The sequence below is a fragment of the Lactuca sativa genome, chromosome 6 (genome assembly GCF_002870075.4).
Source record: "Lactuca sativa cultivar Salinas chromosome 6, Lsat_Salinas_v11, whole genome shotgun sequence".
Lineage (NCBI taxonomy): Eukaryota > Viridiplantae > Streptophyta > Magnoliopsida > Asterales > Asteraceae > Lactuca > Lactuca sativa.
The window spans coordinates 75,981,434-76,125,612 of NC_056628.2; the positions used below are offsets into that span (position 1 = coordinate 75,981,434).

General features: G+C 35.6%; 2 protein-coding genes and 1 pseudogene across 2 annotated transcripts; 2 read left to right on the forward strand and 1 right to left on the reverse strand.

Moving 5' to 3' along the window:
- Positions 1-24,369: 24,369 nt before the first annotated feature.
- On the forward strand, positions 24,370-24,798 carry LOC128126812 (leucine-rich repeat extensin-like protein 3). The gene has a single exon (XM_052764944.1). The coding sequence runs from the start codon at positions 24,370-24,372 to the stop codon at positions 24,796-24,798; it is 429 nt and encodes a 142-aa protein (XP_052620904.1).
- A 185-nt stretch (positions 24,799-24,983) lies between these two features.
- Positions 24,984-107,411, reverse strand: LOC111890126 (uncharacterized; annotated as a pseudogene).
- Positions 107,412-108,385: 974 nt separating this feature from the next.
- LOC111890230 (uncharacterized) lies at positions 108,386-109,493 on the forward strand. The gene has a single exon (XM_023886386.3). It carries the CDS (start codon positions 108,387-108,389, stop codon positions 109,314-109,316), a length of 930 nt encoding a protein of 309 aa, XP_023742154.1. The 5' UTR covers position 108,386; the 3' UTR covers positions 109,317-109,493.
- The last annotated feature ends 34,686 nt before the right edge of the window (positions 109,494-144,179 follow it).

Below are 144,179 nucleotides of genomic sequence, written 5' to 3' on the forward strand. Positions count from 1 at the left end.
CTAATTCAATTAAGTTTATAATTCTTGATTCTTAATACATGATGTGACTAGGTTACATTTTGATGTATGGTAGGATCAAGAAAAGGGAAGGAAACTTAAAGGAAGAGTATGATGATTCTGATTGCAAAGATGGATTTCAATCGCATGATTTGAAGATCGGATTTTTGAGCTGCTGCTTAGGAATTATGATAGATTGCTAGGAAATATTGAATAACATAGCTTTCATTTAAAGTTGCATTGTAAGGAAAAAGTTTTTTTCCGCATTTTATAAATAAATAAAAAAGATTATTTTATTATATCTCCTTGCAATGGCATTTATGAAAAACTGATGTTTGTATGTTCTTGCAATATTTGAAATATGAATTTGATTCTTTCTTTTGTGGTAGTGTCTAAATTTACCAAATAAGGAAAGATTCTCATCACCCAAGTTTCATTTGGATAGAAACATGGAATCATGCAAGTTGTGTTGTATGATGAATGAGAACTTTCAGCTTTGGAAAATTAAGACTAATTCCTTGTTCACATGTATATGTGAGTCAAGTGAAGGAATAAGGGATCGAGTACACATTTGCGCACTTGTCAAGTCCATCACAAAAGATTGATAAGACTATTCATCATGATTTACTAAAGTTTAGTTAATATGGTTATACTTACAAGTTTAAGTATAATTCTGAAACACTGAAAAAGTTTCGATGTATGGCAGAACGAATGGGAAGAATCAAATTAGGCAAAAAGATACATGTTTCTCAAATCTAAAAAGATGGGAGAGTACTTTAATATCAGGTTTTGTGATCATCTTATTGATTAAGAAAAATATCACAATTGGTCCTCTAAGGACATCTTAGTGCATTCCTATGGCTAAGAAGATGAATCATGAATTGTTGAAATGGTTAAATCAAGAATATGAGTCATACTTCGTTCCAAAACAATTCTTAGAGTCATACTCCAAGATTGTAACTTGAGTGACACATCTTAAAGAAGGTTTATAACACTTGTCAAATGTAAGAGTAAAATGTTTTCTACTCTTGTACATTTGAAATTAGTAAGTTTTGATGTTTTGGATAAAACAAAGACCAACTAAGGCCAATTGTGTGAAGTGTTTGTCTTGATAAAGAATCCGCAGTATCTCTTGAGTATTTGGCAAGAGAGTCTTAAATGTCAAGAAGATAGTGGGAGTCTTAATGGTATTGAAAAAGTTTCAAGAACTAATCAAGAATAAAACCTGTAGTTTTTCACTAGCACACAACTTGAGGTTTATAACCTATCGTGCTGACATATTCTTATTTTTGTGCCCGTTCCAGTTAAAGTTTACTATGCATCTGAGTTCTACAAGTTCTCAATTGTTTGCATAACAACCTGGAAGACATGGTAGGCACTTGTGCTGCCAAGTGGCGAGAAACTAAGAATAAACAAGTTCAGTCCATATGAGTTTGGATTTGTCACTAACCTTGTCGTATGATTATGGTTATGACAAATTTACATGGAGAGGAACATATACACCATAAAATCTAAGTGTCATAAGGTTTCTCTCCGATTCATGAAAATGATGGTGAGGAAACGCTTTAACTAAATAGATTTTAAGTAGATAGCAATTGTGATATTTGCATTCTCAAACGTCGTTAATGGAGCATGTGTGGTTAACTGGCACACTAACATGGACCTGTGAGAAATGTCAAAGTTCTAAACAATTGAGACTATGATTACGACATCCCTTTTTATAGTTCTAAAAATTGTTTAGACACGCATGTGAGCTATCTAAGGAAAGGTGTATGATTTTGATAAAGTTTTATCAAAGCATCTCGTATCAGAAATCTGAACTTTGGTAAGAAAGTCAACAAAGTACTGATTTCTAGAAGTCCATCTGATATCTGGATACATGTCAAAGCTAGTGGGAGCATAAGTGTTATGCTCATAAGTATCATGTTAGTGGGAGCATGATAATTATGATAAGTGTTTCAAGTTAGCAATGTTAATTATAGAAAACAAAACTTTCAATTGGGAAAAATTGTTTTGCTATAATTAAGGGAGAGGAAATTATACGTCATTTCAATTCTAAAAGCTTAGATTGAGATTTTAATCATCTTTAGTGAAGGATATATATATATATATATATATATATATATATATATATATATATATATATATATATATATATATATATATGACTTTTATGTTGGAATAGTTCAACTTCAGGAAATTCTATATATATCGCATTCTTAAAATTCGATTATGATTAGGGCATCCCTTTTCATAGTCAAATTTTGAAAACATGGAAAATAAAAAATATTGTAGCAAAAGACTGATCTAGAATCATGTCATTATGTGAGACATCATGAATCATGTCCCATATGCTTCGGATATAGGATCAATTGCATGTGCTATAATATTAATATGTTCTAATATTTTTTAAATGCCTAGGGCATTAAGAGGGAAAAAGTACTAGAACTGGATATGACTAAAGTGATTAAGCAATTTTTTAGGACAATCTGAGGTGTTACATAAGATTGGTTGCTCATGGACAGTTGGAAGTATGGTGTAAATTCTTGGAAAGGACCATATTGACATATTCTAAAAAGAGGAAACTCTTGTTCAGAAGTGATAATCAAAATGGGAATATGGAAATGTCTCCATAGGTGGAAGGTATTCAATCTGTGTAAGATTAGAAAAACTTAATGCAAAAAGGATGTCGAAAGGAATATACTTTGAATTTGAGACTTCGTTTCCATGGAATTGATCTCCATTGGAGTACTTTATAATGTCTGTTGCCAAGTCTTTGTGACTTTGTGTATAGTCATTACAAGAGGATTAATGCATTGTAGTTTAGAATCTAACAGATTTCGGTAAATGGCAGGAATTTGGAATTCTTACATTTACAATAAGGTTTTGGGATTGTGAAATGAGAATCATTGGAATCATGTTCAATTGAGCTATTCCACAAAGTAAGGATCATAGAAAAACATAGTGTGCATACTTGGTGTATGGCATAACTATAGTTTAGATAAACATAGTATGCATACTTAGAGCATGGCATGAGTATTGTCTTGATTCAAGTATAAAGTTGATGATTTGAAACATTATGCAATGAATAATGTGTAATCAATATGGTGATAATTAAAAGGTGTTCTGTTTATATTCATAAGTTCTGAGACCATATTGGATTCAATTATTCTTGTGTTTCACTTTGCATGTTTTGACTTCCAGAATAACTAGGTCATTCTTCCCGAATGACTAAGATATTCAAACCATCCACAGTCGATAATACGTTGTAAGTAGGTATTAAGGCAAGACTGTCAAAAATTGGGTTTGCAGATGTCTAAGATGTTGGACATAGCAAGAGTTGGTACAACATTCATGAGTGCTCTTGGAATGAGATTCGAGTATTGGATTAAACCTATGCTCATTTGACTCACTTCATGGATTTTATCATGAGTGATCATGAGACGATAATATCTTATATTTTTCAAACCTTGAGATATGAGTTGTTGACTATGAGTTGGTTATAAATTGATTGTATGAAAACGCATTGGTAACTCGATGTTATAAAACGTGCCTTTGTGTATGATTCAACAAGTAGTAGAATAAGCATATGAGTTGAAGTTTATCCATTCCTTTTACCCTTGGAGGGATAAAAGCGATATATGTGGGCCCCTCGATGATTTAGCGATGACATCCCTAAGTGCTTGGCCAAGCCTGGACTAATTTGATTTGTTCAATTGGTCAGTCGTCATAAATCGGAAATCAGGAAACAAAAAATGGACAGAGAGAATGATTATAATGCATGTCTCAGTCCATATGATATCTAGAATGGAGGAATATATGATCCCTTATCTAATGGACAACTCATTGACTAGGTCAGAGTTCGACAGCGGCTTTAAGAGCTACGATTGCTAGTCGGGTTTTGGAGTCATACGCAATAATAGTTTTAGACTTATCCAAGTGGGAGACTGTTGGATTAGTGTCTAAGTCCATAACTATAATTCATATGTACTTGACCCAATTTGGCATGGTCCATTTGGGTTGCATGGCATCGGAACAATTGGATAGACAAAATGAGAAAAATGATACTTATGATTTGTATTAATATATTATAAGTTCTAATATATTAATATGAAATCATATTATTTAATTAGTATTGATCAAGAATTAATTTAGAATTAATTTAGTGATCAAAAGGAACTAATTAAATATGGACTCTTATATATATATATATATATATATATATATATATATATATATATATATATATATATATATAGTTCAAATAAAAATAGTTAATAGTTCAAATAAAAATAGTTAATAGTGTGAAAACGTAAAAACACTATTTTTATGTTATTATTCTGTAATGAATTTTGTATCCACAACTTCATGTTATTATTCAGCAATGATTAAATGAATAGTCATGGGTTAAAGTTAAATTTAGAATTTACTACAAAAATGCTTATATATATATATATATATATATATATATATATATATATATATATATATATATATATATATATATATATATATATATATATATATATATATATATATAGTAGAATTACTTCAACAATACACATATACAACATTAATTATAGAATAATAACATAAACATAATTTTTTTAAGTTCTTACACTATTTACTATTTTTATTTTAACTTACTTCTATATATATATATATGTATATATATATATATATATATATATATATATATATATATATATATATATATATATATTAGGATGGGCAAACTACATTTAGGTTGGGCTAAGCTTTCATGGATAGTCCATGGAGTGTTTAACCAATGGATCCTACGGAAATGAAAGGTCATGGGTATTAGGGTTTACATGAATGTAACCCTAATCCTCCACACTTTATAAAGAGGTCTCTACTTCAAGAAATGGTCACTAGTGTATAGTACACAAGAGGGCAAATCCGATTATATAAGAGTGAACTTAAGTATTCTTCTTCTCAAGTTATTCTAAGGGTTTTTTGGTGTTGTGTGAACCATTTGAGGTGCAACACTTAGGGCACTAACCTCTTAAAGGTTCAAGACCATAATGGGTTTATAGTAGGTGTATGGGTCCCAAGTGGTCAGTTGGTGCTACGGGTTGACCATTACTAGGTCATGTAAGGGTGTTGGTATGAGTTTAGGACCACAATGGGTTTATAGTAGGTGTATGGGTCTCAGGTGGTCGGTTGGTGGTACGGGTTGATCGTTACAATGTCAGGTAGGGGTGTTGATACGCGTTTAGGACCATAATGGGTTTATAGTAGGTGTATGGGTCCCAGGTGGTTGGTTGATGGTACGGGTTGATCATAACAATGTCAATAGGGGTGTTGGTACGGATTTAGGACCACAATGGGTTCATAGTAGGTGTATCGGTCCTAGGTGGTCGATTGGTATGTACAGGTTGATCGTTACAATGTCAGGTTGGGGTGTTCATACGGTTTTAGGACCACAATGGGTTTATAGTAGGTGTATGGGTCTCAGGTGCCCGGTTGGAGGTACGGGTGTTAGTACGGGTTTAGGACCATATTAGCTTTATAGTAAGTGTATGGGTCCCAAGTGGTCGGTTGGTGGTACGGGTTGATCGTTACAATTTTAGGTAGGGGTGTTGGTACGGTTTTAGGACCACAATGGGTTTATTATAGGGGTATGGTTCCCAGGTGGTCGGTTGGTTGTACGTGTTGATCGTTACAATGTCAAGTAGGGGTGTTGGTACGGGTTTAGGACCACAATGGGTTTATAGTAGGTGTATGGATTTTTTTTCTTACTTAATATAAAATAAAATAAAAAATCTTAACAAAGTGTTCACACGGAAAAATTAGTAAGCTAACTAGACCTTATTCTTATTTTTGTTTTATTATACTATTTTCCCACCATATATACATAATAAAATGTTAAATATTTTTTATTTCCAATAGTCATATAGTTGTATCCTAACGTAAAATTGTTAATTTACAAGGACCAAATTTGTAACATTGTTGTTAATATCAAATAACTCGTAATGATGTTTCAAAAGCCAGAACATGTTTCCAAAGCACGATTTATGCTTCTCATCATGAGGGTTCACTATCAGATCAAAATTTGGAAATCATTTGAATTCATCAATCAAACTTAAGCAAATATAATGGGAGGCAAACATTTTTTCCATTTTGTTTTGGGCTCCAAATCAAGGCAGGAATTATTCATCTTTCTCGCCGCCAAAACTATGAAGATCAATCCATCAGATCAAGGAAATTCCGGTAAATTTGGTAACAACCCTCAATTTAGGACATACTAACAATGTAATATTTATATGACTTTGATTTTTTCAACCATTGTATTGTTTTTCTCTAGGTTATATCCCAGTTGGATTATAATTCATTTTATCATTCGACAACTTTCATCATGCATTTCTACTGTAAGTATATTCTCTGTGTATGGTGTTAATGTTATTGAGTGTATTGATTAGGGGATTATACATATAACGGAAAATTTTGGATTCTTCATGTTACTATGCTTGTTGCACACCAAAGGTTCGATGAAATGTGTATGTGCAATTTTATATGTAATATAAGTTACTCATAACTTTTCATTAAACATATAAATAATCAAACTTATTTCATATGTTTCATATCAACAAAAGAATCATGGAGGTGAACAAGGAACAACATAAGGATATGCCCGCCTATGATATGGAATGTGAGCAAGATGATGGAACCCAAGTTTATGAATCGGACGCAGAAGATGGTGAAAATAAGGACATTGACTACAATAGTCATTCAGATTCGGAAGAAGAAATCCAAAACACAGTTCCTACAAGGTTAACTAGGAAGAGGGGCATGACTCGATTGCCAAAGTTAAAGACCGAGTATGTCAATTCTGGTGGTAGAAAAAATGTGTCAAGTTTGGTGAATTCGGTAAGTTTATAGGGAAGAATAATGCAGTGTTTGTTAGTTACTTAGGAGATCTTGTCCACGAGAAGGTGTGATTAAGTGCTCTTTTTTGGAAGAAAGTAAAATTGGAAGTAAAGGACAAACTTTGGGAAGAGATTACAGTAAATACTTTTTCACTTTTTTTAACTGCATCTCATATTTTAATTACAAATCATGTATTGAATACTAACAAATTCATTATTGTTTCATTGTAGCGCTATTTTGAAGTTGATGAAACTAAAAAACAATTTGTGATTAATAGGCTTGGTATCCTTCTACGAAACTTCAGAAGGAAATTGTATGCAGCTTCCATCAAGCCACATCTAGGCAATTCCAAAAAGCTTGGAGAAATCCCTATTCGATATCGTGCAATAATTACTGAAAAAGATGATTGGAACAAATTCGTGACATATACGCATTCTAAATAGTTTAATGTTACAACTTTTTTCCAAAACTTCTTCATTTATTTATCATAAAATTACCAAAAAATGCTTTACAAAACTTTTTTTTTGACAGGTTGCGTTACAAAAGACTATCAAAGCGCAAAAGATGTCAAAGTATGCTCATCAGATGGGACGAGGGGGGTATACAACTCGTAGGAGGAAGTTGGTAAGCTTCTTTTAGCTATATGATCCTATTATATTACCTTCATAGCATTGTACTTAACAAAATTTTACTTTATGTTGTTTACAATTTAATTTTTTTATCAAGATTGAAGAAAAGTGATTTCAAAGGAAGAAATGCCCCCAAGGTCAATTATGTGGTGTAAAGGACGTGAAAGTAAAGGAGAATTGAAGGATGAAGGTGTTAAAATCATGGCGGATAAACTAGTAACTTCAATAAACTTTTTTATTACTATTACTGTAAAGATTTTAATCAGTTTTATTAGGACAATAATTATTAATATTTTGTGTGCTAGATGGAATAAGAAAAGTAGATAAAAGAAGGAAAAGTAAATGTTGAACCAGGAACAGATGCCATGACCTTAGTTTTTGGCAAGGAAAAGGGTGGATTTTTAAAGGGTGTCGACACAGGAATCACTTACAACAGATATTTCAATGTTCCTCGCAGCAAAGGATCATCTAAGGAAGAAATCAAAGATCTTAAAATTACACTGCATAATGGAAAACTTGAGCTTGAGAAAAACGATGTTGAACTCAAGGCTTTGTCTACAAAGGTTAATGAGCAAGATCAAACACTAAAGCTAGTTTTGGCTCATCTTAATGCAAAAGGAGCTGACTTTCCAAATCTGTCTCATACAGTTGTAAGTAATCTTATTAACAACATCTATTGTCAATGTTACTTGTAAATTGCATTTCTTTTAGACATTTTCCGTGTTTCTTTATAATTGCTAGCGTATTTCAAGTGACAAGATTGTTGAAAAAAGTGAAATGACTCCTGTTAGTCTCAAAACCAAGGAACCATCAGAACCTCTAACACCAGTATGTTATCATCTTATAAGATCATCATTGATATACTTTTTTTGGTACTAATTTATGTTTTTTCACTTGGGACTTTAACTTATTTAGGTTATTGCAAAAACCACCAAGAAACAAGTTTAAACCAACTCTGCAACTGCAACTCCCGATACACAATTGATTTCCATGAAATCTGCAACAGTAGTATATACTAACTTTACAGTTTTCAATACCTTTAATTTATATTTTATATTAAAATATAATTTTACATATATGTCTTAAATCCTTGTATTAGTCAAATAAAAAAACCCACCAGAAAAGCTGTTGAGTCTAAGACTGCCACTATAAATCCTGACATACCAATAGTTTCACCAAATAAACCCCATTACCAGGTCAGTGTTTTTTACATGTTGGATATACATTTCTGTCTTTTTTTATTCTAATATTACTTATTATTGTAGCCAATCAAGTTTAGTCTATCATATCCGTATAAAAGGAACAATGTTGCTCGTGGTACCGTTGACTTATCATCAGAAATACAATTCATTCATGGAGTTCCTCTACAAGATGATTGCTATAAAGTTTCCATTGATGAAGTGGTAATAAAACATGCATTTCTACCCCATAAAACTGGAGAATTCACATTAATTGAGGATGCATATAAAAGTTTTGTTCGATGGCCAAAATACCTTGTTCCAACCGAGTTAAAGGTTTGTTTAATTATGTTCACTACTTTGTGTATTACACTTTATTTTCTTCATAAAGTAGTATACTAAGTTTTTGATGAACTCATTTTTTTGTTTCAATGTTGTTGTTATATACCATAAATTATATCACATCAAGAACATCAACATCAAAACTCAAAGAAAAGGAAACCAACTTACATATCAATTGATGCCCTTCTCAAGAAGACAAGGAGCAATACAAATAAGAAGAATGCCTAGTTATATTTTGGTTTTGGTTTATGATGTGTTTGATTTTTTTACCATTATTTAATTTCTTGAAATTAGGACAATTTTCTTTTCTTTTTTTCGTATTTTAATTAGGAATTTAATGTATGGATTTGGATTTCAATTATTATTAATATCAAATTATGAATTTTTCTTTTGTTTCATATTGTTGGGTTTGGTAACTTTAATCTAAATTATTTTGATGTGTCTACAATGTAGAAAAAGTAACAATAAATATTAAATTAAAGTCACTTTAATATAAATTTGGCAATGTTTTATAGGTTTTCAATGTCTTTAAAACTATACAAAGGTTACTTTACATCATTTTTTAACGTGTGGCAAAATGGTAAACAATAGCCATAATATACAAGAATTATGAGTCTACAGTTGTTTTAAAATGATGTTTATTCTAATGTTTTTGTGACTAAGTTAAACATTAAGAACATGAAAAACAATTTATGTGACAAATAAATACCATAATGGATTGTTGTTGTGACTAAATACTAGCAAATCGTCACTTGCAAAAAAAGTTATATGTGTCCATTTACCGAACATGGTCATGTTCACCGTAATTATATGTATCTAAAATATACCCAATAGTCTTAATATGATACCGAATAATCCTTAATTTTAACAAAATGTGTCTTTATAATACTTATGATTGTATTTCACTTAATTGTGTGTCTTTATACGATAGGCTATAGTCACAAAATTGATTGTTTTTTGTGGCTAATTATTAGCAAGTCTCCACTTATGGAATTAATTACATGTGGCCGTTTAGCAAACATGGTCATGCTCACCGTAATTACATGTTTACAAAAGATACACAATAGTCTTAACAAAATTTAAACTGTGTGACAATATAAAAGAAAACAACTACACTAAGACATCATGAATGTCGCAAGTTGGTGATATACAGTCACCACAGTTACTAAATAAATGTGTCTATTGACGGTTTAACGCTACAATATTGGATATTTAAGGAACACAATTATGTACACATTTGCCACACTTTTATAATACGGCCACATGTTTTCATATCATACAGACACTATATTTTAAAGTGACCATAAGACCCATACGATGGTTTCACCTTCAGTCACACTTTCAGTGAAAAAATAAAATGTCACTATATGCATATGGTCACATTTTTTTGGTGTGTCTGTTGGGCATTTTTGTACTAGTGTTGCCACCACAAAACATAAAAACCGAAAATAGGGGGAGTCGTGAATACTCACAATTCATTTAGATTATGCAAATGGTACCTTGAACTAAGTTCCGTTTGTACCACTACCGATTCCTACAATAATGGTATACACTAGTGACCCTCTAATCGAAATCTAACACTAGTATATTTACTACAGTAGAATTATACCAATATTTTGTCAAAATTTAATATTGTTAAGTTACAAACATTTTTTCATGAAATTTAGATTTCTATGAATCAATTTGTTGTATAACAAATTCAACTGGGATTTCTTATTATTGAAATGTTAAAATTTAACATTTTAGGAGGTGTTCCAATAATTAAATATTTAAAAACTAAGTCAATTTATTTCCAAAAACTTCTCAAACTTTGCATTTCAGTTTAAATTGAAGTCAAAGACCTTAAGATAAGTTTCCTTGCATTTTTTATTTGTCTAGCTATTTTTCACCATATTAATTTCTTGAATAATCATAAAATCATGAAAAATAATAAAGAATTAATAAAAATTACCAAACTTCTGATTTTAGTTCTTATTACATTAGGACACTTCCAGATAAATTTTCATGGATTATAGATATGAATAACCATTTTAACTACATTTAATTCTCTAGATAGATAAAAATTCATGAAAAATAGCAATCAGTTAAAAAAATTCCCCAAACTTTGTGAACTACTGTTATAAAACATATTAAATCTGGGAAAAATATAAAAATAGTTGAAAGGCAACACATGCAAATGCTCCTACAAGTGTTGTGTCTCTACGTGCCTCTTAATAGATGATTCCTGAAAAAGCATGTAAACGAGCGTCAAATATAAAAATAGTTGGTGAGTACTCATAGGTTAAAAATAATATTGGTTTAATGAAACGTAATCAAAGTTTTGATAGAAGTTTCCATAAATAAAAGTACATTGTTAAAATGAGTAAATAAGTTTGTATAAAAAAAGTTTAATGTCATCATGAAGAATAAAGTATGTTGCCCAAAGGAGGTGCAACGTTCATATTCTCATGGGAAATAATGTTCGTTATTAAAATGAGTAACAAGTTTCATTGCTATGATGAGCAAACAAGTTTGTTGTTACAAGGAGCAAACAATTTCATTGCTAAAATAACTACATAAGTTTCTAGTAATGAAAGTTCATTGCTATAATGAGAAAAAAAGTTTGTTGTTATAATAAGTAAATGAGTTTGTATATATATATGAGCAAATAATGAGTTCACAACCAAGCCTATGACTGATGCCTTATCAAGATCTATGTTTATTGTTCCATAGATTATATGGTATCATGCACTCCAGCAATCAGGCGAGTGGGGAGTTGTCAATTTGCATTGGCTCAAAGAGTTAATGGTTGGAGTAAAGTGTAAGGGAAGGGACTTAAGACGTTAAGGCATCTTGTTTCAATTTGCATAGACATACATACCAAAATACAACAATCAAGTTTGATACAAATCAATTTAAATAGAACGAACAATAAATAGTTTTTCGGACATGCGTTTCCACCTAAAAACATATAAACCAAAAATAGGTAGAGTCATGAATACACACATTGCATTGAGATGATGCAAATGGTGCCTTGAACTACATTTCGCTTGTACCACTACCAATTCCTGCAATAATGGTATACATTAGTGACTCTCTAATCGAAATCTAACAGTAATATACTTACTACAACAATAGAATTATGTCAATATTGTGTTAAAATTTAATATTGTTAAGTAAGAAACATTTTTGTATGAAATTTATATTTCTATGAATCAATTTGTTGTATAACAAATTCAAATGGAAATTCTTATTATTGAAATGTTAAAATTTAACATTTTAGGAGGTGTTCCAATGATTAAATATTTAAAAACTAAGTCAATTTAGTTCGAAAATTTCCCAAACTTTGCATTTCAGTTTTAATCGAAGTCAAACACCTTAAGATAAGTTTCCTTGCATTTTTGATTTGTCTAGCTATTTTTTACCATTTTAATTTCTTGAATAAACATAAAATCATGAAAAATACTAAAAACTTAATAAAAACTATCAAACATCTGATTTTGGTTCTAACTGCACTAGAACACTTTCAGATAAAGTTTCATGGATTATAGATATGTATAACCATTTTAACTACATTTAATTCTCTAGATACATAAAACTTCATAAAAATAGCTTAAGAAAATTTCCCAAACTTTGTGCACTACTGTTATAAAACATAGCAAATCTGGGAAAAATATAAAATCTAATTTTCAAACATTTTAACATGATTTTTTTCAGATTTTTGCTTATGTATTCTATCAAAATAGAGATAAATACAAAACAGTTTCAAAAATTCCCCAAACTTTTTGTACTAGTGTTGTTACGTATATAAAAGCTAGGAAAAATATAAAAGTTGGTTGCCAAATAGTTTAGAATAAATAGTAAACTGTTAGGATAATTCCTGAAAGTTTTTGTTTAATTATTTGATATTTTATATAACATGGGAAAAATAACAAGAGTCATTTGTAAACAATGGAGTCCGATTTTCGGATTTATGAATGTTTAATCTTAAGAAAATAGAAATTAAAATAGAGATAAATAGTGTTGTTACGTTGTTACGTATATAAAAGCTAGGAAAAATATAAAAGTTGGTTTTCAAATAGTTTAGAATAAATAAAAGCTAGGAAAAATATAAAATTTGGTTTCCGAATAGTTTAGAATAAATAGTAAACTGTTAGGATAATTCCTGAAAGTTTTTGGTTAATTATTTGATATTTTATATAACATGGGAAAAATAACAAGAGTCATTTGTAAACAGTGGAGTCCAATTTTCGGATTTATGAATGTTTAATCTTAGGAAAATAGAAAAAAATAGCATACAGAAAAGGAAAACCATCCAATTTTTTATAGATCATCCTAAAGTAATATACAATTTTCTGGAAAATGTTCATGAATTTTTTAAGAGTAAAACTATTTTGTCGGATTTTAGTCCATTATAAACACAAAAATCATGGAAAAATATAAATACATTATGAAAAATCCCCAAAATGTCTTTCTAAGTATGAAACATTACCTAGAAGAAGCGAAAATTATTAAATGCTCTTTTAATATCTTGTAACTTGGTTTTATGATTTACTAGATGTAAAACCCGTGTAGTACACGAGTTGATTGAAAAAAATTAAAAAAAGATAAACATCAAGATGTTAACATTAACCTTTTTTAAAATAAAATTTCAAAATAAATATAAAGTAAATGATGAATAAAAATCTATTGAAATAAAAAGACTATTGACATATATTTTTTCCTGTAACTTTATAATTGCAATTTAAATTAATTATGCAAAAAAGATATGAGCAACATTCATTATGTTTGGATTAATGATAATATTATAACGTAAATGAATCACGATTACATCACATTGTTCATAATCCGTTCATTAGAATGAATGCAAATGAATTATGAACCATCGCATTGAATCACTTTTACCATAAATTCCAATATTTAGACTACTTCCAACATAAAAACTATAAGAACCTTCCGATACGATCCATCCAAAATGAACAACAAACAACACAATTACAAATCAAACTGGTGTTTCAAATCATATTATTTGCATAAGAAATCCATACATGATGTTTCAAATAGTTTGAATGAAAAATCCAGAAACGCTTGACAGAGAAAAGAAAAAAAAAATATAGAGGTTACGATCAAAATTTTCACACAATGACACATGGCAATGGCATCATGATTCATGAGTCCTTAATGCGAAGCTCAAGTACAACCCAAACAACTCGTGACTGAAAATTGGGTGTGTTAGATGCCCTTGTTTATGATCAGACTTAGTTTTCCTATAACCAAAATGCTTATAAAAAGCATCCACTACACCTTCAACCACATCTTCTCCGTCATCATCTTTTCTAGTTCAGTAGCCACTTTCACCTACAAATATTATCACGAATAAAAAAGTAAATATAATTCTCTGTTTTACAACTTACAAACAATTCATACTTAATGTTGGTTATAACATGAACTGTATTTCTGAAACCAATTTCTTGAGTGATAACTACTCAAGAGATATTGGAGGGGGTCTCTCGTAGCATGCACATACAGACACGCTTCCCTTAATATATTTTTGATTTCTAAAGAAATGAACCAATGTTGAAGATATTTGAGAAAAATTAGGGATCGCATCAAACGAAAGAATCTTCTAATGTTGAAGATATGTTTCATGAAAGGAATCGGAGAAAAATAAGGTACACAATTGAAAAGAATTAATAGGGAATTTAATGCCCTTTAAGTTTGGCTTAAATATATAAATATTAGGTGGCGTTTTAATGAAAAAGGAAAAACTCCTTAAAATGACATGTAAGCTATAAATAAATCAAAAATTCCCACAAAATTACATGTGGCAAAAGACATGAAAAGATGACAAATGGCAAAATCATCTTTATTTATTAGGAATGATTTGAGTTAATCATAAATAAAATTAAAAATCATAGAAAACAGTAACGAAAATTGATGAAACTTCGTGATAGAAGCTTAGTTACATTAAGGGTCATCCACGCATTTACCCATGATTTGTGGACCTCAGAAAGTATTTTATATGAATTATTGCTCTATGCTTTTGCAATAATTATAATAATTTGAAAAAAATGAATTATTTTCAGAAAATTTACAGATCATCCTATTTTGCTGTTTGGATTCAGGGAAAAATTGAATTTGAACAGAAAAGAAGTTGTAGATATTTATCTGTAAATAAATCCTTCATGAATTTATTTGAAAGCTTTTAACAACAAACTTTGCTCATCTAGCATCTAAGCTTGAAGATCTTCACATGCATGTTGGTTTGAAGACCATTCATGAGTTTGGAATGTTTAAAAGTCGTTTCTAAAAGAAAAATTAGGATGCATGTGGTGATTTTCCACGAAAACGTGTAGAAAAATGCATTTCGTTGATTTTTACTTAGGTTTACGTCATGGGACTTCTCCATATTACCATGCATGATGTTTTTGGTTGAAATCCTACCACCATCATCATCAAAACCGAAGGTGTGTGTGTGCGTGTATGTTTATGGGTTCATGATCTTTACAATAGAATGGTGTAGAAGAAGTAGAAAATGCAAGAAAACATGTAAAGCTTTAAGGAATAGTGAAGTAGATATCGCTTTTACCTTCAAGAATAGCACAAGATGATGAAGATTTCGAGTCTGAGATTGGTTCTTGGACATATTTTCTGGAAATTTTCGTGGGTTTGAGAGAGAGAAAGAGAGAAATGGAGTGGTGGAGGTAGAGAGAAATGAGTGAGAATGAGGGAGGAGGTGGAGTATGAGAGAGAAGAAAAATGATTTAATGTGTGTGTTAGGAAGTGTTTTCTTGGGGAGAGGGGGCCGATTTTTGATGTGTAATATCCCTTTTCTCTTTCATTTCCTTTTTATAAAATTTAAATCTTTTATAAAAGTATCAAATATTTATAAAAGATGTAACCTAACCAAGTTTTTATGCATAAACTTTTGATTTTTAGGTTAATAATTAAGCATATATGTTGAATATTTTAACTTATATATTCCTTGATTTTATAAGAAAATTTTAATCATTATATGAGGTTATTATAAGTTTCATAACCATTTTTATAAAATTTGATATTAGATTTATAAAAATTAAGAATTTTTAATTCTTTTAGGGCTTTAAGGAGTTTATAAGTCTTTGGATATCAAAATAAATTGAATCTTTGAGACTTCAAATTATTTTTGTGTTTCCTAACTCTTATAATTTATTTTTATCTATTTATTAGCATTCTATGTAGCGGTTTCGAGATTCAAGTGAGTTGGATGAATGAAGTATACTAGTCCTTGTTTTTAGTTTGACTTAAGTGTCTATGAGACTTAGACCTAATTTATACCACTAGGTCAAGTGCATTGAAAAGGTGTTCGAGTCAAAGTGGGACCCGAATATGGATAGTCACTACAGTTAAGTAGTTGTAGAATTTACATATCAATGTGAAATTTAAGTACATTATCCATCTTTTCTAATTGTTTCCATGTTTCTAGTAGGTTATAACCTAGCTTCTAGTTACTAAGTCTAGTATGTTTCGTGCCTATACGTGCAACTAAGTTTAGTCAAATCTAGAACCGACACAAATTTTGACGGTTGTCATATATGTTTGAGAAAGGGTTCAACGGGCAGGTAGCTAAACAACATGTTTTGAGGGAGTATTTGTCTTTGGTATCTGACATTGATGAATTCAACATGTATCATATCGTTAATTGATTATAGATTATAATTAAAGGGTAATTAATTATCATTAATATTATCTTTTAGAAATTTAATTTTCAATTGTTTATGTCGCAGATATTCATAGGGGAGAGTAATTTGGGATCAACTATACTAACATCTAATTACTGTATTCAATAAGTTTGACAAGTATAAACATCCAGTGGAACGGAAAGAGAAACAACCTCAAAAAATGACTTACACCCTAAACAACTTGTTATACGCTTTCAAGGTAAGTACATGATTAATAATTTATTATTATTATTATTATTATTATTATTATTATTATTATTATTATTATTATTATTATTATTATTATTATTTTGCTAACATTCTAATAAATGATTTTTTTTCAAATATGGATTCTTGAAACTTTTCTTGTGAGCAATTTGTTTTGATACTCGATAAGAGAATGTTATCCCTCTGGTTATTGCATGGTCGAAACTAAGGCCTTTACAAAAGACTGGGTACAACCAGTTTATAAAAACAAAAAATGTATGGTTACTTATATATTTTAACATTTTCTTTTATATGTATAATATATGTTTATTTATAGTTTTATAATTTTTTTTAGAAGGATAATAGACTTCTAAAGAACTTGGAGCCGACAAAACTAAGAGTTGAGTTGAATGGTGGATTGTTAGCTCAGCATGGATAAATCGCCCTGATTTTCCTTACATTGAAGTTCATAGGGCACCTTCCCTAACATCATCACCCAAACGCACAACTACCCATAAGCATCGACAAAAGAAGGCACAAATAGATGTTCCAACTCACCTGCCATCACCACGGTCGTCGTTCTCTAAACCATCAATTGATAGGGACCAAATCATTACTAGCTTGAAAAACGAGGTCCATCAATTGCAAAATGAGTTCATTCAATGGTGCATATAAGGTCACATGATAACCGTTTAGTAGAGCATAATGCCACTTCAACCATGCTTACTTATTAATAACACTCCCGAAGACGATGTTAGTACCTCGAAGGAGGTAGAGGTACATTGTTAATTATTTCACTCCCATACAATTTTTATTTAACTTTATGGTCCTTATGCTTTTGCAACATTTATCATTAAACACTATTGAACAGTACAACCACTTATCATTCAAGATTCTGGTACCACATAGTACAATGACATGTGGGAGCATGATTATGGGTCAGACACGCCTAACCAACCGCTGAATATCACGGCCTTGAGCAGCCATCTCCACATATTCAATCTTTAGATTTAAAAGAGATTCCACATGATGAATACAAAACGCCTGCAACAGCATCTCTTAGGCGTTCTATGCACCAAAAAGTTGTGTCCATATGGTATAACTCTCCATGGATACAAAAGAAAAGGAAATGTGTTGAACGCCAACAACCCACACCGTTCGAAAATCTTTTAGAACCTACCATACACAGTATATATAAAGAATAAGATGGTTTTCTATTGTTTGCTCTCCGTTTTTTATGGTATTGTGACGATTGAATTTTAGATGCGCTTACAGGCGGATACTCACTTATGCCGGCTGGAATGCGATGTAAGTTACATAAGTATGAGCTCATTACGTACTACGCTTCGAATAACAATACTTACTTTATTGCAATTTTTTTAATTATCATCACATCATGATGTGGATCTCATGGTTGTGTCGTTAGCTTTCTACACTGATGTATTTGACTGGAGTGATATGGTTGACAAATTGATTTACCCAACTCGGGTAGACTGTGATACGATAAAATTGTGTTCGGATTACATTACCTAAGTAATATTAATTTATAATATAATTTTATTTGATGATTAATTATTTCTATCTTTTTTTTTTTGTGTGTGTGTGTATATATATATATATATATATATATATATATATATATATATATATATATATATATCCACATCAATATATCACTTACTCACTAGTTTTTTCGGTGCTCTTGGTTTGAATACATTCAAAATGACTATATACGATAGTCAATGGAAGTCTGACTACTTCTCAGAAAATACGGATTGGTTCATGCTAGGAGAGCCCGCATCCACAGATTACTAGTGAGTATCAAGTAATGGGGTACCGAACCAACCGATGTAATCCCACTTGAGACTTTCAACATAACCCTCGAAAAGGACTCGGACAAACCACTACAGATTTATAGTACATGGGATTGTGTGGTGTTTTTGTGTTGGTTCTTGAACATGATGATTGTCGGGAAATCATATTTTATAAGGGTAAAAGCAATGATTGGGCTATGTCATATCATAAACGACAGACAAAATTTTTTCAGGGTACAAAGTCAAAGATCATTTGAACATTGTAATATAACTTTAAACAAATCCCTTCAGTTAATGTATTTACTAGTTTTTGTTCGTTTTAAGATTACATTTTCATTCTACATTTTATAAAATTTGAACTTTTTCAAAAAGAACAAAATACACTTTACACATATAAAATAAAAATTTATTCCGAAACAACTGTTCGAACTCCTAATGTAGCATTCTGGATACCTCTCCAAAATGTTATATTTCGGAAAAAGTGGTTATTTTACTAAAGAAATTTGTCACCTTTTTTAAATAGTGCATTTATAAGGGTTAGTTTACCCAAATTCATTTTTTTCCTTTAACATGGTTGGTTCTTGTGGTTTCGATATTTTTGGCCATTATATTTAGCACCGTTACAAATACATCATGAAATGTCTAGAAAATGACAAATTTGTAATTTTACTTTGTATTTTTATTTAAAGTTTTACAATAAGGACAATTTATATAAATGTACAAAGATCTTATGGTAAATAATATAAAATCCCAATCCCACCTGTCTATCCAAACGCAAAGTGCTAATGATATATATATATATATATATATATATATATATATATATATATATATATATATATATAGAGAGAGAGAGAGAGAGAGAGAGAGAGAGAGAGAGAAAGATGAATGAAGACGAAAAGGAGGCGAATCAAAGCTTCGACCTTGAGTGGTCATCACACCTTATCTCACCCATAGGGAGCACATCATTTGGTTTGAACCCGAAGAAACAAAAACCTAAACAAAATCGAAAACAAATTAAGACCAAACTAAATTTGATATTCGATTTCTCGTTTGGTTTAAGACCTAACCGAATATGAATTTGATTTATGGCTTCACTAGTACATAAATGACTTTAGGAGTCACTATAGACATTTTATGAAGGGTTTTTTTCATTAAATGTGTAAGGAAAGGTTTCACGATTAATGATAAGTTATGGTGACATTTCTTTATGTTGACTATAACCAATAAAAACCGTTACTACATGAAATCCGTCCCCATAGGCTTCCAATTTTTGTAATTTTACAATCGTTGTTTTATAAATGTCACCAAAAAACTATTTCTCATCAGAAGTTATTTTGTTTTAATTATTATCCCTGGCTTCTAATGTCAAAACTTTTTTGTTTTTTCATGACAACTGTTCACTTTTAGTCACTCATTTTTTTTTGTTTCTCATGACTACTGGTGACTTTCAATCTTACATTTTCATTTCTCAATATTAATCATGTCTTGTCCTCCTTTGACATTGACTCTTGATGTAGATAGCGAATGAGCATCGGTTCGCTCATCAGTTATTGTTGAGTCATGAGAGTGCATTGGTTCTTCCAGTATTTGATTATCTTCAACATTGACCACAACATCAATAGCCATGTCAGGTATACCAAAGAGTAAATCAAAATAAATATCGAAAGTAAGCATTTCCTCATTTTCCCAAGAAAGAATGGGCTTTTTTGAAAATTATTGTTCAACCCTTTTGACATAGTAATCATCAAATGTAAAATTGGAAGTTCCTTCAACTTTTCTAGTTCGTTTGTTCATCACCCTATATGCGACAGAGTTATGTGACTATCCCAAGAAGATTCCTTCATCATCTTTCAACTGAATTTTTTTAAAAAATTAACTTTGACATTCACGAAGAAACATCAACAACTAAAAACCTCAAAAAATTGATATTAGGTTACATTTTATAGTGATTCATAAGGTGTGATGTTAAAGCGTCAATGAATGAATGAGCGATTTTATGTAAAGCATGTTGTAGAAACTGATTTTGCCCAAAAATATTAAGGTATCTTTGCATAAGTGAGCACCATCCTATCCACTTCGCACAATGAACAATTTCTCCTTTCGAGAACACCGTTTTCTTGTGGTGTGTAAGGAGATAAAAAGTTATAAGAGATTCCCAAATTCATCATAAAATGAATCCAAAGCTGGATTCTTAAACTCAATTCCATTATTGCTTTTGATCCTACGAACTTTCTTCTTCAAACTCAATTCGGTGTTTTTGATAAAGTGGATCATCACTCGAGTTGTTTCTGATTTCAATCTAAGAAAAAAAACCCAAGTAAACCGTGAAAAAATTATCGAAAATACAAGTATGTACTTTTTTTATTGGGAGACTCAATAGTTGAAGGACCACCCAAGTCGATGTCTAGAAGTTCCAACGATTTGACAATATTTGAATCAATTGTGATTGGATAACCTTGACGATGTTGTTTTCCCTATTCGAGAGAGCCCGCTTCTATTCCAATATTTAAATTGTAGAGGCCCACAAACGTATGGGAAGCTTAACTTTACCATGTGAATTTGGAAAGTCGAGCACTACCCATAACCTAGCCGATTCATGAGCAAGTATAAACCTAATGCCATATTCCTTCTACTCAAAGCTTAGGTTTCCATGAATTAAAACCTACTTGATTGGCAATTCATTTGTCAAACAATTTGGTAACTTATCTAAAAGGAAATAAGGAAGAATTACTGATGAAAGTGGTAAGTTTTTATTTTGGGATGACTTTGTGATATTCGATATGGAAGAAGACATCGAAGTGCCAAATATACTTGGAAGACCATTTTTAGCATCGTGTGAGCTTTACTAGATATCCGTGATTTGAATCTAACACTTAGAGTTGGATGTGAATGTACTGTAATTGGTATTGACCAATCAACAAAGCGCTCAATGGTTTTCAGTTATGAAATATTTTTTTATGGATTTTTTGATGATTAACTTGATAGGGAGTTAGAAGATTTGAAAGATGACGAGTTCGATAGTATGATGACACTAGGAGAGGAGTCATGAGATGTTGTGCAAGATATCCGAGAACTAGAAAGGCTAATCAAGGACGAAGACCTGAACGACAATAAAAAACAATTCACCTTTTGAAAAAAGCAGCGCATCTAATGTTTTTACGCGTCGCATAATGAACATCCATTGCGAGCAGATGCATTCCATTGCATTGATGACACATGTTTACTGAAGATACTAGTTGTCTAGTTTTGAAGACTTCACAAGTTCTGACTCGTTGTCACAATGAGGTAATTGGTGGTTGTAGTGATGAAAATTATATTACCAAGATGATGATTGGCTTTGAAGAATCTAGGACGACAGTTACTGCAAACTTTGGGACCCATAAAGACCATTCAAAAGAATGGCATAAGGCAAAGCAGAAAAGCAACAAGATTTTTGACCCATGTAAAAATGTGTACAATAGAAAGCAATGAAGTTCATTCAAAAGGATGGTAATAACTGGAAGAACCTCATCTTTGGTTTTATTTTTCTTTTTAGTATTTTTTTTTATTTGTTTTGAATAGATTTTCACTCTTGATAATCAAATATTTCTTCAATGTGTTCTCTAGTTTTGTTGTTCATTCAAGTGTGGGGTATTTTCTACAAGAGAAGGCATTGACAAAACTTTATAGGTGGGGTTATTTGGAAATTTGGAGCACCGTGTATGTTTTAAATGAGTGGAAATTGTTTGAAAGAGGGAGAGTGGTTGAATGCAGGACGTAACGAGTGTGTGATCAATATGGGTTGAGTCTGATTTTCTCAAAGCACTGTGAATCTATTCTAACAAAAGAACACGACATGTGTACAACCATTAAGTGTCACATTTTTCTTTTTGTCAAGAAGGGAACTCGCATGAAGATAATATGTGACACATTGATCTTTACTGCTCGTCCCATTCATGATTGTTATCATAACTAGATCAATACACTCAATGCCCTATGACATGCATCAATCATATCTGTTCGCCGCGCACTTACTATGACCACCTTACAAAATTCTAAATTTTACTGCCAAAATTTCCAATTTATTCAAATTAAGTGTATCGTACCTGCAGCCCTAGATATTGTCTTTGCAAATTTTGTTGGATGAATAGTAGTTTTGTCCACCAAAGGTAAAAATTTCAATCTTGCCACTAATATCCTAGGGGAGGCTAATCTTTTTTATCCTTTTTTATTATTTTAATTGTGCATACAATGAAAGAATCATATGATTTAAATGTATGGTATGGATTCGAAAATTAGGAAAATTCATGCAAGTTGATATTTTGGCATAAAAGTTGAAATTTTCCTTTAAAAGTATTCCAAACGGGTTGTGTTTACCGGTGTCATATGCAATTATTAGAAACAAGCCCTAAGGTTTTGTTTCAACTTTATGTTATTGTTATAGTAGTTGTTAGACCTATGTATTACATGGATTAATTTTAAAAGAAAGTTAAATATAAATGTCAAAATATTTGAGAACTTCGAATTTATAAGAAACTAAGAAAAATAATGAATTATTATGATACAAATGATTTTTATCTTTTAAATTTAAACAAATAATTTAAATAAAGAAAAGAAACTAATGAGCTTTAATTTTAGGTATTTTGAAATTAAAAGGTAAGTTTATTAATGAAACTGATATCCATTTATTATTACATTTATTGTAATTATTACATTAAAATATTATGTGAAATTTAATAAAATATAGAAACTCATAAAATGTCATGTGGAAAAAAATTAATTTAAAATAATCATAAAATGACATTTGGCAAATTGAATGATAGTGTGACAAGTGGCAAAAAAAACTTTTATTTATGAGAGAGGATATGCGGCGACTGGTATTTTAGTGAAACCCTTATCCGAAAATGGGTATTTGTGTAATTTGAGGGATACATCAAATTCTTAAATTTTGGCGTAAATAATCCACTTGAAAATTAATTTTAGTTATGGATTTTTGACTAAGTTTTGACCAATATAGGTTCAAGATAAGTCCTTTAAGGTTTTGCTAGGCCATCTTCAATGCATTGAACTCGTATGAGTTTAATGGATTGACACACACACACATAATATATATATATATATATATATATATATATATATATATATATATATATATATATACCAACTCACTATATAATTTTACATATAAAACTCTACACTATATTCAACTCATATAAGTTTAATGGATTAATACATGTACATTCCACTCATTATATGTGTGTGTGAGGAGAGAGAGTTTAGAGTTTAATGGGGATTTAACTCTCCATTCTATTGAATGCCATGCCATTAACCCACAATGAGGATTTTGAGTTTAATGGGATTCAACTCCCCGTTCAACACTCCATTCAACTTCCAATTGGAGATGGCCTTAGTTACCTATTATTATTTAGTTAATATAGGTTACATATGGACTCAATATGTGGCATTTAAACTATGTTTAGGTCCACCAAAATATGATCTGTATCCATTCCACCTAACGCCTATTGACTCATATCAGAATGGGGAAGTACTCTCTTACATGGCTTTCAAAGAAATTTATAGATTTCCTTTCATTATTAAATGTGTGTATATGTTTGTGTGTGTGTGTGTGTGTGTATATATATATATAGGGATGGTTCAATCGAGAATATTTCTTATTGTGAAAACATTTGACAACAAATATCACCACCCATCACTATCACCACCACTCAACACCACCACCCCGACCCACCACCTATCACAATCACCACCACCCGCCGCCACCACCCCATCACAACCACCACCCACCTCCACCACTCATCACTACCACCCACCCACTATTATGACCACCACTCGCCATAACCGCCAACTACCACCCATTACCCATCACCACAACCACCCGCCACCACCACCCCTACCCACCCACCACTACTACCTATCACCACCACCACCCACCTCCACCACTCATCATCACCACCCACACCAACCACCCACCAAGTCAACCACTACCTACCACCATCACCACCGACCACCATCCCAACCATCACCCAACAAAACCACCATACACCACCACCACCCATGACCCACTACTATCCTACACTATTCACCACATATCACAAGAACCAATCACCACCACCTCACCCATAACCCACCGAAACCACCACCACCACCCATAACTATCAGTACTACTTACCACCCACCACCATCATTACTACACACCACCACCCCCCACCACCCACCTCTACCATCAACCACCAACACCCGTCACTACCACCAATCACCACCCACCCGCCATCTTTCTTCACCACCACTTGCCTCCACCATCCATGACCACCACTCGCCGGCACCAGCACCCATCACCCACCCGAACCCCCACCACCACCACCACCTACCAATCACCACCAACCACTACCACCAACTTCTAACACCACCTCTACCACTAACCACCACCACCCACCATACCTAGCACCACCACCACTACCCACCACCACATATGATTTATGTGGAAATTATTTGTTTTTCGTGTTCTTGAATCAATAGTGGTTCTTGTGTACATAGTTACATGTTATTATATATGTATTTCATCACATATAATATCAAGTGATGAAATTCATTTTTAATCTATATAAATCATATGTGATTAGATAAATATAATCACGTATGAATAGGCGTATTTAATCAAATATAATTAAATATGCTAAAGACCAATTATTGAATCGAGAACACGATATTGAATCTTCTCCACATAAATCATATGTAATTCAATAGTTATTCTCGTGTATTTAAATACATATAATAACATAAATCATATGTGATTATATATATATATATATATATATATATATATATATATATTTAATCACATAAATCATATATGATTTAGCTAATATAATCACATGTGATTAAATGTATTCAATAACAAATGAATGATGTACACAAGTTATAACTCTTGAATCGAAAAAAGTAAATGAATGTTGCGCACATAAATCATATTGATTAGATACATATAATCACATGTAGTTAAATACATGAGAAAAATTATTTAATCGATAACACAAAAATGAAACTCGCCCACATAAATCATATATGGTTATATGTATTTAATAAAATATGATTTATATAGACAATATTCATTTACGTGTTTTCAATTCAATAGGTGGTCTCGTGTATTTAATCGATTATGATTATATATATTTTTTCACAAATGATTTTTGTGGATAAGATTCATTTTCTTATTTCTTGGTTCAATAGTTTTTACATGAATATAATCACATGTGATTATATGTTTCTAATCACATATGACTTATTTGGATAACATTCGTTTTTACCCCTATAAATTATATGTAATTAGATACATATAATCACATTTGACTGAATCAAGAAAAGGAAAATGTATTTTCTCTACATAAATCATATGTAATTAAACACATATAATCACATGTGATTATATGAATTTAATCAAATATGATTTGTGTGGGCACTATTCATTTATTAGTAGAAACATATAATAACATGTGAATAAAATATGATTAATATTGACAAATAAAAACTATTAAATAGAGAAAGCGAAAACGAATAATGTCCATATAAATCATATGTGGTTAGATACACATAATTACATGTGATTAAATATATCAGAAAAATATATTGCATCGGAAATGTGAAAACTAATTATGTACATATAAATCGTATGTGATTGGATACATATAATCACATGTGTTTATATGTATCAAATCATAGATGATTTATAAGGTAAATATCAATTTTTGCTTTCTTGATTGAATAGTTGTTTAATATAATTAATCACATGTGATTATGTGTATCTAACCACATATGATTTATATGGACAAAATTCATTTTCACATTATCTGTTGAATATTTTTCTAATTTGTTTAACCACATGTCATTATATGTATTTCATCACATATAATTAATCTGGACAAGATTTGTTTTCGCATTCTCAATTCAGTAGTTGTTCTCAAGATATAGTAAGTTATATAAATATGAATATAATGTTAACCATATTAATTTTTTACATTAAATAAAGATGAATATATGAATATAAATATAAATATAAATATAAAAATATATATATATATATATATATATATATATATATATATATATATATATATATATATATATATAACAGGATTTATTTTTCGATCTTCATATTCTCAAGATAATAGATTAAGACACATGTAACTTATAAAGCTAGAGAATTATATAATTAAAAAAATCTAACTATATTAGTTCATTTTCGTTTAATAAAAGTTTGCTATTTTAAAATATTAAAATAATATTTAAAACACTAAAATGATGATGGTGTAAATTATATATATATATATATATATATATATATATATATATATATATATATATATATATATATATATATTAATGAATGAATAGGTTTATTCTATTATTGACAAGTGTAATAATATTAGAACTTCTCATCAACATTATATGTCACCTATCATGCCATTTTTCAACCTATTAATTATCAGTTCCAAATTTGAAAAATTAAAATTTTTATTCTAATTACAATAAATTAATAATTGATTCTCCATTATAAATTTCAAATTTCAAAATTTTCCATTCTAATTATATTAAATTAATAAAATTGGATTTAAAAATAAAATAAAATTAATACAGATTATAAGGTGAAATAACTTCATATAATTATTTAAATCAATGATTATAATTTTATATAACTAAAAAAAAGTATATCTTAAGGAATAATTTATTTATTATAGTTGATTAATAATTTTGATTTTTAATATGAAAGTTAATTTATTTAATATTATAATCGTGGTTCTCACGGGTTATAAACTAATATATATATATATATATATATATATATATATATATATATATATATATATATATATATATATATATATATATATATATATATATATATATATATATATATATATATATATATATACACACACATTAAAGGGATCTAAATGAAAAGTTGAAAATTAAATGATTAATTTGATTCAACATACATTCAATGAAAATAACATATTTAACTATAAGGGTTTCCCTAAAAAAGTTGAAAAGTTAACAGGCGTAACATATATTAATGTTATAAGTCAAGGACCTTAAGTGAAAGTAATAGATAGATGGATTAGACATTTGGACGCAAACTTTATGTTGTGCACGAATTGCATTTAGGAGGGCCCATTATTTAACAAGAAGCTTGATATAATACGTGGAAAAAGTGCAGGAAATAAGTTTTTTTTTTCTCGTTTTTGTCTTTGTCTGATTTGATTTAGCATGGAGAACATCCTGATTTTTCTGCCAAGGTGTTGAAATTGCTTAGGTTCTCATCTTTTTCTTGTATTCTGTTGATTAACCCAATATTTACTCTTTTTTGTTTTTCACGTTCAATCATACAACTACTTTCCACTCCCCCTCATCAAATACGAATTCTAGTGCAGATGTGGTCATCATCATCATCTTCAACAAGCCATCACCATCATCGTCGCCATTGTTAGACCACCATTGCAGAGCTGAAGGAAATACGAAAGAGTAGCTCTTCATTCTCGATTTTTGTGGCTGTATAACATTTCAACGAAAGAGGGGACCAGATCCGACTGTTTTCTTCTTCGGATCCGACGAAACGAGATCTGATGACCTCTAAACGAGAACTGGCGGCCGGAAAGCGAGAACAGTAATCTAGACCAGATCAAGAATCCTTAACCTGGAGAGCAGGGAGGTAGTTCAGAAAGAGGAGATAGATTGAGATGGTTTATGAAGAGGAAAGGCGGAAGGAGGTTGTTTTTTACAGTACTAGGAGTAGAGGTGGAGGAAATATGGTCCGACAAAGGCAATATAGTGGTGTTACGGTGGCTGTACGGTTGTTCGGTGGTTTTTGTGGTTCTATAACTTCAAATAAGAGGAGATTAAATACATAAGTTTCAATGGTAGGGGAGGGTTAGGTTTTAGGTGGGTAGGTGGAGAGGGATTTTGTGTAATAATAAATAATAAATCCATTAGCAGTTTAGATGTATAGCAATTTTATGGCTAAAATTTGTTTTCAATTGTTCTCATTTGGAGGAAATATGGTCCGACAAAGGCAATATAGTGGTGTGACGGCGGCTGTCCGGTTGTTCGGTGGTTTTTGTGGTTCTATAACTTCAAATAAGAGGAGATAGAATACATAAGTTTCAATGGTAGAGGAGGGTAAGGTTTTAGGTGGGTAGGTGGAGAGGGATTTTGTGTAATAATAAATAATAAATCCATTAGTAGTTTTGATGTATAGCAATTTTATGGCCGAAATTTGTTTTGAACTTTTCTCATTTGAATATATATATATATATATATATATATATATATATATATATATATATATATATATATATATATATATAGGGTTAGGTTAATGTGAGACAAGACAATTTTGTGAGATAGGAGGACAAGATCTGAACCATTCATCTATTGTTATCAAGAACGGAGATCAAATAACTTGGAGGCGGTGGTGTTTTTGTAAATAGATGGAACTTTGGGATTAACTCTTAGACACAGAGGGGTAATATTGTAACCTTTTAATTAACATTCTGCAATCACGATTCAAACAGAAATGCTTCTCATTCTTCTCCACACCAAAAACCTCTCATTCATGTAAAATCCTATCTCAACTCGTTCCATATTTCTACGCGATTGCATAGATATTTCTTTCATTCTAAACCCTAGAAAACATATTCATCATGCTCAATTTTCATCTCTTTCTACTTTGGCATCTTGTTTCCAATTTTCATTTGTTTCAGATTTCATCACGAAAAACCACTAGAACAATCACAAAAATGGCTCATTCTACACAAGCAAAATCCGATTAAACACCCAGTCAATCTCCACTTCGCATTTTGCTACTTATCAAAAGGTGTAATTAGATGCAATAATCTAGAAAAACCCATCAATAAAACCCTAGCTTCTTATTCGATAGGAAGGCATCAAAAACCCTAAAAATCGCAATAGTCAAAGAGATTTCAAGCTCCAATACAACAATTTGAAGGTTTTTTTCTTCTAATCGAGCATCAATCATGGCTCACTCTACTAAAATCGACTCAAATTCTGGCTCTCATTTGTGTGTGATTTGCTAAAAGTAGCTGATTCTCAATTAAAGGCTTTGAATCTAAGTTTTCAAACATAAAACTTCCCCTGATGACTTAAAAGATCCAGAACCTAAGGAAATTACATCTATTGCAGGTATTTTAGGTTTCAATAATTGATAAATCATTTTTATTTTGGGTAATGTCTTAATAATATTTGATTTGCTTATTTGGTGAATTATAGATTTAATTTTAACAGTTGATTTGGTGATTAATGACATGATCTAATACTAAATTAGCATAATATGGGTTGATATGTTAGTATCCTATGTATGTTTATATGATTTTGATTTGTATATGATATTGATTTATATAAATCTGTGGATTATAAGTTTAATTTCTTGATTTGGTATTCAATTGAATCTCTTGTATGTTGAAAGCTTTAGAATGTTACTAATATTTGACGTTTGTAGTTAATGTAAGGTAGTTTGTTTCATATTCATCACAACAAAACACTAAAATGGTCACAAAAAAGGCTCATTTACACAATCACATTATGATTATATACATCATCAGTCTCCACTTTGCAAACCATGAACTTGATTAAACCACTAAAGTCTACATATTCTAGAATGTTTTATATGTTCTTCTAATTATCCTATGACGTATAATGTATGTTTTAGTATAATTTTTGATATATTTTGAATTGCAATGTATGTTTTAGTTGAACACTCTGTATATTTTGGATTGATATTTATTTTATATACTATTTTTTGTTACCGTGCGATATTTTAACTATTTTAATTATTATAATGTAAGTTCTAGTAGAAATTTCTATTTATTCTGAAATGTTATTACATGATATTCTTGTTATTCTATGAATTGAAATGTGTGTTTTAATATAAAATTCTATATATTATGCTTGTTATTATGTGTTATTGTGAAAATTCAAAACATTAGAAAACAAAATCATCAAGCTCGATTTTCATCTATTTATGAATCAAGATGATTTTCGTGATTATAATTTGTTTAAGATTCTATCACAATAAAACACTAAAAGGTCATAGAAATACCTCATTCTATAGATTCATATTAGTATTATACACCTGATCATTCTCCACATCACAAAATAGGTATCGAGTTTGTCCATATTTCATCTATAACTTGGTAATAAAATTATTCTAATTTATGTAGTTAGAGTTTATGATATAGTTATTGTGATGTATAAATCAACAACAGTTCAAGAGGTTTTATTATCCATGATCTTTAATTATCCTTGATTTTGATTCTAGTTATTCAAAGATTATGATTTATGAAACATTTTTGTGAAATAGTGTAATGTAGCTAGGTTTTGCAATGAATTTATAATATCATATAAAAAAAATTTCTAGATTTTTTAAGATGTTAAAGGTGTTTAAACTAAAATTAAATCTCATATTTTAATGTTATTTTGCTTATTAGTGGAATATTCTATAAAGCGTTTAATAAACTGATGTTTCAAGAGTTGATATTCTAGGTATTCTGATATGATTACATATGTTAGTTCGCAACTTTATTTTATTATATGATGTAGTGTTTTATAACATTTAAGTCTAATTGTTTATGATTTCTTTAGAGTTTATTATATAGATTTATTGTATGCAGGTTTAGCTATGAATTTTAGAATTTTCTAAGATGTTACATGTATTTGAACTATAATATAATCTTAGATTTTATTGTTATTTTGTTGATTAGTTGGATATTTAAGAAAAGTTTAACAAATTGTTGTTTCATAAGTTGATATTATAGCTATTCTAATATGATTTCATATGTTACTTCATAACTTTAATTCAATACAAATGATTTGAGGATAAAAGATTCAAAGAAAGTTCTCAAACAAAGTAAAATTATGTTTCCAGTGAAGACCTTATATTAGTTATTTCCTATGTTATGTTAATTAATTGTCTTCTAGTATAAATTTAGTAAAAATGTTTTTTCAATTTTGATATTCTATGTATTCTTATTAGTATAATCTAAATTGAAATGTTATTGCATTATTTAATTGGACGATGCAATACAAATAGAGTGATATAAGTTTTTCTATCTAAATATTCTGATTTTGTCTAAACTACTTGATATGAACATTTTGGCAAAGTAATGTGTAATATTCTGAGAGCATTTGATATACTATGAAGTTATGTGAAATATTGTAAATTTACTTGTCATATTCTAGTTTCAGACATTTTGATTTTGTTAGAAACAACTTGTTTTCAACCTTTTTGTTAAGTAATACATAATATATTATTTTAGACATTGTGATTTTGTTGGAACCAACTTGTTTTGAACATTTTTATTATGTAAAGTGTAATATATGATTTTAGACATTATAATTTTGTTGGAAACAACATGTTTTGAACATTTTTTAATTTCTTGTTTGTATCCTAGTTTTATTGTTTTAACAAAAGCATGGTTTTTTTTTATGCAGATGAAATGGCAAAATTACCAAATTAAGGGAAAATGAGTTTTTTATCCTAAAGGAAAGAATGTACAACAAGGTCTATCATCGAAAATATATCAAGACAAAAAATGTGTAGTTCATGGCACCTCGTCTGATAGTTTGTCAACTGATCGAAGACACACCAACAAAATATGAAACAAGTATATATGACAATATAGTTGTAATTTTAGAATATAACATGTATAATGTTGATATTCAATTTGTGTTATGTATCTTAAAGAATAATATATCTAATGTTATAGTTTATTTAATGTAATGTTCATAATATCTTTCATATATCACATGAGTTTAAAACTAAAGTTTGTGTGTATAATATTTTGTTAAAGTAATATTATGTGTTTTATGTTATAATAAGTATATGTATAATAGTCTAATACAATAATATTATATGTTGTATGTTTTCATAAGTGCGTATTTATAATATTCTAATAGCATAATGTTCAAGGTTTTCAATTGAAAAAGTTGATTTATTATTTGAAAATAATGTGTATAAGTAGAATATTCTACTAGAATAAATGTTATATGTTATTTGTTTCCCAAAAATTATTTGTAAAATACTCTAAAAGAATAATGTTGTAGGATATTTTAAGTTATATGTAGACTATCCTGTCAGAATAATACCTAATCAGATTTAGACTTGTATAATACTCATTGATATGCTATTATTCTGGTTATTTTAATTGCTCAATATTTAATATTGTGTTAAGATTTAATATTTTGAAATTGTGTGTAATATTCTAATATTAAAGTGTAATATTCTAATATTTTGTAATTTGTAAAATGAAAATATATTATGTAAGATTCTAATATTATAAATTTGTGAAAACTTGATATTATACGTATTCTAATTTGACGAGTCGAATGTTGCTTTTTTAGATGTTCTTTTTTCATAAACTACTTGCTTTAATCCTTTTGTTCATGAAATGTGTGATATTCTAATAGCATTTGACATATATGAAGTAATATGAAATATTTTTAACTTATGTGCCTTATTATCATTTTAGACTTTCTAATTTTGTTGGAAACAAATTGCTTCAAATATTTTTATTAAATAATATGCAGTATATGATTTTATACATTCTTCTTTTGTTCGAAACAACTTGTTTTAAACCTTTTGTTAACTATTGTGATAGTATTATATTAACAATGAAGTGATGTGAACTATTCTAAAATTTTGAGTCATATTCTGATTTTAGAATATGTAATATTGTAAAATTACAAATTAATGTTAGAAGAATGTTGTCGGTTTAATGATTAATGTGTTGTTTATTAAAGTATAATTTTCTCAATATTGTTGAATTATGAATTTCTTTCACATATTATATGAGTTTAAAATTAAGTTTGCATGTAAAATATTCTTTTAGAATAATATTCTATGTCTTTTATATAATAAGTAGCTGTATAATATTTTATTAGAATAATATTATAGGTTGTGTGTATGATGTTGATAATTCAATAAAATAATTATTTTGGGTTTCTGTTAAACAATTTGATTTATTAGATAAAAATAATGTGTATATGTAGAATATTCTAACAAAACAATGTCTAATTAAATTTAGACTTTTCTAATACTCATTGATATATTATTATTTTAGTTATTCTAAACTTGAAATATTAATATTGTGTTGTTAACCTGTAATATTATGAAATTGTGTGTATTATTCTAAAATTGTGTTGTAATTTGAAAAATAAACTTATACTATGTATGATTCTAATATTATATGTAATATTATGTAATATTCCAAGTGTATGATTTATAGTGTTACAAAAATATCTAAAATAATTTATAAGAAAACAAAACAATTTATAGAAAAAGATTTTTCTTATGTTATTGTGTAATATTACAAAATAGGTATATTATTATTATTATTATTATTATTATTATTATTATTATTATTATTATTATATTAATGTGTGATATTCTAAAATTGAGTTATAAAGTGTTATTTTCTACTATAAGGTGTAATATTCTAATCCGAATGATTTGAAAACCACATTTCAAGTTTGTACCATAAAATATCTATCATGATATTATAAGGTGTAATATTCAAGTACAAGGTATAATATTCTAATATGGACCCCGTCCCTTCAACTGTTTAGGAAATTCAAATAACAAACTTTTCAACCACTGAGAACCACATAAGTTTTTAGAATGAAACAAATATTTTTAGGAAAAGTATCAAATCGTCTTTAAAAGTAGAAATGTATTCTGGAAACCTGATAGTTTGAAAACTACATTCAAGTTTACCATAAAAAAATCTATCAGAAGCTTACAGTGTGAGATAAAAAGAGGGATGATGAATTTCAAAAGGGTCATATAAAGTTATAAGCAGATAATATTGCACCATAATCCATAAAAATCTATTACATGTTGCAACATATATGATCTATTAAATATTCATTAATCTCAACACCTGTTGCTGAGAATTTATAGTTTGAAATTTTCAAGTTTCTTTTAAGTTGGGATTCATTAGCTAAAAGTACCTACAACAAACAATGAAAGAATTGTTAGAATCAAGTATGGATTATACAAATATTTGAAATTCAAGTCAACATGTTATAGTAATATAGTTGATGACACAACAAAATAATGTAGTAATATAATCGATCATAAAACAAACAATAAAAACATTTATAAGCAAAAAATACTCTGAGTCTAATAGTATTTTATGAAGTACAACCCTTATTACACATCAATAAGAGCAGTCCATATTGTTAAATGATATGTCTCTAACTTTTACGTTTGAATAATTTTTAACACAAATGTGGTGGTGATAATATTCTAGAAACAGATCTAAGAGAAACTAATATTTTCTTTGGTACAGCTCTTATCCTGAAAGTTAACAAGAGTATATTTACAAAAAAAAAAACTATGCTAAAAAGACCACCAACATTATGTTTCTGAAGAAAAAAAACATATGTTTAACAAAACTATGGTAAATTTAATAACAATAGTCATCGTGACATTATTTACACTAACTGTGACTCATATTTTAGAAGGATAATTCTACTCTTAAAGATGAATTTAGTGATGGGAAGGAAGGAGTGATACATATGACTCTTTTTTTCATTCAGGACTTTCATCAAACAGGTAGAGTGCATGTATAGTTTAAGATAATTAATTGAATAATAATAATTACTTTATATATACCTTGTCAATTTTACATAACATATACTTGAAAAGTGTTGAAAATCAAACCTTGGCATATTACAGAAATCACAAATCTATTAAATAGAATTTAAATCTTGAAAGTGCTCAAATAGATCTCAAACAGCTAAATAAATGTGATGTTACGAAGAATTGCTGAAATTGAATATCAGAGAACAAAAACTAACTCTATTTGTTGAAAATTGATGATCAAGATGATAAAATTCGATCATAATTTTGTGATAACTTGTTGATGTTGATATATGTGATTTGATGAAGCATATGTGTTGAAAATTAACATATATCTGATGATCATTTCCAGATGACGAAGAAAATGGTTGAAGAATGTAAAGATGAAGTCGCAAAACACTAAAAACGTGATTTTCATAATTGCAGTTTTGATAACAGCTGATAATTGATCGATCAGGGAAAAAATTCGATCTCATAGCAACGATTTTGATATATGCGATAAGATCCTAGATACTTGGTCGAAGATTTGAAGATTAATTGGGATGAAGATCTGATTTCGTTAACTAAGGTAGTAATTTTGGTACAAGAGCCGGTTATGATATCTTTAACCTAACAATGACTAATCTGTCCCTAATTAACTAATCAGACACATTAATTAGCCTTAATCATGTTTTTTAAGAACCATAGGATCAGTTTTCATTAAAGGCTGAAATGTTGTCCCCTTGTCTCACAAAATAGTATTGGTCTCAAATGAACCTCTACCTATATATATATATATATATATATATATATATATATATATATATATATATATATATATAACGCTAGGTTCATGTGTTTCTAGCCTCTATTGTGTGTTCGGAAGCAAAAATCTAGACCAACAGATGGAATAGAATCAATGGTAATGATCTCAGGGTCTATGATATTACACTAGGGTAACATGTACCGTATAATCATACAAATTTCAGCATAAGGGTATTTTAAACAATTAACATATAGTAAAAAAAATATTTTCGTATTTTAAGGGATAATTAATCTCTTTACTTTTTGAGATCTGAATTTTTTAAATTAATTAAAATTTTATTTTTAATATAACCTTTAATCATAACCAATTTTACTTTGTCAGAATGACAGAAAGTCAACTATAAAGATATTTTCGATTTTATTCTTGTAGAATACGATTACATACAAGATTTTTTTTTTAAATTTACATGCTTAAAGAATTATACAACATATTATTAATAATAACATTTTCTAAAGAATAAAAATTGTATTCTTGATAAAATACTAATTTCATTAATTTGTAAAGAATAAGACTATAAATAATTATTACATTCATTCTGAAAATGAAAATGACTAATAATGGTTTAAGAATTACATTTATTTTTAAAGATTAAAATTAAGAATGGTTAAGAAAGAAAAAAATTAAAATCTAAAAAACACTATTACATTCTCAAAGAATATTTTTGTTAAGAAACACTTTATACATTGTATCAGAATCCATTCTAATAGAATACACTCTCGTTCTCCATGTTTTCTTCTTTTTCCACATCAATGGCAGCCTCTTCAAAACCTAAATCTACATATCAGAAACCTAATCAACTTTTAAATATTAAAACATCTAGTTTATTCTAAGAGAATAAAAACTGTAAAAAAACTATGAATTCTGACAAAATGTAGTAGACATTAAAGAATTATAATTTATTCTAATAGAATGTAATCCAAAAACTACAATGAAAAAGATGGAGTCTTATTGGTATTTCATCGAACATTTAGAGGGCAAAAAAATATACAAAATCTTAAGAAATACATATATTAGCAAATAACCTCAACCATGTGATCTTCCTGGTTGATAAATTGCCACAACAAACTAATAGACAATTCAAAGAATGAAATAAAACTATATAAACAAAGAGGTAAAGTAGCAATTAAAACCTACATCATGTTGAATACAAAGTTCTCATTTATTCTTAGTGTGTTCAACAAATTAAAACCAAAATAAAAAAAATAATTATCTTTAGTATAAATGACAAAATAAAAAAAATTAACTTAATCAGTGAAACGAAATCGTCCTCAACAACAAAATGTAGTTGAATTAAGAGTAAAACCAAATTATTCTATAGTAATCAATAGTCGATCCACCAAGAATTACCTGTTAAATGGGCCTACACAAAACAATTTATAGTTCCATCTTTCACATATCTTGAGATTTAATATAAACTATATATCCATATCATCCATTATTTTTCTTGCAGTCCCATCTTCCAATGGTGGATGGTGTCGACAATTGTGATGAACTTGGTTATGTGTTTCAGTCCCATCTTCCAATGGTGGATGGTGTCGACAATTGTGATGAACTTGGTTATGTGTTTCGGCAAAGGGGGTTGATGATATTTAGGGTTTTAAAATTGAGTTTACCAAATTAAAGGATATTAAATGGTTTAAATATTTACTATAATTTGATATAACTAAGATAACTATAATACTTATATTAATTAATAATGATATAATTTTTCTTAAATTCTGATTGGTGCATTCATGAACACAATAGTTGTTAGAAACATTTGAACATATCTATCTCTCTCTATGTATGTATATATATATATATATATATATATATATATATATATATATATATATATATATATATATATATATATATATATATATATATAGGGTTAGGATCTCTGAACTACTTTGAGATCGTAAAGTATAAGGATCCTCAACAACCTACGATCCTCGAACCTCAGGATCCCAAATAAACTCTAGGATCCTGACTGATATTTTTTAATATTTATAACAGCAATATATCCTTTTGTCTTTCTCACATGTGTAGAAATAACTATTCAAAATCTCAATGAAAGGTCACAACCATGCAAAAGACCTGGAGGACCAAGTCATGCAACGACTACAAGTTGATCTCGGAGGATCCCATAATTTTCGGAATTGTTGTTATCAACTTTAGACTATATATAACACTTGTATTCATCACACTACACACGATTTGGGCAGTATACTAGCACTTGTACTCGTACTCATTATATTTTCTCTGTAATAATTCATTTCACTCAATACAATCATCAAGGCAGGTGATCATTATCACCTCCTAAGGTTTTTTGTCGGAGATCCTAGCAAGGGTCAAGGACTTTCCTTGTAAATCACTTGTGCAATCTTTTTCTAATTTCATTAATCACTTCACTAACAACACCACAGCCTCTTATACACTTTGGTTGATTTCCACTTAGTCGATTTTTGACCAAAACAATTTGGCACCCATCGTTGGGTTGTGGTGTTTAAAATCCCTCAAAAAATCATTTCTACCCAATCGACTATGTCCTCATCTTCGATTCCTCACATTTTTTTGTAAAAACCCTCCACAATCACCGACTGGAGCTTCTAAGAAAGCCTCTGAAACACCGAATAAAAATACCTCTCCGTTTACCCTAGGACCCCAGGATCCTACTGTATTGATTTCCAACAACAAGATCTTTGCAATAATGAGGAGATTAGAGCGACAAGTTGCCCTATAGAAGGAACATAATAGTTCGGTCCTCAAGGAGGTGGAAAGAATAATGACGAAGATCCACTAGCCTCAGGAGGCGGCGCCCTCGGTATTGAAACCCAAGATCCTGAACTTTAATAACCCAGGATCCTCAGCAGTCAGTCACGAGATAGGATCCTCAGTGTCGGCCTCTATGCCCGCTTGGGAGGCAACTCCCATGGACTAGCCAATATGAATCAGGATCCTATCGAAACCTTTGTTACTCCCAATAACAAAGATCCTGGTAACTCCATCAGTAATAATAATTTTACAACTAACTCGATGGGTCTTGATATAGGTTTAAATCCAATTATGGCTAAGGAGCTACAACAACTGAGGCAGATGATATCAAGCGTACCTGGAGTAGTTTAACCGGTAGCAGAAGTGTCCCCCACAAGTCATAGGATCTCCAAATTCATCCCTACGATAGCTGATACCGAAGTTCCAAAGTGCATCCAAACCCCCAACATGAAGCTGTACGACGAAACCGCAGATCCCGAGGAGCAAATAGCACAATATAAGGAGAGGATGGAAATTGTTCCCATCCCTACTCACTTGAAAGAAGCCTGCGTGTGCAAGGGCTTTATTCTACTCTTACGAAATCCGCTCTAAAATGGCTCCATAATGGTCCTCCTTATTCAATCACATCATTTACTTCGTTTGTTATTTTATTTAATAATCAGTTTTCTTATAGCAGAACATTTGAAAAGATCACTACTGATCTCTATCGAGTAGTTCAGGCTTCTAAGGAATCCCTTAGGACTTTTGTGAGCATTTTTGGCAGGGAAGCTCTATGTATCCCCAACATTGACATGGCAACTGCCATTGAAGCTTTCAAAATGGGCTTAAAGAAGGATTCCCCCTTCTATGAAGATCTCGTAATGAGCCCATGCAAAAAGGATGGACGAAGTTAGGAGTAGGGCATTGAGATTCATCAAACTTGAAGAAGACAAAGAGATCCAAAAGAGGATCAACCCACAAAGCTCTTATGATCAGCCTAGTAGGAAGGCCAATTCCTCGATCCAAAGATCCAATAAATCAACACCTTATTCCAAACCCGACCATCACATGGTTAACACTCTTGAAGATAAGAGAGGAAGAAGAACTCCCTAAGATTATTGACTATTGTTTTTCTATGGATATTTCAGGTATAATCTTTACCATGTAGGATCTAGGACACAAAGCAAGATGCCCATGGAAAGGAGAAAAAAATTCACCGCTTGGAAAGACAAGTCCAAATGGTGTGCGTATCATGAAGACTTTGGTTATGTCATAGAGGATTGCATAACTCTCAGGAAGAAAATCAGTTATCTCCTGGGAAAAGGATACCTTAAAGAAATCCTAGGAAAAAGAAAGGAGAAAACCAAAGAAAAAGACTAGGACCCTCATAGGATCCTCGAAAGACCAAGATCCCCTCCAGCTGATGCAAAGGTAATCAATGTGATCTCTGTAGGATCTGATATTTGTGGTACCTCTTACTCTGTAGCAAAAAGGCATGCCAAGATATCCAAAATAGATAAGGAAAAGGGAGCACTGAAGAACATAATGATCACCAACAAAAAGGAGATCACCTTTGATGAAGCGGATAGTTAGGACTTCCAGGATCCTTACAACGACGGACTAGTGCTTACTCTTTACATTGCCAACCACTTCGTCAGAAGGATCCTCGTCGATGTAGGATCCTCTTTTAATATCATACTCCTAGATACATTAAAAAGAATGGTAATCCCAGAGTTTGAGATAATTACAAGATCCTCAGTGCTAATCAGATTCAGTGGTGAAACCAAGCACATCATCGGCGAAATAAAGCTACCAATCTACACAGAAGGGGTAAATCATGTACAATGTTTTGTGGCATTGATACATTATCCTCTTATAATGTCAAACTAGGTAGAGCATGTATCCATGAAATGAAGTTCGTTCCATCAACATATCATCAATATGTAAAGATGCTCACTCCATGGGGGACAACGAGGACCTCAGGAGACCATTAGGAATCCAAGGAATGCTACAAAACTTCGATGAAGTCCTGAACAATACCACGAAAAGCATAACAATTAAAGTAGGGGCACAAGATATGGTAGAAGGAAGATTACATGATATAAAAGAAGTGCCCTTGAACCTTGAGGATCTTGAAGCCAAAGTTCTCATTAGATCCTCAATTCTTGAACAACTCGAACATGATATCATAAGGTTCCTTAAGGATAGAAGCAAGACATTTGCAAGGAAGCATGAGGACATGATAGGTATCAATAAAAGCATAATAACCCATCAACTTAACATATATCCATATTTCAGGCCAATACACCAAAAGAGAGGGATGTTTGCACTGGAAAGAAACAAATTTATACAAGAAGAAATAGAAAAGCTTCTCAAAACATGCAAGATCAAGGAGGTGAAGTTCCCAAGATGGCTAGATAATATGGTCGTGGCAGAAAGGAAGAACGGTAAATGGAAAGTATGTGTGGACTATACGAATCTCAACGAGGCCTGTCCCAAGGATCCTTTCCCTTTACCACACATCGACTCCATGACAGACACAACAGCGGGCCATAAATTACTGACGTTCATGAACGTATCAGTAGGATTCCAACAAATACATATGGAACCATCTGACCAAAAAGACACAATGTTCATAACTCCAACAGGTATCTATTGTTACACTACTATGTCATTTGGACTTAAAAATACAGTAGCAACATACCAAATGTTGGTGAATAAGATGTTCAAGGAGAAACTGGGGGACACGATGGAGGTCTACATCGATGACATTGTGGTAAAATCCAAAAAATTTGAGGATCACCTCAAGGATCTCGAAGAAGCCTTCGACATCCTAGACCAATATAACATGAAGCTGAATCCCTCCAAGTGCCATTTTGGGATGAGATCGGGTAAGTTCATGGGATATATGGTGACCAAAAGAGGAACGAAGCAAGCCTGTAACAAATCAAGGCAATCCTTGATCTGAAATAAACATCCTCAAAAAAGGATATCCATAGATTAATAGGAAGCATGACAGCCCTAAACAGGTTCATCTCAAGATCCTCAGAAAAATGTAAACCTTTCTACGACATCTTAAGAAGAACAAGAGATTCAAGTGGACCCAGGACCATGAAGATGCCTTCCATGTTCTTAAAAGATATTTAAGCTCACCACCCCTATTGGTAAAATGAATAGATGGGGAGTCGCTCCTTCTTTACCTCTTAGTATCCTCAAACGTGGTAAGCGTTGTACTAGCTAAGGATCTTGATTGGAGCCAACATCCCATATACTACGTAAGTAAAAGTATTATGGATCCTAAGACCAAGTATTCTCACCCTGAAAAACTTATACTTGCTTTGGTAACAGCTTCTACTAAATTAAGACATTATTTTGAAACACACCCTATAATTGTAAGAACTAATTATCCAATTAAGAATGTTATGAGAAAACCAGAAATGACATGAAGAATGGCGAAATGAACTGTGAAGTAAAGCACGGATGACATAAAGTTTGAACCAAGATCCGCCACTAATTCCCAAGCATTAGCAGATTTTGTGGTTGACTTTAGTGATAATATAAGAGCTGAAGTTGAGATAGAAGCCAAACAACTTCTAGAAGAGGAAAACATGGGAAGATGGACAATATTCACAGATGGAGCATCTAACCATAGAGGAACTGGGTTAGGGATCATACTAAAATCGCCACAGGGGACATCCTACCCCAAATAGTCAGTTGTGAATTCAATGCAACCAAAAATGAAGCAGAATACGAGGCATTGTTATTGGGACTAAAATTAGCCAAGGATCTTCAAATCAAGGATATTCAGGTGTTCATCAATTCTTTACTACTAACCAACCATTTTAATGGACCCTATGCAGTAAAAGGAGAAAACCTAGCTCAATATCTCCAAATACACAAAAACCTGGCCTCAAAATTCAAAACATTTAGCCTAAACCAGGTTCTTAGAGAAGGCAATATTAAAGCAGATGCTTTAGCCAATCTAGGATCCTCCTTAAGGATCCCGTCGGAAAACAATACCCTTATAACCCACATATTGATCCCGAAAATCGAGGATCCTACCAAGGGACTAAAAGATCCATATGGTTAAAAGGAGTCTACCGACATTGCTGTAATCGAAAATCTAAACTCAACGATCGAACATCAAGATCCCAACATTTAGGATCCTTCTCCAACCTCAGGATCCAAGATCCAACCCATCATGGAATACCTCAAAAATGGCACGGTTCCTAAGGAAAAGAAAAATGAAAGAACATTCAGAACAAGGATCTCAAGGTTTGTTATAATCCAAGGTAAGTTGTACAGGAAATACATAATAGAACCATACCTCAGGTGTCTAGAAGATCCTGAAGGTGCAGAGGTCCTCAAAGATATTCACGAAGGAGACTGCAAAAACCACACCGGGGGCAGATCCCTGTGTTCCAAAGTATTGAGGACACGATACTACTACCCAACCATGAAGAAAGTTTCCTTCCTTCATGCCCAAAAATGTGATGCTTGTCAAATACATAGCGATATCCTGCACCGTCCAGCAGAACCTCTACATCCTATCATTTCCCCTTCGCCATTTATGAAATGGAGAATGGATATAGTAGGTAAACTGCCAGTAGCCCTTGGAGGAAAAGTCTTCATGCTAGTGAAGACTGACTATTTCTCAAAGTGGATAGAAACTGAAGCTTATGTACAAGTAAGAGAAAAGAGGTAGTCTCTTTTATCAAACGTAACATCTTGACCAGGTTCGGGATCCCTATTGATAATATGCGCGACAATGGATCCTAATTCATAAGAAAAAGAACGAGGGACTTTTGCACAAGTTGGGGTATCAAAATGGTGATGTCTACTCCTGTCCACCCTCAAGCCAACGGCCAAGCAGAATCAAGAAATAAAATCATAGTAAACAACTTGAAGGAAAGATTGGATGAAAAGAAAGGAAGATGGACATAAGAACTTCCTTTCATATTATGGGTAGATAGAACCACTTCCAAGGTAGCTACATGCCACGCCCCATACTCATGTTTGGCACAGAATTAATGATCCCTACTAAATTTGTGATCCCCACAACAAGATATCTACTCCAAAACCAAGATGATAACAGTAGGATCCTGACCCAGGATCTCAACACTATATATCAACTTAGGGAGCTGGCCAAGATCCACATCGCTGCTCATCAACAAAGGATCACCAAGGCATACAATAAAATCATAAGAATTAGAAGATTCCAAGTAGGAGACTTGGTAAAATTTCAAAATACCAAGGATCCTAGTGCATGTAAACTAGGACCTAAATGGGAAGGACCATATCTCATGGATGTTGAAGCAGAAAAGGGGGCATATTGGTTAGCCACCCTAGATGGAAATATTCTTCGAAGACCCTAGAACAGTGTTCATCGCAAATCCTATTTCATGTAATTAAAACTAGTTATCTCCCAATGCACTTAAGGTACGCATGATATCCTTCATTTTTCATTATTTATTTTCTTCAAATATCGCTACTAACTTAAGCATCAGAGGGGCATTGGCTATGCTAACACCCACCCTTAGCTAACGTTTGTTGCATGCAGAGACTAATGGATACCGACGCTCCAAGATTCTAACCTCTAAGGATCCTGACATCTAAGGTGTGACAACTGGAAATTTTTGGATCAAGCAAGGTCTAAAATGTAATTGTGTATAAGTGAATCCACAACGTAACTTTGTTGCAATAAAAATTTGAAATCCAAGAGGGAATTATTTATATAAGTAAATATATATGCTTTAAAAATAATACTTGTAATGGGGTTTAGAAAGTCAACAAGTTAGAACCAATCAAAAAAATTTCACTTTGACTTAGGGTTTTCGGCCTAGAACTTCAAAACAAGTGTGATTTCGTTTAGGATTGGACCAAAATCACATGTGATTTGGGTTGGACCATGACCGAAATCACCATTGTGATCTCGGTTAGGCCATGACCGAAATCACATGTGATTTTGGTAGTGTTAGCGTGATTTCGGTGAGAAGAATGGATAAGGTGTTGACTTTGTGACTTGATGGTTTTCCTCCTTTCCAATATAAAATTTACACCCAACATATATCAATGCTATTAACCAATAGATAACTAAGCAAGTATCATATCATCTTTTGCTCCTTAACTATGGCAGAACACACCCACAAACCCCCCACCCTTTCGACTTTCACCAAACTTTAGTCCATATTCTATCAAAGAACAAGTTCAAGATCTTTCTACATAAATTCCTCCAAACTTTTTCTTAGAGTTTTGGTAAGTTTTTCTCTCTAATCTAGTGTTTTTACACACATCTACACTGGTTTCATATTATTTACACATATTATTATGTGTTAAAAATCTTAGGATATTATCACCTTCAAAGAGTTCATCAATCCCATTCAAGTGTTTAGGCTTGGAAATCTTCACATCATCTCTTCAAGCAACCCACAAAGACACTCAAGGTGAGTTCATACCCCCACATTTTCAAGTTTTTCATGTTTTAGGGGGGGGGATACAAGTGAAGTTTAGTTTTTACACAAATATTTGCATATTTCATCTCTATGATCAATATAAAACATTATTTGCATGGAATATGATTACCACTCGTTTGTAGACAATTATTTGTGATCTATTAGTTTTGCAATGCAAAACTAACAAAACAAAACAAATTTTTTTTATCTAATCATAAGGAAAGTTATGATTTCGAAAATACACAGATTTTTGGGACTTTTTACCAACATGTAGCTTTTCTAACAAAAAGGGTTACGATCTAGATATTCACTATTTTGTGGGTTACAACCCAAAAATATGATGTTTGACTTTACATTTTGAAAATAGACAAGAAAATTACTATGTATTTATATAAATGATTATATATATGTTCTTGACAACAAACATGATAAACTATAATTGGTATAGTTTGGGAGTCACAAACACTATACTATCATTTCAGAAGAAACATTAAATTATTTAAAGGTATTATTATTTCATTAACAGAAAAAGGGGTTTTCAGTTCACGTAAATCGATTGATACTGGTTGTGAGAAATTTGACTTCACCATACCTACCAAAGTACACACTCAATTTCTGAATTATAACCATAGTCTCTTGTAGGGAGAGTGTGACACATGTGTATAGATCTATACGAGATGGACGACCACACACCTAAACTGTTAGCTATAGTTAGACCGGCAGGTCTAGAGTGACAAATGTCGTAACAATTCTGACGCCCAAGCACGTCTTTCAGGCCACTAGTCGCATTAATATGGTTATAATAACTCAACTAGGGTATTGACAACGCATTTGATTTACAGGTTAAGATACATTCAAGTAGTTTTATATAAAAATAAAACTTCATAACACCATTTTTCAGTACAATATCACTTTCATTTTTAGTCTTTGGATTTAAGACTTACAGCCCATTTATAAAGAAAATATCGGATTTTTTGGAAGTATACACTATCATTTTATTCGTAATAGTTACAAATCCGTCTCATATAAAACGCTTATGAACTCACCAACTTAATTGTTGAAACTTTTCAAAATCGTTTGTATTATCAGGAAACCAATAAATAGATAACCACAAGAGTTTTTGGTGGATGGGACGTCGTCGGATCATGTTATTTACTTTTGTCATATGCATTGGATATCATGTAAACAATGTTTTGAGCACAATATAAATTTTATTAAATATTCAATACAACGGTTTCAATGATTTGATCGCTACTATTCAATTCTTATGATATTGTACATGAAAGTCATCCGCCCTTAGACGTTTCCGCCATTCTGATTCGGGGGTGTGACAGATTGGTATCAGAGCATTGTTTATAGTGAAATAAGTATATCAACCGACATAAGATATACAACTATAAATGCAATGGGGCTAAAACACTCTGACTAAGAACTAAGAAGTATACTTTTAAAATTTGAGAGTATTTTTATAAAAGTAGTCATACATGCATACATACTAGAAACAATATCATAATAAGAACCATATATAAAGTATTTAGATAAGTTAAACACTACGATTAAGTCAGAGATTCCAAATAGTAATCATTCCAAATAGTAAAAGTCAGAGATTCCTGACATTATGTGTAGTCATTCCGAACAGTAAATGTCATAGATTCCTGACAATCTTTCAGACCAACTATTTCAGACCATTATCCCGAAGCTATGTTCCAGACCAGCTATTTTGGATCCAGGTTCCAGACTAGCTATTTTGGAGCCACATTTCGGAATTGATATTTCAGACCATACTTTGCCATAGATTTCTGACATATGTGTAGTCATTTCCCAACAATAAAAGTCTTAGATTCCTGACATTGTGTGTAGTCATTCTGAATAGTAAATATCAAAGATTCCTGACAATATTTTGGGCCCTTATTCCAGAACCACATTCCAGATCCGGAGCGACTTTCCAGAATGGCTATTTCGGACACTTTCTTTTTGACCTTGAAATCCACCTAACATGAATCCTCAACATTGAATTAAAATTAGAATGAGTTCATCTCATGATGGTGTTTGGCATTGTGAAGAATAAGATTGTTATGTTTGTTTAGATAATATCCCGTTTCCAAAAGATCAAGATTTCCCACTCCCGGATAAAATGTTTGATGACGTTTTCCAAGATATGAAGGTTGTCGAACAAGAAAATGAAAGGGACTCTAAAAGAAGTCGCACATTAAATCAACGCGCAGACAATCTAGCGGAACAAGTAAACGAAATAGGTTGCAGAAGTGATGAAAGAAGTGAAATAAGCTATAAAGTGGATTGAAAATGCAAATATGGTGGCTGATGCTCTCATCCGCAAGGCAGATGCTGGTCTGATCAAGGATATATGTATGAGGATGACAGTAATTACTCCACTCTTTGAGCAGATTCGAGGCTTAGGTTGAGGCTATGAAGCAAGAGTGTCGGAAGAGTGTGCGCATATAGGCCAGGCGGCTTCCTTCGATTATGATATCCGGGGGTTATTGACTCTCCATCGGAGGGTGTGGGTTCCACACTGGGGTAGTGCGCAACAGGTTTTGATGGAAGAGGCGCACAAGTCAAGATTCTTTATTTATCCCGGGGTGACAAAGATGTATAGAGATCTTCGTCATGATTATTGGTAGCCTTGTATGAAGCAATATGTAGCTTGGTATTTGGAGAGGTGCTTGACTTGCAGGAAGGTTAAGGTCGAACATCAGCGACCTCATGGCAAGATGCAACCATTAGAAATTCTCATTTTGAAATGGGAAGAGACTACCATGAATTTCATTACGAAGTTGCCTCAGACAACACACTGAGTGAATTCGATTTGGGTTATCGTGGATTGATTGACCACGAGCGCGCATTTTATTCTGATTCAGGAGAGCATCTCTGCGGAGAAGTTGACCCAAATATACATAAAGGAGGTTGTGGCACAACATGGGGTGCCCGTTTCAGTGGTTTCAGACAGCGATGTTCGGTTTACTTCCAAGATTTTGAAGAGATTTCACGAGGAGTTGGGTACTTGTCTGCATTTCAGTAAGACTTTCCACCCACATAATGATGAACATAGTGAAGGGACTATTTAGTCCTTGGATGATATGCTTTGAGCATGTGTATTGGATTTTGGTCGGAATTAGGATACATATCTTCCTTTGGCAGAGTTTTCGTATAGCAACAATTATCTCACCAACATCAATCGACCTGCTTTTGAGATACTCTATGAGAGAAAATTCAGGACCATGATATGCTAGGGTGAAGTCGGTCAGCGAGTCATGGGGAGTACCGAAGTGGTACTCAAGAGTACCGATTTGATTCATTATGTTTAGAGTAGACTTCAGACAACACAGAGTCAGTACAAGAGCTGTGCCGACAAGCACCGATCAGACATAGAGTTCCAGGTTTCGGATATTGTTCTCTTGAAGATGTTTCCCTAGAAAGGTGCAATTTAATTCAGGAAGAGGGGCAAGTTGGGCCCCAAGTACATCGGTCCTTCCAGGGTTTTGACCAGGGTGGGCCGGGTTGCTTATCACTTAGATCTTCCTAAGGAGCTTTGTCGGATCCATAACACGTTTCATTTCTCTACGCTAAGGAAATGTTCGGTTGATGATTTTGCAGTGGTTCTATTTGAGGATATTTAAGTGGATGTTCACCTGAATTATATCAAGAGATTGGGGGATCGTCTAGAGCCTAAAGCTTATGGATCTTTAGAATCCTTTGGGAAGGAAGATCCTATTCTTGGATCTTCATATTTGGTATTGGGGGCAAGTTGTGCACCATGTCCTGAGGATGGTTGGGGTAACCCAAAAGGAGGAGGTCAAGATTCCTTTAGATGTTTTATGGGTATCTAATCTTCTACTTCTTCAAGGTGGTAATAGGGAATTGTATTTTTCTGAATTTTGATTGGGTTTGAATAAGTTATATCTCAGTTCGGTTCTCTGCTATTGTATGAGTTATCAAGAATTGTTATATTCCATTCCGCATGCCGAGAGTCTCCAATGAATCGTTAGAGGGTTGTATCTTGTTGAATGGGTTTCAGCGTGTTTAGTTGCTCACCCGGGTCCATTTCGGGATCAATTCAGGGGTTAGGAGGATCTTTGGTCAGGATTAGCGGGTTAGTTCTCTAATGAAGTCAGGGTTCAGTTGTTTTATCATTTAAACTGGTAGGATTGGCAGTCGTCTATGAAAGAACTTTTTGGTTCAAACCTTAGTGTTGCTTGGGGAGGAGCGATGGCAGGAAGATAGTGGTGTCGGTTGCATGAGTTGTTGGTCATTGGATGTGTCAAGGGAGTTGTATATTCGCAAGGGTTGTTGATGGTTAGAGTTCAGTTGTTCTTTGAGAACAAAATTTGGGGTGGATGTTTATCGGTGCAGGGCAAGGGTTGTGGTTTCTAGTCACCAGCGTAAGAACCCAAAGATTTGTATGGTATCACGGAAGGTGAATTGGAGTATCAGATTGGTTAAGATTTCAAGAGTACTTTTGAGGATTTTAGAGGTTGGGCGATCATCGGTTTTTGGCTGGTAATGGAACACTAGCACTGGTAAGCGCAGGTTGTCAACAATCGATCATAAGGGGTAAGGTGGATTAGGAATCCTTCAAACCTTATGTGTTGGGAGAGCTTTATTGAATCAAAGTGGGGGAGAATGGTTCAGGTGGTCAGGATCAGGAGCAGGTGTGAAGCTAGGATGAGTTTCGCATCCCTATCGGGGAGGAAGGTGGCCCAAGTGGCTGTCTAGATTATGGACTGTGTGAGTTGGGAGTTTAGAAAACTTCCTAACATTTGGCTAGTGCCTTCTTGGTGTCAGATAGCAAGCTTTGGGGGGGGGGGACAGGTTGGGGTTCCAGTCATGATTCGAGTTCAATTTGAGATTTTGGTTGAGTACGTTTTGAATCTGGATGGCGTTCGGAGGGATAGATTAGTGGTAAGACAATGGGTGGTGCTATCGCAAAGTGGAAGTGTTGTAAGACTGCAGGGTGGCCCATAGTATTCATTAATTAGTGGTTAGTTCGGGAGTGTTGTAAGACTACGGGGTGGCCCATAGCATTCACTGGTCTCTATGCAGCGGTGAGAGTGTGGCAAATTTATGATTTGCTAGCGGTTTTCTCCATATGGTTTAGGTGAAGGTAGGTTAGTTCGCAAGGCTGTGGGAGGGCCACAGTGTGTCAGGAATCACGAAATGGTAGGTCGTGGGAGACTAGGTAAGATGTAAGACTACACTTGGTCTTGCAGCGTTTGGTTTAGCGTTGGATTTGGTGACGACATGGTTTGGGTAGTTATTTCCGGTGAGGTTTGCTTTCGGAAGTCGCGTCGGGTGACTGTGTGAGTGCCTTTTGACTCAACAGTCGGGTGGGAATCTGGTATTTCAGATAGTTAGTACACAAGTTGGAACCAGGGATGTCTCTACTACTTATGGGAAGCAGTTAGGAGGCACAGTGGTGTTTCAGGCAGTAGTTGTGATTTGAGGTTTTGTGTGGGAGTGGGGTAATTAATTGATTGGGAAATGCTAATTCACTCGCAGTGTGATTAAAAAATCTCAGAGTAATTGATTTGACCCTGTTGTGCAGCTCTCGTCTGAGTCTAACCGTTGTTGGTATGAATCTTCTACTCGAAGGATTATCTAAGCCTTTTGTTGAGTATAAGTGTTCTATAGTTGTATATGGTCAGTGACTTTGTTCCCTTTGAAGCAGCAAGGTGATCGGGGCGTGGAAGCATTTTGTTTGGTATGAAACTCTATGAGGTTTGCCTGGTAGCGGTTCGGTGTGGGAGGTCTGTCAGGGAGTCAGACCATTTGAGATTCTAGGTTTCGGATTTCAGGTGAGGAAGGATTGGTTTTCTACAAGGGATTGAGGATTTGTTCTTCATCGTGTTTGAAGCACTATGCTAAGGATGGTTCCAGTAGATTTGGAAAGGTCGTTGTATGATCAGGGTTGTGGTTGTGTTCTTCATGCTATCTGGCATGCCTGGATATGGTAAGAAATGATTTCGAGGACGAAACCTAATTTAAGTTGGGAAGAGTTGTAACTCCCGAAATCTTGAGGAGAAATTTTTGAGAATGAAGCTTATTTCGAGTTGGACACGTCATGTCGGAGGGACCAATACAGCGTGTTTAGGATGGAAGAATCGCAGGGATTAAATGAACCAACACAACATGTTGAGGTGCCTCAACTCAACGCGTTAGCATCCGGGAAGGAAACCATAATTTTTAGGGTGTTGCACCCTATTTAAAGGCCTTAAGTTCCTTTAGTTGGCCTCCTTATCAGCCTCCATTGTTATCAGAAGCCTAAAATGAGTTGTAGCCTCCATTGCCAAGCATTAGAGCCTTAGAAGGAAGTTTGGTGTTCATTTTGTGTATTGAAAAGGAGTTAGAAGATTTTGAAGTTGCAAAGCTTGGAGAAGGAAGTCTTGGATCTAGAATCACTACCCATTTTGCAAGGATTTTGAGGTATCAAGTTTTTATCTTAATGGCTAGATACTCAGATCTCTCTTTTGGGTTAAAATGTGATGTTTTAGCCATGGATTGGATGGATGTTGGGATTAGGACGCCCCAAAGCCTTATTCTTTCACATTTGGGGTTTTCATGGACTCTTTTCGCATAAAGGTGCCAAATTTATGGATTTAAGGGCTTCATGCATTCATTAAGTCCCTTATTGAGTCCTTCTTGAGCTTTTGGGCTTCTCCTAGGCATGCATGAATGTAAAGTTGGCCACTTTACGTGGTTTTCCAGCTCTAGAGTGTCAGATCCGCATTTTGGGGCTTTGTCTTTGAATATTAAGTGCTTAATGGTTAAGCCCTCACTCTTTTAAGTCGAGAGTTTGGGTTTGGATCCATTTTGGTAGTTCATAGAGGTATAGTTGGAAACTTTACCCTTCTAGATCTCATTTTTGTCGAGATCTGAGATCTGAGTTGTGCAGCTCTTGGATTCGATGAAGGCAGCTTAATGTATTAAGTTTTTGGGTCTTGGGAAAACTCGACGAGTTTGTTGGTCAACTCGGTGCGTTGGCTTGGTTTTCCCCGTTTCAAGTTGATATAGAAACACCACGAGTTTGTTGGTCAACTCGGCGTGTTGGGTCAACATGGATTGTTGATCTTGACTTTTGACTTTTTTTGGGATCCAGTTTGTCCTAAGGGGGTACTTGAGATAATATGAGTTGTACTAAGGAAATTATGGGCTTAAGATAAGGCCCATATAGGGTTCAGCCCAATTTGGAGAATTGGGCCATTAGTGAGCCTTTATGGATCATTTGTATTTGGCCCTTAGTTTTGGTTTATGTTCAGTCAAGGGTAAAATAGTCTTTTTACCCCAAGTATGGATTTATGGTTATGCATTGAAACCTAATTGTTAATTGGGTTTTGTTTTGATGCTTGATAGTTCAGGGATCTGTTAGCCGGCATCCAGGGATCGTCTGTGTGATTCGGTAGTGCAAGGTGAGTCTCCTTGTTGTGTCTAACAGGTCGAAGGCACCAATTCCTCCCCATGATTTATATGTTAGAATGCTAGATGTTTGCATGACTCTTCCATGTGTTGTATGATGGTATGCTTACCGGGAAAGGCCCGATGCTAGGTGGGGCCTAATGAGTAGATTGTATGCTAGTTATTAGTATATGATTTTGTGCTTACCGGGCGAGGTCTGTTGTTAGGCAAGGCCCGATGACTGTATAGTATGTTGTAGTCTTTGTGATTGTTCCATGTGCTAGTATGGTTATATGTTTATATGCTTATATGGTTTTTTGTGTACCAGGTGGGGATCGACGCGTGGCGAGGCCCGATGACTGGAATATATGCTAGTGTTTATGATCATTTTATGTGTTAGCAAGATTATGTTATATATTGAATGTGTATAGTGGGCTAGGCCCAGTAACAGGCGAGGCCTGAGAATAACAGATATGTAATCCAAGCGGGGCTCGATGTCGGGCGGGGCCCGAGTCCAAGTTGGACTCGATACCGGGCGAGGCCCAAGGGAGGGCAGGGGCCCAATATGTGATTTATGTATGTTTGGTATGTGATATCTTGGGGAACTGTGACATCCCCAAAATCTCGGCCAGAAAAGACTGATTTTCATTTATGCTTTTAAAATATTTTCAGAGTAAATCCTTTTGATTTGAAAGAGTTGCGGAATTTGTTCCCATAAACAAAACATGATAAAACAATGTTTACCAAAGCATTTCATAAAAGAAATGTATTTTCATTATATAATCAAAACTCGGGGTGTCATGTTCCGATACAGACCAATAAGCATAAACGATAACATTACAAGTCATTCAACAAATATATACATATACAGACTTGTAAACAAAACAACTTGATGGTTCATCCATCTTATGCCTTCGCGCCACTTCCTGTAATACAAATAAAACTGAGTGGGTCAGGCTTGGGAGCCTGGTGAGCATATAGGGTTTTCAACCCACAATAAATAATCATATTTAATTTTCACCAACCAACAATAACCCAATTACCCATTCCTGTTATTCTCACTTTATGTCCCTAAGATAACTAACATAAGGGACCTAGTCTAAGAATATTTCATCGGGGCGACAACACGTGCTTCGGGGGTTCCTCAGCAATATAAGTCAAATAAGGCAACCATGAGGGGGATGGAGTACAGCGAATGAACACCCAAGTTCATTAACACCTACAGGTGGCGAACCTGCTAATGTTCCACAAGACTGTCTAGAAAAGTCTGTGGTCGTCATCTAAACTCTGCTAGATGACTTAATCAAAACAAAAACGAGGCCTCTCATCTGTTTATTACACACCAACTATCTACCCATGTTCTACCCAACATATTAGTAGATAAAGATATACATTTTATACATCGTTTAAAAACCTGTATAGCATGCTTTAATCAATACATATTCCACATAACAGATGAGGCACACACACATAACACGTATTTCATAGAAAACAAATCAGATCCATGAGATAGAAGGGAGTGAATATACATTCACACATATAACACAAAATATACACATAACATGTATTTCGTATAAAATACTTCATATTTATGCATTAGAAGAAAGTAACTACATACTCACACATATAAACAACAATATACTTAATACACTCGAACCATACTTGTATTATTATCGTGTTTATGAAAGGTAGTATACACTCACTTGATCAGAAGATGATCGGACAACACTACGACTTGCAGAAGTAGTAATCCTCAACAGATCTGGAAGACCTTCACAAAAATCGAACTTCTCGCGAGAAGAGCTTCGGCTCGGGAACCGCACTTCTCGGGATCTTCGGGATCTTGGGACTTGCTTCGGGGCTCGAGAATAATACCGGGGCTTTGGGGTATTTCTGGCACGCAAATCGATGCAAAACGGGAGAGAGAAGAGAGAAAAATAGCAAAAGAGTCGGCTGCCCTCGCATCCTATTTATAGGAGGCTGGAGCCTCGGAGTATGTCACACCCCCAAACCAGAACGGCGGAAACGTTCGGGGGCGGAGGACGTCATATTCAGTATCATAACAGTTCATAGAAAGGAAAGTACACACCACCATACATATTAAGGTTTCCAAAATGTTTACATAATTTTATGCGTTACATGTTCAAAAGATAAATACATAAACATCTTTCAAAAGAAGTAATTAACGTCAGCACGTTAATCCTCAAAAGTTGATTTCCAAACATGTTTAGCGGTTCCCTGAGAATACAAGTTATTTCAAAGAAAAAGTGTCAACAATTAAGTTGGTGAGTTCATAAGTAGTGTTTTGAGAAAATCTACGCCATTCGAAAGTTCATGTGTGTTTTCCAGAAAACGCGGTATTTTCAAATGAAAAGAGTTATGATTCGTTGGGTTGAAAATGAATGTATTAGATCCAGAAAATCCCATATTTTCCCTAATAGTTGAGATATGATTTGTTGTGCTTTCCAAGAAAAACCCTTATTTTCTTATAAAAGTATGAAATGCATATGAATGTTCGTGTTATAAGTTGTAAATAGTTGCACCAAGAAAATCCCTTATTTTCCTATTAGTTGTTTGTTTTAGATGCAGGAAAAACCCTTATTTTCCTAACATAACTGGCAGTCTCTAAGACCGAAAATCGCAAGCAACCGACGTGCTTAAAAGTTGTGGCATAGTTTTATATAATAAAGCTATATGAAGATCGCACTTGTTAGATGAAGAATAGTTTTAATAGCTACTCGTTCATAAAAGCATAATACCATAATAATTGTATATCCGGTGAGTTTTATAACCATACTAAACATAATATGCCTGTAGCGACGTTCTTCAGGCGTCGTAGCGTTATGACAACTGTCACCCCAAAAGAAGGACTGTAGCTAACAGTCAGGGCGCGGGATCATGACTTCCCGTATAGATCTATACACATTTGACACGTTCTCCGAACGGGAGACTCTGGTTATAGACAGGACTTGAAGCGGTACCGTTTAGCAAAAAGGTATGATTTGAAGATGTACACGTCTCACGGATTCTCAACTAAGTCTGTATTAAAGTGGTAGTTTTGTATGCAAAGATCATTCTTTCTCACAAAGTTTTGACAATGCATAAATCATAAGTTTTTAAAATGTGTTAAAACGGTTTAACAACGAAGGATACTTTGGAATTTCTAAATACTTTGTATAAATCTAGTGCATGCAAAATATGACAAGAGTTTTCACATAGTAGTAATAAATCACAAGTGATTCATTTGATAAAAACGAGTAAAGTGAAATTTTTGATGTAGAAGACAAGTTTGTAAACAAAACATATATATGTATATGGTTATATATATATGTATAAGTTTTAAAAGATGATTTTGTATGTTTCGTAATTGTTGTTCATATTCTTACGTTTTTATTAGAAACTTTGCATGAAATAATCCTTAAGTTTGATACTAAAGACCTTTTTGTACTTATCACTTTTGTAAAAATGGTAATTAAACATATTTAAATAATTGTGTTTTAACTTCCTTAATGTATAAACATTGCTCAAAAATGTTAGAAGGTGTTAATAAATCTATAAACCACTTTTGACAATTATACCCTTTACTGTCCCTGTTTATAGAAAACTCATAGAAAAATCATCGTAAGTCAAAAACTGAATCCGTCACCTCTGAGAGTTTATAAAATGAGTCTACTTTGTTCCTAATTTTTATTATGATTTTTAGGGGTCTAAAACTAGTGTGAAAATGAACATCTTCACAGACTGATCTGAAATCACTTTTGAAATGACAGGCAGTTTTATAAAAATCGCCATAAATTGTAGAAAAATCGTATGAATGCGTGCGAGTAGTCCTTAGAAAGGTATAAACTTGAACTATTTTCATATTGTACAATTTTGAAATATATTAAGTTTAAGATGGTCAAAACAGTTCGTGAACAGGACTCAACTTTTCTGTAGAAAGCTGTCATTTAAATTTAAGTTATGTTTAGTGTTCTAACTTGTAATCCCCCCCCCCCTTAAAACTTGAATAAAACATGAAAATGTAGGGGTATGAACTCACCTTATGTGAATACTTGAAGAATGGAAGGTTGAAGATGAACTTTTGGTTGTTGGTTTGATGCTCCAAAACAGCCACTCTTTTGGCTATGTTGCTGTCACAAAAATTTCACAGCAAAAGAGCAAGAAAAAGGGTAGTTTACTCACTGTTTTGAATCAATAATTTTGAGTATCATAACAAGTAACTTCCAGGGGTATTTTGTGGTAAAAATATCAAGCAAAAAGGAAGGTGTAGATGGGTGAAATGGTGGCTGAAACACAAAAGGGACAACAGCCCTTTAGTTCATGGTTTTGATGGCTTTGGAAGGAAGTTCTTGTGCTTGAAAATGAGATGAAGGTTGAGAGTAATTCCATGGAGTATTGGCTGGTCAAATGAGGGTAAAATGAAGAGTAAATTTCGTGGATATGAAGGAGGAAAGAGTGGAAGAGGATAAGGGGACAAAACCTAGACTAGCTTGTGATGGGATGTGAGTTTAAGTGATGTGATCTTGTCTAGCCACTTGCTTGGGTGGTTGCTTAGAGATAGAGTTAGTTAACTAACTAACTACTAGTTATTTAGTTAGTTAGGAGTTCTAGGTAAGGAGAGGGAAGGTCTTAATCTTGAAAATTAGAAAAGGGATTAAGAAGCATTCTTAGTAAAATGTCTTAAGTGATTAAGTACTTATTAGTTAAGTTGGCACTTATCTCCACCAATTCTCTTATCTTAATTGATTTAGAAATCATATTCCTTACATGAAATCACTTTAGGTAATGACCCATAACTAGTCATTCACTAGATAATAATACATATGTACAAATACATACATGTATACTTAGTATAAAATAACAATGTAGTTTTTGTGTATTTGAACTTTAATGTTTATGTTTTATTCTTTTTATTCAAAAACACTTAGATACATTTTAATTATACCTTATAATAATTCATTTTATATTTTAATTTATTTAAATATAAAATTTATTGACCAATGTATAATTTCGTGACATTTAACCGGTTAACCATATCGTTAAACACGTTTTGTCACTTTGGTTCGTATATTTGTCGAATTTAGATCCTACACAACTATTAAGCACACGTTTTACATAGAACCTAACTTAATTATCAACTAGATACATGTTGATACAAAAATTAAGTTTGTTGCGTTCAAATGATGTTATATGCTAATTTCACAAACCGGTGATGGTTCGTAGCCATACATCATAACGAAATTTATCAATAGCTACTTGTTTTATATTTCACAATAACTTATTTAAATAAAAGCGGTTAAATTCCTTCAACCATTCTTGATAAAAATACTCATATTGCTTAATAATCAAAACATAGCATCGTACGATCGTTCCTATTTTTACCAATTGTTACAGAGTACGCGGGGCGTACTGGTCCGAAATCGTCACTGCTTACGTATCCGAAGTGCTCGAGTGCGAGTGTCGACATGCCTCGGTGTACGCGGGGCGTACTTCGGATGAGTCCGATGACTCCTCTTCGGATAATGCTGGATTTTCCAATTAAATTTAAATACAAATTATTTAATAAACTTCGGAAATTCATATCTTCTTCATACGAAGTCCGTTTTCGACGTTCTTTATATCCACGCGAAGGTGAGACTACGCTCTACACAACTTTTATTTAGACTCTGTCGGCTAATTTTAACTTTATTTTTATTATTTATTTTTAATAGGTCGGGACAGAAAAAACTTCGTTATAAATTCATAACTTCTTCGTTTGACGTCCGGTCTTGCCTAACTTTTTATCGCTTCGATACCAACAACGAGACCTTCGATCCTCGTTTAGATTGCTTCGGCTAAAAACCGCTCGATCTCAAATCGAGTATTTCAGGCTGCATACCGCTAAGCCGAAACTTCGATAAATCATAACTTCCTCATACGAAGTCAGATTTGGGCGTTCTATATATATTCGGAAACCTCGTTTCAACTACTACAACATTAACCAAAGATATCAAGTTTATTTTACACTTTAATTTTGACGCTTATTTTTATTCTTAATTAATCAAACCACATAATTAAGCAATTAAGCACAAAACACATAATACTCAAATAATACACTCTTATTATTTCAAAACGGGTTACAAAGGTTAACCTAGACCATTACATTACTAAAAATGGCAAGCCCGGAAACACAGACGTTACAGGAACTCACTAAGATTTGTGCTTACGGTTCTCAGTTTATGTTTCAGGTACTTCGGTTTTCAAAAAGGAAGGGTTCGGGTTAACTACATGGCACACATATTTTATGTTCTGCATTTGACTTTGTTCTAGGATTTATACTTTTATTGTAATGTATCGATTTTGAAACACGTAATAGATGATACTTCTTCTATAATTAAAATGTTGTTTTATGTCAATATTTTTGGGATGTTACATAATGTGTAGAATTACTTGGTTTAACAAATCCATGCCGAAAATTCGGTCCGATATACTAATTCCGGAATGCGTATTCCAGATTTTTTGTGTGTGGGACCCATATATATATATATATATATATATATATATATATATATATATATATATATATATATATAATATTGGGGTTGGCTTGTTTTCGGGTCCAGAATGACCCATTCTGGCCCAGTGGTTATTTGTCAAAAAAAAACTTGGCAATATTTTAAAGAAAATAAATCCAAAAAAGTGGTTAGGTTACTCAATTTCCCTATTTAAAATGCTTTTTTCAAGTGGGCAGTTATTCTATTTTGGCACTTTTTTTGGTGCAACCTGTTTATCTTGACATGAACTTTAATTCACTCGAGTTGTGGCAGCCTAACACTCATCTCGTCTCGCGTGTATGCTCATTCCTCTTGCGATTTCTTTTAAACACATTCTTCAACTCCTTGTTTGTGTGGATAGGAAACCCCACACTTAGTTGATGCAACGCCTCTTAAAAAAGTTAATCAAATCAAAACCTTATTTTGACCTAACATTTGAACTTAATATCAACGACCAGCTAACACTTCTGAAAAAATAAAATAATCCAAGAAAATCATCATACCACAATATTTAAAAACATTAATTAAACAAATTAAAAACAAGCACACCAAATCTTTAAATAGGGCTAATAATTAATTCAACAATAAAGATGAAAATAAATAGAAATCACTCATCGTCTTCAGAATCATATTATCGTGCTTAAGGTACTAGCTAGATCACCTTTATGGTGGTAATATTTAGTTAAATATTGGAGCTTGGTCAATCTCTTGTATCCTTACAGATAGCATATCCTCAAATTCTCTAGACTCTTCATGAAATACGACAAACAAGTGATCTAGTGGGGCGTTGTCTCTTTGCGTTGTCTACAAGCCATGATCTACAAAAGTAACAACAAAAGAAAAACAAGAAAAATTCTAGTTTACAGTCGCAAAAATAGAAACAGGTCGGGTCTGTTTTAAACCTATGCCTCGTGTAGACAATATTCTTGTAGTTTCTTATAGTTTCCTACTTCCTATCCAGTTAGCATCTATATCATTATCATTATCATCATATCATACTATATTATAAAGGAAACATTTTTCCTTTCACCACATTCATTTGAACCCACATGATTTTTCAATTTCTTTCTAATAATAATTATAAGTTGGTTAATAATATTAAATAAATATAAAACCTAAACTGTAATCATATATAAACTAAATTTTATTATTAAATATAAATTTTAACTTAACTTGAACAACCCAAAGAGTTTTTGTAAATAATTAAAAATAATTAACTGTACTGTCTTTCTAATAATGATTATAAGTTGGTTAATAAGGTTAAATAAATATCAAACCTAAAGTGTAATCATAAATAAACCAAATTTAAATTTTAAAATAATATTTTTACTTCTACATATAAAGTTATGTCTTTAACTTTCATAATATTATACTTAATTGATTATATTTAATATGTTGTTGTATGTAAACCATTATTAGTTTAAAGCTACAACTTTTGAACAGTTTGGACAAAATACTTAAATTGTTAATTTAAATATAACATTACATTGTCAATGTAAGTATAAAAATCAATTCCACTTAAAAAACCAAAGAATATTTTGTAAATAGTTAAAATTGATAAATTGTAGTGATAAATGCAAAAACTAAATTGTAATCTCAATCTAACTAAAATATTTCCTAAAGATATTTTTATAATCGTTAAACTGGTTAATAAGGTTAAATAAATATCAAACCTAAAGTGTAATCATATATAAACTAAATTTGATTATTAAAATACTATCTTTATTTCTACGGATAAAGTTATGTTTTTTTTTTTTAACTTTCAACATATTATGCTTAATTTATTAGTTTTAATCTATTGTTAGATGTAAACCATTATCATTTTAAAGATACAATTTTGGAACAATTTGTATAAAATACTGAAATTATTAATTTAAATATAACATTATAGGGTCAGCTTAAATATAAATTTCAGTTTAACTTAAACAACCCATATAATATTTTGTAAATAGTTGAAAGTGATTAATTGTAGTGTCTTTCAAATAATTATTATAAGTTGGTTAATAATGTTAAATAAATATCAAACCTAAAGTTTAATCATAAATAAACTAAATTTCTATTTTACAATAATATCTTTATTTCTACTTATAAAGTTATGTCTTAAATTTTTAAAATGTTATACTTAATTTATTAGATTTAATATGTTGTTGTATGTAAACCATTGTCAGTTTAAAATTACAACTTTTGAACAGTTTGGACAAAATACTTAAATTGTTAATTTAAATATAAGATTACATTATCAACTTAAATAAAAATTTCAGTTCAACTTAAAAAACCAAAAAATATTTTGTAAATAGTTAAAAGTAATAAATTATAGTAATAAATGGAAAAACTATATTGTAATCTCTATCTAACTAAAATATTTCCAAAAGATATTTTTATAATCGTTAAAAGTTTTCAAATAAGTAACTTAAAATAACTTATAATAGCAATAGTTAAAAATAACTCTATATGAATAATTATATTGTTACCTTTTAAAATCAATAAACAATGTTTGGTGTTTTAAATAATTATAATGATAGAAACTAAAATATTAAGCAAATAAATTTAAAAAAAATTAATTAACAACAACAAATATAAATAACATTAAATCATATATTATATTTAATTTTATTCATGCGTAACTCGCGGTTAGAAGTCATTCAAACGATTGACATTATGCAATTATAATAAATGTATATATTATCATATAATTCAAAATAATCAATATATTATATGAATTATTATATCAAATTTAACAACAATGTTATTGTTATATTAAAAAAACATATATTTGTTAAAGACTCCAATTATATAAGTGTTTCTGTGCAATGCGCGGGCATTCGCCTAGTATACTTATAAAGGAAGCATTTTTCCTTTCACTACATTCATTTAAAACTCTCATTCATATATCCTTTAACCACATTCATTTGAAACTCCCATGACTTTTCAATTTCTTTCAAATAATGATTATAAATTGGTTAATAAGCTTAAATAAATATAAAACCTAAAGTGTAATCATATATAAACTAAATTTCAATATTAAAAGAATATATTTTCTTCTATTTATAAAGTTATGTTTTTAACTTTTAACATATTATACTTAATTTATTAGGTCTAATAGGTTGTTGTATTTAAACCATTATCATTTTAAAGCTACAACTTTTGAACAATTTGTATAAAACACTTAAATTGTTAATTTTAATATAACCTTATAGGATCAACTTAAATATAATTATTAGTTCAACTTAAACAACCTAAAGAATATTTTGTAAATAGTTAAAAGTGATAAATTGTAATGTTTTTTTTAATAATAATTATAAGTTGGTTAATAAGGTTAAATAAGTATCAAACCTAAAGTGTAATCATAAATAAACTAAATTTCAATATTAAAATAACATTTTTACTTCTACTTATAAAGTTATGTCTTTAACTTTTAACATATTACACTTAATTTATTAGATTTAATATGTTGTTGTGTGTAAACCATTTTCAATTTAAAGCTACAACTTTTGAACAGTTTGGACAAAATACTTAAATTGTTAATTTAAATATAACATTATAAGGTCAACTTCAATATAAATTCCAGTTTCACTTAAAAAACTCAAAGAATACTTGCTAGGTCGCGTTTTGTAACCAGAGTCTCCTGGAGGGAGCGCATGAGTTTGTGTATAGATCTATACGAGACTGACAAGCCCGCATCCCGACTATTTGCTACAGTTTGGCCGGCACGCCAAGGGGTGACAAATGTCACATTAGTTTTGATGCCAGCAGGCCCTCATGTTAAACACTTGTCGATCAGTATGGTGATAACCACATCACATTGTAACCTTAACTAAAAAAATGGTTTTAAGGTAGTAAGTTCTTCAGTAATTACTTTATACAATAATACTGAATACTTTCATATTAATGCAATGGTTGTTTATTACTTTGATTACTATGATGCATGTGTTTTGATACTAAACATGGCGTCCTCTGCCCCGGAACGTTTCCGTCGTTCCTGTTTGGGGGTGTGACATCAATATATTATATAAACTTAGTATATGAATTATTATATCAAATTTAACAACAACATTATTGTTATATCTAAAAAACATATATTTATAAAGATTTCAGCTATATAGATGCTTCTGCGCAAGGTGCGGGCATTCGCCTAGTATACTTATAAAGGAAACATTTTTCCTTTCACCACATTCATTTGAAACTCTCATGCATTTTCCTTTCACCACATTCATTTGAAACTCCCATGACTTTTCAATTTCTTTCTAATAATAATTATAATTTGGTTAATTAGGTTAAATAAATATCAAACCTAAAGTATAATCATATATAAACTAAATTTCAATATTAAAATAATATCTTTAATTCTACTTATAAAGTTATGTTTTTTAAGTTTTAACATATTATACTTAATTTATCAGTCTTAATATATTGTTGGATATAAACCATTATCATTTTAAAGATACAATTTTGGAACAATTAATATAAAATACTTCAATTATTAATTTAAATATAACATTACAGGGTCAACATAAATATAAATTTTAGTTTAACTTAAATAACACAAAGAATATTTTATAAATAGTTAAAAGTAATAAATTGTAGTGTATTTCTAATAATGATTACAAGTTGGTTAATAAAGTTAAATAAATATCAAACTTAAAATATAATGATAAATAAGCTAAATTTCAATTTTAAAATAATATCTTTACTTCTACTTATAAAGTTATGTCTTTTACTTTTAATTTATTATACTTAATTTGTTAGATTTAATATGTTGTTATTTGTAAACCATTATCAGTTTAAAGCTACAACTTTTGAACAGTTTGGACAAAATACTTAAATTGTTAACTTAAATATAACATTATAATGTCAACTTAAATATAAATTTCAGTTCCACCTAAAAAACCAAAGAATATTTTGTAAATAGTTAAAAGTGATAAATGCAAAAACTAAATTGTAATCTCAATTTAACTAAAATATTTCCTAAAGATACATTTATAATCGTTAAAAAAATTTCAAATAAGTAGTTTAAAATAACTTACAATAACAATAGTTAAAAATAACTCTATATAAATTATTATATTGTTACCTTTAAAATCAAACAATAATGTTTGTTGTTTTAAATAATTATAATGACAGAAATTAAAACATTAAGCAGATTAGTTTTAAAAAATTAATTAACAATAACAACAACTATGAATAACATTAAACCATATATTATATTTAATTTATTCATGTGTAAGTTGGGGGTAGATTCATTCAAACGATTGAGATTATAAAGTTATAATAGATGTATATATGATTATATAATTCAAAATAATCAATATATTATATCAATTTAGTATACGAATTATTATATCAAATTTAACAACAACATTATTGTTATATTTAAAATAAAACATACATTTGTAAAGACTTTTGATTATATAGGTGCTTCTGCGCAACGTGCGGGCATTCGTCTAATATACTTATAAAAGAAGCATGAGTAAATTACACGAATGGTCCCTATGGTTTGTGGTAATTTGCTTGTTTGGTCCCTAACTTATTTTTTTAACTCGGAAGGTCCCTACTATTTGTTTTTGTTACGCGCTTGGTTCCTACTATTTGTTTTTGTTACGCGATTGGTCCCTGTCTTACCTAAAAAGACTATTATTTAAATAGACAAAATTGCAAAAATGGTCCCTGTGGTATGCAAAATTTTAGGGTTTTAGTCCAAACCTTGAGTTTTTTGGATTCATGGTCCTTTTGGAGTGGTTTGTATGTGGATTTGGTCCCCGGATTTAACTTCCGTTAAGTTGTTGCTGTTAACCCCCCTCATGTGCCTCCCACGTGAGGGTATATTTGTCTTTTCACTTGTAAGGGACTATTTTTGCAATTGAAAAAAATATATCCCCATTTTTTTAAAAAAAAAATAATGCATATTTATTTATTTTAATAATTAGAAAATAAAAGCTCTCTCTCTCTCTCTCTCTCTCACAAGAACAGTATCCTTCAAACCTCTGTTTAAAAAACGATGTCTTTGATTTTGAATTCTGAATTCCATCGCCAAGATAATGCTTCATGGCATCCCTCAAATCTTCGAATTTATTGCAGTTTGTAAAAAACCTACTCATCAATTTCTTCAATTCATCATCTCCAAGATCATCAGTGAAAGGTCAAATGGGTATCGCGTTTTCCGGTTGAAAACTGTAGGAATTAGGGTTATCGTCAACAATCATAGCCTTCTTCAAATCCCACACTAGATCTGATAAATCTTTAACAAACCTACCCTCGAATTCCTTACATGAATTTCGATACAATCTATGTGAAATCAAAACCCTTCAATCCAATTTATTCAAAACCAACTGTAACATCCCAAAAATACAGGCCAAAAATTTCATTTTTAAAACATATTCTTAGCGAACCTTAGAAATAAAACGTTCACTGATCATATCATTTCATAAAAGTTATCGCATGTCTTGAAAAGTATTTCATAAAACATAATAAAGTTAGAGTACAAATTCCCAGGAGGGTCTCATAATGCGGAAATACAAGGCGTGTGTGTGATGGGCCGCTACCGCGCCAACTCCTTCCCCTTCGAAGAAGAGGTACCTGAAACCAAAACTGAAAACCGTAAGCACGAAGCTTAGTGAGTTCCCCCAACATACCACATACCATAAAATCACATATCATACATACTGCCAGACATTTCTGGGGTGCCCGACCTACCCGGTACGACCTTTCTGGGGTGCCGACCTACCCGTGTCAAGCCATTCTGGGGTGTTGACTACCCACGTCAAGCCATTCTGGGGTGCTGACTACCCATGTCAAGCCATTCTGGGGTGCTGACTACCCTTCGATCCTAACGACCGAACCTCGGGGACTATTTCACCCCCTACTACTACTACTATCACATATCATAACATAACAGATTATCAGACATATCTGGGGTGTCTGAACTACCCTTCGGTCCTAACAACCGAACTCAGGGACTGCTCCCCTCCTACTACCTCTAACTCATATAACAGGTCATGCTAGCATATGAACATAACATCACATACTGTCAGACGTATATGGGGTATCCGACTACCCTCCGGTCCTAACAACCGAACTCTACTACTATCACATATAACATATCATGCCAGCATATAACATATCAGCTAGTAGCAAACCTAGATGATATCACAGAGACATTCATCTATCATACTTCTCCTACTGGTGGGCCGACATTGTGGCCTTAGACCCACCGCTACTGGAAGGTAACTCACCTCGAAGTAGCTGCTGATCTGTGTGGGAACTGACTATCTTCTGCTATTGCTGCCCCGGAAATCCTCCGGCTATAATTCCCACAAAACACTCAGTCAAATACTGCTAATCGACCTCAGGGTAAAATGACCATTTACCCCTAACCAAACCAAGAGTCAAAGTCAAAGCCAAAGTCAAAGTCAACTTCCAGTTGACCCGACTCGCCGAGTTGGCCTGCCAACTCACCGAGTCCCTATCCCTTTGTCTGACTATAGTCTCGTATCTACTCGTCGAGTTAGGCATTGACTGGACGAGTTTTCCTTCTAAACTAAAGGCCAATAGTCCTTCATCCTACTTGCCGAGTTGTATGAACAACTCGCCGAGTTCATCTTCATCCAAAGAACACACTATGCTGAGACTCACCGAGCTGTATGAACAACTCGCCAAGTCTGCTCTTGAGGCAAGAAGATTGCCTTGAACTCGCCGAGTCATGGAATTGACTCGACGAGTTACTTCATGAGTGAGTCTAGCTTCCGACCCACTGAGTCACACCCCATGACCCACTACTCCAACCCGCAACACGAAAAAGGAAAAAAAAACTCAGGGACTCGCGACTCGACTCGTCGAGTCAGATGAACGACTCGCCTAGTCAACCACATGTAAATACTATACACGTGATTTTGCTTGAATCCAGCTCTTGCCATTCATAGATCTGGGTTTCTAGAGCCTGGTTAACTCGTAAAGTTTCCAACTTTACGTGTAAATAAACACCCATGAGGGTTTTAGGGCTCAAAATGCACCAAAAGAGTAGATCTAGGGCTTTTATGCAATATGGCTCCATAAAGGCAGTGGATCCAAGCTCCTGGAGCTCAATCATGCCTAGATCTAGAGGCTAAACAACTTATTACGAATCCTAAAACACAAACAAGCTTGCTGAAAGGCTCAAGAAGGACTTTCATGGAGCTACAAGGGACAAATAGCAAAAAAACAGAGGGAAACTGAGTTATACCTCAGGGAAATCACTGAGATAACACAAGGATGTCTGGCCTCCTTCTTCTCTTCTTGATCTACTCTCCTTCCCTCTCCAAATCTTCAAGAAAACACACCAAAATGCTTCAATCTCCCAAGGAACAAGGCTTGAACGAAGTAGAGAGCTCTGAGGGTGAAGGGGGCGAGCTTGGGGGCGGATAAGAGGGTTTAAATAGGATGACAACCCTTGAAATTTAGGGTTTCATCAGACAGCGGGGACTCACCGAGTCCAGAATATGGACTCGCCAAGTCGCCAACTTAAATGTGTTCCAGATCCCGTCTCTACTCGGCGAGTCGGGCCTACAACTCGCCGAGTCCAAGGCTAAAAATGTAAAATACTTAGATAAATTTTACGTACCAGGAACCAGGTGCTACACCAACGAAGTATATTCCTCAATTCCAACTGTGAAAACCAAAATACCATAGTTATTTGTGCTCAGGAACTGAAGAAATTCATCAAAAAATGGGCATTTCAGCACATAGAAATCAACTCTTTCTCCATCCAGCAATGACCTCACTAAGAAATCATAAGTTCTTGAAGGTGATATTCTGGTGGCAAGTGTGGAATGGATTAGGGTTTCGTCAAGGTCAAGGAACGCCGTTTTTTTTATCAGAGGAGTTTGGTGGTGGGAGGGCGATGGTAGATGTCACACCCCCAAACCAGATCGGCGGAAACGTTCGAGGGTTGATGACTTCATGTATAGTATCATAACAACGAATGTAATAGTGAAGAAAGCAAACACAACCATCATCAATATAATTGAAAGTGTTACATCATAGAGTAAGTTTACATGTTTTAAAATCAATTACATCATGATGACTAAATAAGTTTGAGTTTATCGCTTTAGCGTCCCGTCCTCGAAAGCAGTTGATTTACCTGTTTAATAATTTTCCTGAGAATACAAGTTGTTTTGAAAAAGTGTCAACACAAAGGTTGGTGAGTTCATAAGAGTTTTAAATTGAGAAATAAACTGTTTTTTCCTCGTAAAAGCAATTAAGTTGTTCCAGAAAATCCGATATTTTCCTCAAAATGTGAAATGTAAGTTTCTATGTTATGAAATAGTGCATCCTAGAATTCCCTATAGATTCCTTCTATAATTTCCTTGTGTATATAAGCTATATAAAATTAAAGTTAGATAAAACGTCGAATGTAATGGGTCTGTCCTAGGCCCACAACCAAACGAGGAACATGAAATAAGGCGGAACCACCAATTCTAAGCCAATCACGACTAGGTTCTATATAACTCTAGCATATACACTTAGAAATTATAGCTGAAAACTAACAATTCTAGATTGAATGTAGTCTCAAAACCAAAACCGAAACCAAACCCTAGTGTAGTGTACGAAATAGTAATAGTGGCTGTGAACATAAACTATTCATATCATAGTTCATCTGATAGAGATAGTGACTAGTGAACATGAACTATGCATATTATAGTTTACCAAAAGTGGTGGTGATGGTGAATATAAACTATACATATCATAGTTCATCAAATAGCGATAGTGGTAGTGAACATGAACTATGCATATTATAGCTTATCAAAAGTGGTGGTGATGGTGAATCCCTTTCTTGTAATTAAGTTCGTGGTGTAGATGAAACATAAACTATACCTATTATAGTTTATCACTTTGTTTGTAATGTATATACGTCATAACTATACCGATTATAACTAGCGTATTCGTTTGTGGGGGTATAATGGACTTAACTATACTTATTATAGTTTATCATAATTATTCATAATGGTAGTAACCCTTTTGTATGTGTAATACCTTTAGTAATGTGCTTGTTATGTAAATGAATCCTAACTATACCTATTATAGTTTATTAAATATTTATTGGGGTAGTGAGCATAAACTATACTTGTCATAGTTTACCAATGTTTGTATTTTAATGGATATAGCCTTGTAATACCATTTATATATTTACCATACTTATGAAGGTAAGAATCCATTTGTTTTCTGATGTATGTCTATATAATAAGCCAAGATGACATATATGGTAAGTAACATATCATCACATGAAGGTACACACCTTGCTCCACAAGTTACAAGGTGTAAATGAAATTGAAAACATTTTTCTAGTATTGCCATTTCTATTATGTTTTTAGAAAATTCATAGAAAATTAATTAAAGGTGCAAATCAGAATTCGTAAATTCTGAGAGTTTGTAAAATGAGTCTAGTTTGTTCATAATTTTTATTATAAATTTTAATGACCTCTAACTTATGTGAAAAAGTCCATAATCACAGACTGGTCCGGATTGATGTTTGAAATGATAGGCAGTTTTGTAAAAATCACCATAAATTGTAGAAAAATCTTATGGAGATGTGCAAGTAGTCATTTTAAAGCTAAGAACTGGAACTACTTGCACATAAAACAGTTTTGAAAACTAAAATGTTTAATTTGTCCAAAACAGTCCGTGAATGGAGTCCAACTTTTCTGATGAAAGCTATTAGAAAATTTTAGTTATGTTCTTGGTGTTTTAACTTATATTCCCCCCCCCCTAAAAACTTGAGAAACCTGAAAATGTAGGGGTATGAACTCACCTTAGGTGATTTCAGTAGATGAGTGTTGAAGAAGAGAAGTGTTCAACTCAAGAACACTTGAAGAATCACTTGAAGGTTCGAAGATCTAACAAGAATGTGATGACGTTTGTGTAAGAAATCAATGATTTGAGTAGAATGAAGTGTAATAATCACAAGGAGGATGAATTATACTTACCAAGAGAAGTATAAAGCTTGAAAATCAGCCTTGGAGTCTTGAAATAGAGAGAAAAAGTTTGAAAGAAAAGTTGTGTTGTATTTTTGGTGAAATGAGAGCAAGTGAAAGAAGTGAGGAGAGAGGATAAATGTCCAGCTCTCAAAAACATGGGAATGACTTGTGAGTGAGGTAAAAAGGACAAAGAAGTGACAAGGTATGGTGGGGAGGAGTGTGGGTTAGTCATGGAGTAGGTATGGTGGTTGCTTGTGTCATAATACAAAGAAAAGTCAACACTCAACCTTTGTACTTAACCCACTCTTCTTGGATAAGGTTTTATCCTTAAAAACATGATAAATCATTAATTATGGGTCCTTATATGTTAAAATAAAGTTTTGGGTGAAAATCCTACGTTAAAATAATTAAAAACGAAGCTAAAATGAAGTCGTAGTCGAAAACCGGGAAGAAAAGGCATTACAACGAGGCTTCTCGGAAGGGGGCCGAAGGTTCGGTCCCTTCTGGTGCTGGGTCCGAAGCGAACTGGGGCGAGACAGTAAGAAGCGAGAAGGAGGCTTGGTCCGAAGTCATCAGAAGCAAAATAGACCGAAGTGAACAGTGACTTCGGGCTCGGGTATGCGCGAGGTTCGGTCCCGAGAGGATCCTTCGGGTTCGGTTCAGCAGCCTTCGGGTTCGGTTCAGCAGCCTTCGGGTTCGGTTCAGGAGGGTTTGGTCCCTAAGAGGACTTTCGGCTCCTTAAGAGGGGTTTCGGGTGCTTAAGCCTATTTTACTCGTTTTTACCCCGTTTCAAGCCGTTTTTGACCCGGTTAAGGGTCGGAATGACCCGAATGACTTCAAAAAGTTACGGAAACTTTTGAGAGAGATTAGGGAGAGATTTGACATTCTTGGAGAGATTTCATAATAGAGAGAGATAGAGTGAAAACGATTGAGAGAGGTTTCATTTGTGACCTTTTTGAGTGTCCGGCTTCGCAATGCAAGGTCCGTAAACCCCGTTAAGCCTTGTTTAAGGATCTTACACACTCCCGATGAGTATGCAACATTGTTTTATCGGTTTGGCTCGTCACTTACTACAGTTTTAGGTTAAGGAGATCTAGATGTACGTACTTTTCGATTTATGATCTCTCATTAGAATAGCGAGTTGTTTAGTAATTACATAACGTAAGCCCTAGTACACAAGGGTTAGTTGAGTTGACCGGTTTGACTTGTTGACCTTATTTGACTTCGAATTGACCAGAATTTGACGGTTGTCACAGTAGATTATTAGAAGAGCGAGCGGCGGTAGATACCTGGAAGAGCGAGCGATGGACGGTGGCGATCTGATTGTCGGTGGAGTTAGGGAACTTTTTTAGGACTTTGTAGCCTTTCTTACAGAGGATTTACTCTTGGGAGTAGCAATACGAACGAGTTTGGAGAAGAGTTTGATGAGGCGGCGGTGGCATGTGTAGAAGGATTTATTGATGGAGGCAACTAATATGGAGGCTGTCTTGGTGGTGGTGGTGACGTGAGTCTTCTTGCGGCGATGAAGGTTACGGTTGGCCGGAGATCCTTTTGACTTCTTAGCTTTGAGGGATACTATGAGAGAGAAAGAGAGAGAGATCTTTTATTTTTTTTAATTATTAAAATAAATAAATAGGTATTAATTTTTTCTTAAAAAAATGGGGATATATTTTTTCAATTGCAAAAATGGTCCCTTATAAGTGAAAAGACAAATATACCCTCATGTGGGAGGCACATGAGGGGGTTAACAGCAACAACTTAATGGAAGTTAAATCTGGGGACCAATTCTACATACAAACCACTCCAAAAGGACCATGAATCCAAAAAACTCGAGGTTTGGACTAAAACCCCAAAAATTTGCATACCACAGGGACCATTTTTGCAATTTTATCATTTAAATGTGGAAAAATGGTGGGGTAGGTAAGGTAAGATGATGGGGTGGGGTTGGGGGTATGTTTATTCAAATAAATTAAAAAATCAAGGGCAAAATAGTCTTTTTAGTTCAGATATGGACCAAGCACGTAACAAAAACAAACAGTAGAGACCTTCCGAGTTAAAAAAATAAGTCGGGACCAAACGTACAAATTACCCGAAACCATAGGGACCATTTGTGTAATTTACTCAAGAAGCATTATGTCTTTCACCACATTTATTTTGAAACTCTCATGACTTTTCAATTTCTTTCTAATAATGATTATAAGTTATGTTTAAGTTAAAGTGTAATCATATATAAACTAAATTTCAAACTTAGATTGTAATCATATATAAACTAAATTTCAATATTAAAATAATATCTTTACTTGTACATATAAAATTATGTCTCTAACTTTTAATATATTATACCTAATTTATTAATTTTAATATGTTGTTGTATGTAATAGTTATCATTTTAAAGCTACAACTTTTGAACAGTTTGGATAAAATAATTACATTGTTAATTTTAAATATAACATTACAAGGTCTACTTAAATACAAATTTCAGTTCAACTTAAAAAGACCAAAAATATTTTGTAAATAGTTAACAGTGATAAATTGTAGTTCTAAATACAAAAACTAAATTGTAATATCAAATTAACTAAAATATTTCCTAAAGATACTTTTTATAATCATTAAAATTTTCAAATAACTAGCTTAAAATAACTTACAATAACAATAGTTAAAAATAACAATAAATAAATGATTATATTGTTAGTTTTAAAAACAAAACAATGTTTAATGTTTTAAACAATTAAAATGATAGAAATTAAAACGTTAACCAAATAAATTTTAAAAAATTAATTAACAATAACAACAAATATAAATAATATTAAACCATATATTATCAGTTTTAATATATATATATATATATATATATATATATATATATATATATATATATATATATATATATATATATCATATAATTCAAAATAATCAATATATTATATTAACATAGTATACGAACTATCGTCATATCAAATTTAACAACTACATTATTGTTAGATTTAATAAAACATATATTATAAAGATTTCAACTATATAGATGTTTATGTGCAACACGCGGGCATTCATCGGGTATATTTATAAATAGAACCTGATATTTTTTTTTAGCTTCATCCAAAGAGTGATTCATGTTTTTTTTAATAACACACCAAATATCAAAAATTCTAAAACGAAAAATTAAAAAAAAAAAATTAATCTGCATAAATTAAATGATACCCAATTTATGTCACAATGAGGAGCCAAGGATATATATTTGAATGCATGCGCTCCATGACCAATTTTCGATATTGGTGTGTTCCCAGTGCACTTATACAATTTGTTGGTTCAATTCCTTGCGTTCAAGTAACGGTTTGTGAAACAAACATTTGAGACTCATTAGACTATTTCCTTAGATTTATTAAATCATTGACTACAAAGCAGAACAAAAGTGACCAAATTAGTCAAAAATAGCAAGAATCCGGTCTTCCTCCTAACCACCACAAAAACGCCTTGTTGTACTACGCTTTTTGGATTGAGTTGGATAATTCAACAAATTGGTAGACTAAATAGGTCAAGAAATCCCTAGTGGTTTGTGATTGTGAAACCCACTCAAAAACATAAAATCTAGAAAAATTTATAATTTGTAAAAATAAATTTATAATTTGTAAAAATATCACGGTGCGATGTGTAACTCGTGTCGTGAAAAATAATTAAAAAAGTTTTAATCACGTCACAATCATCATAATTGCGACACAAATTTTTGCCTAAAAAATCATGCAATTCTTCGACCAAATTCTTTTTGTTATAACCCCACATTTAGTCTCTATCGTCCTGTCTTTTCAGAAAGGATTGATTTATTGATAATTAGATACAACAATAATAATTGAAATCTATTCTTGATTGCACGAAAACTTGATGGGTAATTGAAAATCTATAAAATATACTTGAAAGTCATTACTTTGGATATTAACACCAAAAACTTGAAAACTTGCGTATAATCGATATACATTTGCAAATACAAATCTTGTTTTCCATTTATCATTCCTAACAAACCAAACTAACTATCTACACTAAGTAGTGAACCTGATCAATAATTGCATAGCTTAGGTAAGTACGGATATCAAACACATTGAAAACAAAAATATATTAACATATTAGTATCTTCTTATTAATCAATCTTAAAATAAAAAATTTATACGAGAATTAAATAGTGTCACTAGCATAATCATATAAATAATCAAATAAACATAACAACGATAATTGCATCGATAACATAAGTTGAAGATACTAATACTTATATTTATCCGTCATAGTTCGATCAATTAATATTCTTTAAATGATATTGCTAGGTTATCCAACAATTTCTAAATTTATTAACTTCATGTTAATTTCATTAATCTTATTATTCTAAGTTGTCTACCACCAATAATAACTCTCTAAATATTGTGTTTAGTATTATCATATTATGAAATGACCCAATATGTATGATCGGTCCCAGGGTTAATGGCGACTTACTAAAATTTCCAAGTTAATGGAATAGTCACAAATATTAATTTCTAACTCTATTATGAACATAATAAATTAAATAACTCTCAATACCAAATATAATCAATCAAACAAATTAGGTTTTCACAAATAGCAAACAATCATAAAGTGTTTAATCCAAAATCTTGAAAAGAGTGTATAAGTAATCAATTAACTAACTATAGAAAGAAAAAGTTGACAAGTTGAAAACATAATGATTTTTTCTCTTAATCTTCATATTTCTACATCTATATCTGTCTACCGGCTAATATAACCTTTTAGACTCTCAAAACGGTACTCTATTTGTTGTATTCTTCTTAATTTCAGGCGATACTATGCTTTGGACGAATTGTGAGTTTTATTTATTGTTTTTCATAATCGACTTTAATTACGTCGTGATTTGGAAATCTCGCCATGATTTGGAATTCGTGGCACAAAATAATAAACTGAAATATCTTCAGAACCATCATATTTCTGTCCATGCTTAACTTCGGTTGTGTTGCTTAATCTTCAAGCTACTAGAATACGTCCAGAGTGTTCCTTTCCAGCTACTATATCACCAACATCTTATTTTCAGCTGTAAAATATAAATACGAATAAATAAAGTATGTTTTTTATTTTAATTATAAAAATAGTTATAAATATTTCTTAAAATATGTTTAATGTAGCACATATCAATGCATGTAATCTTTTATTATTATTATTATTATTATTATTATTATTATTATTATTATTATTATTATTATTATTATTATTTTCTTTTAACAAAATTCTAGCTCTAAAAATCGTAACTTTATGTTTCGATGTTTTAGATTTAATTATTTAAAGTAACTAATATATTTTTAACACGGAAGGGAAATATGATAATTAGATATATATTTAATTTAAAACGAGCACTTTCGGAAACCAGGATCAGTAACTTAGGGTGAGTATTTTATAAGATAAGTAAACACGATTGATGCTCATTTGGTTGTAGGTTTTAAAAGTGATGTAATGAGGCATGAAAATATACTTATCATGGATACTCATTTCAGTGAAGAACTCTTGTTTACTATCATAATTTTGTTCTTGAGAGTGTTAAGTTAAATAAATAATACAAATTCCATATTTACGTATAATTATGAATTAGTACCAAAAAAAGCATATTCGATGGGTCCATTAATTAATTTTTGGACTTCAAACATCCAAATGCATTATGTAACAACTCTTTTTATCTTTCCGCTCTCCTCAACGGGCAATCTACAACCATTTATAGATGGTTTATTCTGTCAAATATTACCCATAGTATTAAATATAATTTTACACGAAAACTGATTTATGTCTCCACTCTCTAGACTATGTGATGACGTTTATTAACAAAACCTCTACCAAGACGTAACAAAATCTCTGGTCCGTCACACCACCGGCGAAAACAATGCACCTGTCAAAAAATAGGATTTTTACGGTTGATTATATATATATATATATATATATATATATATATATATATATATATATATATATATATATATATATATATATATATATATATATATATATATATATATATATATATATATATATATATATATATATATCAAGTTTGTAAAAATCGTTTGACGGGTGTTAAGAGATTAATCGGTCTTGGCGGAGATTAATCGAGGATTAATCGGGAACCATAGATAATTAATAAATATTAAAATTAATTAAATATTAATATATCTTAAAAAAAACAAGTACTTTAAAATTAGAAAATAAGAAAAATTGTAATTTGGAAATTTGGAAATACAAAAATATGAACATTTTGGTATAATATTTGAAATTTTGAAAATTTGAAAATTTTGGAGTAAAAAAAGAAAGTTGGTTTTTTGAAATTTTAAAATTTTTTTTGACCTTTTTTTTCTTTTTTTTTTTTTGACTTTTTTCGACTTTTTTGATTTTTGTTGACTTTTGCTGACCGATTAATCCCGCCAAGGCCGATTAATCATGTCAAGCCCGATTAATCCTAAATTCCCGATTAATGCCCTAATTCTCGACGGTTAGAGAACACCAAACGATTAATCGCCGATTAATCCCGATTTCTGCAACCATGATATATATATATATATATATATATATATATATATATATATATATATATATATATATATATATATATATATATATATATATATATATATATATATATATATATATATATATATATATATATATATATATATATAGGCTTAGATTATTTTGTTTAGAGTATCTAGTGTTTTATTGTATGCATAAATGTAAGCCAATCAAATTTACATATTTTAAAAAAGTGATTAATATATATATTATTGAATTAAATATAATTGAAAAATATCATCTTAATTAATTATAAGGGTAATTCAGTCAATTGATATATATTTAATAAAGGAAAATTGTATTTTCTAAGGGATCATAGATTCTATTAATTTCAAAAATCCGATTTTAAGAATTATAATTATTTTAATTCGGACATTTTGACAGAATATGTTCATGAGTATATTCAAAATTAAAAATATTCTTGAACCATAAATAATAAAAATATTCTTGAACCTATTTCTTGATCATGAATTTAAAAACTTCTTGTAGAATAACAAATTATTGAACAATCACTAGAAGAATAAAATCAAAAAAATACATTATTTCTTATAGAATACAGGTAAAAATTGTTAATAATTACATTTATTGTTAAAGAATAAAACTAAAAAACATTCAAAAACAGAAAGAATACATCAAAATCTAACAACGACTAATACATTCTAAAAGAATAATGTGGTCCGTTTCAATTTTGTGGTCCGTTATTCAAGCATCAACTTCTATGATTCCAACAGAATTGGAATTCGACATTTCATTCCAACAAAATTGGAATTTGTGATTTCATCATCATTTTCCCGGCTCTGTAAGTAATCAACATCTCCAACATATTCAGTGATTATTGTCCAGTCTTTGATACATTTATCTTGCCTATATCTACAATCATATAACAAAACAAATCTTTTTATCTAATCAAGCAATAAAACATATTCACTTGGACTATATGGGTAACAATCTCCTTTTCTTCTTTTATGCAATTAAGCTACTTTTTCGCCTCCTTTTCTTGCCTATATCTACAATCATATAACAAAACAAATCTTACCAATCTTTTTCTCTAATAAAGCAATAAAACATAAACAACATGAATAAATGATCTCTCTTATCTACCTTGACAAAATTCTTCACCTGATGTAGAGGACCTTTGGATGCGGAAAAAATCAATGATATTTGTTTGAACCAACGGAAATCCTGGGTACAGAACAAGAAATGACATTGTTAAAGGTGAACCAATCACTACTGGACTAAACATGATGTACACAGACAGCAATGCATATAATTCAAAGGCTTGTATCCTAGAAATTAGGGGTTGTTCCTAGTCAAGAATTTACCATGAGATTATACCCTATCGGCTACCTGGATTATCATTCACATTATCAAGCGAATCAATTGCCTTGGTGTATGAGAAGAATTCCATGGAATGTAATTACATTTATTACTGTAAAGTATTTGAATCAGACAGCTGGGGCAAAGTCCTTAGATGTAGGGTTTAATTGGGGATCTTCGCATTTCAAGCTACTATTATAAAATTGAGCATTGGATGAATCAACATCTATGAATTAGTTCATTACTTTACAACAGAAAAACCCCTTTAGCTGTAAATCCGAAAAATCTTAAACCTAAACCATAACATGCAATGTGACAAAATGCAAGTCAACTTAAATTGAAAAAGAAAAAAGACATACTTGAAATGGTCTTCCGATTGGTGGAACAAGAACGACAGAACTAGGAGCTGATCGGAACAAAAGCAAGAATAGGTCTGAGGCAGAATAAGTGAAAACCTCGGTCACACTGGTCGCACAATAGGAGCTCTGATCCATAGTCACCTGACCCACATTCCTCACATCTCACAGCCAGAGAAGAACAATTGAAGAAAGCATGAGTGAGAACGAAGACGACGTGTGCATCGATTCAGTTGCTAAGGTTTATGTCCTTGTCGCTTGTTCTAGCACTTCAAGTAAGAGCATTACAGAGAGTGTCCATGGGGTCGTTGTCAAAAAGGGTTGATTAGGGTTACGGTTTTACCTTAATTATAGTATATTATCTGTGGAAAGTATTTATCAAATTACCTATTTACCCTTATTTATTTATTTATTTATTTATTTAATTATTTATTTATTTAATTATTTATTTTTATTTTAAATTTTGATTGGCCCACATTTATGCATACGATAACACAATACTTAGTTTAAACAATGAACCTAGCTCTCTCTCTCTCTCTCTCTCTATATATATATATATATATATATATATATATATATATATATATATATATATATATTAGTTGTGAGACCCATTTATTACATGTGTTAATTTAAAAAAAAAGTTAAATATCAATGTCTAAATAATTAAGAACTTTCAATTTATAAATAACTAAGAAAAATAATGAATTAGTAAAATTAAAATGTTTTTTATCTTTTAAATTTAAACAAATAATTTAAATAAATAAACAAAAGAAACCAATAAACTTTAATTTAAAATTTTAAAAATTAAAATGTTAGCTCATTAATAAAATTGATATCTATTTATTACTATATTTATTTCAATTATTACATTGAATTATTATATGGAATTCAATAAATTAGGAAAATCTCAAAAATGACATGTGGAAAAAAATTTAATTCAAAATTACCACAAATTGACATTTGTCAAATTGAAGGAGAGCATGTCATGTGACAAAAAACTTCTTTATTTATTAGGAGGATGAGACCATTTAAACGACATAGTTTTAAACAAAACAAATCCAATTTCATTATCTCTTTGTTTTGTTTTAATAGAATACAATTGAATTAAGTTCCTTTATTGAATGAAAAAAATGAATTATATATATATTTTTATTGCAAATAATTATTGAAGTTTATAAAGAAAATAAAAAACCAATATTTTTTAAAGAATATAACTCAAGCGTTTTGTCTTTCAATTGAAAAACTATATCTAATGATTTTGCGAAAAGCTTGATTGAGTTATGACATGTGTAACACCAAGAATTTAAAAATAATTTTTCGCATTTTATAAAGGCAAAATCCATTTAGTATTCATAAAAACATCATTGTTTGTAATTCATTTCATAACATATAAAAACCCCAAGATCACATAATATAAAATCCCGCGTGTGTGCACTGATCAGGCCGGCGCCTTCCCGCGATCCGCACTAGTACCTGAAACAAATAACATCAAACACTGTAAGCACAAAGCTTAGGTAGTTCCCCAAAATACCACATAACACACATATTAGCAACTCGAGGCTATAACTCTGTGGGTCCGTGCACCCATACTCTGTGAACCCTCAGGTTCTAACTCTGTAAACAAGCATAGCATAAATCACATAGAAGAATGCAGTGCAACACATAACATACATATAGCATACAAATACTCTGATCACATAACTCTGGTTACCTACTCAAGGTAAAGTATAGTGAGAAGACTCACCTCGCGTGTCTCGATATCTCACAATCCTGGGAATCCCTCGTGCCCGATTCTCCGAGCTCTAATCCACCTATAACATCATATGTCCCTAGTTAACACTTTATATCTCTAATGTTGACTATCCCTAAGAAGTCAACACAGGTCCACTCTGGTCAACGGTCAACGGTCAACGGTCAACTTTGACCGGACTCGGCGAGCGCTAGGGCGACTCGGCGAGTCTAGACGTTCTCACCAACTCTCTAAGATTCCCTTTCTACACGTCGAGTATCCCCCCTGACTTGACGAGTTCCTCCTGGAAGAATCGCGGGGCCACCCCGACTCAACTCGCCGAGTCTGAAGAACAACTCGGCGAGTCCCAGTTCGACTCAGACCACCTGTTAACCCCCTTCTAACTCGCCCTGACTCACCGATCCAACCCATAACCCGGACAGGACCATTCTACGGCAATCTTCAAGCTACTCGCCGAGTCTGTTCATCGGACTCGGCGAGTCCATGCCATGCAACCGCTCAAACTGCTTTCTAAGGTCAGATCTGCTCCGGCAATTCATAGGTCTGGCCTTCCTAGACTGGTTCATCACGTAAAGTCCTTATTTCGGTGCTCATAATACACCCCATGACTCGTAATTGACGTTATGACCTAAGGCATAAGGATTCCAATCCAAAACCTCCATTGATTCCAGAAAGCTCAGGCATGGGACACTCTGGACTTCCAAGGGTCCCGATATAGGGTTCCAATCGTTTGGGGGACTAGGGAAGCACTCAATTTAGCCACAAAAGGGTTCAATAAACCCTAAATCCATATACACATCAACATATTAGGGAACAACTCGAAAATATTACCTGAATAACGTTGCTCTGTGTTCCCAACTCTTAGAATATAGCTTCTCCTGTTGTTCCCTTAACCAAGCCTCCTCTTCCTTGCAAAATAACACTTCCAAGATCAATAATGGTCTTCTACCTTGCTCCAGATGCTCACAATCGAATTAGGGTTTCACTCAAAGGGATGGGGTGAACAATGACGGCCATAAGGCCCCTTATATATGGCCCAAACCTGGGAAGTTAGGGTTTTGCTAAACAGTACGGACTCGCCGAGTCCATATCCGGACTCGCCGAGTCCATATCCGGACTCGCCGAGTCCAGTCGCGAACCCGCGACCAGATCCGCGATCCTACTCGGCGAGTCTGAGCTCCAACTCGCCGAGTCCCCTCTTAAAACACCCAAAATCATAAATATAACGATACCTAGAATTCCGGGCTATTACAACTCTCCCCCACTAGGACTAGACTTCGCCCTCGAAGTCTCACTCTGAAAATAACTCCGGATGCTGCTCCCACATCTCACGCTCCGGCTCCCAGGTCATTTCTGATCCCTTCCGGTGCTGCCACTGAACTACCACCAGAGGTATCTCCTTATTCCTCAGAACCTTGATCTTCCGATCTCTGATGGCCACTGGTCTCTCGGCATAATTCAGACTCGCATCCACCTGAATGTCCTCTAATGGAACCACTGCCGACTCATCGGCTATACACTTTCTCAATTGCGACACATGAAAAGTGTCGTGGATCTGTCTCAATTCCGTTGGCAACTCCAAACGGTAGGCCACCCGGCCTACCCTCGCAATCACACGAAAAGGCCCAGTATACCGGGGCCCCAACTTGCCCCTCTTCCTGAATCGAATCACTCCTTTCCAAGGAGAGACATTTAGGAGTACGAAGTCGCCGACCTGAAACTCAAGCTCGGACCGGCGTCTGTCTGCATAACTTTTCTGTCGGCTCTGGGCGGTCAATAACCTCTGTCTGACCTGCTGAATCTGCTCTGTCGTCTGAAACACGATCTCTGTACTGCCCATCACTCTCTGTCCCACCTCTCCCCAACAAATGGGGGTCCGACACCTCCTACCATACAACAGCTCAAAGGGCGGCATACCGATGCTCGAATGATGGCTGTTGTTGTAGGAAAACTCCGCCAAGGGCAAATACGCATCCCAGCTACCCCCAAAATCCAACACACACGCCCGAAGCATGTCTTCGAGCGTCTGAATCGTCCGCTCACTCTGACCGTCTGTCTGGGGATGATATGCGGTACTAAAATGCAATCTAGTACCCAACTCCTCATGAAATTTCTTCCAGAATCTGGAAGTGAAACGCACATCACGATCTGAAACAATCGAGATCGGCACCCCATGCCGAGATACTACTTCTTTCACATACACCTCCGCCAATTTCTCTGCTGAAGAACTCTCACTAATGGCAAGGAAGTGAGCGCTCTTCGTCAATCTGTCTACAATCACCCAAATTGCATCAACTCCTCTGGCAGTCCTTGGCAATTTGGTGATGAAATCCATAGTGATCTGTTCCCACTTCCACTCGGGAACCTCCAATGGCTGCAACTTGCCATGCGGTCTCTGGTGCTCGACCTTAACCCTACGGCAGGTCAAGCACCTCTCGACAAACCACGTGACGTCCCTCTTCATGCAGGACCACCAATATTCTCTCCTCAAATCCAAATACATCTTTGTAGCCCCGGGATGGATCGAGAATTTCGATCGATGTGCCTCCTCCATCAAAGTAGTACGCGTACCGCCCACAAATGGTACCCAAATCCGACCCTGGAAGGTCATCAACCCTCGAACATCCGTAACAAACTCTGAAACCAAACCAACGAACCGTTCCCTCTTCTGCATCTCCGGTTGCATAGCCTCAGACTGTGCCCCACGAATGGCATCCAGTACTGGAGCTATCACGGTCAACCTCAAACATACATTTCGTAGTGGAGTGCTCTCCCCCTTACGGCTCAACGCATCTGCTACCACATTAGCTTTGCCCGGGTGGTACAGGATCTCGCAATCATAATCCTTGACCACATCCAACCACCTCCTCTGACGCATGTTTAGGTTGGGCTGATCCATCAAGTACTTCAAACTCTTATGGTCCGTGTATATCGTGCAACGAACCCCATACAAGTAATGACGCCAAATCTTGAGGGCGAACACTACCGCCCCCAGCTCTAGATCATGCGTGGGATATCTCGCCTCGTGAGGCTTCAGTTGCCTCGATGCATATGCTATTACATGCCCTCTTTGCATCAGAACTGCACCCAACCCCGAAATAGATGCATCACAATAAACTACAAAATCCTCCATCCCTTCCGGGAGAGCTAACACCGGGGCTTCGCACAATCTCTGGCGAAGTGTCTCAAAAGAGGTCTGCTGCTCGGGTCCCCATGAGAATGCAACCCCCTTTCGGGTCAATCTAGTGAGTGGCACTGCAATTCTATAGAAGTCCTTAATAAATCTCCGATAATACCCTGCCAACCCAAGGAAACTCCTGATCTCAGAGGGTGACTTCGGCACCTCCCAACTCATCACCGCCTCAACCTTGGTCGGATCGACCAATATTCCTTCCTGATTAACAAGATGTCCTAGGAATTGGACCTCCCGCAACTAGAAGTCACACTTGGAGAACTTTGCATAAAGCTTCTCCGATCTCAAAACCCCAAGGACCTCCCTCAAATGCTCCTCATGATGCTCTCTAGATCTCGAATACACCAAAATATCATCGATAAATACAATCACTGACCGATCCAACATCGGCCTACATACCCTGTTCATGAGGTCCATGAACACAGCCGGGGCGTTGGTGAGCCCAAAAGGCATCACCACAAACTCATAATGCCCATATCGCGTCCTGAATGTTGTCTTCTGTACGTCCTCATCCCGCACTCTCACTTGATGATATCCCGACCTCAAGTCGATCTTGGAAAACCAAGATGCTCCATGCAACTGATCAAATAAATCGTCGATCCTCGGTAATGGGTAACGGTTCTTGACCGTCAACTTGTTCAACTCCCGGTAATCAATGCACATCCGGTGTGAACCATCTTTCTTCTTGACGAACAGAATAGGTGCTCCCCACAGCGAGCTGCTCGGCCGAATGAATCCCTTCCCCATCAACTCCTGAAGCTACGAGGATAACTCTTGCATCTTTGGAGGTGCAAGACGATAAGGCACCTTAGCGATAGGTGCGGCCCCCGGAACCAAATCAATACCAAACTCCACTTGCCTCACCGAAGGTACTCCCGGCAGCTCCTTGGGAAAGACATCTGGAAACTCACGCACCACCGGTACCTCCTCAACTGAACTCGGTCTCTCGGAAGTCGCTCGCGTATCCATCACATACGCCATAAAACCCTTACAGCCCTGCTGTAGACACTGCCTCGCCCTAGCGGCCGAACAAAAGGCCGATCCCGAACGTGTACCCTCGCCGTACAACGAAAGAACTCCCCCACTATGGTCTCGTATAGTCACCAACTGACGCTCACAGTCGATGACTGCGCCGAATCGGCTCAACCAGTCCATGCCCACAATGACACAGACGTCACCCATCGCGATAGGAATCAGGTCAATCGGAAACTCAACCCCGAAAATCTCTAACACACATCCCCGGAAAACCCCCGTGGCACAAATCACCCTATCATCAGCTATGGAAACTCTCAGAGGCCGACTCAATGCCTCACGACTAACACTGATATGCTGACTAAAGGCCAAAGATACAAAAGACCGACTCGCACCCGAGTCAAACAACACTAAAGTAGGCACAAAATTCACAAGGAAGGTACCTACGCATAACCTAATATAAGCATAATATTTCAACATCAATATAAATACATGAAAGGAAACGTACCAGCCACCACATCGGGCGCAGCGCGGACTTCCTCCGCAGTCAACTGGAAGGCTCTCCCTCGAGCTCTCGGTGCCTCGGTCTTCATAGGCCGACTCTCTGTAGCTCTGATGGCGGCAGGAGCAGATCCCTGGAGTGCTCCGCGCAGCTGCGGACACTCAGCCTTCCGGTGTCCAGTCTGGTTGCAGTGAAAGCACACTGCAAACCCCTTGGGGCAGTCCTTGGCCATGTGCCCCTCCTTGCCACATTTGTAGCAAGACCCCGCTCGACAAACTCCGTCATGACCCTTGCCGCACTTTCCGCAGGTGCGGCCCTTCTGGCTTCCTGGTCTGGGATCAGCAGGCTTGGACCGCTTGGCGGCCGGCTGCGACTGTGCCGGTCGCTGATCCCTCCCCTGAGACTCCGCCTCCTCCCTGGCCTGAGTCTCAAGCTCGATCTCCTTCTTCCGGGCATTTGCCTGAAGCTCGGCAAATGTCCGGTACGAGGAGTTCGCAGCGAACTCCCGAATATCCCGCCTCAAGATGCTCAAGTAGCGGCTCATACGTGCCTGCTCAGTGGACACGTGCTCAGGGCAAAACATCGCCCTCTCGTGGAACATCCTCGTGATTGTTGTAACAGACTCAGTACCCTGCTTGAGGGTTAGAAACTCCTGTGCTAAACGCTCCCTCTCCACCTGGGGAACGTACTCATCTCGAAACATGGTGGTGAACCTCTCCCAGGTCACCGCAGAAAGCTCAGCAGGCGTATAATGCGCCGTCGCAAACTTCCACCAGTCCTTCGCTCCCAAGCGAAGCTGGTTCAGCGCGAACCGGACCTTCAAATGCTCAGGAGACGAGCAAGTGAAGAAGCACCCCTCAATTAGATATCCACCTCATCGCTGCCACCGGATCCTGGGCCCCATCAAACTCTGGTGGTTTTGTGTTGCTGAATTCCCGGAATAGTAACGCATCCCCACCCTGCGGCCTTGCAGCAGTCACCGCTGCGGTAGCCGCTGCAGCAATAGCCTCAGTAAGAGCGGCATAACGCTCGTCGAACGTCTCAATCAGCGTGGTCTTTATGGACCCAAACATCTCCGGAATCTCTGCCCTGATGGCTGCAGCTACCTCCTCCTGGATGATCCGGCGGATATCCTCCTCACTAGTACCACTGCTCTCGGACGTGAAACGTGTCCTCACCATGATCTACCGCTGAAATACGACATACAATAAATTTAGAATCCCGACGAACACACTCACACTCGTCAACTCTTTCCTCCTTGATTCTTGGCATTCCAAAGATTCTTACTTGGGCTGCACCCCGCTCCGGTGCTTCCAGTAGTACGGGCCCAATACTACTGTCCGCACCGCACCAGAATACACTCCAAGTCCTCCTCTTCGGATTCCAGGTCTCAAGTACTCTATCATGCATAGACCACTCTCTAATAGATCTCTCATAAGTCCCTCGCTGCTACCTACTCACTCTCAAGCATCTCATAGCAGCTCACCTCTCCCTAGGCTAAGGCATCACAAATCAGGCCAATCTAGTTCTAATAGCAATGCCTAGCCTACTCTAGCATGCAGATACATCATATCAATATTAACATCACATAATGTAAGGGTATTTTGGGAAATCACCGTTCGGGCGCGGGCTGATCGTACACACATCTCTTGCTCTGCGTCTTTTCAAAAAATCTTTTAAATCTTTTGAAAATTACATCTCAAATCCTCAGTTTGAGTTCAAATACGCCTGAAGGTGTACTCGAATCCCTCAAACCAAGGCTCTGATACCAAATTGTAACACCAAGAATTTAAAAATAATTTTTCGCATTTTATAAAGGCAAAATCCATTTAGTATTCATAAAAACATCATTGTTTGTAATTCATTTCATAACATATAAAAACCCCAAGATCACATAATATAAAATCCCGCGTGTGTGCACTGATCAGGCCGGCGCCTTCCCGCGATCCGCACTAGTACCTGAAACAAATAACATCAAACACTGTAAGCACAAAGCTTAGTGAGTTCCCCAAAATACCATATAACACACACATTAGCCACTCGAGGCTATAACTCTGTGGGTCCGTGCACCCATACTCTGTGAACCCTCAGGTTCTAACTCTGTAAACAAGCATAGCATAAATCACATAGAAGAATGCAGTGCAACACATAACATACATATAGCATACAAATACTCTGATCACATAACTCTGGTTACCTACTCAAGGTAAAGTATAGTGAGAAGACTCACCTCGCGTGTCTCGATATCTCACAATCCTGGGAATCCCTCGTGCCCGATTCTCCGAGCTCTAATCCTCCTATAACATCATATGTCCCTAGTTAACACTTTATATCTCTAATGTTGACTATCCCTAAGAAGTCAACACAGGTCCACTCTGGTCAACGGTCAACGGTCAACTTTGACCGGACTCGGCGAGCGCTAGGGCGACTCAGCGAGTCTAGACGTTCTCACCAACTCTCTAAGATTCCCTTTCTACACGTCGAGTATCCCCCCTGACTCGACGAGTTCCTCCTGGAAGAATCGCGGGGCCACCCCGACTCAACTCGCCGAGTCTGAAGAACAACTCGGCGAGTCCCAGTTCGACTCAGACCACCTGTTAACCCCCTTCTAACTCGCCCTGACTCACCGATCCAACCCATAACCCGGACATGACCATTCTACGGCAATCTTCAAGCTACTCGCCGAGTCTGTTCATCGGACTCGGCGAGTCCATGCCATGCAACCGCTCAAACTGCTTTCTAAGGTCAGATCTGCTCCGGCAATTCATAGGTCTGGCCTTCCTAGACTAGTTCATCACGTAAAGTCCTTATTTCGGTGCTCATAATACACCCCGTGACTCGTAATTGACGTTATGACCTAAGGCATAAGGATTCCAATCCAAAACCTCCATTGATTCCAGAAAGCTCAGGCATGGGACACTCTGGACTTCCAAGGGTCCCGATATAGGGTTCCAATCGTTTGGGGGACTAGGGAAGCACTCAATTTAGCCACAAAAGGGTTCAATAAACCCTAAATCCATATACACATCAACATAGGAGGGAACAACTCGAAAATATTACCTGAATAACGTTGCTCTGTGTTCCCAACTCTCAGAATATAGCTTCTCCTGTTGTTCCCTTAACCAAGCCTCCTCTTCCTTGCAAAAATAACACTTCCAAGATCAATAATGGTCTTCTACCTTGCTCCAGATGCTCACAATCGAATTAGGGTTTCACTCAAAGGGCTGGGGTGAGCAATGACGGCCATAAGGCCCCTTATATATGTCCCAAACCTGGGAAGTTAGGGTTTCGCTAAACAGCGCGGACTCGCCGAGTCCATATCCGGACTCGCCGAGTCCAGTCGCGAACCTGCGACCAGATCCGCGATCCTACTCGGCGATTCTGAGCTCCAACTCGCCGAGTCCCCTCTTAAAACACCCAAAATCATAAATATAACGATACCTGGAATTCCGGGCTGTTTCAACATGTTCTTTTTTTTTATCTTTTATTCTATTAGTTTCATTTAGAATTTAGTAGAGTTGATTAAATACTCACGAGTTTTAATTAAGTTTTTAGACAGTGAAGAAAAAGATGTCACACCCCCGAACCAGACGCCAGAAACGTCCGAGGGCTCATGTGACTTAATTGAATACCATCACAATGATTATACATGAATCATAACATCATTCATCACCATGCATTGAAATATTACAACCGATATTGTTTACATTCAGTACATTGTTTTAAACATTATAATTTCATAACATAAACCGTTTGATCATTAATCTAAGCAAAACACCATGATATAACTTGATACATATTCTTCTATTTACCTGTTACCTGAAAATACAAGTTATTTTGAAAACGGTCAACATATGAAATGTTGGTGAGTTCATAAGTAATGTTATGGAAAATGATTTTTGTGAAGTTTGAAAACCCAGAAAATCCGATATTTTCTGAAAAGAGTATTTTTTATAAAAAGTGTGAAGATCCGTAAGTATGCTTGTCGATTTTGAAAACATGAATAATTGTTGAACTTTGTATACATCACGTAGGTTAAAATGTTGAACTCCACGGGAAAACCCAATGTTTTCCCAATGCGTAAATTACATTGTTTATTGTTATACCGATACGACGATTGTTTTTGATTACCCAGGTGACATTGGATTAATTAAGGGTTGTGAGTTGTTACAATCACGCATTATTGAAAATGACTAGTTTATAACTACAATTTATGAACGATCCTTGAGGCATCGTCCATACTACTCACATAATCCAACCACCCTGACTTCTCTTGTTTAACGTCACGAATCTGCTTACTCGGTTTCTCATAGCCCCACAACCGAGGAGAAAGGAGGGTAAGAAGCCTCCTTTGTTTCCATAAGTCATTCAAGGCTATCGGGAATGCGAAAGGCACTTGGCCCGACTCGCATTTGACTTCTCGACTTCGCTAGCAGTACTAATGGACTCTTGGGGCCCAACAACACAATAGAGCTATTAAAGTCCTTTTACATGGAATTAGGTCATAGAAGGCCCATTAACATGTAGGCACGTCCCCTTCGGGCCCAAAGATCATGTTATTGGGCTAGCAAGGCCCAACAAGCACGATTTGAAACTTTCAAGCCCAAAGATTGAATATTGACTCCTCGAAGTTGTCGTGTGTTTATTGAAGTACTACGGTTATTTGATTTTTGTTATGTTATTGATTCGAGACCGAATCAATTCGTTTGGTAACGATATTGGTTGTTGAATGTGTATTCGTTATTACGTTTCGCCGGTAGTCGTGGATCTCGTATTTTTTCTTAGGGATTTATTTGATTAAAAGTAAGATTTTTACCTTTTCACAACCCTTCTTTTATAAAGTTAGCACTTGTAGTCCTTTATATAAAAGAATTTCCACTTTAGTCCTTAAACCATTTTTCTTGACACTTTGGTATCATAACTTGTTGAAAAGACATTTTTAACCAAATTTTGTTTTGTAAACAGCTTTAGTCCTTTCAGAATAATGTTTTCTCGGTTAAAACCCTCAATTTCGCAAATCTTACAGTTTTGGCCCAAAAGAGAAAAATTTTACATTTTTGGTCCGTTTTGAATTTGAAAAGCATTTTTGACCATTGAAATAGTTTTAGTACACTTCAAATCCCTTTTTTTACATAAATCTTCCTTTTCAGCCCCTCAAACTTGAAAATCTCGCATATTGAGGCTTATTGGGCCGAAAAGCCCAAGTTTAGCCCATTAAGTGTAAAATTTAGATTTTTAGTCCTTCAAAAATGTTTTGTTTCAGAAAATTATTATAGAAACTGTTTGGACACTTTTGACCCTCTAGAAACTATAATTTGTCGGTTTGGGCCCTTAGTTTTGCATTTTTAACAATTTAAGCCCAAAAATGGGTTTTATGTGCTTCCCCTCGAACTCATAGTCGGTGTCCGTGTATTCGTCAGGACCGACGTCGTGTGCTTCCCCTTGATTCCCTTCAGGTCCATCTTCAAGCATCCCGTGAGCCACTAAGACTTGATGGAACTGAATACCCTGCTGCTCTCCCTCCATGAAGACTGGGAGAAGGTATATGAATAAACTATCGTTACTCCTATGACTCTACAACTATTGAATTGACTAAACGAATGTTCTCTTCTTGGAGGTAAAGGGGTATGTTTTTAGGTTCCCTAGCTATCACGATCTCCTCAGGACGTGTGATAGTTATACCTTGGAGGGAATGTAGTTGATCAGGCTACATCCACTCCTTGATATGACTAGAACAGTCATGGCTTAACCGAGATACTGGCATTATCTTGTTTGGTTCGGTGTTATGTTCTTTTTCCTAATACAACCAAGGATTTTTTATTGTTATGCTTTACTTGTTTTGTTTAGAGTTGTGTTAGTCCCTATTTTGGTTTATAGTTGCATATCAATGTGTGGTTAGATATGCTAGTTCACTATAAACAGAGCTCTGATACCAACCTGTCACACCCCCGAACCAAACGGCGTAAACGTCCGAGGGCTCTTGTGACTTAATTGAATACCATCACAATGATTATACATGAATCATAACATCATTCATCACCATGCATTGAAATATTACAACCGATATTGTTTACATTCAGTACATTGTTTTAAACATTACAATTTCATAACATAAACCGTTTGATCATTAATCTAAGCAAAACACCATGATATAACTTGATACATATTCTTCTGTTTACCTGTTACCTGAGAATACAAGTTATTTTGAAATCAGTCAACATATGAAATGTTGGTGAGTTCATAAGTAATGTTATGGAAAATGATTTTTGTGAAGTTTGAAAACCCAGAAAATCCGATATTTTCTGAAAAGAGTATTGTTTATAAAAAGTGTGAAGATCCGTAAGTATGCTTGTCGATTTTGAAAACATGAATAATTGTTGAACTTTGTATACATCACGTAGGTTAAAATGTTGAACTCCACGGGAAAACCCGATGTTTTTCCAATGCGTAAATTACATGACTTGTTTATTGTTATACCGATACGACGATTGTTTTTGATTACCCAGGTGACATTGGATTAATTAAGGGTTGTGAGTTGTTACAATCACGCATTATTGAAAATGACTAGTTTATAACTACAATTTATGAACGATCCTTGAGGCATCGTCCATACTACTCACATAATCCAACCACCCTGACTTCTCTTGTTTAACGTCACGAATCTGCTTACTCGGTTTCTCATAGCCCCACAACCGAGGAGAAAGGAGGGTAAGAAGCCTCCTTTGTTTCCATAAGTCATTCAAGGCTATCGGGAATGCGAAAGGCACTTGGCCCGACTCGCATTTGACTTCTCGACTTCGCTAGCAGTACTAATGGACTCTTGGGGCCCAACAACACAATAGAGCTATTAAAGTCCTTTTACATGGAATTAGGTCATAGAAGGCCCATTAACATGTAGGCACGTCCCCTTCGGGCCCAAAGATCATGTTATTGGGCTAGCAAGGCCCAACAAGCACGATTTGAAACTTTCAAGCCCAAAGATTGAATATTGACTCCTCGAAGTTGTCGTGTGTTTATTGAAGTACTACGGTTATTTGATTTTTGTTATGTTATTGATTCGAGACCGAATCAATTCGTTTGGTAACGATATTGGTTGTTGAATGTGTATTCGTTATTACGTTTTGCCGGTAGTCGTGGATCTCGTATTTTTTCTTAGGGATTTATTTGATTAAAAGTAAGATTTTTACCTTTTCACAACCCTTCTTTTATAAAGTTAGCACTTGTAGTCCTTTATATAAAAGAATTTCCACTTTAGTCCTTAAACCATTTTTCTTGACACTTTGGTATCATAACTTGTTGAAAAGACATTTTTAACCAAATTTTGTTTTGTAAACAGCTTTAGTCCTTTCAGAATAATGTTTTCTCGGTTAAAACCCTCAATTTCGCAAATCTTACAGTTTTGGCCCAAAAGTGAAAAATTTTACATTTTTGGTCCGTTTTGAATTTGAAAAGCATTTTTGACCATTGAAATAGTTTTAATACACTTCAAATCCCCTGTTTTACAGAAATCTTCCTTTTTAGCCCCTCAAACTTGAAAATCTCGCATATTGAGGCTTATTGGGCCGAAAAGGCCAAGTTTAGCCCATTAAGTGTAAAATTTAGATTTTTAGTCCTTCAAAAATGTTTTGTTTCAGAAAATTATTATAGAAACTGTTTGGACACTTTTGACCCTCTAGAAACTATAATTTGTCGGTTTGGGCCCTTAGTTTTGCATTTTTAACAATTTAAGCCCAAAAATGGGTTTTATGTTCAAGCATGTTCATCCTAACCATATGAGTTATTTTTCTTGACTTGATTAGGGTAAAATAGTTTAATTTATGTTTATTTCCTTCCCTATGTTTTAGATCTCGGTTTTTACATACTTTTTGGATAACATTTTCATCACAACACATGATATCACACACAAACATGCATCAAATCACACATAGCATACATTTACACATAGATCTACACATTTACTTGTATTCTCCCTCATAAAAACTCATAAAAATCAAAAAGAAAGGGGTATGAAGCTCACCTTGAGTTGTGGATCGGTTTTGAAGAAGATTTGGAGAAGTTTGGTGCTATTTGCAGCCTTAGCAAGTTCCTTGGATGGATCTCGACTTAGTGGGTTCTAAGATGCAAGATCATGAACTTGAATGGATTAAGAGTTTAATTTTGATGAAAAGAAGTGAGTTAGATCATAGATTTAAGCACCAACTTACTTGAATGATGATTTTTATGGAAGAAATCCCTTGAACACCCCTTAGATCTCGAAAATTTGGAGAGAATGGAGAGAGAGTTTCTTTGAGAGAATTTTGAATGAATTGTGTGTGTGTGTGTTTGGTTTCGGCCGAGAGCAAGAAAAGAGAGGAGAGAAGAGTGGTTCTTGAATTGATTTGCATGAAAACATGAGATGGTGCATGGGAATCCTATAGACAAATATGAGGTGGCATAGGAAAGTCAACTCTCCTTCTTTGGTTGGGCTTGGGCCGAAATTTGGGGAGAAAAGATGAGGATTGGGCCTTGTATGCTAAAGCCCAATTTTCATGGTTATGTTGAGTGATTTTTGGTCCAAATAATTATAAATGTGATTTTTGTGACCCATGAAGGCTAAATTAAGTTAATTATGGCCCAATATGGTTCATTAAATTAATTTATTTCATTCTAGGCCCAATATGGCCCAAAATATTGAAACAAATGGAAGTGGGTCCAATTAGAGCTCATTTAAGAGTTCTAAGCCCAAGATAGTCCAATTGGAAGCTTATGGGCCCATTGGGCCCAATAAGGAAATCCTAATCGTTAAACAAGGATTTTCTAAGGTTTCCAATTGCTTGTTGACTATTTGTAATGCTTGTATGAAGTGTTTGATTGAAATTTTGTTGTCATAGAGTAAGTATCATACATGCTTTCATGTCTTTAATTCATAATTGGCATAAGTGTTGTAGTTACAAGGCACAAAAATTTCTAGTTGTGACATCATCCCCCCGTTAGAGGGAATTTCGCCCCGAAATTCTTTTGAAAGCTAGATCTGAGAATGCTAGAATAGATGAGGGTACTTTTGCTTCATTTGGTCTTCGCGTTCCCACGTGAATTCTGGCCCACGCTTTGTGTTCCACCGTACTTTCACGATCGGGATGCGACTTTGCTTAGTACGCTTCACCTCCCTGTCCATGATTTCGACTGGTTCTTCCACGAACAGGAGATTCTCATTGATTTCAATTTCGTCAAGGGGAATGACGAGAGTTTCATCTGATAGGCACTTCTTTAGATTGGAAACATGGAACACATGGTGTACACTGCTGAGCTCAGCGGGTAGATGTAGTTTGTACGCCACTGGACCTATTCGGGCAACGATCTCGAAAGGTCCAATGTATTGTGGGTTCAGTTTTCCCCGTTTTCCGAAACGAATGACCCCTTTCCAAGGTGAAACTCTTAACAGTACTCGATCCCCAACCTGAAACTCTAAGGGATTTCGCCGTTTATTAGCGTAGCTCTTTTGTCGGTCGCGCGAGGCTTGTAGTCGAGCTCTGATTTGAACTATCTTTTCTGTTGTTTCACGTATGATCTCCGGTCCCGTTAACGCCTTGTCCGATGCTAGTTCCTTTGCTAGTTGGGTGTCGCCCACCTCAGCCCAACACAATGGTGATCTATACTTACGTCCATATAGCGCTTCGAAAGGAGCGACTTTGATGCTCGAATGGTAACTGTTGTTATACGAGAATTCAACTAAGGGTAAGTGGGTATCCCAAGACTTCCCAAAGTCTATCACACATGCGCGAAGCATGTCTTCGAGCGTCTGGATGGTTCATTCGCTTTGACCGTCCGTTTGTGGGTGATAAGCGGTGCTCATGTCGAGATGGGTTCCAAGTGCTTTCTGAAGTGATTGCCAAAAACATGAAGTGAACCTACTATCGCTATTTGAGATGACAGACACTGGTACTCCGTGAAGCCTCACGATTTCTCGGATGTATATTCATGTCAGTCTCTCCATCTTGTAGGATTCTTTTATTGGCAGGAAATGGGCGGATTTCGTCAGTCGGTCAACTATTACCCATATAGTGTCTAATCCATCTGACGTCTTGGGTAGCTTGATCACAAAGTCCATAGAAATCCCTTCCCATTTCCACTCGGGGATTACTGGTTGCTGTAATAAACCTGAGGGCTTCTAGTATTCCACCTTTACTTTGGCGCAAGTAAGGGACTTACTGACATATGTGGCAATTTTTGCCTTCATGTTAGGCCACCAATAATGTTGTTTAATATCCAAGTACATTTTTTCCGAACCTGGATGGATGGAGTATCGCGTCTTATGAGCTTCATTCATGACTACCTCCCTAAATCCTCCAAGTTTAGGGACCCAAATACGGTTCATGAAATAGTATACTCCGTCCTCTTTTACCTCTAGATTCTTCTCCATTCTGCGTAATGCTTCGCTTGCTCTGTTTTCCGTCTTCATGGCATCTGACTGGGCTACCTTGATCTGAGTGGCTAGGTGAGATTAGATGGTTATTGAGAGAGTTTTTACACGACGATTAGAGTACTCTTTCCGGCTCAAGGCATCGACTACCACATTAGCCTTTCCTGGGTGGTACTTGATTTCGCACTCATAATCGTTTAATAGTTCAACCCATCTTCTTTGTCTCATATTCAACTCTTTTTTATTCAGGATATGTTGGAGACTCTTGTGGTCCGTGAAGATGGTGTACTTCGTACCATAGAGATAATGCCTCCAAATCTTCAGAGAGAAGACCACTGCTCCCAATTCCAGATCGTGGGTTGTATAGTTCACTTCGTGTGTCTTTAGTTGGCGGGAGGCGTAAGCTATCACCTTTCCGTGCTGCATGAGAACGCAACCTAAACCCTGATTTGACGCGTCACAGTAGACCATGAAATCTTCTGTTCCCTCTGGTAGAGATAGTACCGGGGCACTACAGAGTGCTTGCTTCAGAGTTCGGAATGCAACTTCTTGTTTGTCCGTCCATTTGAATGGTATGCCCTTTTTTGTAAGCGAGGTAAGTGGCTTGGCGATCTTAGAGAAGTTCTGAATGAACCTCCTATAGTAGCCTGCTAGGCCTAAGAATTGGCGAATTTCTGTGGGTGTCGTCGGAACTGCCCATCCTTCAACGGATTTGACCGACTAACAACATGACCTAAGAAGTTCACGCTACGAAGCCAGAACTCACACTTGGAGAGTTTTGCGTATAGTTTCTCCGTCCGCAGGGTTTCCAGGATTTGTCGGAGATGTTGGCCGTGCTCTTCTTCGCTTCGGGAATAGACTAGAATGTCGTCAATGAAAACGATAACAAAGTTGTCGAGGAATGGTCGACAGATTCGGTTCATTAGGTCCATAAATGCGGTAGGGGCATTCGTTAGACCGAAGGGCATTACGACAAATTCATAATGTCCGTAACGAGTTCGGAAAGCGGTTTTGGGTATATCCTCTTCCCGGACCTTGAGTTGATGGTATCCAAATCGTAGATCTATCTTAGAGAAGTAACTAGCTCCTTAGAGCTGGTCGAATAGATCGTCGATTCGTGGGAGTGGATAGCGATTTTTGATAGTGAGTTTGTTTAGCTCCGTGTAATTGATGCACATCCTAAAAGATCTGTCCTTCTTTTTGACAAAGAGGACTAAATCTCCTCATGGAGAGTAGCTAGGTCGGATGAATCCTTTGCCCAGGAGTTCGCTGAGTTGGCTGGACAGTTCCTGCATCTCAGCAGGAGCTAGTCGGTAAGGCGATTTAGCGAGGGGAGTTGCTCCTGGAACAAGATCAATTCGGAATTCAACTTGTCTCTCTGGGGGTACTCCAGGAAGATCTTCAAGAAATACATCTGGGAATTCACGTGCTACTGGAATGTCTTGAATGCTAACCTCTTCCTTGGTTTTATCCACTATGTGAGCCAGGAATGTCAAATCGTTCTTTCGCAGATGCTTCTGTGCCTGGATGCACGAGATGAGGCGAAGGTTCGTGCTAGGTTTGTCTCCGTAAATAACTAGGGTTTCGTGATTGGGAAGGTGAAGGCGAACGGCCTTCTCGTGACACATAATTTCAGCATGGTGGGGGCTTAACCAGTCCATGCTAATAATCACATCGAAACTCCTAATGGAAACAGGCATTAAGTCTATTCGAAAGACGTGTTGATTTAGATTTAGGGTACATCCGATGTAGATTTCCCTAGTGGATTCGGTTTTCCCATTGGCCATTTCCACCGTAAAGGTTTCATTGAGCTTCTGGGGTTGTTGTTTTAACAAATGTTTAAACTTATTGCTCACAAAACTTCGCTCCGCTCCGGTGTCAAATAGGATGCATGCATAAGTGTGGTTTAGGGGAAACATACCGGTAACAACAGCGGGATCCAGAATCGCCTCCCCCTGACCCATGGTCAGCACCCTTCCTGTTCCTCCATTTCAAGGATTGTTGTTGTTAGGGCAATTTCGACGGAAATGCCCAGTCCTTCCACATCCATAGCAGGTGTGGCTAGGTCCTGCTTGTTGCCGCTGGTGTTGGTGATGTTGTTGTTGCGGTTATTGTTGTTGTTGCTTCCCTGTTGTTGATTCTGAGGAGGGTAAGTCCTGCAGTACCTTGCCGTGTGCCCCTTTCGATTGCAGCTGGTGCACTGCATCTCTCTGCATTCTCCATTGTGATGGAGACCGCACTTGTTGCACTTGAGAAGATTACCAGAATAAGGTCTAGGAGCACTCGGAGCAGCTGAGGCTAGAGCATGTGGTGTGGACGGAACTTGCGTGGTTGCAACATTAACTGCCACTGTTTGCTGCTTCTTGGATGATTCGGAGCCTTGACGTCCCTTCCTCTTGTTATTCTTCTCCTTCTTGCTATCATTTTCCTTCTTAACTTCGGTCTCCACTGGCTTCTCACCCTTTTTGTTGTTGTGGTCATACAGCTTCTTGGCCAATCTCTTAGCACTGTCGAAAGTTTCGGGATTTGCAGCTATCACGTTTCCTTGGATCGGGGAGGTTAGTCCCCAGACGAATCGCTCGATCTTCTTACCCTCTGAGGTAATCATACCAGGGCATAACAGAGATACTTCGCTAAACCTTGATATGTAGGCATCTATATCAGCATTCCAGACAGTGAGATTCCACAGCTCTTGTTCCATTTTCTGAATTTCACCACGAGGGCAGTATTTGGCCATCAGCATTTCTTTCATTTCTGCCCATGGCATGGAATTGGCTACGGGAAGTGTCATGGCTTCCACGTGTCCGTTCCATCAAGTGAGCGCTTGGTCAACGAAAGTGCATGCGGCAAACTTCACCTTCATCTCTTCAGGGCAATCGCATATCTCGAATACCGATTCCACCTTCTCGATCCATCGTTTTAGGGTGATCATTCCTCCAGTGCCGTTAAAGGTTTGCGGTTTGGTGTTGGTGAAGTATTTGTAGGAACATGTTTTGGTAGGTCCTTGATTCGTCCCGTTGTTCGAACTTCCGGTGCCTGGTCCGTTGACTCCTCCATTGTTCCCTTGGTGAATTTGGGCCATAGCCGCGGTAACCGCAACCGACACCGCTGCCTGAAAAGCAACAGAGTTGAACTCGGGAGGGTTTGGCTCAGGGTTTCTGCGGGTGGGTCGTCGAGGCATCTTTTTGTCATGGAACAGAAAGATGTTGAGTGTCTGTGCTTTTTGTGAGAGTGTGATCCAATAAGCTAGGTGTGAGGCACGAACCTATGTACTTTCACAATTTGGCACACAGTCATGGATATGTGACACATAGCAGATTACAACGTCAAAGTAAAACATAAAAGAAAATTTTACTAATATTATCCGTATTTGATACATGAAAATTTTTCTCGTAAGAGCATACATAAGTGATACTAGTTCGACATCATAATGGCTCTATGAGTAGTGTAGTCACTTAAACATAGAGTCGGGGTACATAGCATAGATCCTAATGACATAGTACTAAAGACTGATACTACTATCCCTAGTACTCCACGGAGTATCCTAAGATAGGGGGTGAGATCATATGCCGAAGTGTTGAGCCAACAACTAAGCCATCTCCGTCATGTCACCAATGACCTCATCCCTCTCATGCTCAGCTCGCACTGCACGTGCTTCCATGGCGAACAGCTGTTGCCGCAGGGCGGCAATCTCAGCTTCGGGGGAGCGATTCTCCCTTGCAGGGTTCACTGGTGGGGCGGGGTGGTCCTGCTGCGCCTCGCTAACAAACGACGTGGCCTGATCTTTGCCGGAGTCTTGTCCTTCCTTTACGTCATCATCGGCCTCCTCGAACTCATAGTCGGTGTCCGTGTATTCGTCAGGACCGACGTCGTGTGCTTCCCCTTGATTCCCTTCAGGTCCATCTTCAAGCATCCCGTGAGCCACTAAGACTTGATGGAACTGAATACCCTGCTGCTCTCCCTCCATGAAGACTGGGAGAAGGTATATGAATAAACTATCGTTACTCCTATGACTCTACAACTATTGAATTGACTAAACGAATGTTCTCTTCTTGGAGGTAAAGGGGTATGTTTTTAGGTTCCCTAGCTATCACGATCTCCTCAGGACGTGTGATAGTTATACCTTGGAGGGAATGTAGTTGATCAGGCTACATCCACTCCTTGATATGACTAGAACAGTCCTGGCTTAACCGAGATACTGGCATTATCTTGTTTGGTTCGGTGTTATGTTCTTTTTCCTAATACAACCAAGGATTTTTTATTGTTATGTTTTACTTGTTTTGTTTAGAGTTGTGTTAGTCCCTATTTTGGTTTATAGTTGCATATCAATGTGTGGTTAGATATGCTAGTTCACTATAAACAGAGCTCTGATACCAACCTGTCACACCCCCGAACCAAACGGCGTAAACGTCCAAGGGCTCTTGTGACTTAATTGAATACCATCACAATGATTATACATGAATCATAACATCATTCATCACCATGCATTGAAATATTACAACCGATATTGTTTACATTCAGTACATTGTTTTAAACATTACAATTTCATAACATAAACCGTTTGATCATTAATCTAAGCAAAACACCATGATATAACTTGATACATATTCTTCTGTTTACCTGTTACCTGAGAATACAAGTTATTTTGAAATCAGTCAACATATGAAATGTTGGTGAGTTCATAAGTAATGTTATGGAAAATGATTTTTGTGAAGTTTGAAAACCCAGAAAATCCGATATTTTCTAAAAAGAGTATTGTTTATAAAAAGTGTGAAGATCCGTAAGTATGCTTGTCGATTTTGAAAACATGAATAATTGTTGAACTTTGTATACATCACGTAGGTTAAAATGTTGAACTCCACGGGAAAACCCGATGTTTTTCCAATGCGTAAATTACATGACTTGTTTATTGTTATACCGATACGACGATTGTTTTTGATTACCCAGGTGACATTGGATTAATTAAGGGTTGTGAGTTGTTACAATCACGCATTATTGAAAATGACTAGTTTATAACTACAATTTATGAACGATCCTTGAGGCATCGTCCATACTACTCACATAATCCAACCACCCTGACTTCTCTTGTTTAACGTCACGAATCTGCTTACTCGGTTTCTCATAGCCCCACAACCGAGGAGAAAGGAGGGTAAGAAGCCTCCTTTGTTTCCATAAGTCATTCAAGGCTATCGGGAATGCGAAAGGCACTTGGCCCGACTCGCATTTGACTTCTCGACTTCGCTAGCAGTACTAATGGACTCTTGGGGCCCAACAACACAATAGAGCTATTAAAGTCCTTTTACATGGAATTAGGTCATAGAAGGCCCATTAACATGTAGGCACGTCCCCTTCGGGCCCAAAGATCATGTTATTGGGCTAGCAAGGCCCAACAAGCACGATTTGAAACTTTCAAGCCCAAAGATTGAATATTGACTCCTCGAAGTTGTCGTGTGTTTATTGAAGTACTACGGTTATTTGATTTTTGTTATGTTATTGATTCGAGACCGAATCAATTCGTTTGGTAACGATATTGGTTGTTGAATGTGTATTCGTTATTACGTTTCGCCGGTAGTCGTGGATCTCGTATTTTTTCTTAGGGATTTATTTGATTAAAAGTAAGATTTTTACCTTTTCACAACCCTTCTTTTATAAAGTTAGCACTTGTAGTCCTTTATATAAAAGAATTTCCACTTTAGTCCTTAAACCATTTTTCTTGACACTTTGGTATCATAACTTGTTGAAAAGACATTTTTAACCAAATTTTGTTTTGTAAACAGCTTTAGTCCTTTCAGAATAATGTTTTCTCGGTTAAAACCCTCAATTTCGCAAATCTTACAGTTTTGGCCCAAAAGAGAAAAATTTTACATTTTTGGTCCGTTTTGAATTTGAAAAGCATTTTTGACCATTGAAATAGTTTTAATACACTTCAAATCCCTTTTTTTACATAAATCTTCCTTTTCAGCCCCTCAAACTTGAAAATCTCGCATATTGAGGCTTATTGGGCCGAAAAGCCCAAGTTTAGCCCATTAAGTGTAAAATTTACATTTTTAGTCCTTAAAAAATGTTTTGTTTTAGAAAAATTATTATAGAAACTGTTTGGACTCTTTTGACCCTCCAGAAACTATAATTTGTCGGTTTGGGCCCTTAGTTTTGCATTTTTAACAATTTAAGCCCAAAAATGGGTTTTATGTTCAAGCATGTTCATCGTAACCATATGAGTTATTTTTCTTGACTTTATTAGGGAAAAATAGTTTAAGTTATGTTTATTTCCTTCCCTATGTTTTAGATCTCGGTTTTTACATACTTTTTGGATAACATTTTCATCACAACACATGATATCACACACAAACATGCATCAAATCACACATAGCATACATTTACACATAGATCTACACATTACTTGTATTCTCCCCCATAAAAACTCATAAAACTCAAAAAGAAATGGGTATGAAGCTCACCTTGAGTAGTGGATTGGTTTTGAAGAAGATTTGGAAAAGTTTGGTGCTATTTGCTGCCCTAGCAAGTTCCTTGGATGGATCTCGACTTAGTGGGTTCTAAGATGCAAGATCATGAACTTGAATGGATTAAGAGATGATTTTTGATGAAAAGAAGTGAGTTAGATCATAGATTTAAGCACCAACTTACTTGAATGATGATTTTTATGGAAGAAATCCCTTGAACACCCCTTATATCTCAAAAATTTGGAGAGAATGGAGAGAGAGTTTCTTTGAGAGAATTTTGAATGAATTGTGTGTGTGTGTGTGTTTGGTTTCGGCCGAGAGCAAGAAGAGAGAGGAGAGAAGAGAGGTTCTTGAATTGATTTGCATGAAAACATGAGATGGTGCATGGGAATCCTATGGACAAATATGAGGTGGCATAGGAAAGTCAACTCTCCTTCTTTGGTTGGGCTTGGGCCGAGATTTAGGGAGAAAAGATGAGGATTGGGCCTTGTATGTTAAAGCCCAATTTTCATGGTTACGTTGAGTGATTTTTGGTCCAAATAATTATAAATATGATTTTTATGACCCATGAAGGCTAAATTAAGTTAATTATGGCCCAATATGGTTCATTAAATTAATTTATTTCATTCTAGGCCCAATATGGCCCAAAATATTGAAACAAATGGAAGTGGGTCCAATTAGAGCCCCTTTAAGAGTTCTAAGCCCAAGATAGTCCAATTGGAAGTTTATTGGCCCATTGGGCCCAATAAGGAAATCCTAATCCATAATGGACTTAAACAAGGATTTTCTAAGGTTTCCAATTGCTTGTTGACTATTTGCAATGCTTGTATGAAGTGTTTGATTGAAATTTTGTTGTCATAGAGTAAGCATCATAAATGCTTTCATGTCTTTGATTCATAATTGGCATAAGTGTTGTAGTTACAAGGCACAAAAGTTTCTAGTTGTGACAAAAGAACATAAATTTGATCGATGTAGTAAGTCACATGATTAAGGAAGAATAGTAAAAGAAATATTACGATTAGTTTGGATATAAATGGATCAAAACTATATTGTTTGAAGGGTTTTATATATAAGCTTAGGTACATGACAACCACATATTCCCTAAGCCATATATATATATATATATATATATATATATATATATATATATATATATATATATATATATATATATATATATATGTAAACTAGGTTCATGTGTTTCTTACATTTAGTGTGTGTTACAATTCACCAATATGAATTTAGTAAAATTAAATAATTTTTTAATTAAATAAAGATAGATATAAAATGATTTCCATAATTGTATGTATATTAAATGATATCCATAATTATAGTTTTTTTTATGGAAACTAATTAAATTCATCATTAACGTCGGCAATAACATTCTTTCAGAATGAATTCGCATTTACGTTTTCATGTATGGGTTCATATTTTGTTTATGGCCCACTAACTTAAAATACAACAAAGTTGCATGAAATATGAAGAACGATAGTATATTTTACTATATGAGTTTGTGGCCTGGTTATCCTCATACTCGTTGTTCCACCATCCACTATTGATCGTTTGGTCTCGTATCCTGATGTGGATTGGCCTGGTTGTCCTCATACTCATTGTTCCACCTATATGAGTTTTGTGTTATCTTGATTGTTAAAAATTGGGGTATAGTAAGGCTTGGAATTCTAAGAATTGTGTAAAACACTTTCTGATTAAAGCATTTGGGTGGTACTCCCAGTATTCTTTAATCGGATAAGACTCAGAGAGACAAGAATTTAGAATGCTTTGATGATAATTTCGTATGTATCAGAAAATGAGACGAAAACCGAATTTATGATCTTTGTCTGAAAACTGTCATATGAAAGTTTCAAACTGTCATATGACAGTTTCAAACTGTCATAAACTGTAAAAACTGACATAAAACGGAAGTTTGGATAAGGGTCAAAGAATGGTCAATTCTATGAAAATACGATTTTCTGATGCATTTTTTTATATAGCAACATACGATCTTTTTCTGATGCATTTTTTGGATAAGGGTCAGCTCGACCCCAACCAGGGGTTCTGCCCCTTGGACCCCGCCAGGGGCTGCCGCCCCTTAGACCCCGCTCTAAGGGCCCTGCCCCCGGACCCCCGTTCGTTTAGGGGCTTTGCCCCTAAATGATAGTGTACTTTGAAAGCTTGATCAAACTTAAACAAGCGTGTACTCCACACCTTCCTTACTTGTTTAATATTTATCAAGATCACCTTTGGTCAACAAAGAAATCCCATTACACTTAAATAATATTGATGACAACAAATCACCAACAAACCTCCCCCATTTAAGTGTAATCTTGATTAATTTAAAATGAAACATAACACCAACAAACTGATGCATAAATGAAATATCGTTACGATTGAATTTCACCTTAGTATATTACACAATCCAAATATTCGAATATCAGGGTGTTACTAAGGATTGAACCCTTTCTATCCATAATGAATACATGAAGATAATACGGACAACAATTTACATTCTCATAAGTTCTAACTTGACACTATATTTTACTAGCTTGTGTCCCATCCTTCAATAAGCATATCAAAGCCAAGTCCTAACTTCTTGAAGCAGCTAAACTTCATGCTTATATAGGTAGTCCTTTTATTCTTGAACCTGCAAATGCAATTTTTCAAAAGAACTATTAAGAATATAAATTCAACGTCCTTTACTTGCAGTACTGAACACATACCTTGGGATGATGATAATAATGTGTTCCAATCTTCAAATATCAAACTTTCCACATTGAATTCAACATCTAATATCACATTAGATGGGAATTGGGTATCTCAATATAAAATATTTTATGTGGACTTTAAACCCATCCCGACAGCCGCCTTGTGCACATGATCTCTTGCTAACCCTTTGGTTAGATGATTGGCTAAATTCAACTGAGTTCTTACAAACTCCATAGATATCACACCAATAATCATGCTATGTCTAACACCTAAATGTCTAGACTTTCCATTGTATACTTGACTATAAGCCTTAGCCAAGGTTGCAGCACTATCACATCTGTTAGAAATGGTAGATATCGGTTTGGGCCATAATGGAATTTCATAAATCAAATTCCATAGCCACTCAGCTTCTTTACCAACAGCAAACAAAGCAACAAATTTAGACTCCATGGTTGAGTTAGTAATACAAGTTTGTTTCTTAGATGCCCAAGAAATGGCACCTCCTCCAAGAAGAAACACCCAACCACTAGTAGAGGAGTGATCCTCTAAGTTGTTAATCCAGTTGGCATTTGAATAACCTTCTAAAACAAAAGGATATCCACTATAAGTTAAACCATAATTCATGGTCCCTTTTAAGTACTTGAATACTCTACTCACGGCTTGCCAATGATGTGAACTAGGATTACTATTATATCTATTAAGCCTTCCCACAGCATATGCTATATCAGGCCTAGTACTAATCATGGCATATATTAGACAACCAATAGCCCTTGAGTATTCTAGTTGAGACACTGGAGATCCTTTATTAGGTAGAAGCTTAAGACTAGGATCTATAGGAGTGCTAACAGGAGAACAATTCTCAAAGTTAAACTTTTTCAATATCTTCTCAATATAATGAGATTGGGAAATTGAAATCCCATTGTTTCCTTTTCTAATTCTTATACCAAGAATTACTTCAGCCTCCCCCATGTCTTTCATATCAAAACTAGATGATAAGAATTTCTTGGTTTTATCAACTTCTTCTAAATCAGTACCAAAAATCAACATATCATCTACATATAAGAAAATCATGACTCTTTTATCAGAAGTATCAAATTTGCTATATACACACTTGTCAGCTTAGTTTAATGCAAAACCATTAGACAAGACAACATCATCAAACTTTTTATGCCATTGTTTTGGTGCTTGTTTCAAACCATATACTGATTTCTTCAACTTGCACACTTTGTGTTCATTTCCAGGCATCACAAACCCTTCAGGTTGTTTCATGTATATTTCCTCATCTAAGTCACCATTCAAGAATGAAGTTTTCACATCTATTTGGTGAATCATAAGATTATGTGTAGCTGCAAGAGCTAATAATAATCTAATAGTAGAAATTCTGGCAACAGGAGCATAAGTATCAAAGAAATCAATGCCTTCCTTTTGTCTAAAGCCTTGTATAACCAATCTGGCTTTATACTTATCTATTGTGCCATCCACCTTCATTTTTCTTTTGAGGATCCATTTACATCCTAATGCCTTGCAACAAGGAGGTAAATCAGCCAATACCCAAGTATTGTTATGCATGATAGAATCAATCTCATCATGAATTGCCTCTTTCCATAAATGTACATCCCTAGAATCCATAGCTTCACTGAAAGTCTTTGGATCCTCTTTAATATTAAAACAATATTGATGTTGAGAAATAGTCTCATTCCTTGTTCCTTCAACTAAATATAGTTGAAAATCAGATCCAAAAGACTTAGCTTTTCTAGATCTGGTGCTTTTCCTAGGTTCGGGTACAGAACTTGCACCACCAGAAACATCCTCAGCTTGAGTAGCACTCTTGCTGAAAGATTGATGAATCATGTCCCTTGGTCTAGGTATAGATGTAAATCTTTCTTCATCAAAAATAGCATCTCTTGACTCTATCACTGTGTTTACAGACACATAGTCATTAGATTCTAAAACATAGAATCTATATGCTTTGGAATGCTCAGCATATCCAATAAAGATACAATCTATACCTCTCTCACCCAACGTTTTCCTTTTGGGTTCAGTGAGCCCTATAACTGCTCTACGACCCCAAACTTTGAGATAACTCAAATTTGGTACCTTTTTATACAAAAGTTCATAAGGAGTATTCTAACTCCTTTTATTTGGAGTTCTACTAAAGGCTTGGAATTATGAGAATTGTGTAAAACACTTTCAGATTAAAGCATTTGGATGGTACTCCGAATATTCTTTAATCGGATAAGACTCAGAGAGACAAGAATTTAGAATGCTTTGATGATAATTTCGTATGTACCAGAAAATGAGACCAAAACCGAATTTATGATCTTTGTCTGAAAACTGTCATATGACAGTTTCAAACTGTCATAAACTGTAAAAACTGACATAAAACGGAAGTTTGGATAAGGGTCAAACAATGGTTAATTCTCTGAAAATACGATTTTATGATGCATTCTTTTTATATAGCAACATACGATCTTTTTCTGATGCATTTTTTGGATAAGGGTCAGCTCGACCCCAGCCAGGGGCTCTGCCCCTTGGACCCCGCCAGGGGCTACCGCCCCTTGGACTCCGCTCCCAGGGGTGCTGCCCCCGGACCCCTGTTCGTTTAGGGCTTCACTCATAAATGACAGTGTACTTTGAAAACTTGATCAAACTTAAACAACTGTATACTCCACACCTTCCTTGTTTAATATTTATCAATATCACCTTTGGTCAACAAAGTAATCCCATTACACTTAAATAATATTGATGACAACAAATCACCAACATTGATGACAATGTAGTTTCTTGGTCCTCCAAACATCAACATGTAGTTTTTCGATCCTCAGCTAAAGCTGAGTACCATGTGGTGGGTAATGTAGTCCTTGAAGCTTTATGGCTTCACAATCTTCTGATGTCTTCTCCATTGTCTAAAGCTACGATTGTGTTTTGTCATAATATGAGTGACATTTATTTATCTTCTAACCTGGTACAACATGAAGATACCAAGAATGTGGAAATCAACTTAAACTTTGTTAGGAAACATGTTATTATTGGTCATGTATGTGTCTTACATGTTCCATCAACTTACATGTATGCATATATATTTCCCAAGTATGTTCCTACTCAAGTGATACATATGCATATCTATCATGCATATTTTGTTTCAATTGATTAAATATCTAACGCCAATTTTAACTATATGTACTTTTTTTTTTATGTATTTGAAGCCTTTATTGCATATGTATGTCATTTTTATATATTTATGTGTAGTAATTTCATTTTCGTACAAATTAGTTCCGGATTAGAAATTAATATTTGTCCTAGATTAGAAACAAAATATTATGTGATAATTAAATTAACTACGGCAAAATTAAATCATATTCTAGCGGTGCTTGCCAATTGTAATTGGCACAATAAAGTATTTTACTAAAGCACAGCACAATTTGTTTTTTATGGAGTTATACAGTACAAACATATAAAATATAAATTGTTATGTATGATTAAAAACCGTTGTATACGGATCAACACCCTTTACTAAATGATGAAAAATGATGCTCTTATATGATGAAAAACAAAATAAATCTTTGCAGTTCAAAGGTAAAAATGTTGTTAAAGGTTTTTTATTGTGAGAGTATTGAAAACAGCTTCACTTCATATTAAAAGTGTTGCCAAACACACAGTACGTCATCCTCCACATGGGATGTCTTCTTATTCCAAATAAATAAATAAATAAATAAAAGTTTAGAATAATCTTTAAAATTTTTGCATCCAACAACCTTTAAAACCCCTTTTCTCTCTATCAAATTCCGCTCACCTTTAAGCATTCTTTTCAATTATCTCCATTCACATATTTCCCTCACACATACACACCTAAGACACAGACAAACTAACACTTACACATGGGATCTTTGGTGGGACATTTGGCACCCGGGTTTTGGTTTCTTCTCAAGGGTTTTTGGCACCTTCTCAACCATATCAAACTTCATGTTCAAAACCCCAAAACCTATCATTCTTTACCATGGTTTCCCTCCACCAAGATACGGTATTTGGAGCTTTACGTCATCATGGTAGGTTGTTCCATGTTCATAGTTATGGAGCTATTTATTGGACCAAATCGCCACCAGCCGTTTGATACCGATGGAACCATTCCTTCCAACCATCTACACACCTTTGAGCACTCATTAATCTCCCTGGCCTTTTTGGTCTATGGTGCCTTTGGGATACTACTAGATAAGTTTGTACCCATAGCGCAATACGAATTGACTCATTTAATTGAAGGTATTGCCTTTGGGCAACAACTCCTCCTCTTCCACTTCCACTCAGCTGATCACAAGGGTGTCGAAGGACAGTACCATATGCTTCTACAGATACTAATTCTCATCTCTTTTATCACTACCCTTATGGGCATTGGCTACCAGAAAAGCTTCATAGTTAGCTTCATAAGGTCCATTAGCGTACTCTTCCAAGGTCTCTGGCTCATTGTCATGGGTTTCATGCTTTGGACTAGAAGCTTGATTCCTAAAGGTTGTTTCTTAAACCTGGAAGTTGGTCACCATGTTGTCCGGTGCCATGGAGAAGAAGCCTTAGAACGGGCGAAATCGTTGGTGAATTTTCAGTTTTGCTGGTATCTAATATGGGTGACAATCTTTGCTGTATTGATTTACTTGGCTATACATAAAATCTATGCGGGCAATGTGGATTATCAATCAGTAACAACGTACGATCTTGAAAAAGTTCATGAAAATATTGAGGCTCAAAGGAAACTCTGTGAATCACAGAGCTTTCTTGTAATGAAGAAATCTTTTTCTCCCGTTGACATGGAAGAGTAGATATATAAGGAATATGAATAAAAAAGAAGCTCTGAATTGGTCAATTTTACGGTATCTCTTATGTAAGATCCATAGAAAAAATAGACAGGGTTATACCTTCAAGGCTATGTAGGACAAATATACACTTTAAACCTCCTTTTTTATATAAATACATACAAAAAATCAAATATTATTATCAATAAATTCCACCATGAAATAGACGAGCTTTTGATAAACCTTCAAAACGTTGATGGAATAGTAAGAGGATCTACAAATCAAATGATAAGTCTAGTTTTTGAATAAATATTTTAAATTGGTTTTGGTAATGTTTTATTGGTCTTTGTAACTTTAATGTATCGCAAGAAAAATTGATAAATTGATAAAGCTGCATAAAATAAAAAGTATGATGTGACAAAATTTATAAAGTTAATAGTTATAGGTGTTGTAACAGTAGTTTATAAAAAATATAAATTCAAAAGTTGATTATGCGACATGTCAAATTAATGTTGATATGGTAATTTTACGGGCCTTTAAATGTTGTTTAGCAGTAATAAAGATGTTTGTCGAGTTCAATTTTTTTTTCTTTTTTAAATATAACAATTCGTGTAAACGCAAATTCTCATTGTTGGTTTTATTTGCTTCCGTGTTGGTTCTTTATATCTGTCTTTTATTAAGGTTATAAAAAACTATCACTTTAAAAAATTAATTTGTTAGAGAAAAATTAATAAGGGACCTTAAATCGGAGCAAAAAAGTAGGTGGGCAAACCGATGTTGTGCCCACACTTAGGTGATGTTTGTTTTTTCTGAGACAAAACATCTGCAGTCTGCAGATTACATCTGTAGACCTCTGCAGTAGAAGAGGTGAACCAAACGTTTGCAGTCTGAAAAAAAAATTGTTTGTTTTTTTATCATCTGCGGACTACTAAAATAAACTGAAATCTAAATAAACTGATCTTTTTAAACTTCAAAGTGATTTTTTAATATTTTTATAACTTTGTTATAAATAATTAATGAATTTAGATCAATTTTATGTATTATTGTATAAAAAATAAAAATAAAAATGGTATTAATTAATGTATATATTTGATAAAAACTAACAACTTTGGTTGCAAAGTTATAACTAAACATTATAATTAGTTATCAAAGAATTTGATACATAAATTGATGGAAATAAACTACGATTTTTTTCAATTAAATCCATTAAAAACGTACCATAAATATTTTTTCTCGAGAAATTGACGATATTGTATTAAATAATATTTTACAAAATTTGGCAAAAAAAAAAATATAAGAATATATTATGATTTTTTTTTTCATATTTATATAAACAACTTTAACGACTATTATTGTAATAAATCTTTATTTTTAAATTTGTCAAAAATATCATGTTTGTATTGTCGAATGTTTTTTTAAAGTTTTGTAATTTTGTTTTTCGAATTGTTTATCATTAATAAAGTTGGAAAAAATATAAATTAAAAAAAAAAAAAAACTTAAAAAAATATAAAGATATGTATGTTTTTTTAGGCTAAAAGATGTTTGAAGATGTTAGAAGACTCTGATTCACATCTGCGCCAAGAAGAGGGCGCGCAAACATTTTTAAATCTACAGTCTTCAAAGAAACAAAAAGTCTACGAAAGCTAATGTCTGCACATTGTCTGCACGACACAGACAAAAGAGACCACACAGATCTGCAGACAAAAAACAAACACTACCTTAGAGCATCCACAACGGGCTTTGCAAAACCAAATTGAATGCCACGTTGGACTTGGTCTTTCACACTTTAAAAGACGTGCAAAAGTAATTTGTGGGTCATTTTAATATTATTATATTATTTTTATAAAAAAAACTACTTTAAGCCTTTATTAAATTATAGCTACAATCTTGACGTGAATATTCAATATTTGTTTCTACTAGTATATATGATTTCGAAATTATTTTAAAGATCATTGTATCAACTTTATAAAATCAAATTTGTTACTAAATAATTGTTTGTATCACTAAATAATTGTATTTTATGTTAATTTGTTACTAAATAATTATTAGTTATTAATATTTAAGAATATATAAATAAATTTTATTAAAAATATATAAAATGGTTGTTGATATGACAATGGGTCTCATTATGAAAAAGTATTGATATTTCATTAATATAAATGGTTATTGCAAAACTGATGTGACAACTTTGAAAGATAAGTGGCGTTACACGCGTGTGGATGGTCTTACTCCATCAATGTTAGTATATTAATCATCAAAACTCAATGTCACCTATATGCTCCATCTTCTTCATTTGATATTTAATTTTAACTCGATGAGTAGTATTAATATATTAATCATCAAAACCTAATGTCAATTATGTGCTCCATTTTCTTCATTTGACATCTTCTATAGGACAGGAGGGGCTGTTCCCCCTCCCTTATTTTTTATTTTTTTTTTTATAACTAGCTAATAACTATTAAAAATTTTACACGTTAATTATAAAACTAAAATATTTGAATTTCTTCCTCCTTGTTCTTTAATATATATATATATATATATATATATATATATATATATATATATATATATATATATATATATATATATATATATATATAAATGGTTTACGACGTAAAAAAAATTGGTTGTTAAAACCACCTTTAAATCTATATTACCCTAATACCCTCCAATATAAATTTATTATCTTTAATTTATTGCTAATAAATTTAATTTCTAAGGTACATATGTTTTATTTTTATAAGATAAAATATGTTCGCAATTTTATAAAATATTTATGTTTTCGCATTAACCTACTTTTATATATATATATATATATATATATATATATATATATATATATATATATATATATATATATATAATAATAATAATAATAATAATAATAATAAACGCTTTGAACAAAGTATGGTAATTTATCTCTACGTGAGTTTATAGTCTTATATCATAAAAAATATATTATAATAAGAAAAATAATACATAGTGGAATTTTACTTGTACCATTATAAGTTATGATGTTTTCTGAAAAAAAAAAAGTTAAATAATTAATGAATTACAAAACATGAATATTTAATTACAATAAATGCCAAATAGTGATGTGGGTTGAAGTGTTGAGTTTTTTTTTGGTGGGCGGGGACACTAATCCAACAGTCTCCTACTTGGATAAGTCTAGTAACTATAAATGTAAGCATAATCCGATTAGCAATCGTAGCTCTCAAAGACACTGTCGAACTCTGATCTTATCAGTAACCTATCATTTAGATAAGGGGTTGGATAGCCCTTTGTTCTAGATATCGTGTGGACAATTACATGGAACATAGTCATACTATTCGTCCAACAGTCTATTTCTCGATCTCTGATTCGTTTGACATAGAACTTAATTGAACACATCAATTCAGTCTTGACCGGGCCCGACACATAAGTCAAACCAAATCATCGAGGGGCCCTGATATCGCTTTTACCCTCTTAGGATAAAAGGAACAGATAAACTTCGACTTATATGCATTTATTATTCACTAACCAATCATACACAACAATGCGTTTTATAACATCGAGTTACTGATGTATTTTCGCATTATCAATACATAACTAATTACCAAACAATAAACCATATATCTAGGTTTTAAGACCATATGATATTATCGTCTTGCGATCACTCGAGATAAATTCCATGAAGTGATTCCAGCAAGCGAGGGTTTATTCCAATGCTCAAATCAAACTCATAAGCACTCATGAACGTTGTAGCAACCTTTTGCTATCTCTAATACATTTTAGACAATCTACACACCAATTCATGACAGTCTTCATTCATACCTACTTCCAAGATAGGAACGACTGTGGACGGTTCGAATAATTATTATTACTCCAAAAGTCAAAACATGTAAAAATGAAACAATAGGTAAACAATTAACATAAGACAGTAACATTACTAAATAATACTCTTTTATTTAATCATCGAATGTCAATTATAGTTTATCTATTACATGTTTCTAAACTATCTAATCTAAACTAATATCGTCCTTCAGCCCGATGCTCCTAGGGTGCTGCAAGTGTTTAACCCTGCTCAGTCCCTTCGTAAGTAGATCTGTTGGGTTATCCTCTGACAATACCTTCTTTATTACGAGGAGTCCTTCTTCCACCCGATGTCGAATAAAATAATATTTTTTGTCGATATGTTGAGATCTGCCGTGATCCCTCGGTTCCTTGGTCAAGGCAACCGCTCCTTCATTATCACAGAAAATTTCCATTGGCTCCTTTATGGTTGGCATAACTCCAAGGTCTCCAATGAAGTTCTTCAACCATATGCCTCCTTAGATGCTTCGCTCGCTGCAATATACTTTGATTCCCACGTTGAATCAGCTATTGTCTCTTGCTTGGAACTTTTCCAAGTCACTGCTCCTCCATTAAGGGTAAAGACCCAGCCCGACTGCGAACGGTAGTTGTCTCTTTCGGTCTGAAAACTAGCGTCACTATACCCTCGCATCTTTAAGTTATCACTCCCTCCGAGGACTAGAAACCATTCCTTGGTCCTCCGAAGGTGCTTAAGAATGTTCTTGACTACGGTCCAATGCGCTTTGCCAACGTTCAATTGATATCTATTGACCATACTCAAAGCGAAGGCCACATCAGGGCGAGTACAAGTCATAACATACATAATCGAGCCAACTGCGGAAGCGTATGGTACTCGGCTTATTTCTTCTATCTCGACTTCGGTACTCGGGCACTGAGTCTTACTCAACTTGGCATTACTTTGGATCGGTAACTCCCATTTCTTTGAATTCTCCACACTAAAACGTTTTAGTACCTTCTACAAGTAAGTATTTTGACTAAGTCCTATTAGTCTCTTACTTCTGTCTCTCACTATCCTTATTCCCAAAATATAGGAAGCCTCTCCGAGGTCCTTCATAGCGAAGCACTTTCCGATCCAGGACTTAACCTCTTACAGTGTTGGGATGTTGTTTCCTATGAGCAGTATGTAATCGACATACAATACGAGGAATCTAATTATACTCCCACTGGCTTTGACATATACACACGATTCATCCTCGCTTCGTAGAAACCCAAACTCTTTGACTTTCTCATCGAAGCAAAGATTCCATCTGCGAGACGCTTGCTTGAGTCCATAAATCGACTTCTCAAGCTTGGACACTCTATTGGGATACTTCGCATTGACATAACCCTCTGGTTGATCCATGTAAACATCCTCAACCAACTTCCCATTAAGGAAAGCGGTGTTGACATCCATTTTCCATATTTCATAATCATGAAATGCAGCAATGGCCAGCATCACCCTAATAGACTTTATTTTGGCAACCGGTGAGAAGGTTTCATCATAATCAACTCTGGGAGTTTGAGTGACACCCTTCGCGACCAATCGCGCCTTATATGTGTGCACATTATCATCCATATCTGTCTTCTTCTTGAAGATCCACTTGCATCCGACGGTCTTACGTCCAGGCACATGGTCAACCAAATTCCAAACTTGGTTGTCGTACATGGACTGAATCTCACTGTCCATCGCCTTTTTCCATTTTGTAGACTCCGGGCCTGCCATGGCTTCCTTATAGGCTATAGCTATTAGGTTCGTCCAAATTTATTAGCATACTATCACTAATATACCTGTCCCCTTCTGTTGTAATATGAAAACCATATAACTGGGGTTGAACTCTAACTCTTTCGGAATGTCTAAGTGGTAGTGACTCGTCAATCGGTTCAACCAGAGTTTCCTCCTCGGGTTGAGTGCCAGTGTTTGAGGTTCCTTCATCACTTGGCTCTTGAATCTCTTCAAGATTGATTTGCCTCCCACTGTCCCCTTGGCTTATGAGTTCTCGCTCTCAGAAAACCCCTCTCCTTGCAACAAAGACAACATTGTCACTCGGTCTATAGAAGAGATATCTAAAGTATTTCAGCGGGTAGCCGATGAAAATACACTGCTCACTATGAGGTTCGAGCTTGTCGTGAGTCTCCCATCGTAAGAAATCCTCACAACCCCAAACCTTTATATGTGCCAACGAGGGAGCCTTCCTTATCCACATCTCGTGAGGTGTTTTGGCAACCTTCTTTGTAGGGACTAAGTTAAGGATATGGGCGACAGTCTCTAAGGCGTACCCCCAAAATGAGATAGGTAGTGAAGCACGACTCATCATGGAACGAACCATATCTAACAAGGTTCGATTACGCCTCTCGGCCACACCGTTCAACTGCGGTGTCCTAGGTGGTGTCAATTGCGAAACGATTCCGCATTCCTTAAGATAGTCGTAGAATTCAAGACTTAGGTAGTCTCCTCCTCGATCAGATCGAAGCATCTTGATTTTCCTGCCCAATTGATTGTCCACTTCTTGTTTAAACTTTTTGAACTTTTCAAAGGTTTCTGACTTGTGCTTGATTAAGTACATATACCCATATCTACTATAATCATCGGTAAAAGTCACATAGAAGCGGCTCGCATCCCTTGTGGTTGATGTAAAGGGCCCACACACATCGGTGTGTATGAGATCCAATAGACCCTCAGCCCTCTCACAAGTTCCAGTATAGGGTGAATTGGTCATCTTTCCAAGTAAGCAATACTCGCACACGTCATCGTCCCTAAGGTCGAATGACTCCAACATTCCATCCTTTTGGAGTTGGGCTATGCGTTTCTTGTTGACATGTCCAAGACGACAATGCCACAAGCATGCTTTATCCAAACCATTGGATGAATCAACACATAACACATCATTTCCTAATTTGTCTACAACCATCACAGTTTAATATATTCCATTACAAGGTAATGCTTCAAAATAAAATACACTATTAAGATAAGCATTAATAGAACCCTTTTCATTATCAAATGAATATTTAGAACCTTGTCTATATAAACCATGAAATGATGTTTCTTGCCATATCTGGCGAATAGCAACAATTTTTTAAATCTAATCCTAATCTACTATTAAGCACTAAAGAGTAAATTCCGATCTTGGTGACAGGCGACGATCTTATGTTCCCCATGATCAAATTTATATTCCCATGCTCCACATCCCTATCTCTTCTTAGGCCGTGCAAATCAGAACAAATGTGAAAACCACATCCTGTATCAAGTACCCAAGAAATGGAATGTGATGAATCATTAGATTTAATTGTGTAAATACCCACGTAAGATGGCTTGATCTTTCCATTCTTGATGGTCTGCAGATATTCTGGGTAGTTTCTTTTCTAATGGCCTATTTTGTGGCAGTGGTGGCACTCTGCCTCCTTCGGGTTAGAGTTGGGTTTAGCAGAACCAACTTTGGTTCCACTAGAAGAGGTACCATTTTGGGGTTTACCCTTGTGGTTGCTCTTTGAGGGAGCCTTCCTCTTCTTACCCCTCCCTTGCCTAATTGCCAAAACAAGGGCAGCGGTGTGAGCGGGATTTGATACAACATAATTATCCTTGAGATTTCTCTCAGCAATCCTAAGCAAGCCTTGAAGTTTGCTCAAGGTGACCTCTTCCTTATTCATATGGTAGGTCATGCGGAACTGGTTGTAGCAGGGAGGCAAGGGGTGAAGGACGATGTCAATCGCCAACTCTTCATCAAAGTTAACATCCAACTTGAGAAGGCGATCAACATATCTATGCATCATTTGTAAATGAGCGGTAAGGGACTCTTCACTACCCATTCGGGTAGTGATCATCGAAGTGATGATCTCATACCTCTCTTGTCTCGCACTTTGGTGGTACCAGTCCAGCAAGTCTTGATGCATCTCAGAGGGATAAATGTCCTCATAGGACTTTTGGAGTTCAGAAGTCATTATCACTAGCATGATGCAATAGACTTTCGTGGCATCACGCTCGTGGGCCTCAAAGGCAGCGATCTCTTCGGGAGTAGCAATGTTCATGTTGATCTCCTTCAGCTCCTTTTATAGGACATATTCTTTGTCCTTACAACGGGTGACCATTCTAATGTTACAGATCCAATCGTTGAAGTTGTTTCGTCGAATATCACCCTCCCACACAAGTTCACGAGTGAGAAAGAGCTGGAGGAAGTTGAGCCTGAAGCATTGTTGTTGTTCATTTTCGACATCTGAAAAGGAAAAGAACAAAGTTTGATTAGAAATGAATCCCTAATTAAACACCCAAAATGAGAAATTAGGGCTAGGATCCAACAACATTATTTACATATTAGAAAAGGGATGCCGTAATCTAATATGCTATTAACTTGAAGGTAAGTGAATGTCGATTCACTAATTCTCCATTATGAAAAATGAAAAGAAGATTAAGTTTTAAATGTATTGAAAACTCCTAGATTCATTGAACCTTTCAATGACATATTTAAATCTCGATATGCCCTTCAAGTTTGTGACTAGGACGCCAAAGATTACAAAGCGGGTGTGAATAACCATGCAAATGTACATGGTGCCCTCATTGTTATAGTCACCCATTCGATGTGCCGGTTAACCACACACGCTCCATCGAACTATGACAAACAAGGAGTCACCCTTTACCACCTTTACTTAGAAACCAATTAGTGTGTCGGTTAACAACACACACTCCAGTAACTTCTTAGCAAGGGTACAAAGTGTAATTTCATGGGATTGCATCAATTCACTTTTCCTAAAGTAACTAAGATTGAGAATTTTGAAAAATACTTAGTTACTTTATATAGATTCATTATACTTTTAATGAGGAAAGGTTTTCCGTATCCTACCCGTTCGGCTAACGACCCTTGACCAATCAAGGAAGCAGTGAGTGAGAGTGGACACCCATTAAATGGCCATTTTATAGGCCATAACCTTATACCCCCCTTATAGATCGGCTTTGTGAATGAGGCCTACTAATGGTAAGATTAACATTTTAAATTATACACACACACACACATTTATATATATATATATATATATATATATATATATATATATATATATATATATATATATATATATATATATATATATATATATATATATATATATATATATATATATATATATTAATCTCATAATATTATAAAGTATAAGGTTGAATTTTAAACTTGTAAAATTCTAGGGTTTGAAATTTAAATAGTTCAAATTAAACATTTTAATCGTAAATTTTAAATTTCAAAACTTGAGGGCAAGTTTTGAACTTTTTTAAAACACAAAGATCAAATAGCAAATAATTTTCAATTAAACATTTACTTTAATAATTATTTAAATTTGACCTAGTCAATATTACTTGCAAGATAATTCAACAATTAATTTAAATAATCAAGTATTATCAAATAAGGAAATTATTATTTAAACAATTGGTGATTATCTTTTGTTTTGATGAGAATACTGATAAAAAAAGTAATAAAATACAGATTTTATTAAACCAAAACAATTTAGGTAATTATCCTTAAGCAAAACAACAAGAAATCCCAAAATTCCCTCTGTCTGACGTTCCGACTCGCCGAGTCCCCTTATGGACTCGTCGAGTTCATCCTACTCGTCGAGTCCACAATGGGACTCGCCGAGTTCTTTAGGCAAAGAGAAAGAAAAACGATTTTTTAAGCAAGAATCAAAACACAAAGCATCAAATTCAAGAGAAGCCAATGAAGGCTCTGATACCATTGATGGGTTTGAGCCATAAGAACATTCCTATGTGCATATGCAAACCCTAATGCTTGGATCTAGGTTTCTCTAACGAACATGCTTTTCATCCAAGACTTGCAAACCCTAGATCTATGGTATACAATTCAAAATTGACATTACAAAGTAGATCTAGATGATTACCTCTTCTTGAAAGCTTGAATCTTGTTATTCTTGGAGCTTAGAGTCACAAATGTCACTCCTCTAATGGCTTAAAAACACCAAGAAGCGAGAGGATAATTTGGAGAGAGTTGGTGGGGACAAAATTGGCTCTAGGAACTCCTTAGGGTTTCTGGTAGCCGATTTCTGTAGCCCCTGGGTTCTTTAAATACTTGAGCTGCTAGGGTTACAACCTGAAACCCTAATTGGATAACTTAGGCCTTAAGCAGTCCAAGGATCCTTCTAGATTAAGGCTTGGACGAATTCAAGGAGTCCATACACCTTAATTTCGTCCACTCTATGATCCATAAGGATCCACAGCCCAAAACCAACTATCACACAATTAACAGTTCTAGTCCCCTTTATTAAATTAATCTCTTTTAGCCACATAATTAATTCTTAAATAATTCTTGTCTAATATTAATTAAACTATATGATTTCTCCTCTAATATATTAATCATATAATATATTAATAAATCATAATAACCTCTTTATTTACAAATCAACCTATCATGTTGCTTTGGTGAAGGCAACCCAAAAGGACCATGCACAACCGGGTCAAGTACTTATCAAAAATAGTTACGGGCTTAGACACTAATCCAACAATTATGTGGTGCTCCAAAAGTAATTAACATTGAGTTTATCGTGTTTTTCAATGTTCTATTCTTCCTTTTAGCAGCTCCATTTTGTTGTGGAGTATACGGAGCAGTTGTTTGGTGTATAATACCATTTAAAGAACAAAATTCAACAAAGTCTTTGGATTCATATTCTCCTCCTCGATCAGACCTTAGAATTTTGATCTTTTTGTCAAGTTGATTTTCAACCTCAACCTTTTAATTCTTAAAAGAATTCAAGGCTTCATCCTTGGTATTTAATAAATAAATATAAAAATACTTTCTGCAATCATCAATAAAATAAATATAATAATTCTTTCATCCTCTTGTAGGTGTTGCTCTAAAATCACATAAATTAGAGTAGATTAAACCAAGTATTTCATTAGATTTTTCAACTGATTTATGAGGATGTTGTGAAAATTTTGATTCCACACAAACCTCATATTTTAGGTTTTTGTCTAATGAACATTTTTTTAACATGCGAAGTTCTGCCATTCTTTGAATAGAACGAAAATTAACATGTTCCAAGCGAGAATGCCACAAAAATGAAGGATCATGCATATACATAGAAGATGGGATAGTAGTGCCCATTATTGCATTAGCATTAAAATTAGTTACATCATTGTTTGGTGTTTCAACACCATAGTACAAAGGTAAGACACTTACTTTGAAGAGACCCTCACTAAGGTATCCCTTTCCTATATACATCCCACCCTTTGTGAGAACAAACTTATCTGACTCAAATACAAGTTTGAATCCCTTGTCACTAAGAATAGGAACATAAATCAGATTGTTAGTAATTTCAGGAACATGCAATACATCACATAAAACATGTTCTTTTACAGAAGTCTGTTATAGCTTGACTTTTCCCTTTCCTTCAACTTTTGCAGTAGAGCCATTCCCCATAAACATTTGTTCAGAATCCGAGACTTTCTGGTTTGTAGAAAAGATGGTTCAGGAGTTGCAAAAGTGCCTTGTGGCTCCAATATCAATCCACCAATCCACACAATGTTTAACCATGTTGGTTTCAATCACAACAACAAACTGATTTAGTGATTCAACCATGATGGTTTGACCAGAATTTCCTCCATCAGAATTGCCACCATTGTTTCCATTGTTCCCTCCCTTGTTTCCTCCATTATTTCCTCCTTGACCCCTCCTGAATCTGCAATCTTTGGCCTTGTCTCCAGTTTTTCCACAAACGTAACATGGACCAGAATTCTTCTTGAAATTCTTCTTATTAGGGCCATGATTTTTGCCATCTTTGGAAGAGTGTTTGGAGCCTTGCTTCCCTTTCTTATTGTTGTGCTTTGTCCTTAAAGTACTTGCTTCTCCAACAAATTTTACACTTGGTTCCAAGGAATTTGCATCTGCCTTCTCATTCAATATGTTATCTTCTTCCACATTAAATTCTCAACACAAGTTGCTCAAAACTCATGTCATCAGTTAAGTGCTTAAGATATAGTTTGAAATTCTTCCAAGAAGGAGGAAGTTTTTCAATGATCCAACCAAAAAGAAAGTTAGAGTTTAGTTTATACCTATACCTTCAACTTCAAGATCATGTGTAATGACTTGAATATCCTCTACTTGTTTGAGGACAGATATGGTATCCACCATCTTGAAATTCATGAACTTTCCAATCACGAATTTCTTGGAACATGTCACTTCTGTTTTGTATTTCTTTTCCAGTAATTCCCGTATCTTTCTTGTGGTAGGGATGGTAGAGTAGATATCATAAATGGAATCATCCAAGGCATTCAGAATATAATTTCTGCAATTCTATTCAATTGTGTTCCAAGTTTCCTCAGCCCTTTGGTGTTCTGCCAATTAGGCTGCAGTGGGTGGTGTTACTCCTTCTGCAGTGGTTACACCAGTGGGAGGAGAGGGATAATCATCAGTGAGAACATTGGAAACATGAAGAGTTGTTAGATAAAACAACATCTTCTGTTGCCATATCCGGAAATATGAGCCTTTGAATTTCTTAGCTTTTCCACATGTGTTTTGATGATGGAAATTTGATCCATTCTTCACTTTTGATTTCTATATAGATTGTGTGACAACCCGATATTTTTCAAATCAATGTAACATTCAAAAAGTCAAATATAACGAACTATTTGGAATCAACGAAATTAGCTTAAAAAATGAAGTGTTTAAAATCTTAATTGGGATGGATAAAGTGTTAGATATCGTGCCAAGGTTTCCAAAAACATAAAGAACACTAAAATCCGAGTTATAACGAAGGAGTTATGACCAATCGAAAATCCACGACACACCTAGTAAAACATTGCTAAATGAAAAAAGTGAAATTTCAATAAAATGATTTTTAGCCTTAGGTATCTAAAAGAAAGTCATAGGTTACGTTAAACCATGAGTATACATAAAAAGAACACGCCAAACTGACTTCGTATGAAGAAGTTACGAATTTTCTAAGTTTTGTAACGGCGATAGACAGCTAAAAACTCGAAATAGAGATTGAGCGATTTTCAGCCAACACAACCTAAACGAGAGTTGAAGGCCTTTACAATAGTAGTACAATGGTAAAAAGACAGACAAAAACAGACATCGGATAAAGAAGTTATGGATTTTTAACGGAATTATCATGTCCCGGCCTATTAAATAAAATATAATTAAAATTAAAGTCAAAATTAGCCAACGAAGTCTAAATGAAAGTTGTAGAGTATTTTCTCACCTACGCGTGGATATAAAGAACGTCGAATACGGAGCTCGTATGCGAAAGTTATGCATTTTTGAAGTTTTTGGCACGCATTTCAAAGCTTATCCGAAGGAGTACGCCTAGCATACGCGATGGAGGGCCTTGGATCCGCCACGTCGCCCCTACGCCTCTACGCCCCATATCATCCGAAGTCCAGCAGTCGATGATGCGGTAAGCAGTGACGCACGAGTATGCCCCGTGTACGAGGGTACACCCAGCGTACGAGGTACGCCCCGCGTACTTCGGAGTACGCCTAGCGTACGAGGGAAGTGTTCCTCACCTATAAATAGGATGCGAGACCTCCGACTTTCCTTGCCCATTTCCTCCTTCTCTCTCATTCTTACTCCACATTTAGCATCTCAAAACGATCCCGACTTCCCGGTTTCATACCCCAGCCCCGACGAAGGTCCGAAGCCCCGAGATTCCTAAGAATCTCACCATTTTCCGGTCGAAGTGCCGCTCGAGAAAAAGCTCGCTTTCTTTGAATCGTCACACTTTCCAAGTGAGTTCATACCCCTACTTTTTCACGTCTTTTTCATGTTTTAGGGGCGGGGGGGGGGGGGGGGGGGAGGGGGAATACAAGTGCAATACGAGAAAACATATCACTTTATATAGATTTAAATACAACATCTACATTTTTAAATACTTCGATATCAACATTATACTTTACATGGAAAGTTAGTACTACATCGAGTTATTATCACCAAATGGAACACACTTTCGGAAAAACTATAATGGGTATAGTTGCGGGTTATTCATTACATTCTTACGGAAACATGGTGAAAATGAGATACTTTCATCTACATGAAATACAGACTTTCTTTTTCGTAAATCTATTTATACTAAGTGTTGTGAGATATTCAACTTCAACGTACTCTCAAGTATGCATTTCAAGTCCTGTATTATAAACCATAATCTCTTGGAGGGAGAGCGTGATACTTGTGTATAGATCTATACGGGATTGACAATCCCGCACCTAAACTGTTAGCTACAGTTAGACCGGCAGGTCCGGGGTGACAAACGTCATAACACTACAATGCCTGAAGAACGTTGTTATAGGCAGTATGGGTCATTAGCATGGTTATAAAACTCACATAGACGTAATAAATAAGTTTGATTTATGAGACTCTTGATTGCATTAAGTAAATACATTATTTTGAGTATAAATTTACTTTCATCATTTGAGCACGAAAGATACTAGTGCACTCCAACCTTTGGGACTTTTTCATACTATATGTAGAAAATATTGGATTTTCTGGAAAAACACATTCATCTATTTTTACTAAAAGACATGCAAATTTCAGTACAAAAACACTTATGAACTCACCAACTTAATCGTTGACACTTTTTCGAAACTACTTGTATTTCTCAGGGAATCAGTAATACAGGTAACCATCAGCTTTTGGAGAAGGAACGCTAAGGCGTCTATTATCAAAGCATTTTAAATCATCATATTTGTAATATTCTTTTGAAACATGTATTACACGCAACAATGTAAAATTTTATTATATTTATGATGGTTGTGTTACTTTCTATACAATATTCAACTGTTATGATACTACGTGAAGTCACCCACCCCCGAATGTTTCCGCCATTCTGGTTTGGGGGTGTGGCAGATTGGTATCAGAACATTGTTTATAGTGAACTAAGTATATCGAATCACATAAGATATACAAACTATAAATGCAAAGGGAACCAAAACCCTCTGATAAAACGTTTTCATAAACTATACTTTTAATAAATTAGAGTGGTATGCATTTTTCTTATTACAGAAGTATAAGTACATGCATGCATCAGTCTCGTATCATAAGCAAAACTTTATAAAAGTGTTAAGGCAAGTTGCGACACTACGACTAGGCCTCGGGATATGTAATCAAATCGAGAATAAATATAGCCTGATCAACTATATTTATCCTGGATGTGACCAACATATGTCGAGAAATGGTTGTAGTGAGTAACAAGTCAAAAACTTACCAAAGAAATTACTAGAATCAAACTTACAAATTTGAAATACTATAGGAGTATTTTATAGAACCATAAGAGCTATAGAAGTCATGCAAACCTCAACATTTAGTTAAAATTAGGAAATCGTCCAATAAATATTTTCTTATAAAAAATTACCTTTTTCTCCCAAATTTTCTTACCTCTACTTCTCAACCAGATGAAATGGCAGGATTTCACATTCCTGGGACCCCTACTATCCCATCCAAGGAAATAGAGGTTGGATTGAGGACGACCCAAAGGAGGATTCCGAAGAGGAAATTCCCGAGGAAGAACCAGAAGAGGGATCCGATGAGGATCTTGAGGAATACCCAGACGAAGAATCAGAAGAGGAAGGAGATGGTGGGAGCATAGAATCAGAGCCTGATATCTACAACCCTCCCCAAGGAGCAGTTCCCCCACGAGACTTTCAGGGCCCGACGCCCCGCTGGGATATGGATCTGAAGCAATGGAGCAGGGAACAAGGACAACGCCAACCCTACGACATGGCGCGAAGCTTTTATAACCTCCGCAATGGGGGCTCGGTTGACAGGGCACTCCCTGTCATGGTTCGTCGCATTGCCAACCAAGGCGTGCAAGCAAGAGCAAATGCCAACCAACTCTTGGACATTGGGGCTACCGCTGCTGTCATTTCGGTACGTCTTCGTCGTCTGGACGAAGAACACGATCAGACAATGGAGCACACCTTTTCCCTTCAGAAAGACATTACTACTACTAGAGCCGAAGTAAGGGAGTTCCGTGAGCAACAAGCCGCAATGGAAAGGCATATCATCGAGGCTGAACCTCAAGTAGCCCGAGCTAAGGCTTCCACAACTACCTACCATGGTCCGCAACGCCCTACCCGCTCGGAATAGAACGCGTACTTCTGACGCTATATTTATATATATCAGCTAAGTGTTGGTGTTACCTTTTCTAGTATAAATGTAAACCCGACGGATTGTGAGTACACAATTTGGAGGCCGGAATCCTATCAAATTTTCCCATTTTCATTGATGTAACCTAGACCTATAAAAGGTCAAATTTTCCTGATCGTTGTATCATATACTAATATCAATGAAATTGACACGCATTTATTACTTCCTTGAGTATTCTATTAATCATACGCTTGTTTTCCTTTGAAAGTTTCCGTTAACATAAAAAAACCAGAAATGTTCAGAACTAAAATTTATAAACCTTCCTTAATCATTTCAAATGACTTATCATGTATTCGTCTCTTAACTATGGCAGAATCATGCCACCAAGAAGGAATCCCCGACGTTTCAATACAAACGAAGCACCAACACCACCTCCACCACCCCCTCCAATGATGGATGCTGCTACCTTTCAGGCTGCTATAACAGCCGCCGTAAGCGCAGTAATGGCACAAATGAGTAACAACGGATCAGGAGGAGAGATAAACAGCTTTACAAATGGCCAAACCCAAGGTCGTTCCGGGGAATGTACTTACAAAGACTTCTCCAACAGTAAACCCATCCCCTTTAATGGAACTGGGGGAGTGATGGCTCTATCCCAATGGATAGAGAAAACGGAAGCTGTGTTCGAGATATGCTCATGCCCCGAAGAAAGCAAAGTAAAATTTGCCGCCTGTACTTTCTACGAACGATCCCTAACGTGGTGGAATGGCCACGTCAAGTCACTAACTCTGGTGGTGGAAAACTCCATGGGTTGGGAGAACCTGAAACGAATGCTACTATGAGAGTACTGCCCAAGAGGCAAGATTCAGAAGCTCGAGCAGGAGCTTTGGGGCCTTACGATGGTAGGCTCGGACATCACAGGCTATACATATAGATTCAGTGACTTGATAATACTTTGCCCAGGAATGATGATTCAGGAAAGCCAAAAAGGTGGAAAGGTATATCTGGAGGCTGTCACCCCAGCTTCGAGGAAGTGTGCTAGCTTCCAAACCCATAACGTTCGACAGCGCCAAGGAACTGGCACAATCTCTCGTTGATCATGGGGTCTGCCAAAGTGTCACAAATATCATCCCGGAACCAACCAAAGGAAGCAACAACAATGAAAAAAATGCCAACAACAACAACAAGAAGAAGTTTTGGAACAAGAGAAAATGTCAAACTTCGCAAGAACCTTCAAAGAAACAGATGGTGGCGGTCCATGCCGCTACTGCCCCCACTGCTGTTCCCGCTACCCCCACACCAACGAAGCAATATGTTGGGAACCTGTCAAAGTGCAACAAATGCAATTACCATCACCATGGTAATTGCCGGGAGATGCACTACAAAAACTGCGACAGGAAAGGGCACACTGCCCGTTTCTGTAAGGCACCGGCACGACCAATCACCCAAGTTCCTCGTACTAGAGTAAGTCAGGCATGTTATGGGTGTGGGGAAACTGGGAACTTCAAGAGGGATTGCCCTAAGGCGAAGAATACTAGCGGTGTAGGAAGAGTGCTGACAATAGGGCAAAACGAAGCAATAGTCGATCCCACAGTGGTTACGGGTACGTTTCTCCTCAACGACATTCATGCATGCATATTCTTTGACTGTGGTGCGGAGAGGAGTTTCGTGAGTCATAAATTCAAACACTTACTTAATCAAAAACCCTAAGCACTCAATAAAATATTCACTATACAAATGGCAAACGGTAAAACGGAAAGCGCAAACGATATGTACATAGGCTGTACATTAAATTTAAATGAGCACTTGTTCCATATCGATCTTATGCCAATTACTATAAGAAGTTTTGATGTCATCATCGGTATGGACTGGTTAAGCCTATGCCGATATACTTTGTCTCGAAAGGGCCGTTCGCCTCAATCTGCCAAGCGGCAAAACTCTTGTCATTTATGGTGACATACCCAACACAAATTTACAAATCATCTCCTACGCCAAAGCCCAAAAATATCTTCACAAGGAATATCATGCCTTTCTAGCCCACGTGGTAGACAAGAAACCAGAATCGAAAGACATTAAAGACATTCCGGAGGTCTGCAATTTCCCAGACGTCTTCCCAAAAGATCTTCTAGGATTCCCACGGAAGCGCCAAGTCGAGTTTCCGATCGACTTGATTCCCGGAGCTACCCCAGTAGCAAAATCGCCATACCGTCTAGCCCAAGCCGAGATACAGGAACTGTCCAGTCAACTAAACGAGCTGTTGAGCAAAGGCTTCATCAGACTGAGCTTCTCACCATGGGGAGCACCGGTCCTGTTCGTAAAGAAGAAGGACGGATCTTTTCGATGTGCATCAATTACCGGGAATGAACAAATTGACGATCAAGAATCGATATCCCTTACCACGCATAGACGATATGTTTGACCAACTACAAGGAGCAAGCTACTTCTCAAAGATCGATCTAAGATCTGGGTATCACCAGCTGCGAGTCCTGGAAGGAGACATTCCTAAAACGGCATTACGAACTCGCTATGGTCACCACGAGTTTGTAGTGATGCCCTTTGGATTAACAAATGCACCAGTGGTGTTCATGGACTTGATGAACCGAGTATGTCGTCCCTTCCTGGATAAATTTGTGATCGTGGTCATAGATGAGAACATAGCCAACACCTCCGCCAAGTTTTGGAAACATTAAGGACAGAGAAGCGATACGCAAAATTCTGAAAGTGCAAATTTTGGATTCGGGAAGCAGATTTCCTAGGTCACGTGGTCATCAAGGAGGGGATACACGTGGACCCATACAAAATCAAGGCAGTCGAGAACTGGACAACTCCAAGGACTCCAACGAAAATCCGATGATTCTTGGGCCTCGTCGGGTATTACCGAAGGTTCATACAAAACTTCTTGTTGGGCTGAAGTTTTTGTTGAAGATTGCGTCATTTGGGCTCGGTTATTTATTTACTTTATTTGTATTCCGGTTTGGGCCTGTCCAACCGAGAGCCCTTTTTGTTTATTATATAAGTATATGCTTGCATGCATATTAGGTCAATAATTTTAAAACGATTCATCTAGAGCATAACGATAGTATTTCCAGATTTCTTAAATCGTTCTTGTAACCTACCAATCCTCTACAGTTGATGTTCTTAATCGAGCTCTTCTGAGGATTTTATTTTAATCATTCGACACGATAGATTCACTCTTGCCTTATTATTATTTTCGTGTTCTTGCTGTTTTTATAATTATTTACCTGTTTGAGATCTAATCGATCTTCATAGATTAAAGTTTTAATCTCATCAATTGGTATCAGAGCAGGAGGCTGTGTAATTGATACACATCTTTTCTGTGAAAAGGTTTCAATTAGGGTTTTTCCGCAACTACCGATATTTATTGAGTCGTCATCTCATTATTGACGTATCTTGATATTTATTGTTTTGCCCTAATCTGCTTTATTACAAGTCTGATCTTTGAACATGTTTTTCGATCATAATGGACGAGTCGCAATCAAATCCTATTAATATTTCCAACAGCATCGGTTCGACGACAAAGATTCCAATCCTATACACCCATGACTATGAAGTATGGACGCATCACTTCGAAGACTACGTGATAGGATCTGAGGATAATGGGTACCTCATATGGGAAGCCATCATTAATGGACCATTTTCTCATTCTGAAACGTCCAGGATTATTAAAACTCAAAAGGAGTACAATGATCTGTGAAGGATGTTAAAGATATTGCACAAGACGAAAAGGACAAATTCTAGTGCAATATCAAGGCGTTAAGGTTAATCAGATTCGCCCTTCAGTCCGACACCTTTAGGTTGGTCAACTCATGCACGATGGCAAAGGAAGTTTGGGATAGACTTCGTGAACTGTACTCTACAGACGAGAATCTTGAACATTCTATCCAAACCTTGCTCTTATCGGAGTTTGGAGAATTCATGCAAGGAGTCGAAGAATCAGTGACCCAGACGTTCGATCGCTTCAATCATCTTCTCAGCAAGATGATCAAACATGACATTGAAAGGAAGCTTATCGAGCAGAAGGTTACTTTCTTAAATGGTCTGAGGTCAGAATGGAGAGCTGTGGTGTTAACAGTTAAAGCCCATGAGCAGTTTAAATCATATTCTTTGGCGAAACTGGTAGGTATTCTCAAGTCCCAGGAGAAGATTGTACTACAGGAGAAGAACGTTGTTTCAAGCCTTGGTTCGTTGGCCCTCCTGTCAAAAAGTAAAGCTACGGTGGAGGATGAAGATCTTAACTTGGAGGAGTATGACCTCACGTCTGAGGATTATGCTATGATGGTGTCTAACCCCAAGAGGTTCATAAAGAAGAGATTCCCCAGCAATAAAAACCGAAACTGGCAGGGGAGTTATAGTTCAGAAAAAGTTAACAATGAACCGAAGGTTGAAGAGCCCAAGAAGGAACCGAAGGTGGATGGTGATTCTGGAGTAAGCTGTTACTACTGTGGTGGGAAAAACCACTATGCTAAAGATCGTGTCCTTAAGAAGATGGCTGAAAAGGATGATGAAAAGGATGAGGAAGTTGTGCTGCAGAAAAGGCTCGATGAGATGAGAAAGAAGAAGTCTACCGCTAACCCTTCTATGAATGCTCTTATTGTGCAGGGTTCGGTTGCTGATGACGAGTTCGGTAGAGTGGAAGTTTGGTCTACTGACTCAGAAGACGATGAAGTGAGGAAGCCTACTCATGGAAAGGCTTATGTGGCAAAGGAGGAGAGCAGTGGAGGAAGATGCTTCATGGTGTCTGATGTATCTCAGATGAGAGGATACAACACCGATAGTGGAAGCAATGAACCGAAGGTGCAGGAGGACATGTGCTTCACGGCCAAGCCACTCAGCCAGCAGTTCAATGAGCTTGATGAACTGATAAAGAAGGTACAATCGGTTTTTGTTTCATTTAAAGTACCACAATCCTCATATGAGAAAGAACTAAAAAAATGTTAACACAAGAATTTCTCATCTAGATAGTAGCTTAACTCAAACTCGAGTCACCAATTCTAACCTAACTGATCAATTAAGCAGGGTGTCGTCGAAGAGTGAGGAGCGGCGGATGTGGATCGAGTTGAAGGAGTCTGAATTAGTTAAAATAAAAGACGAAAACATTTATTTACAAAGAGACAATTTAAAGTTGTTAAAACAGCGTAATGTTTTTTGTTTAATTGCAAAAAGTCTTTATTCTAATATTACTCAGCTTCACTTAGATTGTGAAATAGGCCAAAAGATCCATCGCATGATTTTGCCCTTCCTTGAGTTTAAGGAGGATGAAATCGATGCTGAAGCCTATAATTGTGAGAGTGTGATATCGTCTGATGATGTCAATCCGACCTACATGTATGGACTGGACAAAATTGAATCTTTCATTAAATCCAAGGACCACAAGGATATGCTTAAAAACCTTTTGGATGAAAATGATAGACTTAAACTGAGAACCGAAACCATACAAAAATTTGACTCATTGAATGCAAACGTAAGCTCAGAAAACAAAATTGATGTTGAAAATGCATCTGAGCTTAACGAGGACGACAACATGAGTGAAATTTCTGTAGAGGACACGGTTGACTGCTCAGAATTTGTAAAAAACGAACCTGAAAACCACAAGAATCTAATTTCTGAAAATTCAGTGGAGTTCGCTCGATTGTCCCAACAAAAGTCCCCGATCTTAGCAGAGAAAGCAGTTGTGTATCAAAAGGTCAGGACTACTCCGAATCAAGTATACAAGGTCACTGGAGTAACCGAACATCAGACAACTGAACTCACAGCTATTGTAAACGAAGACAATGCTGATGGCTGCGATGAGTACTTCTGGTCAGCACCAATAGATAATGCGAACGAAACGGTGGGCTTATCAGAAAGAACCTCTTGGATGAGTAAAGGTAGATACATACCTGAACCCTTAAATAAGCCAGATAATTTCGATGAGCCAAGCACCAGTGGTACAAAAGACATTCCTCAGGAGAATGAAAGTTCGGCAACAGAAGACGTTCCCTCTACTTCCTCAGTGCAAAATGAAACCCCTACAGTTCAAAATGAACCAACCAAGGAGAAACCGAAAACAAAAGCTAATGTTCATCATCAACCAAAGCAGATGAGGAATAAGAAACGAGAAAGGAACCAAAGATACAGGAAGAATCTCTCTGAAAGGAGACAATTCTGGCAATCCCAGAATGCATACTTCTCACATCAAGACAAGAATCTGAAGTATGAAAACAATCCTGCCGGAAAGCCTGAGAGTCACAATAACCGAAAGCCAAGGTTCGGTTCACAAGAAAATACCAACCGAAAGCCAAGGTTCGGTTCACAAGAAAATACCAACCAAAAGCAAAGGTTTGGTTCTAAGAATGACTTCAACCGAAAGCAAAGGTTCGGTTCAGAGAACGATTTCAACCGAAAGCAAAGGTTCGATTCTGAAGTAAACAGAGATCAAAACTCTAAGGTCAGTCCCTCCAATGACCAAAAGCAAAAGGGTCACCTAGAGTCTCCAACCAAGAAGTCCTCTCAATCTAAACCCACTTCTTCTAGTTCATCTAATTCTTCTACTTCCACCAATTCATCTCCATCTTGCTCTAAAGCTCATTCTGTTCATTCTCAAAAATCTCATTCGTCGTCTGAACAAAAGGGCAAACAGAAGGTTAAAGAATCCACACCAGAGTCTAAACCGAACGCACCCAATCCTAATAAAATAAAAGTTTTTACCATTAAAAAGAAAGATGAAACAACACTTATAAAACGAACATATCTTGTTGATATATCTCTTACTGTTCCTGTTCCCATGAAAAGCTCACGTGGACCCAAGAAACTTTGGGTTCCTATATCTGCTTAATTTTTGCAGGTTATAAGTGACGAGCAGTTCGACGAAGAATGGTACATCGATAGTGGCTGCTCACGTCACATGACAGGGAGGAAAGAGGAGCTCAGGGAATACATATCTCTTGCAAATGGTGGCAATGTCAAGTTTGGAAATAATTCTTTTGGCACCATAAAGGGATACGGGATGATAACAAATGGTGACTTTACTATAAGGAAGGTGGCTTATGTGGAAGGACTCCAACACAACCTCATCAGTGTATCTCAGCTTGTTGGAGGTACAGGTCTCAAAGTCTCAGTCGATGATGAAGGTTCTGAAATTATTGAGAAAAAGACAAAGAAGGTAATTCTCAAGTCGGAGCGAAAGGGTGAAATGTTTCCTCTAAACCTTAAACCCATCAAAGGAAACCCAGCTATATGCTTGTTATCAAAAGCTCAATCTGACGAAAGCTGGTTGTGGCACCGAAGACTTTCTCATCTCAACTTTAAAGATATCAACCGACTTGTCACTGGAGGTCATGTTAGGGGTCTTCCATTACTCAAGTTCGATAGAGATCATTTGTGTGCTGCATGTGAAATGGGGAAGCAGAGTCGTCAAAGTCATCCATCTGTAATTAACACAAAAGTTGTTGAACCACTCGAATTACTTCATATCGATTTGTGTGGTCCTTCATCTATCGAAAGCATCGGTGGTAGCAAGTATATTCTTGTTATTGTTGATGACTTTTCACGATTTACATGGGTGTTCTTTCTAAAGCTCAAATCTGAAGCGACTCAAGAAGGTCGTTCGCAACATCAGAAGCGACAATGGTCTTGAATTCAAGAACAGGGAGTTTGAAGAATTTCTTGCAGAAAAGGGAATAAGTCACAACTTCTCAGCTCCCTACACACCACAACAGAACGGAATTGTCGAAAGACGAAACCGATCTTTGTGTGAAGCTGCCCGAACTATGCTAAGTTTCGCTTCCTTACCTCTTTATTTTTGGGCTGATGCTATTTCTGCTGCTTGTTTTACACAGAACAGGTCTTATCTCAACAAACGATTCACGCTCACACCATACGAGATTCTCAATAACAGAAAACCTAATGTGAAATTTTTCCACGTGTTCGGCTCACGGTGTTTCATCTTTAACTCTAAAGAACACCGCAACAAGTTCGACGTCAAAGCCGATGAGGGAATCTTTCTGGGATACTCTCTCACATCCAAGGCATACAGAGTCCTAAACAAGCGTTCGAGAAAAATTGAAGAGACATATTACGTGACCTTTGACGATGGCTATGTCAAAAAGCTACAAGCCAAAGAAGACATCGATGGGGAAATCTTTCCTCAAACTGGGCAAGTCACAGTCTCGATCGCTAATTTATACGATAAATTTCTGGAGCTCTTTGACGAATCAGAGAAAGCTTCTCTCTCAGAAGCAGGTGCAGCAGAAAACAAGGTCGACCACATGAAGCAAATTGTCGAAGAAGCTGCCAGGAGAATGAATAACGGAGGATCGACTACTGATGACCCTCCATCCAACGATGCTTCTGTCGAGGGGGAGCCAAGCTCAAATGTCGAGGGGGAGCCAAGCTCTAAAACTGCAAACGAAAGTGCTTCTTCAACCGAAAGTGCTTCTCCAACCGAAAGTGCTTCTCCACCCGAAGGTGCATCAACGCCTGCAAGTCCAGCATCACTAGAAACCCCTGAACCTCAAGTTTCTCAAAGCTCATCAATCGAGGGGGAGCATGATGTTATGACGCTTGACTATGATAGCCAATCTGAGCCAGAAGAAATGATCAATGCTGAATTAGACCCAACCTTTGATCCAAATTACCCTCCTCTTACCAAATGGACCAGAGATCATCCTATCTCTCAAGTGGTTGGTGATGTATCTGAAAAGGTTCTGACCCGATCCCAACTGAAGGCAAAACAGACATCCTTATTTTCAAAAGTTGAGTTTTGTATGTTTAACTCATTCGTATCAAAAGTTGAACCGAAGACAGTTAACACTGCTCTCGATCACTCTGATTGGGTTTAAGCAATGCAAGACGAACTGAACGAATTTGAAAGGAACAAAGTCTGGCGCCTCATTCCTACTCCTCCAGATGCTTCAGTTGTTGGTCTCAAATGGGTCTTTAGGAACAAAATGGACAAGGAAGGTAATGTTATAAGAAACAAGGCTCGTCTGGTTGTAAAGGGATACTGTCAGGAGGAAGGGATTGATTATGAAGAGACCTTCGCTCCTGTAGCTAGGCTGGAATCTGTAAGAATATTTCTTGCTTATGCTGCCCACAAAAACTTTGAAGTTTTGCAAATGGACGTCAAGTGTGCATTTCTCAATGGAGAACTCGAAGAAACCGTGTATGTGGAGCAACCTCCTGGGTTCGTGAATGAAAAATATCCAAATCATTGCTACATTCTGGATAAAGCTGTGTATGGCCTTAAACAAGCTCCGAGAGCCTGATATGAAATGCTAACAAAATTTTTAAAGATGTCTAAATTCAAACAAGGTTCGGTTGACCCAACCTTCTTTCGCAAAAAGGAAGGTAACCACCTTATGATTGTTCAAATTTATGTCGATGACATCATCTTTGGCTCTACGAATCCCAGCTTAACAGCTGAATTCAGAAAGTTGATGGAGACTAAATTTGAAATGAGCTTAATGGGTCCTATTAACTTTTTCCTTGGTTTAAATATTAGACAGGGACCCGAAGCCATCTTTATCAATCAGGAAGCTTACACGAAGACTCTCCTAGCAAAGTTTGGTATGATGGGAGACTCAAAAGTCAAAGTCCCAATGGCATTTGGCACCAAGCTAACTCCATCCCTTGACAAACCGGCTGTCGATATCACGCTCTATCGTCAAATGATAGGCTCACTAATGTATCTTACTGCTAGCAGGCCTGACATCATGTTTTCTGTGTGTTATTGTGCTCGATTTCAGGCGAACCCACGCGAACCTCACATGCTTGCAGTGAAGAACATCTTACGCTATCTCAAGCGAACCACCTCTTTAGGTCTATGGTATCCTTCCAACTCAGGCTTCTTCGTTCAAACCTATTCTGATGCTGACCTCGGAGGATGTGAACTCGACAGAAAAAGCACAATTGGTGGTTGTCAATTCCTTGATGGAAAGTTGGTCAGCTGGCAATCCAAGAAACAAACGTGTGTGTCGTTGTCTACTGCCGAAGCGGAATACATTGCCGCTGCATCCTGCACATCCCAAGTGATTTGGATCCAGAGTCAACTTCGAGACTATGGACTCAATATGAAGAAGATCCCACTATATTGTGACTCTGAAAGTGCAATTAGGATCTGTCATAACCCAGTGCAACACTCTAAAACCAAACACATAGCACTGAGGTATCACTTCATCAAAGATCACGTGGAAGATGGAAACGTCGAAGTTCACTTCGTAAGAACCACTGATCAACTGGCTGACGTCTTTACCAAAGCTCTTCCTGAAGCATCATTCAATAGAATACTGCAAGGGCTAGGTATGATGGAATCAGAGTCAGTACCTCACACTACCTCTCAACCTCAAACGTAAGAAGCGAAACCAACCGAACGTTCGGGTTCGGTTAAACCATCTGATTCGCTCATCACTACAAAGGTAGTTTTTCTTTGTTATATATTTCTTGTACAAAATTTGTTTTTCTTAATATTGAAAGTATTTTCCTATTGCATGTCTAAATCCCTTGGTTTCTCAAAATTTTCCAAAACCGAAACCTACCGAAGGTTCGGGTTCGGTTTTTCAAAATTTTGTTGAACCGAAACCAACCGAACGCTCGGGTTCGGTTTTTCAAAATTCTCTGGAACCGAAACCAACCGAACGCTCGGGTTCGGTTTTTCATTTTTTTTTCTTCCCAAGTTTTTTTAAGTCTTATTTTTTTCTTACTTATTTTTTTTTAACTTATTTTTTTTTAATTTGTTTTTTTTTCTTTAATAAATCTCAAAAACTCCAAAAATAATTTTTTGTGTGTGTTCGTTCGTTTATGGGGATATAATTAATGAATTACTTAAGTGTCCCTAGAAGCATGCTGCTGTATGTGTCCCAAGCCTCATAAGATTTTGAATAATAGCCTTCATGACCTGGTATACACAAACCTTGTCTTCCCAATAAGGCTAACACATTTATTCTAATCGTGAGCTACCTCACTCTCTTCTCACATGAGTTAAGAGTTTCCTGCTTGGTCCTTATTTTCGCAGCAGAGGTACTATGTTTTCTTACACCATCTCCATTACATTTCTCCATTACATTCGTTTCATCAACGTAACCCTTGACACTCTCAGACATTACCACTGAGGTTTATGGTTACACAACATCTGTGTTTATGATCTTAGTTTCGTGTCACTACGAGCTGAGTGAAACCCAAAATTCAACACCTAATGAATTGACGGTGAACAATTAATTTGCTCAAGTTTTCACCAAAGAATTGACGAATGTACCTTCATGAAATCTCAAATTTTATTTTGTGTGATTCCTATGAAATTGTTAAACACCATAACATTTCTTCCCTTGGGATCCAATTTTAATTTTTTTTTATCTGAGATTTTATACTTTTCCAAGCCAATTTAAAATACATTCCTACCTACTTGTTCAACAGGCTACACCGGTCTCACAAGTACTTTGTTCACTTTCTTTCTTATTTCAAGAATAGAATAGCTGAATCAAAGTGAAAGCCACCCTTATTTAGCCTAATTAAAAGAAGCCTTTCAATATTTATTAATAAGTGATCGATCGTAACTCAACGGGATTCCACATTAACACTTTAAGGTCTCTCTTGACCTTGAAGGAAGAGATTCGTGCCCGGGATCATCAGTTTCGTGTCATTATTGACATCACAGAAAATCCTTAAAAGAGTTGCTTTAATTTATTTCTTTTCCTTTTACACTCTTTGCACGGAAATCTTTGATTTTCCAAAACTCCGTTACTAATTATTACAGGCTGTATTATTACTTTGGTGGTTAATTATGAAGCTGTGGTAAAAAACAATCCACGTGGGTATTTAATTCAAAAGATGCCATTTAAAAAGATAAGACGAAAGGTTGCTGACTAGGTGGGAGTTAAACGGATTGAAATTCAAACGACGGTAAAAAGGGGGCGCGTGTGAATTTGAAACGCCCATACTTTTACTGACATTATGGACGCGTGTGCGAAATCCAAGCGACATCCCTCTGGCATTTAAAGGCGCGTGAGGATTTGAACTGTTTTTCTTCTGAAACGGCGCTTGTTGGGTGGCGTGATCCTAGGAATCTGACACTCTCTCTCCTACGTGATCATCGCATAGAAGATTTGAAACGATTTTTCTCTCTCCAATCCCTCACTATAAAAGGCAGTCTACACTCTCATTTACCTTTTTACTGCTTCCGGATTTTCTAAAGAGCAAAAACTCCCAAAAGCTTCAATGTTCATCTTCTTCTTCTACTACCTTCAACAATGGCGGAATCATCCTCAGTTCATGCTACATCACAAATCCTTCCTATTCGTCCGCAACAATGCCTAGTGATCGATCTCAACCCTCTGGCGTACGACTCCTACATGTCACCGATCATCGAGTGCCTGAAGTACTCCCAAATCGCCACCGCTCTCTCCCGGATCGAGTCTGTGCCCTTGGTGGCCCTATCGCAGGTTTATGCGACTGCCTATTACGACAAAGCAGTCGAGCGGGTGTTCTTTGAGATTGCTGAACACAAGACATCTGTTTCTCGACAACGTTTCTGCACCATGCTAGGGTTGGCTGTTGACCCATCGAGAATAAATCCGGAGACGATTCCGGTTGGGTTTCTGTACAACATGTTTTACAATATGGGGTACACGGAGGTTCTCACCTCCGTAGCAAAATTCAAGAAGTCCTGCTTGCCGCCTCAGTGGAATGGCATGTTCACAGTCCTCTTCAAGGGCTTGTCGGAACGGAGCTCAGGGTCCGACGGTGCTAGTCGACTTTTCTTGTCGATCATGTATGCAGTCTACAACAGGGTCAACTTGGATTTCGGGTTGGTCCTCTGGCAACAGTTCATCCAGAGCATTTCTTCATCATCACGACACTCTGAGGTGTCGCTGGCCCGGTTCTGGATTTTAATCACAAAGTGGGCGATGGACAAGTTCGACATTCCCACTGCTGCAGGTGCATCGATGTCTTCAATCGGTACGTTTCATACCAAGAAGATCATCGTCTCGGATGCATCTAAATCCTTATTTGTTGGCTCTATTCCGGAGACAATGTATGGCGCCGTTCCCTCTGACAGCAGACTAATCCGGACGATCAAGGAATTCAGGGCAACTGGTCCTAGGGAACTTACACCGGAAATGCTCAGGTCCATCCACGATGCTGACAAACCGGTGAATAGGGGCAAAAAGGCGGATAAAGGGAAGCAAGCGACCAAAGCTCCTACGGGTCCTTCTCCCAAGAAAAGGAAATAGCCTAAAGTTGCACAGTCCCCACAACCGAAGAGGAGGAAGACTCAACCGAAGCGAAAGCTTGTTATTCCCTCTTCTTCGAGTGAATCAGAGCACGAGAGTTCGGGTTCGGACGGTTCTCAAGGAGGCGAAACCCCTCAACGAGGTAACACACCACCTCGCTCACCTACCCCAGAAATGGAACTTCATAATTCACCAGTTCCTTCACCTCCTCCAACCATTCCTACTTCCATTCCGACCATAATCCCCACCACCACTATTCCTCCAACATCTTTCCCTATACCACCACCCATTTTCACAACTGCAACCGAAACACCACCTGTAACCGAAACCCCACCCGTAACCGAACCACCACAAACCGAAACCCATACAACCGAAACTACCCATACTCAACCACCACCCGAAACTACCCCACCCCATACTCAACCTGACCATACCCAAACCACAACACCCCCAGCTTCACCACCTCCACAATCTCCAGATGATGCCTCTGATGGAGATAACCCGTTTCTTGGCGGTGATAACATGAACTTCGATTCGGTCTACTATAGTCCATTTCAGGTTCAAAGCGATGAAGAGGATGATGCTCCAGTGACAAAGAAGCATCTTAAGGAGCTTAACGAGAAGGTTGACCTACTTCTCGCCTCATCTTCCAACCAACAGTCCTCTCTCTCTGAAGCTGTACTTCAGAAGATTGTTGATGCCTTCTCCAGGGCTCAACATGATTCGGTAGCCTCAGCCACTGCCTCCATAGACGCCTCAACCAAAGCATGTGAGGCTGCGACCGAAAAAGTCGATAAACTATTCTCCGACGCTTCCATCCTGTTGAAGTCCTTACAGGAAAGCGCCGACGCCACAAAGACAACTTTGGAACCGATTGTTCAGCAATTGGCAAAGTTTGTTTCTACGGAGTTGACCTCGTTCGCTACACTTCGCCAATCCCTAAGCGACGACAACTCGGCCCTTCGTGCCTCCAACGACGAGCGCCTCGCTAAGCTTCAGGAGGATCTCGCAGCTGAAAATTCATTGATGGACGTTCTGCCGAGCAAAACAACTGCCCTCAAGATCAAGAGCACGCAGCTTTCAAACTCACAACAACAACTTGAAGCTCTTCGATCCGAAAGGGAGGTCATCAAGACATGTGTTTCGGATGTACACGCTGCCTTATCAAACATTCTAGAAGCACATGATCCCATTCTCAACCATTCAGTGAGGCGAACCCTTGCTGAAAAACTTTCTCCAGCCATGGACCTTCTCAGCAAAATCGAAGGCTTACCGAGTTTCGTGTCCATTCCGAAACAAGGGGGAGAAGAGAAGAAGACCGGATCGAAACCACCTCCTTCCTCCAAAGCTACTCACACAACCGAACCACCTCCGACTGGTCAAGCTTCGGGTTCGGGTGTGAAGGACAAAGGGAAAAATATAGCTGAGGAAGAAGATGAAGATGAAGATGATGAAACCATTGCTGACATGTTGAAACGAAAGAACAGTCGCAATGTGGATGATGATGTTAATCGTGTGGCGCGAGAGGCTGAAGAAGCCGAATGCAAGCAGAAGGAAGCCCATGATCTCCTTGAGAGCAGGAAGACTCTCTTCCCTGCCTGGACTCGGGAGCGCTTACTTAAAGAGGCCATAGATACTCCCAGCATCCTATGGCTTGAGCCGGTGATTTCGTTCGACTGCGTTAATTCTGTCGATTCGCAGTTCGACATGTCGCTGACTCGAAAGGCGTTTATCTTCCACGCCTTCTCAAATATCTTTGAAGTCCCTCATCCAAATGCTGAACTTGATAGGGAACTCATCGACTTCTATCTGAAGGCTGCTCGTCCTCAATATCTAACTTGGAGCGCCCAGAAGATAGTAAACGTTCGGGTACTGAAGCCTTACGCCGAAGGAAGGTTCACAAACGTTCGGTTCAAGGTGATTCGAGGATCTGCAAAGACGGCACATCATATCTCCCTGGCAGATCTACCGAACTTAAATCCTCATGATTGGATTGTCTTGCATAATATTCTTTTGACTAATGAAGCCGAATATGGTCCCATTATAGACCATATCAAAAGGATGTTAGTCTGCTACATCATGGAGGTTGTCCTAATGGATCAGGAGGTTGCCACAGTCTTCAAGAAGAAACCGAAGATAGCTCCTGTGGGATCGGCCAGTGATCTCAACCAAATGCAAATGGGCAGGATCGACCCGAGGCGCAACTCGGTTATGTTCACTAGAGCAGAAGGACAGAAATGTCTCTTTGCTTTAGCTGACAAACACCTTTACACCACTGCTTGTTTGGAGCATGTGTTATCGATCATCAAAAGGTGTAAAGAGAATTCAGCGGATGATGTAAAGTACTTCGACGACATGATCCAATGGTACATCAGGTTTAGACAGATAATACTCTCGCTCACCAAATGTCTGTTTAACACCGTGAAGAAGAAGGTACCTGCCTCCGCTGCTGGCCCAAGTAACAAGTGAAGATCTCGCTCCAATTGACGCAAAGGGGGAGATTGTTGGGCTGAAGTTTTTGTTGAAGATTGCGTCATTTGGGCTCGGTTATTTATTTACTTTATTTGTATTCCGGTTTGGGCCTGTCCAACCGAGAGCCCTTTTTGTTTATTATATAAGTATATGCTTGCATGCATATTAGGTCAATGATTTTAAAACGATTCATCTAGAGCATAACGATAGTATTTCCAGATTTCTTAAATCGTTCTTGTAACCTACCAATCCTCTACAGTTGATGTTCTTAATCGAGCTCTTCTGAGGATTTTATTTTAATCATTCGACACGATTGATTCACTCTTGCCTTATTATTATTTTCGTGTTCTTGCTGTTTTTATAATTATTTACCTGTTTGAGATGTAATCGATCTTCATAGATTAAAGTTTTAATCTCATCACTTCTCAAAGATCGCTAAGCCACTTACCACCTTGACTCAGAAGTGTGTAACCTTCGAATGGGGAGAAAAACAAGACATCGTATTCCAAACACTAAAGCGAGCCCTATGCAGTGCACCTATTTTAACCTTACCAGAAGGAACATAAGACTTTTTAGTCTACTGTGATGTGTCAAACCAAGGACATGGCTGTGTTCTAACGCAGCGAGGGAAGGTCATCACCTATGCCTCAAGACAACTGAAGACGCACGATGTAAACTACACGATGCACGATCTTGAGCTAGGAGCCGTCGTTTTCTTTCTAAAGCTCTGGAGGCACTATCTCTACTACACGAAATGTACAATCTTCACCGATCATAAAAGCCTCAAACATATCCTCAACCAGAAAGAACTCAACATGCGACAAAGACGGTGGGTAGAACTACTAAACGATTACGAATGCGGAATTCGTTATCATCTCGAGAAAGCTAACGTAGTAGCCGATGCTCTCATCCGAAAGGAATACTCGGGCTGCCGAGTGAAATCCTTAACCATGACTATCCATTCACATCTGTCCACACAAATCAAGGAAGCGCAAATAGAAGCCTTAAAATCCGAAGACGTGGCAAGTGAAGCCTTAAGAGGAATGGATAAGAATCTTCAAATCAAGGATGAAGGAGTTCGTTACTTCATGAATCGGATCTGGACGCCGAAGTTTGGCGGATTTAGAGATGTTGTCATGGACGAAGCCCATAAGACACGATACTCCATACATCCCGATTCAGATAAGATGTATTTGGACCTCAAGAAATTGTACTGGTGGCCGAACATGAAAGCCGAAATTACTACCTACGTAGGCAAATGTTTGACTTGCGCCAAAGTCACGATGGAATACCAAAAGCCTTCGGGATTGTTGCACCAACCAGAAATACCCGAGTGGAAGTGGGAGTGGATAACTATGGACTTCTTAACCAAGTTACCCAAGACGACAAGCGGACTCGACACCATCTGGGTGATCGTCGACAGGTTAACCAAATCCGCGCACTTCCTACCAATCAACGAAACGGATAAACTGGAGAAACTAACTAGAACATACATCAGGGAGATTGTACGACTGCATGGTGTGCCAATATCCATTATCTCGTACCGAGATAGTAGATTCACCTTGAGGTTCTGGCAGTCACTACAGAAATCTCTAGGAACGAGGCTAGACATGAGTACCACTTATCACCCGCAGACCGACGGCCAGAGTGAGAGAACCATACAAACCTTAGAAGATATGTTGAAATCTTGCGTAATCGATTTTGGCAAGGCGTGGGACACCCATTTACCTTCGGTCGAGTTTTCATACAATAATAGCTACCACACTAGCATCAAGGTTGCCCCATTCGAAGCCCTCTACGGCCGTAAGTGCAGATCAACTCTGTGTTGGGCTGAAGTGGGTGACACACAACTAGCAAGAGGTCAGGTACCCAATAGCACTCTCACTGGACGGAGATCATAAGAGAAACTACGGAGAAGATTTTTCAGATATGGGAGCGACTGAAGGCTTCAAGAGACAGACAAAAGAGTTATGCGGATAAAAGACGGAAACCCTTGGAATTCCAGGTTGGGGACCGTGTCCTACTAAAAGTCTCGCCCTGGAAGGGGTTAATATGATTCGGAAAGCGTGGAAAGCTAAACCCAAGGTACATCGGACCATTCGAGATCCTTGCTAGGATCGGCCCGGTGGCTAACAAACTTCGATTACCACAGGAACTCAACAACGTACACCCTATCTTTCACGTATCAAACCTAAAGAAGTGCGTATCCGATGAGACCCTCGTTATCCCTCTGGATGAAATTGCAATCAACGAGAATCTCCAATTCGTAGAAGAGCCAGTAGAGATCATGGATCGGGAAATTAAAAGAACTAAACAAAGTCGCATACCCATTGTGAAGATCCGCTGGAACGCCACGCGAGGACCTGAATACACCTGGCAACGCGAGGATCAGATGAAACAAAAGTAGCTGCATCTTTTTCCTAACCCATAAACTTTGTCTTAGATTAAATTTCGGGACGAAATTCCCTCTAACGGGGGGATGATGTGACAACTCGATGTTTTTCACATTAATGTAACATTCAAAAAGTCAAATATAACGAATTATTTGGAATCAACGAAATTAGCTTCAAAAATGAAGTGTTTTAAAATCTTAATTGGGATACATAAAGTTTTAGATATCGTGACAAGGTTTCCAAAAATATAAAGAACACTAAAATCCGAGTTATAACGAAGGAGTAATGACCAATCGAAAATCCATGACAAACCCGGTAAAACACTGTTAAACGTAAAAAGTGAAATTTCAATAAAATGTTTTTTAGCCTTAGGTATCTAAACGAAAGTCATAGATTACGTTAAACCATGAGCATACATAAAAAGAACGCCCCAATTTGACTACGTATGAAGAAGTTACGAATTTTCTAAGTTTCGTAACAGCGGTAGACAGTTAAAAATTCGAAATAGAGATCGAGTGATTTTTAGCTGACGCAACCTAAACGAGAGTTGAAGGTCTCTACAATAGTAGTACAATGGTAAAAAGACAAACGAAAACGGACATCGGATAAAAAAGTTTTGGATCTTTAACAGAATTATCGTGTCCCGGCCTATTAAATAAAATATAATTAAAATTAAAGTCAAAATTAGCCGACAAAGTCTAAATGAAAGTTGTAGAGTATTTTCTTGCCTATGTGTGGATATAAAGTACGTCGAAAGCGGAGCTCGTATGCAAAAGTTGCACATTTTTGAAGTTTTTGGCATGCATTTCAAAGCTTATCCGAAGGAGTACGGCCAACCGTCTTCGGAGTACGCCCAACGTACGCGATGGAGGGCCACGGATCGGCCACGTCACC

Coding starts and splice junctions, on each gene's coding strand:
- LOC128126812 (XM_052764944.1), top strand. CDS start 24,370: ATGGTTCAATCGAGAATATTTCTTATTGTGAAAACATTTGACAACAAA.
- LOC111890230 (XM_023886386.3), top strand. CDS start 108,387: ATGGGATCTTTGGTGGGACATTTGGCACCCGGGTTTTGGTTTCTTCTC.